The 138,477-nt window shown below is 40.3% G+C and overlaps 13 protein-coding genes and 1 pseudogene across 21 annotated transcripts; 9 read left to right on the forward strand and 5 right to left on the reverse strand.

Moving 5' to 3' along the window:
- The first annotated feature begins 2,140 nt into the window (after positions 1-2,140).
- LOC115686590 (protein MOR1) lies at positions 2,141-23,930 on the forward strand. Of its 2 annotated transcripts, XM_030611938.2 has the most exons (54): positions 2,141-2,336; positions 4,543-4,648; positions 4,745-4,868; positions 5,516-5,595; positions 5,683-5,860; positions 5,946-6,010; positions 6,480-6,562; positions 6,732-6,817; positions 6,942-7,055; positions 9,489-9,608; positions 9,761-9,863; positions 10,260-10,396; positions 10,733-10,798; positions 11,167-11,284; positions 11,368-11,408; positions 12,140-12,211; positions 12,294-12,398; positions 12,475-12,580; positions 13,690-13,802; positions 13,883-13,970; positions 14,046-14,146; positions 14,288-14,395; positions 14,506-14,611; positions 14,697-14,776; positions 14,861-15,010; positions 15,136-15,211; positions 15,354-15,478; positions 15,570-15,680; positions 15,827-15,976; positions 16,070-16,144; positions 16,226-16,307; positions 16,404-16,519; positions 16,684-16,785; positions 16,905-16,979; positions 17,069-17,164; positions 17,252-17,353; positions 17,451-17,552; positions 17,661-17,843; positions 17,909-18,020; positions 18,214-18,290; positions 18,368-18,447; positions 19,920-19,982; positions 20,083-20,197; positions 20,447-20,569; positions 20,794-20,871; positions 21,011-21,169; positions 21,253-21,411; positions 21,854-21,951; positions 22,081-22,237; positions 22,317-22,433; positions 22,592-22,687; positions 22,796-22,867; positions 22,942-23,227; positions 23,321-23,930. In XM_030611938.2, the coding sequence occupies exons 1-54, from the start codon at positions 2,177-2,179 to the stop codon at positions 23,581-23,583; spliced, it is 6,060 nt and encodes a 2,019-aa protein (XP_030467798.2). In that variant the 5' UTR covers positions 2,141-2,176; the 3' UTR covers positions 23,584-23,930. The 2 variants fall into 2 exon arrangements, with proteins under 2 accessions (XP_030467798.2, XP_056175547.1); XM_056319572.1 differs by lacking the exons at positions 2,141-2,336; positions 4,543-4,648; positions 4,745-4,868; ... (4 more) ...; positions 6,732-6,817; positions 6,942-7,055 and having other exon boundaries at positions 9,761-9,867.
- Positions 23,931-25,154: 1,224 nt separating this feature from the next.
- Positions 25,155-26,750, forward strand: LOC115686612 (protein MOR1-like; annotated as a pseudogene).
- A 1,804-nt stretch (positions 26,751-28,554) lies between these two features.
- LOC115686625 (uncharacterized) lies at positions 28,555-32,588 on the forward strand. Its single transcript, XM_030611979.2, has 4 exons — positions 28,555-28,718; positions 30,967-31,166; positions 31,352-31,616; positions 32,297-32,588. The coding sequence occupies exons 1-3, from the start codon at positions 28,629-28,631 to the stop codon at positions 31,605-31,607; spliced, it is 546 nt and encodes a 181-aa protein (XP_030467839.2). The 5' UTR covers positions 28,555-28,628; the 3' UTR covers positions 31,608-31,616; positions 32,297-32,588.
- Positions 32,589-33,757: 1,169 nt separating this feature from the next.
- LOC115686624 (dof zinc finger protein DOF3.6-like) lies at positions 33,758-35,407 on the reverse strand. The gene has a single exon (XM_030611977.2). It carries the CDS (start codon positions 35,211-35,213, stop codon positions 34,290-34,292), a length of 924 nt encoding a protein of 307 aa, XP_030467837.1. The 5' UTR covers positions 35,214-35,407; the 3' UTR covers positions 33,758-34,289.
- Positions 35,408-46,294: 10,887 nt separating this feature from the next.
- Positions 46,295-54,674, reverse strand: LOC115686632 (uncharacterized). Its single transcript, XM_030611990.2, has 18 exons — positions 54,369-54,674; positions 52,790-52,909; positions 52,578-52,703; positions 52,415-52,477; positions 51,602-51,709; positions 50,987-51,064; positions 49,858-49,950; positions 49,642-49,728; positions 49,067-49,168; positions 48,845-48,964; positions 48,691-48,753; positions 48,386-48,522; positions 48,148-48,229; positions 47,992-48,050; positions 47,861-47,909; positions 47,612-47,703; positions 47,468-47,537; positions 46,295-46,673 (listed from the first exon to the last, which is right to left on the reverse strand). The coding sequence occupies exons 1-18, from the start codon at positions 54,600-54,602 to the stop codon at positions 46,602-46,604; spliced, it is 1,755 nt and encodes a 584-aa protein (XP_030467850.1). The 5' UTR covers positions 54,603-54,674; the 3' UTR covers positions 46,295-46,601.
- Positions 54,675-59,234: 4,560 nt separating this feature from the next.
- LOC115686592 (probable polyol transporter 4) lies at positions 59,235-62,173 on the forward strand. Its single transcript, XM_030611943.2, has 2 exons — positions 59,235-59,592; positions 60,246-62,173. The coding sequence occupies exons 1-2, from the start codon at positions 59,370-59,372 to the stop codon at positions 61,607-61,609; spliced, it is 1,587 nt and encodes a 528-aa protein (XP_030467803.1). The 5' UTR covers positions 59,235-59,369; the 3' UTR covers positions 61,610-62,173.
- Positions 62,174-65,031: 2,858 nt separating this feature from the next.
- LOC115686595 (uncharacterized) lies at positions 65,032-69,622 on the forward strand. The gene is made up of 5 exons (XM_030611947.2): positions 65,032-65,174; positions 65,474-65,688; positions 65,983-66,153; positions 66,254-66,489; positions 67,297-69,622. The coding sequence occupies exons 1-5, from the start codon at positions 65,105-65,107 to the stop codon at positions 67,541-67,543; spliced, it is 939 nt and encodes a 312-aa protein (XP_030467807.2). The 5' UTR covers positions 65,032-65,104; the 3' UTR covers positions 67,544-69,622.
- A 1,502-nt stretch (positions 69,623-71,124) lies between these two features.
- LOC115686596 (uncharacterized) lies at positions 71,125-74,650 on the forward strand. 4 transcript variants are annotated; one of them, XM_056319733.1, is made up of 7 exons: positions 71,128-71,286; positions 71,420-71,485; positions 71,595-71,809; positions 72,535-72,705; positions 72,780-73,015; positions 73,589-73,793; positions 74,323-74,650. In XM_056319733.1, the coding sequence occupies exons 1-7, from the start codon at positions 71,217-71,219 to the stop codon at positions 74,335-74,337; spliced, it is 978 nt and encodes a 325-aa protein (XP_056175708.1). In that variant the 5' UTR covers positions 71,128-71,216; the 3' UTR covers positions 74,338-74,650. The 4 variants fall into 4 exon arrangements, with proteins under 4 accessions (XP_030467808.2, XP_056175708.1, XP_056175707.1 ...); XM_056319732.1 differs by lacking the exon at positions 74,323-74,650 and having other exon boundaries at positions 71,131-71,286; positions 73,589-73,977; XM_030611948.2 differs by lacking the exons at positions 71,420-71,485; positions 74,323-74,650 and having other exon boundaries at positions 71,125-71,286; positions 73,589-73,977.
- Positions 74,651-76,133: 1,483 nt separating this feature from the next.
- On the forward strand, positions 76,134-79,084 carry LOC115686594 (uncharacterized). Its single transcript, XM_030611946.2, has 5 exons — positions 76,134-76,297; positions 76,624-76,838; positions 77,608-77,778; positions 77,875-78,110; positions 78,688-79,084. Exons 1-5 carry the CDS (start codon positions 76,228-76,230, stop codon positions 78,932-78,934), a joined length of 939 nt encoding a protein of 312 aa, XP_030467806.2. The 5' UTR covers positions 76,134-76,227; the 3' UTR covers positions 78,935-79,084.
- Positions 79,085-80,433: 1,349 nt separating this feature from the next.
- On the reverse strand, positions 80,434-87,152 carry LOC115686593 (cold-responsive protein kinase 1-like). Of its 2 annotated transcripts, none has more exons than XM_030611945.2 (8): positions 86,963-87,152; positions 86,393-86,483; positions 86,099-86,278; positions 83,709-83,821; positions 82,810-83,020; positions 82,487-82,730; positions 81,524-81,674; positions 80,434-81,066 (listed from the first exon to the last, which is right to left on the reverse strand). In XM_030611945.2, the coding sequence occupies exons 3-8, from the start codon at positions 86,172-86,174 to the stop codon at positions 80,740-80,742; spliced, it is 1,122 nt and encodes a 373-aa protein (XP_030467805.2). In that variant the 5' UTR covers positions 86,175-86,278; positions 86,393-86,483; positions 86,963-87,152; the 3' UTR covers positions 80,434-80,739. The 2 variants fall into 2 exon arrangements, with proteins under 2 accessions (XP_030467805.2, XP_056175675.1); XM_056319700.1 differs by lacking the exon at positions 86,963-87,152 and adding an exon at positions 86,766-86,948.
- Positions 87,153-102,400: 15,248 nt separating this feature from the next.
- LOC115686591 (mediator of RNA polymerase II transcription subunit 16) lies at positions 102,401-114,960 on the forward strand. 2 transcript variants are annotated; one of them, XM_030611940.2, is made up of 15 exons: positions 102,401-102,775; positions 104,675-104,743; positions 105,228-105,316; positions 105,861-105,973; positions 106,133-106,234; positions 106,805-106,895; positions 107,568-108,164; positions 108,297-108,915; positions 109,050-109,129; positions 110,039-110,121; positions 110,910-111,146; positions 111,688-111,859; positions 112,787-113,295; positions 113,538-113,714; positions 114,052-114,960. In XM_030611940.2, the coding sequence occupies exons 1-15, from the start codon at positions 102,453-102,455 to the stop codon at positions 114,568-114,570; spliced, it is 3,780 nt and encodes a 1,259-aa protein (XP_030467800.2). In that variant the 5' UTR covers positions 102,401-102,452; the 3' UTR covers positions 114,571-114,960. The 2 variants fall into 2 exon arrangements, with proteins under 2 accessions (XP_030467800.2, XP_030467802.1); XM_030611942.2 differs by lacking the exons at positions 102,401-102,775; positions 104,675-104,743; positions 105,228-105,316 and having other exon boundaries at positions 105,856-105,973; positions 106,810-106,895.
- A 2,410-nt stretch (positions 114,961-117,370) lies between these two features.
- LOC115686630 (uncharacterized) lies at positions 117,371-125,032 on the forward strand. Of its 2 annotated transcripts, XM_030611987.2 has the most exons (12): positions 117,374-117,840; positions 118,013-118,097; positions 118,305-118,435; positions 118,545-118,647; positions 118,833-118,847; positions 119,721-119,866; positions 119,963-120,158; positions 120,762-120,836; positions 121,085-121,201; positions 121,778-121,822; positions 122,839-122,937; positions 124,527-125,032. In XM_030611987.2, exons 1-12 carry the CDS (start codon positions 117,560-117,562, stop codon positions 124,545-124,547), a joined length of 1,314 nt encoding a protein of 437 aa, XP_030467847.2. In that variant the 5' UTR covers positions 117,374-117,559; the 3' UTR covers positions 124,548-125,032. The 2 variants fall into 2 exon arrangements, with proteins under 2 accessions (XP_056175633.1, XP_030467847.2); XM_056319658.1 differs by lacking the exon at positions 118,833-118,847 and having other exon boundaries at positions 117,371-117,840.
- A 566-nt stretch (positions 125,033-125,598) lies between these two features.
- LOC115686631 (stem-specific protein TSJT1-like) lies at positions 125,599-136,090 on the reverse strand. Of its 2 annotated transcripts, XM_056319485.1 has the most exons (5): positions 136,035-136,090; positions 127,078-127,372; positions 126,399-126,639; positions 126,167-126,287; positions 125,599-126,028 (listed from the first exon to the last, which is right to left on the reverse strand). In XM_056319485.1, exons 2-5 carry the CDS (start codon positions 127,299-127,301, stop codon positions 125,835-125,837), a joined length of 780 nt encoding a protein of 259 aa, XP_056175460.1. In that variant the 5' UTR covers positions 127,302-127,372; positions 136,035-136,090; the 3' UTR covers positions 125,599-125,834. The 2 variants fall into 2 exon arrangements, with proteins under 2 accessions (XP_056175460.1, XP_056175459.1); XM_056319484.1 differs by lacking the exon at positions 136,035-136,090 and having other exon boundaries at positions 127,078-127,450.
- On the reverse strand, positions 134,481-136,028 carry LOC115669593 (stem-specific protein TSJT1-like). The gene is made up of 4 exons (XM_056319483.1): positions 135,757-136,028; positions 135,077-135,317; positions 134,845-134,965; positions 134,481-134,705 (listed from the first exon to the last, which is right to left on the reverse strand). Exons 1-4 carry the CDS (start codon positions 135,981-135,983, stop codon positions 134,512-134,514), a joined length of 783 nt encoding a protein of 260 aa, XP_056175458.1. The 5' UTR covers positions 135,984-136,028; the 3' UTR covers positions 134,481-134,511.
- Positions 136,091-138,477: the final 2,387 nt, after the last annotated feature.

A 138,477-nucleotide genomic window follows, 5' to 3' on the forward strand; every position in this document is an offset into this window, starting at 1 on the left:
CCTAAGTGTCGATTCGAACCTCTTGTACCAAGTTTGTAGCTTCAAAACGAGAAGCGTGCGCAGCTCTTTTTTGCTTTTTTTTTTTTGTGGGTAATTGACCTACCTTTTGATGGTGAGAGGCCATCTAGAATAGATGCTCTATGTGCTTTGAGCAGCTTTGTTTTAGTGAAAGAGGTAGGGATGCTGTCCTTAGTCTTTATAGTGTCTACTGTTGTTTGGTGATTGATGTAACTGGAGACAAGTTGTGGGATTTGTCATGTCGTTTGGATCTAATTGAAGATTCTATCTAGAGCTCGCATTGAATTGTGGTAATAGGCTGTTGGAGTTTAGAAAATGAAATGCATTGGTGAATTTCATAGGGATTCAATATATATTTGGTTCATTAATGTTGAGGTAACTACTTTTGCTTTTAAAAAGGTCCTAGATGCTTCAATAGTGTTGGGGTGATTTCATAGGAGTTAGAGAAAGGGGAAGCTATATTGATTGATTGATTGATTTTGAGAACAAAATGGAGTGCATTGGTCGTTTTTTTATTTTAAGGATAATTGCATTGGAAGTCTTACAACTTATCACGGAAGTGCAATTGAGTCTTAAAACTCTAGAAAAGTGTAATCATATTCTAAAACTTGTCGAGGAAATGCAATTTAGTCCTAAAATTTCGAAAAGATGCAATCAAATCTTAAAACTTGTCACAGAAGTACAATCGAGTCCTAAAATATTTAAAAAGTGCGATCAACAGAAAGACTAGATTGGACCAATTTAGCAAGTTTTAAGATTTGATTGCATTGTTTGAAAGTTTTAGGACTCGATTGTACTTTTGTGACAAGTTTTTAGACTTAATTGCACTTCTGTGATAAGTTTTAAAACTAAATTGTACTTTCGCGACAAGTTTTATGACTCTTAACGCGTTTATCCCCTTATTGTAATTTAAGTTCCCAGATGAAAGGAAAAGTTTATTTAAAAACAATTTATATGCTTAATTGAACTTTTATCGTATTAATCGATGGGAAACATGAACACAAGCATGTGGCACAGTCGTACAACCAAATTTCCGAGTGCACTGAAAGTCCTCAAACTATGTGTAAAGAATGTAATCAAGTATTAAACCTTTAAATTGGTTTAATCAAGTCGTAAACTTTTTCAAAAAATTGCAATCAATCCTTTTTAAATTTGTCCATGTAGCATTCAGAAGTCGCCTACATGACATCCATAAATTTCCCCCTTTTCATTAGAAGTTAGCATTTAATTGCATTTTTTTTTTCTAGTAAAAGGTTTATGCCTTAATTGAACCAATTATAAGGTTCATGACTCGATTTTTTTTTTCAGTCAAAAGATTTAGAATGTAATCGAACCAACCGAAAGGTTTATGATCCGATAGTGTTTCGTTCATAAGGTGTAGGAGTTGCGACGCAATATCTCTTCAAAAGTAAACACGAACATGTTACACGGCAACCAAAGCCGCTTCATGTCACGTAACATAGTAAAATACCCAATTGAAGTACCAAAAGTTACCTCCACGAAACGTTATTCACGGTCCCGACTCCGCTCTTCTTTTGAGCCGGCAACTTTACAACCGAGCTTCCGATAATAGAGCGGGCCTCGCATCGACACTTTCCGATCCGTCGCGAGCAATCAAAGGTCCGGTCTCATCGACCTGGTTAGCATAAAAGCGGTCTCGCCAGTTCAATACTTTCAATTCAATGCGCTGCTCCGAACGAGGAAAGACGAACACGCTTGGGAATACGAGGACCTCAATGTGGTCTTTTCCCCCCCCCCCACCACTAGTTGGCGAGTGCGCAACCCTCGCCCCCCAGCAGCGCGTGGGAACGAGAGCACGTAAAATGCTGAAACCAAGCGGTACTCGATGGGAAGATTGAAAACGTACGACTCAAAAAAACATACAACCTCTCCCCCTCCCTTCCCCTCCCTCCCCCATTTTTTGAAAGATAAACCATCGCTTTGTCATTTCTCTCTCTTCCTTCTCTCTCTCTCTTCGCCGGCTCTCCGCCGTGAACCGCCACCGGGAAAATCGCTGGGAGAGCCCCCTCCCCCTCTCTCTCTCTCTACGGATCGATCGATTCTTCGAGGTCCGGGGCGGCTGATCGGGCGGGGGGCGGGTCGGGCTAGGGCTGCGAATCGGGCGGCGTCGCCGGGGGGGGGGGGGCTTTGAGCCGCAATGTCGGAGGAGGAGAAGCTGTTGCGGGAGGCGAAGAAGCTGCCGTGGGAAGATCGGCTGCTCCACAAGAACTGGAAGGTGCGGAACGAGGCCAACCTCGATTTGGCCTCCCTCTGCGACTCCATCGCCGATCCCAAGGACCCCCGCCTCCGCGAATTCGGTGAGTTTCCCCCGGGGCTCTCGCTCCCTCCTCTCGCTTCCCCCGCGCCCGCGCGCGCGCGCGTCCGTTGTTGGGGTTGCCGTCGTGGGGGTCTTAGATCTGATCTCGCCGGCGGTGATCCGCGGTCGATTCGGTACCCTCCCCATCCCTCCGGGACTGTTTCCGGTTGGAGCGGCGGTGGGGCTTGTGCGGGTGGAAATGCGAAATGTTCGATTTTGTGGTTGGGTTTCGGTTTGAATTCGTGAATGGGGGCGTGGGATGCTCGTCGTTGGTTTGTTCGATGTCGGTTTCGAATGCATGTGGCTAATGATTGGCAATGCTGCTCTCACCTTGAGGGAATTACTTGAGGCCTTCTCTTCTTATGGCATAATTAATTGGATTTGTGGAAGTTTGAATACTTACTATCCGCCAATATTTAGAGAGCCTCTTTGTTTAAGTGATGCTTCCGTAAATTTTACCTGCCTGGTGGTGTATCTGACCGTTTGAAATTCGGTGATGGTATTGCCCATGCCAACTAACATTTGTTGCCTACCGATTCCAAAACTAGTAGTAAAGTCGAGTATTTAAAGTGGAAGTGGAAGTGTTCTGTTGGTGAACACAATACAGACGTTGAAGCATCTGTGTTCCAGCAGAGTCATTTCTTCATTTGAGAATCTATGACATTTTCTGTGGCGTCGATGCTCTATGGAAATTTCTTATGTTTTAGAAGATTATGATTTAATCAACTTTCTTTTGCTTTTCGTAATTCCATCGCATCGTAATGTAAGTTTTGCAGTAGGGCTAACTTTAGCTTACCAATTAAATTCAATATTTTTTGGTGATGCTATGATGGAGGTGAGCTTCCAATGAATCGTGATGTGTCGTTGTGCTTTTAACTTGTATTTGCAGTTTCTCTACCTTGTATTTCAAAGTAGAATGGGATTGAAGTCGAACTAAATACTTCCTTATCAGCAACATGGGTAGGAGTGTAGTATATGGTGGCACTGGCAAGCAAATTTTATTGGACTAGGGCGGGGTTAATTCTTGTGTTTGCTAAGATTCTATCCATAAAATAACGATTGAGGTGTTGAAACGCTAAGATGAATATGGAGAAGGCTAATTTATGTGATGGATAACAGAGCATAGTTAGTCAACCGCTTGAGCTAAACATTACTTGATTCAATAACTTGATGGTGAAGCTCAACTTGAGCTCAGTAGAGTTGCATTTCTTGAACTCTTAAAAGATGGTTCAATTGTCTCAAGTTCAAATGTCTAAGGCAGTTAAATTGACATCAGTTTGTAAACAAAATAAGTCCTTGAGCCAAATCCCATTTCTCCGAAATACTTGGGAAAACTGTCTATGACCAATAACAATGAAGATGTTTTATACCTAAAGGGTGTTGGGTGCTCAAGGCTTCCCACACTGCGGGGGTCTAGAGAGGGGTTATGTAGCATTAATTTTCAGAGAGGCTGTCCAAAGAAAAGAAAATTATACCTATACAGAAACATGAACATGCATATGAAAGCCCAATCCAATTGATTTCGACCCATAGGGCAAAAATCACAACTTATAACTATAAGACTATTAAATGGGAGCATTTTGGTATTTTTCTATGCAATATAGAGGCCTTAATGTTAAGAGAACCAAAAATTGCATGGAAGCACCAACACCTCTAATCTGTGATATCAAATCTGAGCAATGAGTACTGTGGTCAACTAATCAGTTACGAACATGACTGTATTGTTATCAAGTATAAAAATTATGAATTTAAAACTCATGAATTGATGCAAGAAAATTAGGGTCTTCTACTATTTGGTCGACATGATACCCTCAAACCATATTAAAGAGTTATATGTACATTGGGCCGTTGTGCTTGAGTTTGACAGGATATACATTGGCTAGAGAAAAAAGTTCCTGTAAATTAATGTTTGCTGAGTGTGGGAAAGTTGAAGGAATTCATTGGATTGCGTGTTTGTGTGTGTGTATTTACACAGCTCGCTAGCTCTTATATTAGTTTTGTAGCTTATTGCCTTAAAGCCTACTTAGCATGAATGTATCTGGTAGTGTCCTTGTAAGGCATTACAAACAACTGCCAAGTACATAGATGAGAAAACAGACGCCAAGAGCTTAATAAGAGGAAATGTAATAGAATAATATATCTAAAGCTGGTTTGTATAGAATTTGGGGTATGCAAATGTTTACTCTTTATCTTTTCTTTTGTTTTAGGCCCACTTTTCAAGAAGACTGTTGCAGATTCTAATGCACCTGTCCAAGAGAAAGCGCTAGATGCTTTAATTGCATTTTTAAGAGCTGCAGATGCTGATGCTGGAAGGTATGCCATTGTGCAACTTTCAGGTTTAACTTAATTGTATGGATTTGTTATTTTTCTCTTGTTTGTTGATTTTGATTATTTGACCCATGCCTTTAGGTATGCGAGGGAAGTATGTGATGCAATTGTTGCGAAATGCTTGACTGGAAGGCCGAAGACAGTGGAAAAGGCTCAGGCGGCATTTATGCTATGGGTGGAATTGGAGGCAGTTGAAGTTTTTCTGGTACTGTCTACTTGGCATATATACGCATGTGGCACATCCTTTAATAGGTTTTTATTCTCTTTAATGACTGTGGTTCCACTAAGTATTGTATGAGAATAATCAGTGTGCTAATGGCAGCAGTCACTTCGATGATTTGAAGGTTAAGAGGGCCGTATGACCCTTTCTACTATTTTTTAGCTGATTGTGCGAAGGGAATGAGCCATTTCCCTTCCTTTTTTTTATTACAAGCATGTGAGTTAAGTACATGGTGATTATGTCTCCTTGAAGGTTATTTTGAAATTCTGTTTGATTCTAGCTGATACCAAGTTTCTTGCTGTAAAATGTCATTGTTAGTATGATCCAAGGGCGAAGTTATATTCTTGGGATGGTTTAAGCTAGGTTCAATTCTATACTGGCTGTTCCCCATTAGACCTTGGGTTGTCTGGTTAAAATGAGAGCTTGTGTTGGTAGTTACATTTAAATCTTTAAATCTTCTCTCTTTGGTCCCTTATATTTTTTTTAGTATAGGTTGTCAGTGTTTATTGTCTTATTAGTACACTATTTATGGCTGTCACTGCTTTATTTGTTTGGTGCTCCTAGATGAGATCATCATCCCATTGCCTTTTTAGCCAGTCCTCAGACATTTGCAAGTTCTTGTCTAATGACAGGACGCTATGGAGAAAGCAATCAAGAACAAAGTTGCCAAGGCTGTTGTCCCTGCAATTGATGTTATGTTTCAGGCATTAAGGTATAGTGATGAATTACTTTGGTGAAGGCTTTTATGTGATTTTCCTTTGCTCTTTTTTCCCTTACCAGACCTGATATTTTTTATCAGTGAATTTGGGGCAAAAATTGTACCTCCAAAAAGGATTTTAAAGATGCTTCCTGAACTCTTTGACCACCAAGATCAAAATGTTCGGGCATCATCCAAAGGATTGACCCTTGAGCTTTGTCGGTGGATTGGGAAAGACCCTGTTAAATCCATATTGTTTGAGAAAATGCGAGATACAATGGTAAAATAGCTCTATGTTACACCTTTTGTCAAATTTATTTTTCATTCTTGCAAACAAGGTTAACTTTTTCTCTTATTAACTATAGAAAAAAGAATTGGAGGCTGAGCTGGTAAATGTCACAGGGACAGCAAAACCGTCACGCAAAATAAGGTAAATCATGTTTACTCAACATTTTTTTTTATTTCAAGTTGTGTATTTATGAATATCTGCTCTGCACGATTTTTTCTTGATAACTGTGTCTCAATATAATCAACACAGTTGATGTATGGTTTACCCTATAAAAAAAACAACTGATAAAATGATGACTGTAAGCTTTTGATGGATGTGTATCTGGGGATAATGAGGTACATGTAGGTTCTTTCTGTACGAATGTTACATAAATTAAGTTAGAGCCGACAATGTTTATCCTGATTAAGAGAGAGCAGACTAACTGTTGTTTTTTGTTTCTGTTGATTGACAATGCGACACAGTAAGGTATTTTGCCTTGTTTTTGCTTGAATTGCTTTCTGGCATCTAAGATCTGATGCCTGTCTCTGCTAGGGTAGCTAAATCTCCTCACTTAAATGTAGTGTAGCTAGAGCGACAATAAAAACTTTCGGCCTTTGCCTTGCCTTGTCAGATCTGAACAAGACAAAGAGCCAGAACAGGAAACTGCATCGGATGTTGTGGGTCCTGGTCCTTCTGAAGAAGCTGTGGCTGATGGTATGTGTCTTGCCATTTCATGATTGAATTTTTTGGTGATTAGGGTGTTTTTTTTTTTGAGTCATTTTCTTATTTTTCTTGTATGAAAGAATTGCTTAAGTTGCAGTGAGATGACCTGTTGATGCTATGAATTTCTACTTACTACTTTCTTCTGGTATTGTTGGATCAGCCCCTCAGGAAATAGATGAATACGAGCTTGTTGATCCGGTTGACATTCTGACTCCTTTGGAGAAGTCAGGTTTCTGGGAGGGAGTGGTTAGTAGTCCTCTAGAATGCATTTTTCAGGGAAATGGCTTAGCTTTCTTTGTCATCATGTGTATGCTCGCTTCATAATGTCAGATATTTGTTTGTTACATAAGTTTTTCTATTGACACCTCAGAAAGCTACCAAATGGTCAGAGAGGAAAGAGGCGGTTGCAGAGCTAACCAAGCTGGCCTCAACCAAAAAAATTGCTCCTGGTGACTTCACAGAGATAAGCCGTACACTGAAGAAGGTATCTGATTGTTTTTTGCTTCAGTGCAATTATCTGACATTGAATTTGCAAGGAGTCAATTGAAACTTTATCAATCACAAGTTGGATATCTGATTTTGGGACATATGCAGTGCTCGATTAGAAAAGCTGTAACATTTTGCTTCTTTTGCAAGAAATATTCTTGTGAATTGAGCTTTGTTAAATGGGCAATTTACTTTGTACCCTTGGATCTGCTGAAATGTTTCAGCCTGTTGAATATCCTATTCAATTATTAGCATAAGAGTTTATTTGGAATTTTGCAACTCTTATCCTGAAAAGATCTGGTACTAGTGTTCCCATCGACAGAGTTTGATGACACTTCTCTTCCTATCATTGGGTGTCAATATGCCATTCTAGTTGCACTTCATTTGTTTACTGGAATGGATACTCTGTTCCCAGTTTATGCTCGTTTGGTTCAGAATAGTTATCTATTCCCAGTCTATTCTTGATAGAACAACTATTCCACTATCTGGTTCCTGTGCCCCCACCAGTTTCATGGGACTAGGAATAACTTCAGTTTCTCTAATGAACCAAATAAGCGATTTTCCCCGAATAGCTATTTCATCTTGTGAACCAAACCATGGAATATCTACTTTGTTACAATTTTCGCTTTATTCTACACCCATTGAATAGCTCTTCTATATCTGCTTTAGGCTAATCTGCGAGCCAAACACTGTGTCAGAATTCTGTAAGTTGATGCAGGCCTTGTCGCATAACCTTTGTGAATGAAAAAATCTGAGAAGGATTTATCATTTTTTTGTACTTGTTCGTATAAATAGCGGTACAGCCATGCTCCGCCTTGCATTTTTTATGTATGTAATAATGAGAATAAGCCCCAAATTCTTTTATCATTGGGAATTGTTCCAAATGATGGGAGTCCTTTCCTTGAACAACCTACACAGACCACAGTTATCTTCTTTTCTTCTTTGCTCTTACAACTCATGTCAACTCTTTTAGCATAATAAGAAAAGAAAACCCTTTTAACACTTCAAAGCCCTGACATGTCATTTAGGAGTTTTATTTAGAAATTATGGATAAGCGCAATCAATTTTGATGGTTACAAGAGCTCTGATATTCGGGATTTAGAGAGAGACTGAAACTAGCTAACAAAGCTGTGAACGCAAATGTCCTTTTAATGAAAATTGTGCTTAACCATTTGACTTGTCATTTAACAGATAGCAGGCCTTATTCCACGGCCGAAAAGGTTGGACGCACAGCTTTTTGCATGAATGGATGGGAATACTTTCTGTTTTAAGCAGTCCTCCTTTCTCTCTTATTAATCTACTGCAAATCTTCTGTATCCTGAGTCAATAATAATAATGATAGATCAGTATTCCTCATGATTTGAGCTTGGCAAATGATAGGACCTGCTACGATGCAGAATTTGGTTTGGCTTTGTAGAAGATTTAGCACTTCTCAGTGATATGTTTTTGGTTAGCAAGAAGTGATATGGTCATGCCTTGGAGAAAAGTAATCAACGACACGATTAAGGATTTGAAATCAAGATTCTAAGACATTGATTCCACAAGCTTCTTTGCTATTGAAGGCTCCAGGCATCTGGTCCTTCTAATAAAGTCTCAATGAACTGTTACTCTCTTTGGAATTCTAGGTCTTATAGCAACTTTCATTTGCAAAGAGTAAACACATAATTTAGCAGTCAATCATCCCAATCGTTTGATCTTTCATGTGCTGGTGAGCAAGGGAAAAGAATGAGTTCAACGTGTCTTCAGTTTCTTCACTTCTGGCTTCACGATCTCAGATAAAAACACGCCATGAAGGAAAGTCATTGACTTCATCATATTAGGTCAATTGGATCAATGGTTGTATTAAGCTGGATGCAGATTTGGAAGAAGCGGAGCAAAAAGGCAAAGCTGTTTCGCCACCAAAAAGAATGTGCACCCAGCCTTTTAGAGCGTGGCAAAGTTTTTAACCATACCGGATGTTCCACCATGGAATTTGAGGACGTACAGATTCACCGAGAAGAATGGTCTAATCAATCGTAGATTATAAAATTCGCTTATGCTTATTGAGCGGTTAAAAAGCTATATTGAACAGTGAATAATGCAAACTGCATCCTCTATTAGGCAAAAGCAATAAATTCTAAGTCAGTAGAATGGGTGAGTGGTGGTATCAAGTCGATAGATTTAATAGTGAATCGATCGATTGACTTGTGATATGTATTCGCGGGCTCCTCTAGCGCATAATTTATTATGGATCAATTCCATAGCTGAGAAATGGAACATAGCATACCCTGCCTGAATCAGCATATTCATATTGTTTGGTCCTGGAATTATATTGCATTGTAAGATCAAAATCCGGATGTGATTGACTCAATATCTATACTCATTGTGCCTGATCTTCATATTTTCTTTAGTTGTGTGAAATTGTTAAACTCTTGCTATTTCTAATTTTCAGCTTATTACGGATGTGAACATGGCTGTTGCAGTGGAAGCCATCCAAGCTATAGGAAACTTGGCAAGGGGACTGAGATCCCATTTTTCAGGAAGTTCCCGCTCCTTACTTCCGGTGTTACTGGTAACAACGACAGCCTTTGTTAAGGGAATTTTTTTTATATAAGAACAAGAAAAGTTTCTAGGTTTTATCTTTATCTATCAAAAAAGTTTCTGGGTTTGATTCTTTGTTCTGTAACATGCTTATTGCTTGGTACCAATTTGCTTGTTGAACAGGAAAAACTCAAGGAGAAAAAACCTACCATGACTGAGGCACTTACTCAAACTCTTCAGGCAATGCATAAGGCTGGGTGCTTAAATCTAGTGGATGTTGTTGAAGGCAGGTTCAACTTTGATTATTTATCTTCAATCCCAGATAATTGAGGACAACTGAGTGCTGGATTGTGTTCTCCCCTTCCGTTTAATGCAATCAGCATAATAGTTTGCTCACATCAGTCATTTTTTTTTGTACTTGATCATCTGTGGCAGACAAATAAGCATATATTGTATTTTACCCCTGGTCTATGAGGGGTGTTGCCCTTTACGTCCTACATAAGCACCATTTATGTCCGTTAGCGAAAGTTGGGATATCAAGGTTTTATGTCGGGTTTAAAGTGCAATAACCTCCTTAGTGTAAATAAAATGTAATATTCTTGATTTCTTTCTTTTGGGTAATGCTCTTAAGATGTGGCGTTCTTGGTAGCTGCTGGGTTTATAACATATTGTTCCATTGCAGATGTTAAAGCCGCGGTAAAAAATAAAGTTCCTCTTGTGCGATCATTAACTTTGAGCTGGGTGACATGTTGTATCGAAACAAGTAGCAAGGCAGTTGTTCTCAAGTTGCACAAGGATTATGTGCCGATTTGTATGGAGGTCAGTGAATTTGAGTTGGAAGCATGGTTTGTTAGCTCAAGACATTCAAATATTGGAGTACCACAACCTTAAAATACTTTTTAAAATTTTCTCCAGTCCTTCAAGGAGCTGTTGTTTCACTCATTTACTACTCATGCTCTGTTTATCTCATGAGAAGATTAGAAAAGTCTTCAGACAATGTTCTTTTCTTAGAAAATGTTATCGTTGTCTAATCCAGTTAAGAATTAGTTCACTACTTTTGAACATCATGGTTATGGCTGCCTTTCTGAACTTTTTGCTCTCTGGATTCCTTGGCATGCAATTGTTCGAAATTTAAAATTACTTGTTATCTTTTAGTGCCTCAATGATGGGACGCCAGAAGTCAGAGATGCCTCCTTTTCAGCTTTGGCAGCCATAGCTAAGGTAATCTATATTGTCCAAGTAGTCTTAAATCCAGCATTCATTGTGGCTTCTGGATGTTCTTTTGGTTTCAAAATGTTTGTGACTAGTAAATATGACTAGTTTGAATTATTATCTGAGGCTTTTAAATGATCTTGCTGTAGCAAATTGTTTGAAACATGTAATTCGGTGGTGAAACTTTCTTCTTCACAGTTTGTACATATCTGATTATGTGAAGTAGGATTAGGTCTATATGGTGCTCTTGTGTTATAGAATACCAAACTATCCATAGATTTAAATACTCTGATTAAGCCAAGTAAGTAATTAATAAAAGGGGCTCTAAACTTTTGATTGTTCACATCTGGGGGTGATGCATATCATTTCCTTTCCAGTCAGTTGGCATGAGGCCTTTGGAGAGGTCGCTGGAAAAACTTGATGATGTCAGAAAAAAGAAACTCTCTGAAATGATTGGGAGTTCTGGAGGTGCTGTTCCAACTGGCACTGGTGCAGGTATGCGAAATATTCTCTGTTCTGCAGATTATTAAAAATAAATCTTTCGAGTGAGTATATTCTAAAGTTTAATTATGTCTCAGCTACTGTCCAAGCTTCTAGTGGGACCTCTTCCTCAGTGGAGGTTAGCTCAGTTCCTGCCATTGTTATTCAGAAGTTCATTTGAAATTTAGATATGCTTGTATTTTCAATTTTGGACCTCCTTGGTGCCATTTGTCTGCCACTGGATATGCAGTTGGTATACCAGAGCTTTGGCTCTCAGCAAGATTGTCAACAAAGGGACCGGTAGATTTGAACAGCAGCCATAGCTATACTTTTTTTACCAACTCCTAAGGCTTTTGACCTTGCCTGTGGTGTGGCCTTGACACCTGTTAGTACTCTATTTTTGGTCTCGAGGGGCTCCACAGGGAAACGGAAAAGAGAGGGGGGGGGGGGGGGGGGTTGTGGCTAGTTCAAAGCAAAAGTAACTCAAGTTAGCGTAGCCGTAATGTCCTCTTTTATGGTTTTTTGTTGACCTACACTTTCGTAGTTCAAACCTGACCAGACCATGAACTACTTCCCTATTAATCTCTGAAAAGGTAAGCTGGATGCTTTCAATTGGTAATAGACAGCAGGTGGTGCATTTTCGGTGCCATCTATTAAATTGTTTTCAATTGGTGGGAGTGATTATGGTATACTTGGTGAAGTGGTAATGAATGCTCCATTGTGAAACTTGTTATGTTCTCTTTACTATTTCAGTCATGCTCGTCTTGTTTCATTCTATGTGATTTGGGAGTTATTTAACTTTTTGGGTCCTGTAAAACGGGTTTATTCGTTTTGTTTTCCTTATGCCGGGATTAATAATTCTCTACACAGGTTGCAGACAGTTCATTTGTTAGAAGGTCAGCTGCTAGCATGCTTAGTGGAAAGAGGCCGCTTCCTGCTGCGGTTAGCATGACTATTTGGTTTATTAAATTTGGCTGCTTTGCTACTCGTATATTTTATTTAAATGATATTCTGGTTTTGTCAGAATCCTGGCAAAAAGGGAGGCACTGTCAAATCTGGTGGCAGCAAGAAGGGAGAGGGAACTGCACAGGCTAAACCTTCGAAAACTGTTGAACCTGAAGATGTGGAGGTGATAAGATTCTCCTTTGAAAATGAATTGCTTCTTTGTCTAGAAATTATTGAACAAAGATGTGTTATATCAACAGCCTGCGGAGATGAGTCTTGAAGAGATTGAAAGCCGAATAGGATCTGTTATACAGGCAGATACTATTTCCCAATTGAAGAGTGCTGTGTGGAAGGAACGCCTTGAAGGTTTGGAATCTATTTTCCCTTAGACAATTTGTCAAATGAGCAATAGGTCAACCAAGCTTTCACTGAGCTCTTTCCTGTCATTGGTATTTGTGTCACGTTATCGTTTAAAATTTTTTGTCTATTGGAACCATATTTTATAAACAGTAACTTTCTGTGTTTTGCTTAGGGTCCATTTGGTTTGTGAAAACGTTTTTATTTCTAATTAAAATGAAATTTTTTTCCTGTATTCAGTATTCTGTTTTCCTGAAATTGTGTTTGGTTCATGAAAATAAAATTTTCAATGTGAACAAAAGTTTTTTAACATAATTAATGCTGAGAAGTGTGTTTTCATTTTATAGGGAAACTGCTTTCTCCTTTATGATGAAAAATTTGAAAACTACTCTTTTTTTATGTTTTCGGTTTGTAATTAAAAAGTGAAAACAGTTGTCCTTATTTCATTCAGAAACCGTTTTTAGTCGATGAACAAACGTGTTTTTAGTACTAGTTTTATTTTGAGACAATTGAAAACGGAGAACTGGACCAGTTTTCTCATACCATAGAGGCCCAAACTTTGTCTTTTTTTCTTTCTTTACCAAGCAGTAGTTAGTGTAACCAGTAAAAACTTTGTATGTCTTAATCTGTTGAAAGACACAGATCCAGAAGCAGTCAGTCTTCCTTTGTTTGATTTTGAAATGTCTTAGATATGCTGAGGTTTATAAGACTCTGGTCAGATATTTTAGTTGAAGTCAACATCGTGTGATGCATCTATAGCTGGTAAATGGGATGTTGTAGTGGGTCTGATTTTTTATGTCTCCTTTCGGTTTATGATTCCTTAGTGAATGCCTGTTTTGGTGGAAGAATTAGACTGCGCATCTTCACAGTGGATGATAGTTCAAATGTTCATTCCATTCTACTTTGAAAGCATAGTACTTCATATTTTTGCATTAATGTTGCGTATTGGTTAAACATGTACGTGTATTATTTCATATAGTCTGAAACTGTTTCTTTGGGAGGTAGAAAAATGGCAGATCACATTGTTAAAATAGAATCAACTCATGACGTGCGGCTTTTAATTCTTTTTCTAAAAAATGCTGCCCTTGTTTAATGTTTAGCTTCGCATGTCCTTGCAGCAATTGGCTTATTGAAACAACAGGTGGAACAACTACAGGACTTGAACCAGTCAGTAGAAATTTTGGTTCGATTGCTCTGTGCTGTGCCTGGATGGAATGAGAAAAATGTTCAGGTTTTGGAAGTTCTCTTCTACTTGTTTACTTGTCAGATTTGATTGACTTGGTTAATAAGGGTTTGATTGGGGTATTGCAGGTACAACAACAGGTTCTCGATGTCCTTACATATATTGCTTCCACTTCTACTAAATTTCCAAAAAAATGTGTTGTCCTTTGCCTCCTTGGTGAGTATCCAATTTGGAGATGCTTTCTTTTATTCCCCTGATATGTCGACTTATTTTAACTTCATTAAATATCAGGTACTAGTGAACGTGTAGCAGATATTAAAACCCGTGCTCATGCCATGAAGTGCCTAACTACTTTTTCTGAAGCTGTTGGTCCTGGATTTGTTTTTGAAAGAGTGAGTTCTTTCTTTTAAGAGGAATATTTGGGATAACTCGTGTTATTGAGAATTACCTAAAAAGACATAACGATGTATGTGTTTTTTCCCAAACGATTACGTGTCTTGTGTTGACTGAAGATATGTACTTTGTTCTTGTAGTTGTACAAAATTATGAAAGAGCACAAAAATCCTAAGGTCCTCAGTGAAGGAATTTCATGGATGTTCAGTGCGGTTGATGACTTTGGCGTGTCACATTTGAAACTGAAGGTTATTTCAAACTGTTCTTTAAGATATGTTTTGCTGTTATTTCTTTTTTTTGTATTATCTTTGTTGTTATAATGCAAGTCGTGACATCTGGGAAATATCAACCGATACAGGATTTGATTGACTTCTGTAAAGATACCGGGCTGCAATCTAGTGCTGCAGCAACTAGAAATTCTACTATTAAGCTTATAGGCGCTTTACATAGATTTGTTGGTCCAGGTAATTTCTCAGAAGACTATTGTCGTAAATTTTTGGATAGCCCCACTTTGTGAATTACATGGATGTAGTCTTGATTACTCTCTAGATATTAAAGCCTTTGTTGCGGATGTTAAGCCGGCCCTGCTCAGTGCACTTGATGCAGAGTTTGAGAAGAATCCATTTGAGGTATTATCATATTGATGTCTATACTTTATTTTATAGTGCTTTCTGAGTGCTTGCTGGAAGTATCTACTTGTGAAAATCCTGCAGGGTAGTGCCGCTGTTACAAGAAAAACTGTTAAGGCCTCTGAATCCATGTCGGCTGTGTCTATGGGTGGGATAGATGGCCTGCCACGTGAAGATATAAGTGGGAAGATCACCCCTTCCTTGCTGAAGAATTTGGAAAGTTCAGATTGGAAGGTCTGGCATCCGAGTGATGAAGCTGTTCATCCTATCTCTAATATCTGGTTTTTTCATACCCTTCATGATAATCAGTGATAAGCAAAATAATGATCATATCAATGCATACAACTTTTGATGTTCAGGTTCGTCTTGAATCCATTGAAGCTGTCAACAAAATGTTGGAGGAGGCTAACAAGCGCATTCAACCAAATGGAACTGGTATGTGTTGGTTGTGTTTTAGTTGGTTGATTCTAAATACACTGATTCCAACTCTTGTTTTGACAAGTTTGATAAAAGTTGATTTTCTTATTTTTTGCATATCAAGATGATCTCATTCGTTCACAATTGCTTTGACATGCAGTTGAATTGCTTGGTGCCCTCAAAGGACGCCTGTATGACAGCAATAAGAATTTAGTCATGGCAACTTTGACAACCATCGGTGGTGTTGCGTCTGCAATGGGTCCAGCTGTTGAGAAGTCAAGCAAGGTTCTTATCTTCCTGTTGGCATTATCTACTTTTTCTCTATGTGCTGTTAAAAGCTGATTATACTCAGAAGTGTTCTTTTCTCTATTTGCAGGGTATTCTTTCTGATATTTTGAAATGCCTGGGTGACAATAAAAAGCATATGAGAGAATGTACTTTGGCTGCGATGGATTCATGGCTTGCCGCTGTTAATCTTGATAAGATGGTCTCTCTCTCTCTCTCTCTCTCTCTCTGAGTTGCGCTCAGGAATGCATGCACCTGTGCTTGTGTTCATGCTTCTGTGTGGGTCTGTAGGATATGGTTATGCTTTGTTTATGGCTCCACTGAACCATGATGAGGCCTCTGCTACAGGTTCCGTACATTGCAGCTGCTCTAATTGATCCTAAGCTTGGGGCTGAAGGGCGCAAGGATCTTTTTGATTGGTTGGGAAAGCAACTTTCTCGCTTGAGTGATTTCCCTGATGGCGTGCATCTACTGAAACCAGCTGCTACTGCTATGGCTGTAATGTCAAAATGACCTGCTTTGATAATATCTCTTCTTTTGGACACAAACTTTTTCTTCAGATTGATAGAGAGTGCTGCTGTAACTTTTCAGGATAAGTCGGCGGATGTTCGTAAAGCTGCAGAGGGCTGCTTTGGTGAAATTTTGAGAGTCAGTGGACATGAATTGGTATGTATACGTGCAAGAAGTTGCAAAGGTAATTCTCTGGCTTCTTTGGTATGTGGTGATCACGACGACTGCTGTGTTCAGGTTATGAAACACTTGAAAGATATTCAAGGCCCAGCTTTGGCTATTGCTCTTGAACGATTGAAGCCTCATGGAACATTCCAAGGTGCTCTCTCTCTCACTCACTCACTCTCTCTCTCTCTCTCTCTCTCTCTCTCTCTCTCTCATATATTCTGTTTTGAACCTGAAATATTGCTGGCAGAATCTTTTGAATCGACCAAAGCCATACCTGTGGGTTTACCTTCCAAAAGCAGCTCTAAAGTTGGAAGAGCAGCTTCTCATGGTGCATCAAAGCCTGGAAGTCGGACTGTATCTTCGGTATGTTAAGCTCTCATTAATGACTTAAGAATAATGTTAGGGATGGGGTGAGAACCTTTTGTTTAGTACACCACGGTTGTGTTGGATCTTTTTAATTTACATGGATTGATGGATTTATATGTGGAATGATGGGGATTTTGATTGTTATTTTACCATTTGCAAAGAGGGTTGCTATATCAAAGGGCTCAAGAGGAGACTCGATGATTTCTGTGCAAGACATTGCTATACAGTCACAGGCTTTGATAAATGTCAAGGACTCAATTAAGGTATGAACTAATGCTTCTAAAATAGGTTATATGAAAAAGACAAAACTTTAGCTGGGCCACTACTATCTGCATTTCAAATACTGACTACTATCTGCATTTCAAAACTGACTTTCCTATAGGAGGACCGAGAGAGAATGGTTGTTCGTAGGTTCAAGTTTGAAGAGCTGCGGATAGAGCAGATTCAAGATCTTGAGGTAACTGTTGTTGGGTGTTGGCTGGACAGTTGGAGACACCATCGTTCTCTTTGTAATTCGTTTTTTTTGGTTCTACACCTTTGTTGCAGAATGATATGATGAAATATTTTAGAGAGGATTTGCACCGGCGACTTTTAAGCTCTGATTTCAGAAAGCAAGTGGATGGGCTTGAGATGCTGCAGAAGGTATTTAAATGGATATTTTTAACTTGTTGTAATAAGTGTGAGCGTCTTGACTTCGCATTATGATAATGTTTACTACTTTCCCTTCAGGCTCTCCCATCTGTTATAAAGGAAATAATCGAAGTTTTAGATATACTGCTGAAGTGGTCAGTGCTACGGTTCTGCGAGTCAAATACAACATGCTTGTTGAAGGTGACTTTCTTGGTGAAATGGACTTACGTAGTTTGTTTTTAGCATTGGTGATTTTGCAGCATCGCTCTATCTCAAAACATTGTAACATGATGAGTAGGTGCTGGAATTTCTCCCTGAGCTTTTCAACAGATTAAGGGATCAAGATTACTTGTTGACTGAATCAGAAGCAGCAATTTTTCTTCCATGCTTGATAGAGAAGGTGTTTAAAACAAGCTGTGGCATTTTCAATTTTGGATGCAAATGCAACTTCATTTAAGAATGTGAAACCGTTGTAAGACTTATAATCTATGCTGTTTTCTTGCTGCAGTCTGGGCATAATATTGCGCAAGTGCGAGAAAAAATGCGGGAACTGACAAAACAAATTGTTCATATATACTCTGCAACAAAATCGTTTCCTTATATTCTGGAGGGGTTACGGTCAAAAAACAATCGAACTCGGATAGAATGTGCCGACCTTGTGGGATTTTTGATCGATCATCATGCAGCTGAGGTATGTTCTTGTTTTTCATTATCCTTCTTTTATAACAATGTTAATTAACATTTTGTTTTCAACAGATTACTGGACAGCTAAAGTCCCTGCAAATTGTTGCAAGCTTAACAGCAGAACGTGACGGTGAAACTAGGAAAGCTGCTCTGAATACTCTTGCTACGGGTTATAAGATTCTCGGTATGCAATGACATAGCTGTAGCTACATGTGACCGACATTTATGCTCTCTGTCTCTGTTTGGGTCTCTTTCTCTCTGTGTCTGTCTCTGTCTGTCTCTTTCTCTGTCTCGGTCTCTCTCGCACTTTAACTGGCTGAACTTGATGGTTGATTGTTTATATATGGAGCTGTAATCTTATTCATGCGCTTTTTCAGGTGAGGACATTTGGAGATTTGTTGGGAAGCTAACTGACGCCCAGAAAAGCATGTTAGATGACAGATTTAAGTGGAAGGTCATCTCTATTTCACACATTTAATTGTACCTTCTTTAGTTTACATTTGATAAACTGATAGTAGTTCAAAATACTAGGCCCGAGAAATGGCCCAAAGGAAGGAGGGTAGGCCTGGTGAAGCAAGAGCAGCTTCTAGGCGATCAGTCAGGGAAAATGGGTGTGTTTCTGATGTCCTTGCTCTTTATGGCATTATAGCATTTGCCTTGTTTTGCTGCTTGAAATCTTTGCTCTATCGAAGATTCATCTTCTGTCAGCTTATCATCAGTCTCTTCTTGCTGAACTTTTCTTTTTGTGATTAGTCTGGTTATGTTGGCTAATAAGTTCTTACATTGGTATGCATCATATTAAAGGAAGAAAATTGGCTCTGCATCATGCATCCTCCGAAAAGCACATGCTAGTGTACACCCATATTACATATTTCCATACACATACAAATTATGGAACTGGATGCTTATGCACGAATTAAAGAGAAAGATCTCATGGTTTTATCTGTTTTCTGCACAAGTATATCCTGTCAGTTCATTATGGTTGAAAATAGTAAATGTCAATGCATAATTGTTTCTACTTCAGTTTTAACTGTTGATAGCTGATGGATCATGATATTCACTATTGTGGTTTTATGTGCTCAAGAAGAAGCGAGCACAACAAAAAATACTGGAGAATTCTTACTCGCGAATTGAATAGAATGGAAGCAACAACAGATATTCGAATTTTAGGTTGTTCTAGGCATATCATAAGTGAAATCAAATTGTTACAGGCCATGTGGAAATCAAGCAGCATCACAATGATAAAGCACTTCAGGAACAGTACTGAAGAAAGTAAAAAAGTAACTATGCCATAATACACTATTTCTCAAGCAATAATTTGGAACACTCTTGCAATTTTATGGTACCTTAACAAATTAAAACTTTAAATCAGTGTTCTCAGTGTTTCGCACAGTGAGTAATAATTTTACTTTCACTCAACTTAGGAACATATAAAAAATGCTGGTTCTTCCAGGCATAGGCTTTAGAATAAACCTTCTAAATTTTATGTGATGTTGTCTTTTGATAATGCATAAACCATAATAGTGCAAGTTCTAAGTACAATCAAATGATTATGTCTCATCTCAACTGTATTATCTAATGAAGCCTACCTATTCCATGCCACAATTTGGACAACCCCCCAATTCTCAGTTTTGATCCCTGTACTGAAGCTATTTATGCTCTATGTAAGCTGTCTATTCTGCACTAATGAAATTCTTTATGTTTTCTAATCATCTAAGGAAACCTATCCCTATCATTCTACAATGTAGACATGGGTTATAGGCGTTTCTGATTTCGTTCCCCGTACCTTAGCTTTTCATGCTCTAGAAAACCTTTCTGTTTCGAATTTCTAAATTTCTTTTTTTTTTTTTGTATTTGATTTTTAATTATGTTCATTTAAAGAAAAGTTGAAGTATCTATACTTCAACTTTTCGGAAAGATAAGAAGAATGAGGGTAGGTTTGATGGTTTAGCGAGTGTTTTAACCTTTAGATGCAGTGTCAAAACAAAACAGTTGATGTCATTGAAACTATCTTCAGCTCTAAAGTATGAGGTCCTGCTTCTACCAATTGAATCAGCAGCCCTCAGTAATCTCTTAATTTCAGGTCTGACGTGGCAGAGCAAAGTGGAGAAGTGACACGTTCTATTTCTGGTCCTATATTTGCAAGGTATCGTTGCTTTCCTTCAATTTTATTCACGTGTTGACTTTGATCTGTAATTTTCTTTTTCGCCCTCCATCATCGCTATTCTGGGTCCATTTTATTTCAGGGAGAATTATGGTCATGTGGAGGTTAATATGGATAGACACTTGATGCCACATGCTAGTAGCTCCACAGACTGGAACGAAGCACTAAATATAATTTCATTTGGTTCTCCTGAACAGGTTATGTTCGTCATTTTATTGCTATGTATTGGATTATCTTCATAAACAAGAGCGAGTTCTTTCCATTTTTTAAAGTTCTTGCTCACCCTTGTGCATAGCAATCCATATTTAAGTTGTGCAATCACAAGTTTAAATTGTGTCCATATCCAACCTTTACTATCTTGTACCTGCTCAATTTTGTATTGCTTTGGGAGCACATTCCGTTTACTGAAATAGAGTTTTCTTTTTGTGCTTTAATCTATTTAACAGTCTATTGAGGGGATGAAAGTTGTGTGCCACAAACTGGAGCAAGCCACTAATGATCCAGAAGGCAGTGGTATGGAGGATCTTGTGAAGGTCGCGGACAGACTTGTTTTATCCTTGGCAGATAAGGTGATTACATCAGTGAATTAAGGAGCTTAATACCCCACCCTTCTTCCATCTCCATCCTTGTCTGTGTCAATTTGTGGGTGTGCACTGTGCTCGTCTTTATTTTGTTTTTATTAGGGTCTTTGCTTGTTCTTCTGTTCCTAGCTGTAGTTGTTACTGGAACTTGCTTGACATTTTTTTGTCTTTTTGGGCTCAAAACGTTTCTTGATTTCTTCGCTTGTTATTAGGTTGCCAAGACATTTGACTTTAGCTCAACGGGAGTTTCGTCAAGGTCATGCAAGTATGTTTTGAACACCCTTATGCAGGTGAGTTAACTTTTAGCAGCTTCAATGTCATTTAGCTTAAAGAAGAACCTTCTTCCTTCTACATAGTCATTTACAACTTACCTGGGCTGTATGTAAAAGAGCCTATTGTAGAATTGTCTGACAAAATTCATTGCTGCAGACATTTCAAAATAAACAACTTGCACATGCTGTCAAGGAGGGCACTCTTGACCGCCTTATTACGGAGCTTCTACTTAGACTTTTGGATGAAAGAGTTCCACGTATGGATGATGGAAGCCAACTTTTGAAAGCTCTGAATGTCTTGATGCTTAAAATTCTGGTATTTTTTTTTATGAAATTCAAATTCATAATATACTTGGTGGTTTTTTGTTCAGTGGTTTTGACTTGTCATTGCATATCCAGGATAATGCAGATCGAACTTCGTCGTTTGTTGTCCTTATTAACCTTTTACGTCCATTGGATCCTTCAAGATGGCCTTCACCAGCTGTTAACGAGACAGTTGCCACTAGGAACCAGAAATTCTCCGAATTGGTTGTCAAATGCTTAATTAAACTTACGAAGGTGATCTTTAGTATCCCTCAAAAGTTAATTCTGTCTATCTATGAAATTTGTTGCACCTAAATATGTTAACTGTTGCATTATTTTGTCCTTTCAATCTTTAAAGGTGGAAGTAGGGTATTTTGTGGGATCAATGCCAACTGTTCTAAAAGTTTAAGCTATTAGATTAAGGCGTGGTTTGACATTTAAATACTTTAACACTCCCCCTCACACGTAGGTTTGATTTTGGCTTAAACTAAGGCGTGGATATTTATAATATGGGAGATAAATAGGGGCCTAGAAATTCGGGATCTCCTGCTCCGATACTATTTGAAATTTTGTGGGATCCAAATGTTTTAAAAACTCGAATTGATAGATGAATGTGTGGTTTAATTTTTGAATACTTTAGCAATCGACTTGGCTACTGAGTGCTTGAAATCTCAAGGGCACTTTTTCGCTTTCACAGGTCCTTCAGAGTACTATATATGATGTTGATCTTGACCGCATCCTTCAGAGTATCCATGTCTATTTACAAGAGCTGGGAATGGAAGAAATCAGGCGAAGGTTTTTACCAACTTTATTTGGACATTCATGTGATTATTTTTGGATGAATTACTAATATATAGGTACCTTCAGTCTTCATGAACTGACATTTTCTCCCCTTCACTTGCTAATGTGATTTACTCGGGGAAGAGCTGGGGCCGATGATAAACCTTTGCGTATGGTTAAAACTGTCCTACATGAACTTGTAAAGCTTCGTGGTACTGCAATTAAGGGTCACCTTTCCATGGTTCCTATAGATATGGAGCCCCAGCCAATTATTCTTGCCTATATTGATCTTAATCTTCAGGTATTTCTGAACGAATCAAGTGCACATTTTGGTCAAGTTGAAACGGCTTTATCTAATAATTCTGGTTCGTGTGAAACAGACTTTGGCTGCTGCTAGAATGCTAACCCCATCTGGCCCTGTGGGCCAAACACATTGGGGTGATTCTACTGCCAACAATCCAACTACCACTACGCATTCTGCAGATGCCCAATTGAAGGTTAGTCTGCAGATGGGTTTGTTTGTTGTCAAATTTTGTAGTTTGTTCTCACTGATGCCACAGCATGTTTTTTCTTAATTTTGTCTGGGTTTTTCTCCTAGAGTCTCTTCCTTATTTTGCAACTTCTCCTTAATTCCGATAATTTGGTGCATTTGCAGCAAGAACTTGCTGCTATATTTAAGAAAATTGGTGATAAACAAACGTGCACCATTGGCTTGTACGAATTATATCGCATCACTCAACTTTATCCTCAGGTAAATGAGTGACCTTATTGGCCTTTCTCATGAAACTTTTCATACACTAGGTTGGTTCGTTTTCAGTTCATTTCACTCTTCTGATAGTGGTACTCTTATATAATCCAGGTTGATATATTCGCTCAGCTTCAAAATGCTAGTGAAGCCTTTCGAACTTATATTCGAGATGGTTTAGCCCAGGTCCGTGGTTCTTTTAGCCATACTTCCTGGATAATTTTTTTGTATTTGCCTTGACATTGCTTCCTGTTGTTCAGATGGAGAAGAGTGCTGCCGCTGGAAGGACTCCTTCGAGTTTGCTAATGTCTACCCCACCCCCAGCTGTCCTAAACCTTTCTTCCCCCAAATTCGCACCATTGTCTCCGGTTCATACAAATTCCACAGCTGACGTAAAATCTATTAATGTGAAACCTGAACCCACAAGTTTTAGTTTACCGTCATCGTATGGCGAGGATGACAGGGCTGTCACTGCCATGAGTTCGAGAGGCCCTCATTCCGATGCCCCATTGGCAGAACATAGAAACGAAAGATTGCTCACTGGAGGTAAATTGTGCTAGTTAGTGTCTTCTCTTCTTCCCGTTCACTTATTTTGTCTATTAACACTTTTACTGCTGTGTGCCGAACTGTTAAGTACAGTGAGCAGTGGTACATTGGACGCAATTAGAGAGAGAATGAGGAGCATCCAATTAGCAGCAGCTTCTGGTAACCTCGATTCTGGAAATAAGCCAACGTTCTACACGAACGGCAATGTGCCATACGGACATACCCTGAACACAACAGAAAACTCGAGCATGGATGATTCTGGACAGGCTGGAGTTCGTCCGATGGACGAGAAGGCCCTGTCCGGTCTTCAAGCCCGAATGGAAAGACTCAAGAGTGGGACTCTCGAGCCGCTGTAGGGGAGCGGTAGTCGCGAGCTGTAAATCGATTTATCCACCTTGTTGGGCGAGATTGCAGATGTTTGCAATACCGTCACAAGGCCTGCAATTTGTTCCAATTGAACTGCCTATCGAGATACGGCAGAATCGAGTTTGTCCAGTGAATTCGGCTCGGAGCCTACTTTAGGCGTTTTGTGCTCCCCATTTACGCCGAAATTTTGCAATAGCACTTAGAGCATGCTTGCTGTGTTCCGCTGTCCGACAGGTTCTTTGTATATGCTTAGTAATTTTTCCGACACCGCTGTACCTTTGTCTTTCCCTAATTTAATCCATGTATATACTGAGAGGTTTCATGGTTGCACCCTGTATTTCTTTCTGTTAAAACACAATGGGGAAATATATGCTTAGAAACAGAGTTTGCTTCAGATGAATTTACGAGGATCGCTGCACCACCCTAGAGTCGATTGTCTGCTTGACATGTTTACACGAAAGAATGAACCATCCTGGCCGGAATCGAGAATACTCAGACCTCAGGGGACGGTCGAGCCATCTGTTCCGGTACTGCCAAAGGATCAACAGGTGAATTGTTGATGGTAACTTCCCATCGAACTGTAGCTCGGACCTGCTCTCTCACTTTCTTCGCCTCTTCCTCATCCTTTCTGAGTAGTCTCGTCGCATGGATTTGTATTTTTGATCTCATTCCTCTTCACTTCGTATATGTGTGTGTCGTGTTGATGGGGATTAAATTCCGGATCTGGTACTTACCGGCCCCACTCCCCTAATCTCTTTACCTCAGTAGGGCCGTATGTTAGTTGGCCTCGTCGCAAGGATTCACTAGTAGTTTCTCGTACGGAACAGCATTGTCGACGAAGTACTCGACCAGTTCAAGATCTACGAGCTCCGCCATACTAACCATGAACTTCAAGTCTTCAACCTCCTTTATACGTGAGTGGGGGGGGGTCTAACTATTCTTTCCGACTCTCTCTCCTCAACCGGAACTTCTCCTAGAGCTTATTTCTGAACAAATTCAGAGCCTCTCTTTTAATTATACAAGACGGAATTATAAGGTTCAGGACACAGACGGTCGTTTTACTATAAGAGAATCTTAAGATGATATTATCATGATTTTACATATATTGTATCATAATAGAGGAATCGCTTACATATTGTTTTAATAAGAACAAATAATATCTAATGACCAAATGTTTGTCACTAATTCGAGCTATCTTATGAGAAAAATTACAAAAATATTACATATGTTTTTATGAATATTAATAGAACTGTCATGTTTTGGATGTATAAATAATTCTTGGAACGTTACATCGCTATTTGGCTAAAGAAAAAGACATAAATTAAGGGCCCGATTATTTCATGAAAAACGAATAATTTGAAAAATATTCTTTTAAAAACGATCGCTTGTATCGTTTGAAATAACTAATGTATGAAAAATGCTTTCGTTACCGGTCCAAACATTTTTCGTGAACAATGAGAATTATTTATCATTCATTAAGTTTTATAAGTGAAACAAAAATCGGGATAAGATTTGTAATTAACTTGAGATTCATGTGATCAAACGGTTTAGATTCGGGTATCTGAGGGGTCGATTCTCAATGCCAGAAGTCATTGCCCCTGGATTGAAGTGGAGCTTGGTTATTCTCGTGGCGTTTTCATCACGAGCTTGTTCCCTCTGTGAAGGCTTTGATAAGCAGGGGTGCATCTGAATTGTGTTTTGTGAGGACCGTGCGGATGGGGTTGATGATTGATTTGAATGATGCGCAAGCATCAGAGGTTAAACTTTGATGTAGATCAATTTCTTGCTTTTGCGAGTCGAGGGGCATGATCATCTGTGCTTTTCGACAGCCTGCGAAACTCGGGAACGGGGTGTTGGAGCATGCCATGCGTGACCCGGAAGGCAAACGTGACGAACGATGTTGCCAAGGTTGCAGATGGGCTTGTTATGTCTTTAGCAGATCAGGTGATGATGCAAAAGACTGTTCCTTTTTCTGTTCCATTTCGATTTTCCACTTGAGGTGTTACTGCTATTCTTCATTGTTATTGGCATTATATCCATCCGATCTCTAGCAGATTTCCAAGACGACATTCTGTCTTAGCTCAACGGCAGCTTTAGAAGCATCGCACAAGCATGTCGAGAACGCCCTCCTGCAGGTCGGTTAAACATCAATTGGAGTTTCAAGCACATGCTTTCATTGCTACCTCTGTCTCGTCAATTATTCGTGTTTTATTCGGAACCTCAAACGGCTTTCGCTTGCTGTCAAGGAAGCCACTTTCGTGCTTCTCGTTACCAAGCTTCTTCTCGAGTTTTTGGACGAAAGGCTCACGTGCACATGGAGCGGGATGCAGCCTCGGGGATCTCTGAACATCTTGCTGCTTAAGATTCTGGTAATTCGGCGGAAAATTTCGAGAAGCTGTGTTAACTTTTCGAGTGTCTTGTTCCAGTGGTTTTGACTCGTGGTCACATATGTATAGATCTAACTTATCCTTAAAAAGTTTCTTATGTACTCATTTTAGTTTTTTTCACGACAATTTGACGAATAATTCGTTGCGAGCATCTGTATCTCAAAAGAATAAAGTCCAACATTCCTCGACCACGCAGGTTATGAAGAGTACTATACACTTTGTTGATCTCGGACAGCTTCCTTCACAATGTCCACAAGTATCTACAAGAACTGGGAATGCACAAAATTAGGCTAAGGTTTTCTCTAACAATTCAAGACTCGTGCTTTAGATTATTTACCTTCATCTGGTGTACACATGAACTGATGTCTTTTGTCTGGTGATGCAATTCTACTCTGGAAAGAGCTTCCATTGGTGATAGGCCGTTGCAAATGGCCCTCCCCTTTCTCCGCGAACTCGTCGAGTTCCGGGTATGGTGATCAAGGGTCACATCTCGAGGATCCCCAGGGGCACGGAGCCTCGGCCTATTATTCTTGTCTACATCAATCATTATCTTCAGGTAATTTACCAATACATTCTTGTTTGGTATAATCTCGATCTCGAAATGGAACTTCACAGTTTCTTGTAATGAAGTAAGACTTCGGCTGCTTTGAGAAGGCCACTCGGATCGCCTCCTGTTGAGTACGGGAAGTGGAGGTGATTCAGCTGGCTGCAGTTCAACACTCACGCCACACGTTCTGCAGATTCCTAGGGAGTTGCGACAGTGAGTACGTGCTGATCACGGGTGTAAAAAAAAAACGCTATACCCGAACCGAAATACGAACCGACCCGAAATTTTAGGATATTTTCGGTTCGGGTCTTACTATGTTCGGGTATACAATTATAAAATGGGTATCGTGACTTGTTTCGGTTCGGTTCGGGTCATAACACGAACCGAACCCGAAACACGTTACTTTACCAAAACTGAGTTAAAACCCAAAGTATTAACTCGCGATACACTCTCTCTCACGGAACGATTCGTCTCCTTCCACATGCCCTGTAAATTAGGCTTGTCATTTTCTTTATTAACTAGTAGACTCTGGGGTTTCTCCGAATATTTTTTGCTGCAACATTTTGATTGATAAAGCCCTGTAAATTAGGATTGAAAAGAGAGGCTTCTCAAATTCTCGGTGAAATGAAGAGGAATGGTCTAGCTCCTGATGCGGTTACATGGAGGACTCTTGACAAATTACATAGCAGTGTGAAATTGCAATCTTACTCCGAGGATTCAACGTCACAATCCGAAGAGTGTCTGCCTGTGTCGATGAGGGAAGATAGGTTTAAATACTCATGATGTCATCAAGAAGCATTAAAAAAGGTTTGCTGGTTTGGCAAACCCGCGGGAAAAAAATAGCTGGAAACCCGAAAAACCGACCCAACTCGAACCGACCCAACCCGGATTTTCAGTACGGGTCCTATGCAATACGGGTCGGGTTTGGGCCAGAGAGAGCTTGAAAACGTATGATTCGGGTCCGGTCGGACACTAGTAGAACCCGACCCGACCCGACCCATTGACACCCCTCTACAGTACGGATGGAGGTGCCAATTTCGAGGCCAAGAACAATGTAGTTTGCTTTTTTATTTTGCGCGCTTAAGTCTCGTTCAAATTAAAGTTGAAGCTTTCGTCTTAAATTAAGGGGAACCGTTTTGGATTTTTAAAACATTTTCTAAAAATGGATCTACTCATCCTCCACAGCTAAGTGCAATCCACGTGGCAAACTCCACGCCAAATATTGACGTTCGACTCGGATGACATAATGTGCGAAAAAGAAAATGTATTTTCTCAATCAGATGCCCTAATCCTTGACATGGTTGGTTTAGATTATCACGCTAACCTTGTATTAATTTTAATTTTATAATTTTTGAATTATATTACATGCTCCCTCTCTCTTTCTGTGGGCGAACGGTGCAATCAACAAGTGCTCCACTTTATCTTAGTTTTTTTATTTGGGGACAAACTCCACTTGATCTTAATTAAATATAGGAAAAAAGTTGCAAAAAATCACAAGCTATACCTACTGTGACATATTTATCTCGAATTTTATTTTTATACCATCAAAAACTCAAAATTATGCCCACTATGATACATTTACTAGAGCTTTTTCTTATGCCAGAGAAAACCCAACATTTATACCTAAGTGACACATTTACCGTTTGTCAATATTTCGTAGATAATTTTTCAATAAAAACGTTGTTTTTGTGAATACGTGGGCATCCATATAAGGAGATTTTTAACGGTTTTCATTGAAAGAACTTTGACGGAGTGTCGTACTGGTATAAGTTTGGAAATTTTGGTGTCACGAGAAAAGATTTAGAATAAATGTGTCGCGGTAGACATAACATATTATTTTTTTGGTGGATTCTGCCCTTAAATATAAGTATCTTGATATTTTCTATTATTTGAAAATAGTGTTTTTTGCGGCTCACCAAATGCTCAACATAATCACACATAATTAATTAAGATAAGACCGTTCTTTTTCAAGTTCTTTTTTTTTGGTCGAAAATCTTTTTCAAGTTGTCACGCAAGCTTTATCGTCTCTCTGTTTCTCACTCGCTTAAAGTACACACTTTTTGCTGTTGCTTTCCCCTCAGAGAGAGAGAGAGAGAGAGAGATGGCTTCGACGCTGGTTCTGGTGGTGGTGTTCGTGTTCGACTTGGTGGCCTTCGCGCTCGCCGTCGCGGCGGAGCAGCGGCGGAACACCGTGAGTTGGTCGCTGTCCATGTTGCTCAGCTAGAGAATTATGGTTTTCTTTTTAGCTGTTTCTGTGCATCTCTCTGGCTTTTCTCTGCTTTCCCTTTTGTGGGGTGCTCGTTCGTGTCCTGCTGGAACTTTTTGAGCTTCTGGGTCTGAGGCTCCGGTGATAGCCTGGATGGTTCCCGTGGGAATCTTCCGTGAGTTGTGTAGCTAGCTCGAGTTGGTGACTGTGAATTTGTTGGATATGTGTCGTTCTGTGAAAGGTTGATGCCGTGCGAGTGCTTTCACTCGGTTTAGAACTCGCCCTTCTGCTGAAACCTTCGAGTGTCCTGTGTCCGAGACGGGCTCGGGATGTTTCAGGAGAAATTGCCGGCGGTTTCGAGCTGGAACACTTGCTTAATTGTTTGAGAATTATGTCGATAGAGTGTAGTTTTGCTCTTTTTGGAGTTGGTTGAGCTTTATCTCCTTGCTGAGAGTTTATACTGGTGTGATATGTCCACAGTAGCTTTTATGTTCATCCATGAGCTAGAGTATTGGGTGTGTATTTCATGTTGTTTTGGATACAAATCTAGTTTTGACTTTTGTTTCCATTTACCATCTATTCTCTTCTGGATCTGGCGTGAACTTTTTGGAAGTATCACTGAATTTTATTCTTTAATGCATGAACTTGAAGCCTTAGATCGTGTTTTAGTGCTCTCATTGAATTTTGTGGAAGTATCGCTGAACCTAGCTCTTTAACAAATGAACTTGAAGCCTTATCTCTTGTTGTAGTGAGCTTATTGGAGGACATGATCCAGTTCATAGTGTGTGGGGCTTTCCCTTTTATTTCGAAACAAAAATTATCAGCTTCTCTTGCTCTTTTTTATATTAGTATACATGCCCTGTACTTTGTTTTGTTTGTATATTGTCAGTGAGGGTGCAGGTAGTTCCCAGATCCACTCTCTGATGTTCTTGTGCTTATATTTGATTGCCATAGAGCAAGGACGGATTTGTAGGATTCACTTGGGAAAGTAGTAGCTTTAGAGGAATGGCTTCGCGAGCTGAATTTTTAAGTTCCAAATCATAATTCTATCGGCTAGAAAAATAATTTTCTTGGATCATGTGTTGGCAGCTCAAAAATGACTGACTGTATGCATAACTACTTAAGTGGCCTTACTAACTGCCCTTTCTGCATTTCCTCCTCTCTGTTCTTCTTACTGGGCAGCTTTAGTTGTGTGGTTTTCGTGTAGTGGATGTGAGTGTATTGGCATTAGCTTGTTTGGCTTGTATTGAGGCTAGTCATCCCGAAGTTCTTGATAAAATGAAGCTTAACTTACCCACCAGGGAGACAAGGCGCTCTGGTGAGTATGCACTAACAGGGTCTTCGATAATTATACAAATGATTGCAAGTCCCATGACCTGATTATGAAGGCTTGAAAGAAACAGTGAAGTGCTTTCCTTTTCCTTTCGTTTTTCCTTCTTTGGAGAGGATAGGCAATTTTGGGATTGGCACTGTTGTTGGAGTCTCAATATGTATGTCAATGTACGACGATTCTGTAATATCCTGTAATTCCTATTCTTTCGTACTCGAACATAGTATAAATACATGTGTGCGGTCTCAACGACACACACGGTTGTTCTGCCCAATCCTTTCTCTTATTATAACAATATATGTAGTTAAGATGGCTCTATGATTCTTCCCACCTGACACTTTTTGCACCTTTAAGTGTCTTAAATTGAGTATTTGCCTCTACCTTCTTGAGGCACCACCCTGCCTAGATCATAGGTCCGTAAAGAGTTTGAACCTGTACAGGGTTTGTGGATCCTTAGAGTCATCATCTTATGCTGCATAGGATCTCTTCTGTTCATGTGATGCCTGTTGTTTTCTCATTCTCTTATCCTGTTTATTACGAATTAGTGACATTCAGCCATACCTAGGATCACAAGTTTAGGGAAAAATGCAATTCGCCAATTTTATTAAGTGTCTTTCGTCACTGGCTTCCAGCTTTTGATGGTTCTGTCGTTGCTTTGTGCAATATGAACATTCAGCTGGAGTCAGTACCTAGTCAAGCTAAGACTCTGGAACATGTCCACCAGGATTTTAACAGTTGTCGCAGACCAGTCCGACAGTACTCATGAAGTTATTCTTGGGCTTATAATTCATATCAAGATGTGCAGTATAAGACATACATAATGTGTGTAACTAGTCATGACAAATATAAGTAGCGTGGATTGCATACTCTGGTCGATCTCATCTGGAAATGTCATTTCTGCAGGCCAAGATTGGGGAAGATGCTGGAAAAAACTATTGTCGTTATGATTCGGACATTGCAACCGGGTTAGGCATTGGATCCCTATTGTTCCTTTTGGCTAGTCAGCTTCTGATAGTGGCGGTGAGCAGATGCTTATGTTGCGGTAAGGCTCTGAGGCCAAGTGGTGCTAGGACTTGGGCTATAGTACTCTTCATTACTGGCTGGTACGTGCTCTTCCAGAACTCCACATTCCCCTATCTTGAGATGTGACGTGGGTTTATTGCTAAAGCATTGATTCACTATGCTATGATGCTTATCTCCACAATTTTGTAGTTCTGGTCATATTTGTCAACCCCTTGAGACCTTCGGCAGTGACCCCAAGATTATTTTCTCGGCTTTTATCTTGTAGGGTATTCTTTATTATTGCTGAGGCTTGCTTGCTGGCTGGTTCTGTGAGAAATGCTTACCACACCAAATACACTACACAAATTCTCAGTAACCCCCCATCATGTGAGACCTTGCGGAAAGGAGTCTTTGGGGCTGGGGCTGCATTTATCATCTTCACGGGCATCGTTTCTGAGCTTTATTATGTTAGCTATTCCAGAGCGAATGAAGCTGTCGCACCTTATGCCAGAGATACCGGCGTGAGGATGGGGAATCTGTAGCCGATTTTGGTAAGTGGAAGGAAATGTCTTGGTGTAGTTTTTGAACTCTTGCATCAAACATGGCTGGGAATTGTTATTGATAGCTGTATGCATGATAGGAAGTTCCAATTAAATGTTGGTTTCATGTTGGTCGTTGTCTTGATTGCATACATTTGTGGGGTTACTGGTAGATGTTTGCCCATTCGGGATTGTTCAATTCCGCTCCTGAAGTAAAAGTAGCTTTTCTAACCTTTAATTTTACAGTTCATGTAGTAATATTTTTCTTTTTGGATCAAAAATGGTTTTCGATTGCTTGCTTTTGACTAGGTTAACATTATTGCAGAGTTTTACAAATGACCCTTTTGGTGCACTCCACCTAATGGTTGCCCTTTTAAATGAGGGCATTTTACTGGTCTATCATGTATTGAAATGAGCTGTATCATCTATAAAAGGAAATTGTGCAAGTGACAGGTCCACACAATGGATTACCAGAAGGCAGTTGGCTAGCTTTAGGATCATTATGTGTCAATTCAAAGTTCATTTGCAATGAATTTTTCTGGTTCAGTGCAATTTTTCTTAGATCAATGTGGTGCCCAGAATGTAAACTCCTGCACTTAATACAGATCCAACCGGCGAGGTTCACACGTACAATACACAAAAACCATGCATATTCACAATAGGTATATCCATGTGTTGGTATGTGTTTGCAGGATGTTGGAGGTGGTACTATCCACAGCTTGGAAATCCTCAATCGGTCGATATCGGGATCAGATTCCTTCTATTTCTCTAGTTGAACATTTCAATCACAAGTCACCCCATAATGAGAGCTTTGTGCTTTGCATCCAAGTTATGTACATAGCCTATGTAGAAATGTGGATTAGATGATCTCTTGATAGTTGAGCGTGTTTGAGTCTCGACGAGTGATTCATGCATGTATGCAAGCACCTATGTCGTCGACTCCTGTTGGTATATATAAACTCGACATCATAGTGTTGTTAGTAAGGTGATTGTGATTTTCTATTTCAATAAGCGTAAGGTCTCGAATTTGATTCTTTCTCTATCCGATCTCTGCGGTCAGTTCAAAGGGAGTAATTTCTTACGTATCTTCTATCGCTTCGATCTTAGTCATGTACGTATGAAATTAGCCTAGTACCATCATTTGATCACAGCTTCACAGCACTACGCAAACAAAAAGGAAAGAACTTGATGGTTGTATCTAAATATCGGTCTTGTTGCCAAGCCTCAAATTTGTGACCCGCCATTTATATGCAAGAGTAATTTTAGGGACTAATTTGTAAAACAATTCATAATCCCAAGTATCAAATTCTAAATGAGTATTTAAAATGGGGACATCTTAAAGTACTTAACAAGAATTTATCACATCACTAGGTAGATTATTTTTCGTACTCATAACACGATAGTTGCAACAAGTGTTGCTGCTTTGAGATGGCAACACTGTGATTTGAACACTCGATACGTAGCATTCAAATTAAATGCTTAATCACTCGGTTAATCCTGTTGATAGGACGACTCTAATTGTTCTTATTTTGATCGTATATCCACAAAAGCACTCCTCATTCTTCATAGATTAAGTTATACCCAAGGTCCATATGCTAGAAATTGTTATACCTCACAATTTGCTAAAGAGCCGGCAATAATACCACATGCATCATGCAATCCCAACACAAAATAGACGCATTCTTCTGAAACAAATTCAGTTATAAGCAGGCTTAACTATAGTTATGTCAAATGTTTAAAGTTTACAAGAGTTGATATAATACAATCACAAATGTAATTACAAAAACAAATTGCTAGTAGTACATTTAGATTGAGAAGAGCCATGCACATCTTTAACGTCTCTTCTGCCATGGAAATTAGACGAACGACAAGAAATGAGATGAAGACAAGAATGACATGAGATATCAATTGAGTTTCGAACGATTTCCTGACAAAAATTATACGATAACTTTAACATATCAAACTCAGATTCGAAATCGAGAATAGACCGACTGAGTGGACATATTTGGGTTCTTATATCTTTGCAGCACAACAAGAACAAGGTAACTATATATTTGCAGTTGCTAACTACTTTACAACCAGCTAGAGAGCTGTCTGGACAGGAGCAGAAAGAATTATTCTCTCTTCAAGTGGCTAAGTAGATTATGAGAAAATAAACAAAACCCTTCTCGCAAGATTCAATTATTCAAGACAAAATATATACTTGGAATACACATATCCATAAAGAATCTTCCTATCTCATTTTGTCAGTCCACTCCAGCTGGAGGAAGACCCTACTCATCTAAATCACCATCCTATCACCATCCACAATATCACAGACATTCCCCAGGAAAGAAAAATCATCTGAAAAACCAAACCCCATCTCAACTCAAATTATACATTATTAATTCTTGCGTTGCACATGCATGCACTCACGTGCATACACAGCTTTGCTTACATGAATGGAGAGAGAGAGAGAGAGAGAGAGAGAGAGAGAGAGACCTGGAGATGCAGGCACTAAAATAGACGGCTTCAAACAGTCTAGTCTATCTCTCTGCCTAAATTTGTTACAAGTTATAAGAATTAAGTCACAGACAGACAGTTTAATTCTAGAGATTCAAAAACATCAATCATACCATTGATATATCCCAAAAGAAACAAGAAAAGAAAAACCAAGGTTATGTATAGTGAAAAACTAAGCTGCCCTCACAGTGGTTTGTTCTCAACATCATCCCAATTCGGAAAACTCAGATTGGTAGAGACCAACTTATCCATCTCATCCCAAACCCAGTTATGACTGGTGTTGTTGATCACCTCCATGCCAATATTGCCGAAATTCCATGGCTGAGTACATGTTGAGGTGGGCAGGACACTGGTGGTGTTGATTGTTGAGCAATCCTCAAGAACTGGCTTGTATTCTCTTGTTTGAGCATCCGCAGTCGATGAGAAGCCGAAGGACGAGATCGGTGTCAAAGAGCAATTGTCTCTCACCAAAGGGCTTGAGCTTTGAAGCAAAGGGAAGTGAAGATTCGCACTTGCACTTTCAGGTGCAGAGAGTGATGAGCCCAAAAAGACGTTACTGTTGCCGCATAAGTTATCGAGTGGAGGTGGTTGAAAAATCAATGCCTGATAGATCATTTCATTCAAGTTTTTCTGATCACAAACTTCACTTTGAAGATCTTGAAATTTTTGCTTTTCACGAGCTTGAACGGGGGCATCAGAGGTGGCGGCGGCGGCGGCGTTGGCGGTCAAGGTGCTGCGTGAGGTGGCAGAACTGGAATTCGCCACTGCGGAGGAGGGTTGAGAGGGTTTCGGACGCTTATTCTTTCGACCGCCACCCACTGGGACGTTGCGGAGGGTGCCGCCTTTCGTCCAGTGCCTCTTGCAGGTCTTGCAAAAGTGTCTGGGCTGTGACTTGTTGTAGTTGTTGAAGTAACAGAACTTGGTGTTTGTGGAGTCACACCTGGGACACTTCAATGGCTCTGATGGCTGATGAAGCTGGTTCTGGTGTTGCAGAGGCCTCTTCATTGGAAGAGATTTGGGAATCTCTAGGGTTTGGTGGTGATCCTGCAATAAAGACTGGTTCCAATCAAACCCATCGTTTGAAACTTGCTTTGTACTCAAACCCATCTTTAGTTCTCTCTATCAAATCCACCCTCCAAAGCTAGCTGGGCTTCAAAACTAGCAGTTTGATCTAATACCAAACACCTAAAGGAGAAAGGGAAAGCGAGGAAAAGGAGTCAACGAAATCTGTTTCGAGCTAGCCTTTGGATCTTAGTGCAAGGAGAGAAATCAATCTGAGGAAGGTGATGAAGATCAGACTGTATTTTATGAGCCAAAGGGTGCTCTGTGCAGAAGAATCAATGGATGACGATGGCGACGGTGACGATGGATTTGGCGTGTGAGATGCTGCCAAAGAAATGCCCAGGAAGGTGGTGAGAAGTTCGCATATCTTGAACTGTCTCTCTCTCTCTCTCTCTCTCTCTCTCTCTCTCTATGTACCTGTGTATGAATGAATCTATCTGTAAAAGGAACATGAGAAAGAAGATGGAGGGGGCTTGTCGTATGGTCCAAGAGAGCTTTGGTTGATATGTGTGTGGGGCTTGTGGGTTTAGAGCACTATATAAAACTATACTCCAAAGAAAATTTTCTGCATTATCATTGTCACTTCCCTCTCCACACATTATAAATTTATAGAGAAAGGGAGAGAGATTTTACTTAACCACGAAGGTCAAGGTGGGTTCCCGACACGTGGACGTGTGGCAGCCGTTGATAGTGCTTTTCCTCCTCATGGATTTTTGCGGAAAGAGAATATAATTCCCCTCCATGCCACAATGCCAATTGCCATTGCACGTGTATTTATTTATTTTTTCTTTATAGTAAACATTAAGCTTTGAGTGGAAGTTGCACAAACCATGCATTTCCTGGATCATTCCATGTTGTCTTTCCCTTGTGGCCAAAGCAATCCAAATTTACTCAGAAGAATAAACATCCGATATATGCTAGTGAGAATAGAGGACTTGATAAGAGAGTCATATGTTGTGTATACTACATGTTGGTGTTCAAATAAGGAGAAATGCTCAATATGGTCATAAATGAACTTCACTAAACCGCATGTCTCGAGCGATGTGTATACTTTTACTAGTGAGTCGAGTGAAGCAAATGACATTAGCCTCGTCTGGGACCTCAGGAAATTCATAGTAAAATGTCGGGAGATCCAACGATATTCTTAAGTAATTGCGTCATATTCAAAAAGTCAATGTGAATGCGACAAATCCCCTTGATGTTCCGGGCATTATTCGCAGTCGTTTTGCCCTTTTTTTCGAGCAAGAATTCACGATATTTCTCTCACTCCTCAGAGTCATGCATGAATGTTCCTTTGGCTATTTTGATGGGGTTTTATAATAACACTTGTCATACATTAACATGGTGAGAGACAAGATCTAAACTTAAGTTAATAAGGCGGCTAAGATTCTTTACACCTTATAACATGAGATCCAACATGCAATTTCCAACATGAATCAATCTTATCCGCGTCAGATCTGTGAAAGAGACAAATCATGAGTTCCTTAGTCATGGCATGAATAACTTGCTTTCTTGTCTTTAAAAAGTGATTGGTGTTATGTGAAAAAATTACCCAGTTAGTCCGAAATTTACTTTACGAATATCAATTTAGTCTTAAATTTTTACGCATAACTCCGATGTACTCCTGATCAATTTTCGTCGAAATAACTATATTGGAATTTTGCGCAAGCGTTTAGGACTAAATTAGCAAAATTAAAAAGTTTAAGACTGAATTGGCATCAGTACAATAAGTTTATGACCGATTGAACAATTTCCTCATATTCATTAGCATGAATTATGTAATCGCATTTCCTTCATTGTGTCTTTATAATTAATCATCAAAAGGAAAACTTTATCAACTTGAGATGGTGCATTTGGCTCATCAAATCACACATTAAGCCCTCATGCGTAATTTATTTACGGGATTTACATGCTAAAATATTTTGAATTGGATTTTCTAACATAACATCGTAATCAAGTTCTATACCATGTCACTAATTCACAAAGATTTATATACTCAATATATACACAGATTTTCGTTCTCTCCCCCATCCCATTATCACAATCTCTACATAGCCTAGAGACCTAGAAATAGAGAATTCGATGGATACGCGAGATCTTTAGAAAATAATTCTATGGGCCTATGTGCATGTGATTCCACGTTGCCAAGTTGAAGTACATGTTTCATCATCTCATGCACGTGTAGGGCGGTCGCTTGTTTCCTTATATTATTGGCCGATCGATTTATAATTTTTCCAATTCTTTTCTGTATATTTCATAAGAGAAAGGGACAACCTCTGACCCAAAAAAAAACAGAAGAAGAGAAAAGGACAATCATGTACTGTCTAGGGTTAGCTGAAGAGCTAGGGATCGCAGCAGAGAATGTGGTAATTTCAAGTACACATATTATTACGAGCTTGGAAGACAACTTGTGTTGGTTATACCGAATCTTGGGTCTTGTCAAATTGGCTGTCACCGGCCACACAAATATATAATGTATAATATATAGATATATAAAGAAATTATATCAATCTACAAATTAAAATGACGCATGCAGGCATGCCATGCACGCGAAGATGCTGTTTATCTCAAGTGAAAGGTGACAACATCTGGTGCTATATGGTTTGTTTTTATCCCCATTCTTCCTTCCGGTTCTTTTCTTGTGTTGAGTTTGGAATAAAAAGAATGACCGGGTTTTCTTATTTTCAAAAAAACAACATACTAAAAGCTCTTTTCATATGAAAATAAGATATTTTATTTCCACATTTTATGGCTGATAAATGAAAATTTTTAAAGAAAAAATTGCTTCCATTTCATTTAAAAAGGAATTAGTCCACTATTAATTGAAAATCACACGTCTTAACTTTCAAAACATTGTAACCAAATAAGTTTTCGAAATTGTTATCCATACTGAAATTTCCCAAATTTCCTTTTTGTTGACAATTTTTATCTTTACTCACTAAACCCAAGTCAAGAAAACAAAAAATTGAGAAGAAAAGGACATTTTCATTTTCATGGAAAATAAAAAATACTTAAGTATTTGGTGATTACATTAAGTTTAGCACATTGAGAATTGATTAGAAAATATTTTTAATTAATAAAAAAGGGCTAACGCTGCCAGAAGAATAATCGACATGTATTCCCTATAATTAATTATTCCCAGCTTAAGATACACTCTCTGTAAATTCCTGCTTTGTCTCATAATGAAACAAGAGAGAGCTCTGACGGGGGTTTACAGGAAAATCATTAATTCAATATCATCCAAATAATCAGAATAAATCAAATCAATATATCCTCGCAATTAATAATTTTATTCCTCGCTTTAGATTTCCTAATCAATCAAGGGTTCCCCTTCCCTTTAAATATATAAATAAATAAGATTCCTTCATCATTGTCAGTCTCAATAGTCAAAATATAGTTGTTGTGTGGACTATTAAAATATATGTGCTAGTAATTTTTCATCTAAAATACGACTTAGCTAATCCATGCGACTTTTATGATACAAGGTTATAGTGTGCTAGGGTTTCTTGGGATCAAGCTTATATCGGATACAGGTCACTCCAATTTGGGGGGTTCTCGGTGAAATTGTACTTGATTTCGTTTCGGGGCTTCGATCGGTTTCGATTTGTGCTACCGAAACGCGAGCTTTTCCGGGTGCAAATTGTCTCGGATCGAGTCGAGTCGGGTCCGAGCAGTTCGATATCTTTCCCAGAGAAATAGCAATCGGCCTTTGTCCGTATGGATCGGTTTTTGAGTAGGTTCGTCGATTCGGGTACCCGAAATTGTCATCTCCAAAAAAAAAATTATGAATCGGTTGTACAATCAGGACCATGAAGACCCACGTGGGAGTAATTAATCGAGGCATACAATGGCCAGAGAGAATATTGTGATTATAATTATTCAATTGTAGCTTATTCTAATAAAGATATTATTCTCAGACAATGCGAACACAAAATCAAACATGGTCGGTCAGTTTAGGTAAAAGATTTGAGGTTTGTGGTGGCGTTTTCCACATTCTCAGAGAGAGAAAAACGTAGCAATCAAAGAGAATGTTTGTCGGACGAATTTGAAAACGACCCGGAAATTTTTAAATTAATTCCCACGAGAAATTCGTACTTAGATTCCGATTTTGATTAAGGGGGGGTCTAATTATTCGACTGGGGAGCTAAGACCATCATTCCCTCCTTCGTACTTTTGATTAGTATCTTATTGTGTTGGAATTATTTTAAAATTTCAACTGTGGAACCAAGGTTTTGATTATTCATAATTGACTATGACCAAGCCAGCAGGTACCGCGCATGACGAATTAAGTATAGTTTTTTTTTTCAGGTGATGAGCGATGACCTAAAGTGAGATGGTTGCACGTGTTGGCAATTGAGGAGTCCAGGTTGGAGGGTAGATCTAATGGTGGGATTAGTGGAATTGATTAGTTTGATCTGTTAAATCAACTCAATTCGGCAAAGAAAAACGAAGTTACAGTTGTCCAATCGGAAAGCTTGAGTCAGTAGGTGGAGGAATGTGAATGAAGAGCATGTAAAACCATAGACAATAGGGATGAGCAATAGGAATTGTCCGGACTAGATCGAATCGGCTGGTTCTGGGCGATTCCTAGGGGCGCCGGTCAATTCCCGGTTCTATAAAATTGGGACCGGTGATTTTCGTTCCAATTCCCGATTGCAGGGTGGAATTGCCTACCCAGACCAATTATTTTTTTATTTCTTAAAAATCTTTAAAGAAACCCTAATCACATATTTACAATCACACTCACTCTTTCCCTCTCAAGCCTCTCATGCTTGCTTTTTCCTTCTCGGCTCTCATGCCTCTTTCGCAATCACAAACCCTAATCGCTCTTTCCCTCTCATGCATCTCTCACTCAACTCTCAAATGGTGCCACCCCCTCTCGCCTAAGTAACGTCCCTCTCGCTCAACTCTCAAACGGTGCCATCCTCTCTCGTCTAAGTCGCGTCCCTCTCGCTCAAGCTAGCCGCCTCCCTCTCGCAGTCTCATCTCGAGTCTCGACTCTCATCTCCCTCTCTTGCTCTGTTTTTGTGCATCTCTTCAAGGTAATATCCAATACTCTGTTTTTTGTCATTTTCATATAAAATACAAATTATAGGCTAATAGGAATGTGAGGCTGTGTGATTTTGCAATTTAGGATTTTGCTTATAGGGATGGAAGTGTTCATAGTTTTCAGAACTTGTGAGGCTACGTGATTCCATTGGACCAACCGGGAATCCCATTCCCGGTTCCAGAAACTTAGAATCGGTCCCCTTGATCCGGTTCCCGGATCCTAGGTGGAAATCGGACCGCTCGAGAACCGATAGCCCCTAGTAGACAAGCGGCGCATGAATAGTGAAATTTAACGAACATAGGTCCGCACTCACGAAATATACTAAGGCAGAACTTGGCAGGAAGACTGCACGTATATAAAAAGCGTACGAACTCCGTCTATAAGCGATGCGGAGTATCTTTTAAAGATTAATTTACATGCGAGATAACTAATTGTGGCGGTGGTTCATATCTCCACCTCTATTCAAATGATTTTCCCATCATCATTCCGAAAAATGAACTGAATCGATTAGTTGTCGCCAATGCAGTGAATTGCATCTCCATATATGATGGATTCTTGTCAAGATTGACTGGAAATTTCATAATTGCAATTGATAGATAGACAAGGTGGGACAACTAGGGATTACCATGGCCATCATCATGGCAAGCAAAGAAAATAATGCATGGTCCAATGGGACTGAGGCATCACTTCTGAAAGGGAAGTGGATGCTGCTTTTGTTCCCCGCCTTTAACTTTTTTTCGGGACACCAGACTCGAGATCGTGTTATAGTCTGATTTTTTTTTTGACGTTAGTGTAGCATACGTGCTGAACTGAATATGGAAATCGCGTGTCGTCGAAGGTGGCCGGTCCTACGTGGGTCCCACCCATTCTGGACTGAACCGATTCGGCTTAGTACTTGGACTATGTTCATCTAACATCTCTAAGCTTCAAGGGCAATAATGACATCACGAGATAAATTGTATCGAACGATCACCTAATACTCTCTTTAGAAACTTAAGAAGTGTCTGTCAAGTGCATATGATTTCGAGACCCGTAAGTCGTGAGCATAAAATTGGTGCATTTTTTATAATTGAGGTACCAAGGTAATAATCGTGGTCGTATTCACCATTCCGTAGCGACATGTGATTAATTGTAGGTAGTTATAGAAGGTTAGATGCGTCGAGAGCGGCTCTAATTTTCTAACAAAACCCTAGACTGAGTTACGATTCTCATAGGTGGGCCAAGAAGGTTTTTTCGGAATAGCATGCCTAACGTCTTTTTAATCTAAAACAATGAACAAGAAAAAAGAAAGAAAATTCAACTTAATGTCAATTTGAGTTGTTTTAATTAAGGAAAACTGGTCAACATTTGCGCATGCACAACGTACAGATTAACCAGTAAGCCAGTGTCGTCGATGGTGCAGTCAAAGCACATATATGATCGATATGACTCTTGTTGGGGAGGTTGGAGAATAATCAATGATTCAGTGCTAGTGCCAAAATTGGCAGTACTACACATGAATTCTTTGTCACTAATCCATCTGGTTGTGATTCTAAATTTGGTAAAATGTACAACAAATGTTGCCAGCTAAGCGCGGTCGGCTGTATGAATCCTGTTACGCTATTTTGCTCGATTCTTTATCAAATCCTCCATAATCTCTAAATACCACTATTCTCGATCAAAGTAACACTCGTTTCTCGGACAGATTAATTTCTAATCACGTCTTTTCTCATGTGCTCGCGAGCCTAGCGAAACATTCTCGTACCGCCTCCGCTCATTTTGCGCACATGTTAATGTTTAACCCGTAGCCTATAGAATTTGCCTTCATTCGCAGAGCATCATCTTGAACATGTCATCAAGTCCATTATTAATATAGATGAGGACTTAGAAGAACCTTGGATTAACCCTATGGTTATGAGCAAGTCTTTTTGTGGGGAAAATTGTCTAAAAAGTTCTAAACCTATAATACAGAGGCCAATTCAATACTAAACTTTTCAAGTTGGCCATTTTAGTCTAGAACTTTTTGACAAATTTGCCAATTTTATTTTTTTTGGCCAATTTTGGCCAGAAATCAATGACATGGACGCCATTACTAACGTGGATAATTTTTGCAATTTTTTTCAAAACTTTTAAATTTGTTATGAATATTTTAATTCTTTTCTTTTCTTTTCATTTTATTGTCCTTCTTCCCCAAAGGGCCGGCAGGGGTTGCCAGCCATAGGCAAAGGCCGCGACGCCCTTGCCGGGCACAAATTTGGCAAGACGGCCCTCACCTCACACAGATCTGGCTAGGCGAGGGCTGCCCTCGCCAAGGCCTCGGTAACCCCTGCCGGCCCTTGAGAAGAACAGTAAAAAAGAATGGAAAAGAAAATAAATTAATAAAGAAATTCACAAATTTTTCGACAATCCTCCCGTTTCCTCTCTACCTGCTCAAGGTGAAGTGACCACCCGATAATACATATTCTTTTGTCGTAGGCTTGTAGGCAACACATGGCCCCTTCCTTTTGAGAACCCTCCAAAGAGTTTCTCCTTATACTCGACCCATAAATTTTCTCCAAGCATAAGAAGTGCCTATTCAATTTCTTTGTAGGTCCAACGATACATGACAAAGAAAGATCAAAGTCTACAAAAACGTGGGCCACGAAAGGCATCATAAAATCCTATTTGAAAAAAACGTCAAAAGGGTCCATCCGGGACAACTTCTTTTGATTTCTATCTCTCACTTGTTACTTCTAAATCTCAAACTAAAACATGCTCCAACTTTTTGAAAAATTCCAAATGAAAAATTATATGTTATATACGTGCTTCCAGCATGCCGATATCTATGTATCCTGAACGATTTTCAAACAGTTTGCATCAAGCAGAACTCGAATTACGAGACGCACGAACTCGACGAATCGAAAGCTACGATGTGACGTCAATCAACCTAACTCTTAACGATTAGTCATGCGAGGTGGGTCCATAAGAAAAAAGCATGGTAATACATGTCTGCGCCGTAACGGAGAAGTAAAGAATGTGGCTAAAAGCAGTGATGTTCATGCGCCTTAGCGTGCATGCACGTCTTGGCCCTCGTCCCAATCTTTATTCCTTGCTTGCTTTCCAGGATAAGAGACCCCCATTGTTGAAGCCTCTTTCATTGAATATACTAATTCCACGAGCTGTCGCATTAGGGTTTTCTGCCAACGAAGAGGGTTTCGCTCGGACGTGTCGTGTTTGGATTCGTCCCGTCTTCCTTAGTCAACTTCATTTCTTTTCTTAATCTCAAAGGTCAATGTTGTCGCACGGAATAGGATGCAGCGGAGGGGGGGACAAAGGGACAAAAATCTCACGAAAGATCCCAAAATTTTCTCCTCAGATACCAATATCTCGAATTGTTTTCCGCCTAACCAATACCCTCACGACGCAAAAGCACCTTTAGCGGTGGTTCCGTCCGTTAATGGCCATTAAAGATCCGATGCAAAAGCACGCGTGGACAGCACCACATCAGATTTTTAACAGCTGTTTTGGCTAGAAGTCTAACGGAAGGTACTTTCGGGTTATTGGAACAAGGTTTGGAACTTGGCGAGACGAGAAAAGTTTCAAGTATTGATCGATATCACATGGAAAAGTTTTGGAATTATCCAAGAAAAAACTTATAAGGGGGAAAAGGGAATTTAGATAAAAATTCCGATACTATCATTAAAACTGGAATATTGAAAACATATTCCAAAGTATATCCTAACTCTATTTTCGTTATATGATATTGCTCTTTAAGGTGTAAACAAATTAATAAAAATGCGATATAATATATATATATATATATATATATATATATATATAATATTTGCGAGAATGAGCTAAATAATATGTTCGCGCTGGATTTTGACGATGGTGATGGTTTAGTTCGGTCATACACAGTTTCCAGTCAAACCATGAGTAATAGCAGTAGTGTATCTAAAAGGAACATCGTGCACTTGTTGCATGATATAATAATAAATAGTATAAAAAAAAAAAAAGGTGGTGTCCAACTTTTGTTGACGTTGATTTAACCAAAAAAAAAAAAAAAACTTTTGTTGACGTTGCTTAATTGCGAAGAAGCCGCCAGGAGATGACGCAGATATCAATTGGAATGCACATCGTTCGTGACACGACGACGATGTTGACTGAGTCGTCAAACGTGCGATAGTGTACTAGAATGATTGTAGGATTTTCGCTCTATGATAATTTCACCTCACTTTACCTCGTCATGTAGCGACGCTTCGAGACCAATCTAGGGAACTCTTTCCTCGGCACAATGGAAATTCATAATTTAAAGGAAGAATTACCACTGGCGAGGCTCGCCTTGGCCAGTGGCCGGCCCTTGCCTCTAGCTGGTCGTTAGGCCGGCGATTGGCTAGAGATTGAACATGACGGGAGGAAAAAAAAAAGGGAAAGAAAAGAATAAAAAAGGGAAAAATAAAATAAAAATTCGAAAAATTATTAAAAATTGTCTACGTCAGCGCTAGTTGTGCCACGTAGAACGGCTGGCGTCTATAACGACGTTACCCAGCCAAAATTGGCAAGATGAACTGAATTAGCATAAATGCAAAATGTTTAAATTTAATTGGCCCGTTTTGATAATTTTTCCTAATTTAAACTCGAAAGAACAATTCTCATGCCACAACTCTTTTTAACTCTTTAGTCGTTATTAGCTTAAAGGGCCGTGCTAGGCTCGGGCACCATCTTTACCGTTTTATAATTTGTCAAAATTATGATAGAAATAGTATGCTAATTTATAAAATGCAATAAAAAAAACTAACATGGTGGATATTTTAAATGATTTTTCCAATAGAATAATAGTTTTTCCAGCATTTGAAATTTCCAAAGTGGTGATTACTTTAATTGAATTGCTTGGTGATTTGTACCCATTGCCGGTACGAACCAAAATATACAATTTCATAGCTATATCACAACAAACGTGGACTCGAATTCAACGTCAACTCGAAGAAATTTCTACCGAGAAATTTCGCGAATCATGTGTCGTAACTTTATGTGACGTAAGAGTCAATGTTAGGAGTGCTTTCACAGTAATCTTGTTCTCGAATGATTAATTCTTGGAAACGGAAATAAAATTCCGGGAGATGGATCACGTTTTGTCTGATTTTTATCTTTCCTTTTAAAGAGTCAAGCTTGGGTTGATAAGACTTACAATTTTCGAATTTAATCACCAAAAACCCAAAATTATATCCGTTATAACACATTTACCATAACCCTTATTTTTCTCTTACACTAAAAATCTTAAACTTGCACATGTGTAATACATTTATCCTCCGTTAAAATTTTGTCGATCAACACCGTTAAAAAACCATCTATACGGACGTTGGAAAGCAAATGGTATCAACATGGCGTTCATTTAGCTTAAGTAAAATAAAAATGATGTTTTGATCGAGAAATCACCTGATAGAACATTGACGGGGGTAAATGTTTTGCATAGGTACAAATTTGGACTATTTTATGTTACAGAAAAATTTTAGGTTGAATGTGAAATTTTTGTTGGCTTTTTCCTTTAGAAAAAAATCCTTTTCGAGAGAGAGAGAGAGAGAGAGAGAGAGAGGGAGGGAGGAGGGGTGAAGATGCCTGTTGGTTAGTTGGACATAAATGGGCCCCCACCTGTCACGAGTAGCAGCAAAGCGAGTGGCGAAATTACGCTTACCGACTCCCGGAAAAGACAGGTAATATGACACCCTCCATGTCTGGTCCGACAACCACATCTTTCTCGTTAGGAGTTGTTCAAGAGACGCACAAAAGATGAAGAGGCTTCCACAGCACGTTTCATGGCAATGGACAAATCGAGGAGATTGTGGCAACACGGAGAACACAAACACTTGATCTTTAGCTTTAACAATGTAACTCTACGGTCTGCCAAGTACCAGCAACACCCGTTGATCTCTTTCCCAAACTGCAAATTTCCACCGAAACAACATTTCCGACTTAATCCGATGGACAAAACACATTCTGACAAAACACAAAGCCGCACGGAAGCACATCAAATATGCCACATGCAACGGGAGCCCATCCATTACGGGAACGAAACCGGTAACATTGCATAAGCCTATCCACAAACGAAGAGGACAAACACTGAGAAAGGTTTGTAGCATATACATTAGCGCACAAATGAGGTACCATGTTTTCTCGAGTATAAGCTCAGACAAGGGGCGACTAAAGTAGGTAAAATTGTTAATTCAGGCATTTGGACATCGTTCAACAGATTCCCCGCAGCTAGCGGGCTAAGCCAACTGCATTTAGTTATTATGCATGGTCGGATCCTGTGCTACAAAAAATTACTCGGAGATGTACTAAACCCGTCGAACCCGTTGATTGACGAGAAGGCCTTCCAAAGCTCCAGACATAAAATGCTTCTAGGGACAGGATCGAGACGAAAGAACCTAAAACTTGAAATCCTTCTTCTTCGACTTCCCTTCTTTTTCCTGCACCTTCCGTTTCCTCTTTTTCTCGTTCTGCGTCAATCCATCACATCGTTAGATCCTTGACAAAACTCAAAAATGCAAAGAGGGAATGATTGCCGAACAGAAACGATGGACATGAGATAACAGGGAACTTGGTCAACAAGATCAGGCAAACAATAGGTAGGAATGATACAATTGGCACGCGAGAAAAATACGGTAAAAGAGGACATTTGTTCTGAACTCTCAATACATCTACATCAACACACTAATCAAGGCCAGCTCAGGGATGGAGTCTGTTCTACTGTCAAATAGAAAACGACTGGATAATCAGCGATTGGCCCAAAAGTAGAGAAGCACTCTGATGATTTCCCACTCGACCACTTTATCCATAAGCAAGCAAAACGATAATAGGAACAAAAGTGGAATTAATAAATACCAATGTGTATAGAGATTTCAACTACTTGAATAAAACTAAAGGCACCGTATTGGCTATCAGAAGAGAAACCCTGTAAAAAAAATCATCTAACTTGACTTCATATAAGCAAAAAGATCAACATAGCCTGAGAAAACGTAATGATAGAAAATGATAATCATGAAGGCTCTATAGTAGTCAGACTGTTTTTGCAAGTCTGTCTAAGACCGTCCTAGAGGAGACAGGAGTCGAATCTCAGCTCAAATAATCTGGAGCATATTGCCACTAGAACTAAGAGTAGGATGGACTTCAACTTTCCTAATCACGGGCCAAAGACTTGATAGCATGAGGAACGTAATTCACAGCCAAAGAACATTGGTTCAAGACACTCAGCCATGCAGAACAAGCTCAAAAAGCTGGAAGCAAAACTAACCTCTGCAACCATGTCGCTGAAATCCTCCCGCTGGCTCCGCAGCTTCTCCTCCTCCCTTGCCTCTTCGTACCTGATGAACGAACTTGGTTAAAACCCTCTTACAAAGAACTTCTAAGTTGTCCCACTTGAAAGTATTATACTTACTTTGCAGCCAAAACATTATCCATAGCTTCCAATTCTTCTGGCTGAAGGGTGACGTCAACTTTATCTGTTTTTTGTCCTCTGAGTAAATCAACCTGTCAAAAGATCGACATTTTGAAACTCAGATTGCAGAGACAACAATTAGGGCAAAGGACAAAAGGAACATTATAAAGCAGGCATCACTCTGAACAAACATAATCATGTGTACATAGTAAATTGAGCAAGAATGTTGATGCAAAGGTGTTGCCTTACCCTTTTAGCTCCTGCCTTGTCCTGGGTGCCACCTGTGTTCACCACATAACTGCATGCAGAAAGCAGGAATTACCACAATAATCACTATCATAGGATAATATAACAGACGAGCACATCTGAGAAATGCATACGTGTGCGATGTTCCAAGCAAAGTCCCTGGAGCTATCTTCTCTTCCTTCTCCTCAAGTACCTGCAGCCAAAGAACATGGATGAGGACAAATAGCATGTGTGTGCACTACTTGAATTTTTGCTGCAAGAAAGTGATAAAACGCAAAATAAGAACTCACAGTGTAAAGAGGCCTATCAGCCTCCTTCCTCTGCTGCTTGCGAAGGTCGATGACATCAGGTGTCTCCACACCAGTTGGAGTGCTGATGAACAATCATATTAATCATGAGAATAATAAAAAACTTGAACCTAAGTAATAGCAACATGTTTTTGACCGTCCACTTGGAATATCCAGATGTAAAGAGTCCTTAGTTCTGCACAACTGCCCACGTGTAAAGAACAGATGAATGACATGGTACCTTGAAAGACTATCTACAGATTCAATGCCTGCTTCCAACTCCTCTTCCTCAATCTCCTCTTCCACTTCCTCCTCCTCTTCCTCTTCCTCCTCTTCCTCCAAATCACCCCAATGCTTGGTCTTATCGAGGGGTTCTTCCTACAGTAATTAAGCATCCCACGAAACGGTTAAAAAATTCTAGTTACATAATGCATCATAAAATAAGTGAACACAAACTTTTGAAACCAAATGGTAGGGAGGATGAACACAAATTCCATCAATTCAATCACCAGCTTCAGATAGGTGAAATAAGTTCAAGGGACATACCTCATAATTAGGTTGCTCTTGCTGTTGAACACCAAAGACATCACCATACAGAGGCCGCCCAAACTGAGTTAAAAAATAATAGTGTCAGAGACTAGTGACATGCGTTCAGGCATGCAATTTATACTAGATCACTCAAAGAAAGTAGGAGGTTTACTTCATCAACAGGGGGCTTGCCCCAGCCACCAGGGTGATAACCAAAGCTAGCTCCAGGTGGAATGGGAGCATTGAGTCCAGGAATTTTCAGTTGTGGATATGAAGGTGGAGGGCCATATCTCTGAAGGAAAAGGAGTCAGTTTGATAGGGGAAAGACTAACAGATACGAAAAACAAAATAGAGATTTAACACTACTAATCAAGAAACTTATCCGTCACCCAACCTGCATATTAATAAGCCAAGGAGGAGGAGCACCCTCAGGCATGCCAAGGGCCTCTTTCAACTCATGGGATAACATCCCAGGTTTCATTTCCCTCAGTTTCACCTGTCCAAAAATTAATAGGAAAAATCTTCAGTTCAGGAACATTGCCGAGTGATCCTACTTATCAGGAATCAATGAGGATCCTATATGATAACTACAAGAAGTCCAACAGCAGTACTGATCAAACACTGAGAAAATATCCAATTCCAGTAACATAGGTATGTCCTTTTAAAAAACCAATTATGGATGTAAAGGAGTATGCTGCACAGACACTTCCAAGAAAGACACCGGCATAAAGAAGCACAACCAAAGGCAATCTACACTTGGAAATCCGAACTCATATCTCTCTAAAAGGATAAGTTGCTCCCAACCCCATCCACCCAAAAAAAAAAAAAAAAGGACTTCAGCACTGGTTAGTGCATTAGCTTATCACTCATGTTTCTCCATCCAAAGCTAGTTCTACAAATTTTACTTTGACTTGCCACGTGACAAGACAACTAGTAAACAAAGGAGACATTTTAGATGGCACATCGCACCTCAAATTCTTTCCCTTCGAAATATAGGTCACCATGGGTGGTTAGCTTTGGCTTTGTCTGGTACTTGAAGAATGCATCATGCAGAACCTACATAAGAGGAAAATCAGTTTCACAACAAAAGCCAAATTCACATACCAGCCATAAAACTCAGGCTGCTAAGCAACATAATTAGGGATATGAGACAAAAAAACAAAAAGTTATATAAAAGTGGCAAACCTGATAGTCAATATCCATTTTCCCCATCTTCGGCTGCATGCGCTCACGCTGCTTTTGCTTCAATTTCTTACTATCTTCTTTCTCAATGTAAGCCTGCATTGCAGCCACAACACAAGAATTAGGGACTGCAAATATAATCCATAAGTAGTGTATGCTGCGGTGCACCCACAATGGGTGAGCATGTGTACGAGAGAGAGAGAGAGAGAGAGAGAGAGAGAGAGAGAGAGAGAGACAGACAGACAGACAGAAACAGAGAGAGATAGAGAGCTCAGTCATCAAACAAAGGCTTGTCCGAAACCAAATGCCGCTTCAGAGAAAATATGTCAAGTAAACTACATAAATGAAACAAGACTTAACATCTCTATCTCGTGGTCATCAGAAGATTAGAAAGAAACAGAGTCAAGCTAGAAAATAATCAGACAGTCAAATAAAAGCTTTAAACACAAAACCCTAAGTATAACATCATTTCGTGATTTCATTGTACTTATAATACTCAAGTTGAAGCTTAAATCGAGCTTAGGATATTTCTTAGTTTATAATGGAGTTGAGTCAAATCAAGCTCAAGCTTGTGAAGCACTTTACCAAGTTGAGACCAAGATTTTTGAGTATCTAACATCCCATATTTGAGTATAATAGACTTGAGTGATAAATAGTGCTGAATACATCCTAGGACCAAAGGGTACTGGCAAAAAAATTAAAAATTATGACGGAATACAGCAAAATAGAGATTAGAGAAAAGAAAACCCAAATAATTTCCTCGCTTGTTATATGTGAAATGACCCATCTTAAATAGACTCTGTCATATATCCTCAAAACATCCATGTACGATATAAGAAAATTGCAAATGGTGTAACATAATTACATTCAAATCAGTTACAATATGCTAAAATATGCCAAGCTCAATGCTCAAACAAGTTTGGAGTCAAACAAGGTAATTGACTCGGTATAACATATGAAAAAAAAAAAAACAGTACAAAGAGGTCACAATTACCAATTGTCAGTATACAAACAGGGAAATTATATCTCTCTTCAATTATACCATCCACCAGCTACTAAATAGATACAAAACTTCCCTTAAAGTCAGAATGTCATGGCCACACTAAAAATTGGGAAAATTAACAAAGAATACCTGTCTTATTTTTTCAATTCCAGTTGCAGCAATAAAATCTGGAAGCTGAAAAGGCTGCTTCTCGATACCGCGCTTTCCCTGTAAATTGAACATTTGATTGATGAGATACAATGATAATGATTTGTATAAAAATTCGTCTTTTATGCTCACTTGTGAACATATAAATAAAAGAATCTCAACTCGAGCTTAAACCACAATGTGAAGGCATCTGAAATTCAAATTGAAAAATGAATTAGCAATTTGATGAACAACCCCGTCATGTCCAGTAAGCAAAAGGTTATTGTCTCCTCCACTTTAGTCAATGCCACACAACTACCTAAAATTACATACCACACAACTGCCTAAAAGGCTACAACTACATACCACACCACAGTTGTCTACATCCCCACTCAGACTAGCAGAAATATTCAAACAGAAACCAAATCTAAGGCCCCTTGGCCACTACCTACCAGTTCAGGCTTCATGATGATCACAGCCAGTCCCCTGCAAGAACCAGATGTATACACATAAGAAGGACCTTGTCGACTATATCTTCCCTCACCCTCTACCCTTCACCCCTCATCACATGTACACTAAGCATGCATTCACGTTTGTGAAGTTTCCAAAAGAACTAACCTGCAGAAATTTTCTTTTCTGACACCAATGACGAGGCACAGGAACAGTATTACGGTATGATTTTAGAAAAACCAGCAACTTTGGATCTGCTGCCGTAGCATCCCATATCTGAGTGTGCAAATAAGGATTTAGCAAGATAATAGTTAAGCTGCTGATTAATTACAACCACCATAAGGAGGCAAATAGTGACACACTGTATGAACCCATGGAAATTGTAACACGTAATGAGAGAACGCAATTTGTTAGAAATAGCCAGAAGTATCAGCAATAACTACTACAAGATCGGATGCCATACAGATTTCAAATAATCAAAGCTTACCATTAACAGATGAATGCGAGAGGTGGGCAAAACTCAGGTAAAACTTTGATTTTTTAGAAGATTTTATGCTCAAAATAAGAACTACTAGATGGGGGAAAAAAGTAATTGTTTGGTACTTTGGTAGGAACATCGAGATATGATGATGTAAACTTTAATCCATCCCCGGCATATCCCTACGTATAAACTAGCATATAGCATGCAAAGATGTCCCCAAGTTCCAAGATTCTATAATGCAAACCCCATATTTTAGAAGATTTCATGTTCTAATAGAAGGCTACGAGATAGTGCAAAAAAGCAGTGTTCTGTACTTTGGCAAGAAACATTTAAGAAGAACACAACAAAAAGTTTGATCTATAGACTGCATATCTCTACACATGGATTGGCATTTAGTATGCAAAATTGTCCTCGAGTTCAAAAATTAGCATTTAACAACTAATCAAAACACCGGAGATTCCTTCAAAAGTAGTCTAGACACGGAGATTATCAATTCTTACCTCAACGACATCAGGTCTTGAGCATATCTGTTTCAGTTCAGCAATTTTCATTCGCCTTTGAAGCTGGAAAATGGCATCAATACATTTGTGAACAAATGAAATCATAAAAGCCATGATATCTAGGTTAAAGATCATGTCACGGTGGCAATACACTGAGATATACCTTTTTCTTCTTATTGGAAACGCCTTTCTCCTTCTGCTGGTTATCTTGCTCTTCCTCTTCAGAGTCTGAATCATCCTTCTTTTTTAAAGTCGCATTTTGAGCATCCTCATCCTTGGTACCGTCGTCCTAGATTACAAACCAAATTACCAAGCCAGTTAATGACGAAGACAAACACAAAACGTATCCAGTCAACCAACAAATTGAGCATTTACCTCAGATCCAACAGCTTCATGGAAACTAAATTTCTCAAAGACCTTTCTGAACTCATCATCCAACCCATCATCTAACTCTGCCTTCTCAGGAACATACTCCACCTCAACTTTCTCTACAATCTATATTATAAAAAGAAGAAATATCAACAAAAAGGAAAAAAACTTAAAGCATCTACTTAAGCTAAATTTCCTCCCAAGCAACAGTTATAGCACGCCCTCTATGCAATCAGCCATAAAATTTTCCTTTAAGCACACAGTCGGAATAGACTTATCCACCACCATCATGAACTCTGACCGTTGTTGCCATCCCATGTCGTAATAAAATAAACATGAAGAATTACCATGAACCAATAGGATGTAGTAGTAATAAATTATACTAGATGAAAACTTATTTCCTCTTCTTCAAGTGTAAGAGCATAAAGCAGATTCAAATTAAAAAAACAAGAAACTCAAACTCAACCAGAAACCTGTTTGTCCTGTTAAACATAGGGGTGTACAACGGGAACCACCCGGACCGGACCGGCCAGTTTTGGGCAGTTCCAAGGGCCACCGGTCTGGTTCCTAGTTCCACAAAATTACAACCGGTGATTTTCGGTCCGGTTCCCTGTTCCAGGGTGTGAACTGGACCGGACCAGACCGATTATATATATTTTTTTCCCTTAAAGAATAGCCAAAAGTTTAGGCAAACCCTTTACATTTTTCTCTATTCTGGAGTGTGGAAACTTTCAGGATGGCGGAAAACCTACTTTCTTAAGAAAAATGAGAACATTGACCACCAAGAAGGTTAACTTTGCTGCTTTGCAAAGTCCTGCAGCCGCCGACTCATGAACCATCGACATTATTAAGTGCAAAACTCGATTAAGGAACCCCATTTACATGTACTTCAAACTGTCAAATATGATTAAATATCACGCACCAACACAAATCAGCAAGTACTACCGCAACTAAACTCAAAAACATTAATCCATAGCTCTGCACACAACTAAACTCAGAATTTGTAGTTTTTCTAGCTTCAAAAAGGTATGAGGGCTAATTGTGGTGGAATTTAATGTGTTTAACACATTTGAAGAACAAAAAAAATTGTGAAATCACCAGTTCCACCGGACCGGACCGGCCGGTCCCCGATTCCAGAAACTGGGAAGCGGTTCTCCTGGTCTGGTTCCTGGTTGAGACTGGACCGGAACGGGAACCGATTCACCCCTATGTAAAACTAACCTGAACGAATCGCAATAAACCATTGCAGCACTGTCCTTCCTTAATAAGCTAGAGGACCTTATTCAAACAGTTCAACCACAAGGCAAGAGCACTATTCACTTCTTATTTTTCGTTCGGAAGTTTCCAACGTGTAGCCACCCTAACCACCACTGCCAACGACCGGAAAGCAAAGCACTCCTTCTGCACCTTCACAAACGTAAGCCACCCTATATTTGCGAAAATCATTACAGGCAGCCAACCTAAAACCGATTCCCCAAAATTGAACAAAAAACCACAGCTCCTGCAACCTAAAAGCATACGACGATACTAGCAATTGACGATCCAAAACCCTAGGAGCCGAAACGAGAGCGGAAAACCGGGTAACCTGCTGAGGATCGGCGTTCTCCTTCCCGCCCTCGTCCCCCGCGCCGTCGCTCTCCCCACCGGTGTCGGCGGAGGCATCGGCCCCGCGAGCGGCCCTGTTGCTCTTCTTCTGCTTCCGCCTCCGGCGGCGCCGCTCGCTCTCGCGGGACTTCCTCGCCGCCGCGGCGCCGGCGCGGCCGCCCAGATCTCCGTTGGCGGCGAGGCCGTTCTGGTACGGAGCCGTCTCGACGGCCATCGGCGGTGGACGGAGGCGTGTGATCTCTCTCGAGCTCTCTGCGAACGAAATGGGGGGAGGGAGAGAACAGGAGAGGTGAGAGAGAGAGAGAGAGAGAGAGCTGAGTGTTTTTTTGAAGAAGCACAAATGGGCCGAGGGAAGAAGAAGAAGGCCCAAATAGGGCTTGCTCAAGGAAGAAGAAGAAGAGGAAGAAGGACCTTTTGCCTCATTAAAGCTCCTCTAGTTTCATAGATTTTCTAATCAAATCCCTCCGACACCGGATCCCGGCCGAACCTAGTTGGTGTAGCCGACGCCGGAGCGTGATGTGGATAAATTGTCCTCCTGATGTGGACGTCCCGCCCGGGTGCCTATATTGGCTGAATTCTGTCGGCCTCCTGCTCCGGCGTCGCTCGACGGTCATGTCGACTGAATGTGGATCAGAATCGGTATTAATTATTCTTAGAAATTATGCTTCAAAACTATACTGGAGATCAAATATGATTCGTGTTCGGTACTCGATTGAAACGACGATGAAAGTCGGTTGAACCCAGCTAAAAATGGGTCAGGAGAAAAACATATCGGTATTTACTTTGACTACCTTATCATGTAAAATTTCGTTCAGATGAATCAATGGAGGGGGAGAAAATCGCAACTATCATTTATGGTGCATTTATTTCATTGAAATCGTTTCCCCGATGTGGACGTCCACGCAAGTTTCTATATTGGATGAGTTTCGTTCGCATCATGCTCCGGCGTTGCTCGACGATCATGTCGGTTGAACATGGGTCGGAATTGGTACTAGACGGATTTGATTAGAAAATTTGTGGAAGTAGAAACGATCTGATTAGATAAATAGGAAAATGTATCGACTTGATTAGAAAAGGCATGAAAGTATGTGGACGAACAGTATAATTATTTTGAGAAATTACGCTTCAAAACTATACTAGAGACCGGCCAAAAATGGGTCAAGGGAAAAAAACTATTATGGAATCCATATTGGTATTTACTTCTTCTTTTTTTGTGTCTATCCTGAAAATGTGGAAAATTGAACTTCTCACCTCCCCTTCCCGAGTAGGAAGGGTGGCCACTGAAGTAAACCACAATGGCTTAATGGTATTTACTTTGACTATCTTATATGAGATGGATATGTAAAATTTCGTTTAGATGAATCGATAGAGGGGTAGAAAATTGCAACTATCATTTATGGTGCATTTATTTCATTGAAATCGTTTCCGATGTGGACGTCCACACAGGTGCCTATTTGGATGAATTTCGTTCGCATCATGCTCCGGCGTTGCTCGACATCATGTCGGTTGAACATGGGTCGGAATTGGTATTGGACGGATTTCATTAGAAAATTTGTGGAAGTAGAAACGATCTGATTAGATAAATAGGAAAATGTATCGACTTGATTAGAAAAGGCATGAAAGTATGTGGATGAACGGTATAATTATTTTGAGAAATTACGCTTCAAAACTGTACTAGAGACCGGCCAAAAATGGGTCAAGGGAAAAAAACTGTTATGGAATCCATATTGGTATTTACTTCTTCTTTTTTTGTGTCTATCCAGAAAAGGTGGGGAATCGAACTCCCCACCTCCCCTTCCCGAGTAGGAAAGGTAGCCACTGGAGTAAACCACAATGACTTAATGGTATTTACTTTGACTATCTTATATGAGATGGACATGTAAAAAATTTCGTTTAGATGAATCAATAGAGGGGGGAGAAAATCGCAACTATTATTTATGGTGCATTTATTTCATTGAAATCTTCATAGTAAAGGAAAATGTTTCCCATACAAGAAGAGAGAGTGAACGAGATCTTCCTCCTTTTTTGGGTCTTTTCTTCACCAAGTATGGCCGCCATCACTCTCCCCTTACGCCCCTCCATCGACTCCTTCTCCAACAGTGCCGCTGCCTCCGCCGGGGACTCGGCCTTGGCCTGGTCTTTAGCCCCCACCCTTGGCGGTGAATTCATCATTTCACGCTACTTGTCGCCTCCCCGAATTTCACTTTTACACAGTTTCGAACTCGCTTCCAGTTCCGAACTCTACGTCGACTACGGGTGGACGACTCGAATTCGGACCCGATTAGTGTCGTTTCTCAATAGTACCCACGCGAGCCTCACCTTTCTGTCGCATTTTGGGAGCCATGGCTAGGGGCTCACGACAATCGAGAGAGGCTGGTTAAGGCGACGTCGAGGAGGTAGCAGCTCGCGAGTGGCCGTCCCGGCCGTGAGTGGACCCGGAGCGGCATCGCCAGGGCGGTCATGCCCTCACTCGCTCGCTCCACCGGCATCGACATGATCCTGCAGGCCGCCGATGAGATTCAGGGCGAGGGCCCTAATGTTGCCCGGATTCGCAAGGCCTCTTACCTCTTCGCTGACTGTAATTTTTAAGATAAAAATCTAAACCATAGCCGTAGAGATAAGATGGGCTCATATGCTCCAAGAGTATGCAAGAATTTATGTGAAAAGCATACGGGGTAAAATGTGATATGGTTTTCTTTACTTTGGAAAGCTCCTAGTGAAGTATGGGGTGACATAGTGGAGGGTACGAGATGGGTAGTGGTTAACGGGAGGGCAGTTAAATCCTGGACTGAAATTGGGTTGATGGAATAGGTCCCCTTACGCATTGGATTTTGCCATATGCATCTGTTCAGAATCTTCACTGTGTTGTGCGTGATTTACTATGTCATAATCAATGGAATCTCACTTGTCTAGTGGGTATCCTCCCTCAGTCAATTTTGTTGAGTCTTCGGTCTATGCTTCCACCAACAAACTGTGATCATAATGTTTTGTTACTTTGGAATAGCAGTAACAGTGAGAATTTCTTTGTTAAGGAAGCTTATGAATTAATCTCACCAGAACAGTATTTGCCTATGAATAAACTCTGGAGCTTAGTATGGAAATGGGTTGGACCTCGGCTGGTTTCGCAATAGCGTCTATTTACTAATCACAAAAGATTTCATCGTAAAATCACAGTGGATTCCTACTATGCTTCTTGTCTACAACCCTCTTAGACGGTTACAACGTGCTCTAGGATTGTAAGTTTGCAAAGGCTATTTGGCAAAAGATTTTGCCTACGAGTTTAAGGGATCATTTCTTTATTCTTCATTTGCATAATTAAGTGGTTGTTTGCAAACTTGTTTGCTGCAACAATCGCAGGAAAAGAATATGACTCGCCATTGGTATTTGGTGTAACTTGTTGGCATTTGTGGAATTGGAGGAATCAAAGATTATTCCAGGCAGACTTTTCCTTTCTAGTTACTCCTATAAATATGATCTTAGGATATGCTAATGATATTATATCCGCTCGATTAGTATAATATAGTTTGGGAGAAAAGAGATAAGTTTGTGCGTTGGACCCCCTTCTTTTGGTTGGGTCAAACTCAATTCCGACAGGGCCTCTAAAGGCAGCCCAGGTCTAGCTTCAGAAGGTGGATTATTTGTGATAACTCAGGCAATTGGGATTGGCTATGGATTTGCGGAGATAGTGGGACTGTGCTTTTCACTCAGAGCAAGCATTTTCTTGGGCCTCAAATTGGCAATTTATATTGGCATTACCAAACTTAACGTGGAGGCGGACTCACAAGCGGCCATTTCTCTGCTTCAGAAATCAACTTCATTGCTATAAAAGTTCTGCAGAAATTAGGTCATCCTTTTTTTTTAAAAAAGAGAGAGATTTACGCAAGATTATTAAGCCGCGTCAAATTCATATCAGAAAAATTCATCACCGGAACAGATGAATAGTGGCACTTTCTAAAAAGCACATGTACCATTTAAAACAAAAAATACATAATTAGAGGGACGGTTTTGAATTTCGAGTGAAAATTGAGGGATTATTAATATCATTTCACCTATTTATTTCTTTCCATGAAAGGAGATTACTTTTGATTAGAAAAAGGAAAATCAAATCTTCACTAAGCAAGGTCATTATGATCCGTCGTCGTTGTGATTTTATCATGCTTAAAAATGTTTATCGTAATTTTCACATAGTGTTACACCACATAAAACAAAATAGTAATTAATTAAAAAAAATTTAAATGTAGCGCAATAAAATTCTTTGTAGGATTAATACCACAAAAAATCCAAACCGGTATACCTGTGACAAATTTACCCAAAACTATTTTTGACCACCAAAAACCGCAAATCGGTACACCTTTAATAAATTTACCAAAACTAATTTTTTGAATACCAAAAATCCAAAACTAGTACACTTATGACAAATTTACCCTACGTTAGCTTCCGTTAAACAGAATTAATACTACGAAATACCACAAATCGGTACACCTACGACAAACGGAGGATAAAACCCGTCAACTGCCACGTATTGTCCAATTCATCAATTTGATGGTAAATTTAACGAAAATTAATGGAGGATAAATTTATCATAAATATATGAGTTTGAGGTGGCTCGGTATAGGATTTTTTTTTATGGTATTAATCCTTATTTGTACGAAATATAAAATTGGATATGACGCGGAATAAATTAACGGCCGTGGTCAAACTCTTAGGGAATTTCCTTTATTTATAATGACTTTTTTTCTGTACGAAATATAGAATTGAAACAAACGTTTCCACGAGACAAAAATTCATGTTGATAGCTGTCCTGTCTGAATCTGAACTTTCGTGCCAAATCTGTGTCTCTGTCTCTGTCTCTCTCTGTCTCTCCCACGCTTCCGAAGAAAGTGGAGGAGAGAGAAACACGACCAAGAAGGACAAAATCAGACGAGGAATGATCAACGTTTGAAGGAGACGGAGAGAGAGAGAGAGCGAGAGAGAGAGAGAGATGGGAGTCGGGGCTGGTGAGGAAGACGGGGGTCTCGATATGGCGGAGGAGAAGGGGAACAGATACAGAAGAATGGACTCCGATCTCGCGGAGGAAGACGACGGCGCCGGCGCCGGCGCCGAGTCCCGTCGTCAACGAGAGATCAAGAATTCCAACACCACCCAGAAATATGTCGTCGCCTGCGCGCTCTTTGCCTCCCTCAATTCTGTGCTTCTGGGTTATGGTGCGTGGCGTTGTTAATTCTATGCCCCTCTCTCTCTCTCTCTCTCTCTCTCTCTCTCTCTCTCTCTCTCTCTCTCTCTGTGGTTATTTGTTTGCATATAATATATGAACGTGATTGGATAATGTATGATTCTTTTTTGTCCTTTCGTGTAGTTTTATAAGTGGGTTCTTCTTGGTTTCTCTCTGTTTGGTAGGCTTCTTCTGCATGAATGGCCTTATTGGTTTTCAATATAGCGAAGCAGGACAGTTTGAATTCAAGATTAGCAAAGTTCAGAAATCTCTGTTCTTTTGGCATTCTGGGCAAAAATTATGTCTTGGTGGTTGATTGGCAAAGTCAAGGCAATGAACTGTTTAAGATGGGTTCTGACTATTTTAACAAGTTAGGAGACAGTCAGAGAGATAGAAGGGCTTTTGCTCCAATGCGTGTTTTCTTGTTTTAATCGATTTTGGGCTTAATGACTGGGTGTTTTTTAGTCTGTGGGTTCCTCGTCGGTTGAAAATGACTGCTTTCTTGCTTCTTCTTTTTTATTTGGTTTAACTTGATTCTAGTTGAGGAAAAGTTGATTTATTGTTTGTTATCTCGGGATACATTGTTTTCGTTTCATTAGGTAGTTTGAAATTCCTGGTTTTATGTTGTTCACTCATCATCTGCAGATGTGGGTGTGATGAGTGGAGCAATTCTATTCATGAAGGAAGATCTGAATCTAACAGAAGTGCAACAAGAAGTCCTTGTCGGGATTCTAAGCATCATTTCTCTCCTGGGTAGTTTAGCTGGTGGGAAAACATCGGATGCCATCGGCAGAAAATGGACCATTGCCTTAGCCGCAGTCGTCTTCCAATCGGGCGCCGCGATAATGTCGCTCGCTCCCTCTTTCACTGTTTTAATGATAGGAAGACTGTTGGCAGGAATTGGGATCGGTTTCGGGGTCATGATTGCTCCTGTTTATATCGCTGAGATATCGCCCACCATTGCCAGGGGACGCTTGACCTCTTTCCCCGAGATCTGCGTTAATCTCGGGATTCTTCTTGGTTACATTTCGAACTATGCCTTTTCAGGGTTGCCCGCGCATATAAGCTGGAGGGTCATGCTTGGAGTTGGAATCCTTCCCTCAGTATTCATTGGGTTTGCCCTTTTTGTGATCCCTGAGTCTCCAAGGTGGTTGGTGATGCGGAACAGGATTGATGAAGCGAGGCTAGTGCTAGCTAAAACAAATGAGAGCGAAAGGGAAGTGGAAATGAGGCTGTCAGAAATCCAACAAGCTGCCAGGTTTGTTAATGCTGATAAGTATGATTCCAAAGCCATTTGGCACGAATTGTTAAACCCTACACCGGGCGTTCGACGGATGCTCATCACTGGTTGTGGGATACAATGCTTCCAACAGATCACGGGAATTGATGCGACTGTCTATTACAGCCCCACGATATTTAAAGAAGCCGGGATAAAGGACAACACTCAGCTTTTGGCTGCAACTGTTGCTGTAGGGTTCACGAAAACAATGTTAATCTTGATAGCTATAGTCCTTATTGATAAAGTGGGTAGGAAGCCTTTGCTATATGTGAGCACGATCGGAATGACCATGTGCCTGCTTGGATTGAGCCTCACTCTAGCCTTCATGGGGAATGGAAAACTTGGAATTCTGTTAGCAATCTTATGGGTTTGTGGCAACGTGGCTTTCTTTTCAGTTGGAATTGGACCTGTTTGTTGGGTTGTGTCCTCTGAAATTTTCCCTTTAAGACTTCGAGCACAAGCATCGGCTCTTGGAGCAGTGGGAAGTAGGGTCAGTAGTGGGGCTGTTACTATGTCTTTCCTCTCGGTTTCGCGGTTGATTACAGTTGGAGGTACGTTTTTTGTCTTTGCGGTTATTTCTGCGCTGTCCGTCATTTTTGTGCATAAATGTGTCCCAGAAACGAAAGGAAAATCTTTGGAGCAAATTGAGATGCTCTTTCAGGATGAAAAGAAATGGCAAGGAGGAGAGGTGGAACTAGGAGATGCCGAGCGTTTGGTTCCGAAAGAATGATTTGGTTGTACAGTCGATGGGTTTTCTAATAATATACATATGTCAAGGCAAAAAGGCAATGTGCATATTAGCTTGACCAGGACTTCAGAAATTTTTCAGAGATCATTTCTGCCACCGACCTGCCCTCAAATTGTAGCCTATTCTCTGAAGAATGCCTTTACATCGAGGAGAAAAATATTCTGAAACGAGAGAACGGGACAAGAAGTTTCGTTATTACGGTTCTTGACATTGGCGGGTCATAGCTTAGTTTGTACACTGTCTTATTCTCGTGCATCATCGAGATATTTGAAGATATAGTTCATTCATGAGGACCAATTTCCAAAGAACATCTTATAGGTAATTTTTTCCCCTTCTGATCCATCTCTATGTTTACGTGCCAAGAGATTATCAGCAGCGTGGTGATATCTCGGGCTCCATCCCGCGAGGGACTTGGAAGCTAGGAGTAGACGTGTTCTCTGAGGTTCACCCATCACAAGGTCGAGTGTTTCTGTACTGCTCAAATTACCAGACGATAACCTGATATGATGTTGTGTATCGAAATGATAATTGTTTTAGATTTTGGTAGTGATTGATTGATCGTGGCCTGTCAATTATTCATCTTAATTGAGTTTATGTACTCTCTAATCCGGCATTACACGAGTTCGTCTTAGGTTGTCGGAGCATCCCATTGTTTTGATTTCTTGTCTGGCAAGCACCCTTCTCACAAGAAATTGTCTAATGTCTATCGTACTGTCACTCTCTACCGGAAAAAAACAAGATATAACTGGCGAAACGGAGCTATCTTTTATGTAAAGCAAGGTCATATAAGGTGGAATAGTATATCCTCTGGAAAACGGTTGCACTTTCGCATTCAAATGATGGTTAAACTCTACTTTCCATTGAATTTTTCCGGTCCACTTGAGCTGTGAAGATAGCTCATCGATCCTGCACTGAAGAAACACGCCTCTTGCTTGCTTCGTGTTGCATGCTTATGGCGCATTTGCGATGATTGAGAAGGGATGGTCATCGCATTGGTCACACAACATATGCACGAACTGCATAATCAGCGGTACTCAAAATGCTGAAAAGTGAAAACTAGTGAAGATGGTGGTGGACTGCCACCAGAATTCATCTGCAAGAAAAAAGATTAGATAAGCCTTTTGCTGTCATCGGAAGATTAGTTCTCTCTTGGTGTGGTTGATGAATCTGAGGATCTGTCAAAAAATTAGTCAAGCCTTACTAGTTCATCAACAAGTTTTGACAAGTACCAACATTCATTTATACTTGGAAAAGCTACCAACTGTTTAATGATCTACCAACTTTTGTTTTTATGACTTACCAACAATTTATTCTTGTCTTTTACCAAATGCATCCGAAGGAAATTACCACCCTTAATTACTGAAGTACCAGCAGTCGTTGAGATGGTACGGGTTGTCCGATCCGCCGCTTGAACCCGAAATCACCAGTTACTTTAATAATTTACCAACATATATATTTTGGATTGCCAACATATATGAAAGTACCGATTTTTACTAAAAATTGCCAACCTTGTTTTGATTGAATACAATCATCATTTCTCACTCTAAGATACCAAAAGAGGGTCCAAAGTGGACCTTACTTCTCAAATGAGGGTCCGAACTTGCAGACCGTGGCCGGCATGTCAAGTCATTGTTTTGCATCCCTAAACGCTCCCGGACTCGAGACCTGAAACTCACACCAACAAACTCGAAGGCGTTACCGACACAATTAGAGAAGACGATGGACCGGAGAGGAAGGCCTAGAGGGAAGCCTTTGGTCACCGCCAGCCTCCTTGCTATAGATTTTTAGTCATTTACCAAATTTTTATCTTTCTAAATGCCAACATTCCTTTATATTTATCGAATATTACCGCAAACTATAAATAATCTTTCGACATTTATTTTTTGCGGCTTACTAATGCCTTGAAAGTTACTAACTTCTAAGGAATTATCAACCTTAATTTGGCCGGTGTACCAACAATCGTCACATTAAGATACCGGTCATTTACCAGCATTTTATCTTGTTTCGATTTGAAAAGTCCCGACATTTCTTTATACTTCAAAGTTTGCGAATTACTATTATAATCTACCAACATTTTATTTTCGTAGCTACCAACGCCTTTTGAAGTTACTTGTATTCAAAATTACTAATTTTAATTTAATTCATGTTGGTCCTAGGAACCAGTGCATTGCTCCAACAATTCAAAATCGCTTTATGTACATGATTTTCAATCAACCTTCTATTTCCCGTGCATTCTGTTAATTAATGGAGAAACAATTGTTCTATGAAGTAAAATGGTTTATACGCATATAAGATATAGTGCGAATTGTTAAACACTCCGTTTGTATTCAAGAGTATTTTCCTTCCAATTTCCTTAAATTTGTAGTAATGATTGAGAGCGACAGAGCGAGATTGTGAGGGAGCGGAGAGGGTAATGAAAAAAAATGGAGTATCATTATCATCAATAAAGATAAGATAAGATAAGATAAATTCGAAACCTTGATATAGTCAAAACTATATAGAACAGTTATGATTCAAAGTCAGAAACTTTGTGTGAAAATGAAATCAAGTTAGAAATTGACGGTTTAGTTTTTACTGGCCTGTGTAACTGTCATGGGCGGCGACATGAGGTGGACAACATTATTCAAACCTTTCCTTTCTTTCCTTCCGGATCAAGTTTATCATACTGTTCATCATATGCAGTTATCGAATGGACGTGGAGTTGCTGGATGCAAAAGGAGGACAAAGGGTCAAACGAGACTTCCGGTTGGCATTTTAGGGTCCGTTTGATAACCATTCTATTCTCGAAAATAATTTTTGTTCAGAAATGATTTTTTTTTATTTTATTCCCGGAAACAATTTCTAAGCATTTGAATGAGTTTAGTAACGATCCAAAATTTTTATTCCTGGAATGAAAAAAGAGCAGAAATGCGTTTGGTAACCGCACAAAATTTCTTTTTATTAATAATATTTTTTAATTTTTTAATATTTCTTTTTTTTTCTTTTCTTTTTTTCTTCCTTTCCTTCTTGGCCGTCGCTGGGTCGCCGGCCATGGCCTGTTGGCTGGCGATTGGCCACAGGCCAGGGCCGACGAGGGCATCGGGGCCCTCGCCCTCGCCCTCACTGCCCCTGGCTTATGGCCGGTCGCCGGTCAGGAAAGAAGAAGAACCGGCCACAGACAGGAAGGAAAGAAGAAAAAAAAAATTCTCTTCTATTTCTAATTCTTGTTCCTAGAATCAAGAAGTAACTTTGTTCTGCTTCTTGATTCTGTTCCAAAACTAATTTTGAAAATAAATTTGTGTCGGGAACAAAAAATTTATCAAATAAATTTCTGTTTTTTTTTATTTTTGGGAACAAAAGAATAAAAGCAGTATTATCAAATGGAAGAACCCAAAAACAGCAGCTTGGACTGTACTTCTCCTCTGCCTGAAGCCGAAACTGTAAAACTCCAACTCTCTCTCTCTCTCTCTCTCTCTGCCCAAAAAATCGAAATTTCAAATGGATCAAATTCAACACAAATTCATTGATGTCCAAGGCCTCAAGCTCCACGTTGCCGATATCGGCTCTGGTAAGTTCACTCTGCTCAAACTTCTAAGGTCTCGCCCATATACGACCCACCTGTTAAAAGCCTCTTTTTTCAAGCATAATCAAGCTACCCTTTTGGTCTGGGCACTTTCAGGCTATCAACCACACATGCTGGAGAGATTTGTAACGTTTTAATGTATCAAAAACCAAGACATCCTGTGTTAATCTTGGCCACTCTTCTGTGGGTTGAACATGAATTTTAGTTGTTCCAACTACAGTGCTTGATTACTGGATTTATGAGTGAGCTCTTTGGCTTCGGCCCTTTGGGAATTGCGTTTTCAGGTCCCAATGCAGTCGTGTTCTTGCACGGGTTTCCGGAGATATGGTACTCATGGCGGCACCAGATGGTGGCTGTGGCGGAAGCTGGGTTTCGCGCGCTAGCGCCTGATTTCAGAGGCTACGGGTTGTCCGATCCGCCGCTTGAACCCGAAAAGGCCTCCTTTGCTGACCTTCTTAAGGATCTTGGTGCATTGCTTGATGCCCTAGGCATTGATAAGGTAATGATTCTATGATTTTCCCGATTTTCTTTGCTCTGCGTAGTTGCTGAGAAAATGGTTGCTGAGAAAAATGGAGATGAATCAGAAGGGATAGAGAGAACTGATCGCAGTTCATAGGTGGAAAATTCTTGTTCTCTTTTTGTTTGATGATGCTGACGAGGTAGACAGAACAACACGTGGGATATTAATCACATTAAGTCTTGCTGCTATATTGTATCTGTGGACAAGTAGTTCTGTGCTTTTGTATTAAGAGTGAAGCCTTCTTTTAACAAGGTTTGAGCATTGTCAATGCAGGTGTTTCTTGTAGGTAAAGACTTCGGAGCTGTCCCCGCTTACTTGTTTTCCCTCCTCCACCAAGAGAGGGTCCGAGGAGTCGTGAGCCTAGGAATTCCGCACCGCTCTCCCAGTTATCCCCTTACATATCATGAGCATCTCCCTGAAGGCTTTTATGTTTCGAGATGGCAGGTACGCCGCCTCTGTAACTGTAACTCAAGACCGTTAATGGGAAAGCAACAATCATTTGCTTTTGATTTGATGTCTGATGTCTTTGAACTTTCTATTTTAGGTACCTGGACGTGCAGAAGCTGATTTTGGGCGCCTAGATGTTAAAACAGTTGTGCGTAATATATACATACTCTTTTCGAGAAGTGAAATACCAATAGCCGCAGAGAACCAGGAGATTATGGATATAGTCAATCCATCTACCCCTCTTCCCCCTTGGTTTACTGAAGGAGATCTCGAAGAGTACGGTTCTCTGTACCGGAAATCAGGGTTTCACACTGCATTGAAAGTTCCGTATAGGTAATGGTCTCATGCTCTATGCTTGGTATTGTAGACTGCCTGCCGATGAATCCCATATTACTACACTTACCGGATTACAGCTCTATTGTTGTCGTGATCCCTTTGATCCCTAGAAACTTATCCTAATAAAGCAACTGATCTCAGATAGGCTCATCGGAGTTATTTCACAAAGACTTGCCATGGTAAGACCTAGGATAATAAGCTCATGAGCTTGAACGAAGAAAGGCACGAGAGAAAAGCATATTGACTAGTGATTGGGAGGCCCCAATTCTTGACTGGTGGGGACACCAAAGGCCTCTGCCCTTCAATCCCTCTGTTAGATGTGTTCCAAGAATGTTTGCGATCGAGTAAATAGCTCTACGAGCTTATGACGTTTGATCTGAGATGCGATTTGCAAGTACTGCCCATGGCTCACACGATAAGTTCAGGCCCACTTGTTTATGGTTCAGTGATTGTTTATATTACCAATTAAATGTAAAAGTTGAACCTTTTGACAGTTTTTTGTGCTGTGTTCTTACCTCGGAGCTTTGGTCCTTTGTTATGGCCTCTGCAAAAGATGAAAAGCAGACTATTGTGATAGGATACGAGTAAGTGTCTGATGTTAACATACTGAGACTCTCCGGCTTTTCACATTGAGTTGAATTCGGGTCTCTGTTCATCGCTCTTTTAGAATAAAGGAGGCAACTGTAATTGATCTCTGGACGGAGATTGCCTGGGTGAATAAGCTATCGTTGCTGTTTATATGGACTTCAGATAGCCCTGCATTTTACAAGTAAATCATGTTTAACAATCTGGCTGATATTGCAGGTCGTTTAAGGAGGACCATGGAATAACGGATTATATCATTAAAGTCCCAGCACTCTTGGTCATGGGAGAGAAGGATTATGTGTTCAAATTTGCAGGCATGGAAGAGTACATCAGGAGCGGAAAGCTCAAAGAATTTGTTCCCCAGCTAGAGGTTGTATTCTCTCCAGAGGGAACACATTTTATCCGGGAGCAATCGCCAGACGAGGTGAATCAGCTAATTCTTGATTTCCTTAAGAGGCATATTTGATAAACACTAACGGAAGGCTATAGATTGTCAAAATTCGCCGTTAAAAAGAGATGTTCATGAATCAAATTCTCTGCATATTGCATATTTCTGCTCAAGAGGTCTTTTTGTAAGCACGAAATACTTCTCAATAATCATGGACCCGATCACTATTTGCTTTTTTGCGTCATTCAAGTGAATTATTTGCCACTACGAAGAATCTGCATGCGTCGAAGTGAAGAAAACTCTGGGAAAACAGATCTGCAGGATGTGTTTGGGACATAGAGGGGTAGCATGAGTGCCTGTGCGAACAAAAATCTCACTGACAGAGATTTTCTTCTTGAGATGGCAAGTGACAAAGATGAATTTGAGGCAATAGCAATCTTATGAATCACTAGAATAGTTTCCGCAACCACTTTTTCCGTCCGCCAAAGAAGAAAAGAACCATCCACGGAGTAGAATGCTTCACTTTTTGGGGGCTTTGAGATTCACTATTGCATTCTGCATCTTCACTTTTTCAGTTGTTAACATACTGAACAAGTTACTAAGGGGACTGGACACTCTTGGACTCAACCTGCATCAACAATCTTGCCAGCAAAATACGTCATTTCTAACCTTCGATCCTTTCTGCAGCGACTCAGATGTAAAAGGACTCCTGAGACGTGGGCAAGTATAAGAGTGAATTAAAATCATCCCAAAACAAGTATTTCCAGAACAATTCCTAGAAAAATCTGCGAGAGCTGATGCTGTATTAAACCACTGCAATCAATATCTTCTATGTGTATAAACATCTCAACCTCTGCTTCATCGAAACATTTGCCTATTTGCTCAGATATACAAAACCAATGCCTCTACCTAATAATATGACACTGGCCACAGAAGGAGGCAGGAGAGAAGGGTGGGGAGAGAGACCGGAGAGACCCACGAAGGAAATTGACATGATTCAAAAGTTCCTTCGAAATGAATGATCATCTCATCCACCATCCTTGGAGACCAATAGGGAAAAGATTATACTCTTCATCTAGGGGTCACGGAAGTGATCTTGACAGGAACTCAACTCATTTTTTAGGGTCACAAGGCAAACAGATCTCAGTACATCAGGGGTCGCATAAAATATGAGGAGGATTAGACAGCCAATTACACGGAATAACTTCAATTCGATGGGCTTTAACGATCCAATCTACTACTTGGTTGGCCTCTCTCAGACAATGGACTACTTGAATATCTTGATATTGGCCCGACAGAGCTTCGCATTCAGCCATGAGAGGATGCACATCCCACAGTGGTTCATCACGATTTGTGAGACATCTTATCAAAGACAAGCTATCAAATTCCAAAGTTTAAGCTTAGTTCAGTTTGTGCACGAAAGTAGTTCAGAGCTTCCTCAGCATCCTCGGGGTTCCACCTGCAAAATCGAGGTAGCTCTTACCGATTTCGCAAACCCATCTACGATCTTCCCGGCATCCTAGGCCCGGTAGCTGAAGGCATCCCACTTAACCCTCCTGAATTTTGGTAGAAACCAGGTGCTGTCATATGCTTCTCGTTTAACCGTATGTTTTTTTCCAGGAAATATTTCAAAAGGCCCCATGGACTGGCCGTTCTTTGAAAAGAGTCTCTAAAGTGGTATTTATTTCAAATAAGCTATGAAGTGAGCGACTTAGTCTCAGTTCACCCCTAGCTCACCGGCGGCTCATATCTTCACCGGCTTGCAAGCATGTGTTTTAGGAGTCACTTTTCTCCCCCAATGCCAAGGGCATGTTCGTCCTAAATTTTCTGAGCAAAAACCAAATTTCCCAATTTGGTTCTGAAATCTCTCAAATTCTAGTAATTAAAACCCTAATTCCAAATCCTCAAATTTCCCAATTAAGAGTCCAGTTGATCCTTCCTTCGTCTAGAGGTAAGGTGAGTGTTGCTTGTTAAAGCAACATGGTGACAAGGAGTGGACAACGTCGAATATCATACCGATGGCAATGATTCTTTTTTAGGGTTGCGCTTTAGCTTGTTTAGTGGGTTTTATTTTGTATGCTGTCCCCTTTTGTGTGAATTGACACACATGAGTTGTATTTTCTAATTGCAAGTGGTATTCATGACTGCATTTTCTAATTGAATTTGCTGCCATTGTGGTTCCTTGGTGTTGATCATAGTCCCACTTTTGCAATTTGTTTTACTGTTTTGGTTTTGTTTTTTCTAGTGCATATTTTGTCGTGTATTGCATAGAAATATATTGACGCTATTTTTGCTTCCATTTTGCACCAAATGAGGGACGTGAAGAAGCAAAGTATTCCATGTCTAATAATAGGGATGCTTAGAAGAATATTGGTTTGCCACTATCGATCTACAGAAGAAATGTCAGAAATGAAGGTATCGATGATGATGGTTTGATGGAGAGAGATATGAAGGTCGAAAATAGCAGCAAGTACGTAGATATCTTATCTGACAATGCAGATTTCCTGAATATTAGAAGGCAAAATGAGTATACACATCCCGAATTCTATGCTGAAGTTGTTAAGGAAAATCTCGTCTTCAAATTGGGGATGTGCTTTAGTAATGTTAAGGAGTTTGGAGAGGCCGTGGGGAACTCTGCCATAAAGTATGAGGACATGTGAGGTTCATTAAGAATGGAACCAAATAAATTGAGGGCAATATATTCTAACAACCGTGATTAACTCATTTATGCTTCGAAAGTACAAAGGGAACATACTTTACGAGTTAAAACCTTTAATCCTGTACATACATGTAATAGAGCTCCTTATGTATGTTCATCAAGTAAACATTAAATGGCTAGCAAGCAAATATTATGATAGGTTGAGAAATAATCCTATACGGCCAAATGCTTCAATGAAGAAAATATTGGAGTTTGAGAATGTTTTGAAACTGTCTAGGACAATGGTCTACAGGGTTAGGGCTAAAGCAATGAGTATAATCACATGGGAGGAGGAGCAACTTTAGATGCTTAGGAATTCTTGCCAACTATGTCCATAATATACCAGCACAGAACTCGAAAGTTGCATTTTAGACACTTCACGCAATGCTGGCGATATACAAATTGAAGCGTCTAAAATGCAACTTCAAGCAAGAATTCTTGCCCCTGGACAATATGTTAAGGAATCAGTGCATTGCCCCAACCATTCAAAGTTGATGGATTTACATGATTTCTAATCAATCTTTCGCATACATTTTGTTAATCTATAGAGAAACAATAGGTCTTTGAAGTATACGGTTTACACGCATACAAAGTTACAGTGCCAATGGTTAAACACTCAGTTTGTATTCAGTGTTGTAGTATTTTCATTGCAATTTTCATATAATTCTCATAATGATTGAGAGAGGCCGCGAGATTGTAAGGGAGCGAAAAAAGTGACTCAAAGACTCGTTAACATAATCACGTTTTTTAATTTTTGATAAGCAATAAATAAATGGAATCTCGTCTGTAAAGATAAGATAAAATAAATTTGATACCCACATATAGTCAAAATAGAACAATACAATTTGACAAAAAAGTATATATTAATATGTGTAAGTACTAAAGTCCAGATATATGTTAATATGTATAACTACTCAAGTCCAAATTTAGCATCAAATTTTTCTGACTTTCTCACATAGAAGAACTAAAACAGCATCTTCGACTGAACACCTTCGCTTAAAGCTGAAACTGCAAAACACTCGCTCTCACTCTCTCTCTCTCTCTCTCTCTGAAATGGATCAAATTCAACACAAATTCATTGAAGTCCAAGACCTCAAGCTCCACGTTGCCGAGATCGGCTCTGGTAAGTTCACTCTGCTCAAACTTCTATCGTCTCATTCATACATGACACACCTGTTAAAGCCTCTCTTTTTTAAGCGTAATCAAGCTACCTTCTTTATCTGGGCACTTTGAGTTATTGGGTTTTTTGCTCCAAGGCCATCAGCCATACATGTTGGAGAGTTCTGAAGTGTTTAAAAGTATCAAACACATGCCATCCTATGGTAATCTTGACAATGCTATGGGTTGACCATAAATTTCAGTAGTTCCAACTACAGGGACTGATTACTGGATTAATGAGCGAGTTGTAGGCTTTGTGAATTGTGTTTTTAGGTCCCAATGTAGTCGTGTTCTTGCACGGATTTCCGGAGATATGGTACTCATGGCGGCACCAGATGGTGGCCGTGACAGAAGCTGGGTTTCGCGCGCTGGCGCCTGATTTCAGAGGCTACGGGTTGTCTGATCCACCGCTTGAACCCGAAAAGGCGTCGTTTGGTGACCTTATTAAGGATCTTCGTGCATTGCTTGATGCCCTAGGCATTGATAAGGTGATGATTCTATGATTTTCCGGATTTTCTTTGCTATGCGTGGTTGCTGAGAAAATGGGCATGATTTAGAAGGGATAGAGGGAACCGATCCCAGTTCATAACTAGAAATTGCTTGTGCTCTTTTTGTTTGATAATGCTAACGCGGTAGACAGAATAACACGCAAATTTTGAAATAGATTGGGCTAATTCTTGTGGCTCTTCGTGTAAGTCTCACCTGATCTCTTGGAGGTTAGTTGGTACCTCATGGATCTATGGTTTACCCACCTAAGGTGGGTCTTGTTCTCAAAAAAGGGAAAGAAGAATCTATTCGAGTGTTAGTTGCTTTCAATACTTATTCACCTCGCGTATTCCTTCAAGATAAGTTTTAGTGACCAAAGCCTTTGTAGAGACTGCCTATCAAATGCAGTAATAAGTTCTATGGCGGGGGTTCACTGGGAACTCACACAGAGTCTGCCGTTGTTTTGGTTACGAAAAGAGAAAACCTCTAATAGTTCATTGAGCACAGATATAATATGGAACACATTTGAAGCCTCATCTACTTTGCACATATATGCATAATTTGACCTTCAGAGTAATCTGATGAAGTTGCTCCTTCTAGTTTAATCAGTCCTGACAATTACTATAGAAGTTTTGCTGCTGTTATTGCATCTGTGCACAAGTGGTTATGTGGTTATGTACTAAGAGTGAAGCCTTCTTTTAACAAGGTTTGGGCATTGTCAATGCAGGTGTTTCTTGTAGCTAAAGACTTCGGAGTTTTTCCTGCTTGTATGTTTTCCCTCCTCCACCAAGAGAGAGTCCAAGGAGTCGTGACCCTAGGATTTCCACACCGCCCTCCCAGTCATCCCACCAATTATCATGAGCATCTCCCTGGAGGCTTTTACATTTCAAGAATGCAGGCATGCCGCCTCTGTAACTCTCGTTCTCAAGACCATTACATTTCAATTTGATATCTTTGAACTTTCTATCTTAGGAACGTGGACGGGCAGAAGCTGATTTTGGGCGCCTCGATGCCAAAACAGTTGTGCGCAATATTTACATACTCTTTTCAAGAAGTGAATTACCAATAGCAGCAGCAAACCAGGAGATTATGGATATAGTCGATCCATCTACCCCTCTTCCCTCTTGGTTTACAGAAGGAGATCTTGAAGAATACGGTTCTCTGTACCGGAAATCAGGGTTTCGCACTGCATTGCAAGTTCCGTACAGGTAACGGTCTCACACTCTATGCTTGGTATTGTAGACTGCCTGCTGATGAATCCCGTACTGCTTCACTAACAAGTTTATAGCTCTATTGGTGATCATGATCCCTAGAAACTAAGCTTATGACAATTGATCTGAGATGGAATAAGCAAGTACTGCCTATGGCTCTAGGGCATCATATTACGTCTGTCACATGATTAAGTTCAGCCCCACATGGTTATGCACTGTAATTGTTTATGTTTACTCAGTAAATGGAAAAGGTGAACCTTTTGATAGTTTTTGTGCTGTGTACTCACCTCGGAGCTTTAGTCCTTTGTCATCGCCTTTGCAAAAGATGAAAGTAGACTATTGTGATATGATACTAGTCAGTGTCCGATGTTAACATACCAAGACTCTCCACCTCTTCATATTGAGTGTGGGATTTCTATTCATCGCTCTTGTAGGATAAGGAGGCAAAACTAGTTGATCTCCCGATGGAGATTGCAGGGGTGAATAAGCTATGGTTGCTATTTATATGGACTTCAGATAGTCCCGCATTCTGCAAGTAAATAATGTTTAATAATTTGGCTGATAATGCAGGTCGTCTAAGGAGGGTCTGGGTATAACTGATTTTATCATTAAAGTTCCAGCACTGCTGGTCATGGGAGGAAAGGATTATGCGCTCAAATTTCCAGGCATCGAAGAGTACATCAGGAGCGGAAAGGTCAAAGAATTTGTTCCCCAGCTAGAGATTGTATTTTCGCCAGAGGGAACACATTTTATCCAGGAGCAATCCCCCGACGAGGTGAATCAGCTAATTCTCGATTTTCTTAAGAAGCACATTTGATGAACACTAGGGAAGGCTAGCCGTGGTCAACATTCGCCAGTAAAAAAGAGATGTTTAAGAATCAAATTATGTGTATTTACCTCACGAGGTCCTTTGTAAGAACAAAATACTTCTCAATAATCACAGAACACATTTCTATTCGCTTCTTGGTGTCATCCAAGTGAATCATTTGCTACTGTGAAGAAGCTGCATGTGTCGAAGTGAAGAAAACTCTGGGAAACAGATCTGCAGGATGTGTGTTTGGGACATAGAGGGATAGCATGAGTGCCTGCGCGAACAAAAATCTCACTGACAGAGATTTTGTTCTTAAGATGGCAAGTGACAAAGGTGGATTTGAGGCCATAACAATCCTATGAATCGCTAGAATAGTTTCCGCAACCACTTTTTCCGTCCGCCAACGAAGAGAAAAACTATCCACTGAGTAGAATGCTTCACTTTTGGAGGGCTTTGAGATTCACCGTTGCAGTCTGCATCTTCAATTTTGCAGTTGTTGACATACTGAACAAGTTACTAAGGTGACTGGATACTCTTGGACTCAACCTGCATCAACAATCTTGCCAGCAAAATACGTCATTTTTCACCTTCGATCCTTTCTGCAGCAACTCAGATGTAGAAGGACTTCCGAGACGAGGCGAGTCGAAGAGGGAAACAATAGCATCCCAAAACAAGGATATCCTAAATAAATTCCTTAAAAATATGCGAGAACTGATGTTGTATTGAATCACTGCTATCAATATCTTCTATGTATATAAACATGTCATCCTCTGCTTCATCGGAACATCGCGATTTGCTCGGATATACAAAACAAATGTCTATCTCATATCATACTCCTCTTCATCTAGGGATTCCGTAAGTGATGGGACAAGAAACATACAAAGACATGACACCGGCTTATTAGGTATGTTTGCAGAAGATCTGGGATCACAAATCCTGAAAATTGTAAGTAGTGAACTTTCTTGTTGGACAAGCAGAGGCAGTTGGTGCAAACACTAGCAAATCTGATGCTTGAAGCAGAACGTAAATTTGCTTGAGGTATTTTTATGAAAACTTTCAGGATGCATAAAAAGTACTAGAACTTAAAAAGTTGGTTTAAAAGGCTGCATGGCAACTAGAATATGCAATTTTGAGTTGGTGACGGAAGAGCCGAAGGCGATTGATAAGAAAGCTTATTAGTTGTTCCAAAGGCCTCAAGGGCAATGGAGCAAGTCTCACTTCATGTGACATTTCCTTGAACATTGGGTGTGAAAGCTTCAACAAAAGCATCGTTGATGCTCAATACAGGGGCAGTCGTCACAATGCTTCAAGCTATACTAGTACAGCTCATGGGAGATTATGTAAGCAAATCGATTTGATGGCTAACTACACTGTTGTAACCTGTCCTAGAACCCAGGAAATCTTGGAGCTTCAGGAAAAGAAAATTCAGCATCGTTGATTCCTAGTGAGAATGAGTGGGCAAGTTTGTAATCACTTTCTTCTTACTAGCCGCATTTGACAGTTATCGACTCTGTAAATAATCTACCAGCACAGAATTCTGTTTTGTAGCGCTGGCAATATGCAAACTGAAGTGTCTGAAATGCAACTTCAAGCAAGATTTCTTGCCCCTGAACAACATGTTAGTCCAAGAAATCATTGCGTTGCTCCAACAATTGAAAATTGCTGGGATTTAACATGATTTTCGTTCAATCTTTCTGTCTTCCATACATTTTGTTATTCTACGGAGATATAATTCTTCTAAAGTAAAAGATTTATATACATACAAGATATTTAGTGAATTGTTGAACACTTGGTTTGTATTTAGCATTGCACTATTTTCATTACGATTTCCATATACATTATCCTATCACTTTTTAGAGTTCTTTATAAGTAAAAGAAAAAAAAAATTCATTTATTGAAACCCCCGTATAGTCAAAACTCCATGGAAGAATACAGGTGACCCAAAAACATATATATTAAAAAGACGTTTTATTTTTCTAGCCTTTCAAGATTGTCTCTACTCCTTTTGAGGCTCAGTATTCTCACGACGAAAGTGCGCGGACCTCTTCGATTGCATGCAATGAGCATTTCTCGTTGTCGATGGAAGTTGGTAGTCAAATAGTATTGCATTTGAAATGGTAAGGGAAAGATTACGAAGTTGTAAAGAATAATTTGTAAAATCCAATGATTGCGTGTAAGATTAAGAAAATATATGGTAATACGAAAAGCCAAAATATAAGTAAATAATTGTAAGTACCGAGGTCCAAATTGGCATCAAATTTTTCTGGCTTTCCAACATAGAAGAACCAAAACATCATCATCATCTTCGACCCTACTCCTCCACCTGCTCCTCCGCCTGAAGCCGAGACTCTGAAACTCTCTCTCTCTCTCTCTCTGCCCAAAAAAATCAAAACTTGAAATGGATCAAATTCAACACAAGTTCATTGAAATCCAAGGCCTCAAGCACCACGTTGCCGAAATTGGCTCTGGTAAGTTCACTCTGCTCAAACTTCTATCGTTTCACTCATACATATCACACCTGTTATAACCTTTTTTGTTTAAGCATATGATCAAGCTACCCTTTTTATCTGGGCACTTTGAGTTATTGGGTTTTTTTTTTTTGTGAAACTTCAAAGACTATCAACCATACATGTTGGAGAGTCTTGAAATGTCTTAATGTATCGAAAACCATGCTGCCCTGTGGTGATCTTGACAATTCTTTCATGGGTTGACCATAAATTTTGGTAGTTCCAACTACAGTGCCTGATTACTGGATTTGTGAGTGAGTTCTTGGCTTTGTGAATTGTGTTTTTAGGTCCCCATGTAGTCGTGTTCTTGCATGGATTTCCGGAGATATGGTACTCGTGGCGGTACCAGATGGTGGCTGTGGCGGAAGCTGGGTTTCGCGCGCTAGCGCCTGATTTCAGAGGCTATGGGTTGTCTGATCCGCCGCTTGAACCCGAAAAGGCCTCCTTCGGTGACCTTATTAAGGATCTTGCTGCCTTGCTTGATGCCCTAGGCATTGATAAGGTGATGATTCTACCATTTCCCGATTTCCTTTGCTATGTGTGGTATGTGTGGTTGCTGAGAGAATGGAGATGTTACTAAAGGGTTAGAGAGAATCGATCATAGTTCATAAGTGGAAAAGTCTTGTGCTCTTTTTGTTTGATAATGCTGACACGGTGGACAGAATAACGCGCAATACTTGAATAGCTTGGCTATTTGTTGTGGATCTTGGTGCAAGTCTCACCTGATCTCTCAGACATTAGCTGGTACTTCATAAATCTATGATTTACCCACCTAAGATGGGAAAGGTGGGTCTTGTTGTCATAAAAGGAAAAAGAATCTTTTTTAAGTGTTAGTTGCTTTCGATACTTTTCACCTCGCATATCCCTTCAAGATGAGAACTAGTGAACAAAGCCTTCATAGAGACGGTATATCACATGCAGTGGTAAGTTCTATAGCAGCGGTTTTAGCAACAAAAAAAAAGTTCTATAGCAGGGATTCACTGGGAACTCACAGAATCTGTGGTTGTCTTGGTTATGGAAAGAAAAACCTCTCATAGTTCCTCCAGCACAAATATAATGTGGGACACGTTTGAAGCCTTATCTACTTCACACATATATGCATAATTTTACCTTCCCAGTAATCTGATGGAGTTGCTCCTTCTAGTTTAATCAGTCCTGACATTCACTATAGAAGTTTTTGCTGCTATTATTGCATCTATGACAAGTAGTTCCGTGGTTACGTACTAAGAGTGAAGCCTTCTTTTAACAAGGTTTGGGCACTGTCAATGCAGGTGTTTCTTGTAGCTAAAGACTTCGGAGTTTTTCCCGCTTACTTGTTTACCCTCCTCCACCAAGAGAGGGTCCAAGGAATCGTGACCCTAGGAATTCCGTACCGCCCTCCCAGTCATCCTGTTAAATATCATGAGCATCTACCTGAGGGCTTTTACATTTCAAGATGGCAGGTATGCCACCTCTGTGACTCTCGTTCTCAAGACCATTACATGGTCAAGTGATAATCACCTTCTTTTGATTTGATATCTTTGAACTTTCTATTTTAGGAACCTGGACGGGCAGAAGCTGATTTTGGGCGCCTCGATGCCAAAACAGTTGTGCGCAATGTTTACATACTCTTTTCGAGAAGTGAAATACCAATAGCTGCAGAGAACCAGGAGATTATGGATATAGTTGATCCATCTACCCCTCTTCCCCCTTGGTTTACAGAAGGAGATCTTGAAGAATACGGTTCTCTGTACCGGAAATCAGGGTTTCGCACTGCATTGCAAGTTCCTTACAGGTAACGGTCTCACACTCTATGCTTGGTATTGTAGACTCCCTGCTGATGAATCCCATTCTGCTATACCAACAAGATTATAGCTCTATCGATGATCATGATCCCTAGAAACTCATCCTGATAAAGCATCTGAGATAGGCTTATGACAATTGATCTGAGATGCAATATGCAAGTAATGCCCATGTCTCTAGGGCATCACATTATATGTCACGTGATGAATTTCGGCCCACATGTTTTTTGTACTGTGATTGTTTTAGTAAATGGAGAAGGTGAACCTTCTGATATTTTTTGTGCTGTATACTCACCTCGGAGCTTCAGTCCTTTGTTCTCACCTTCGCAAAAGATGAAGGTAGACTATCGTGATATGATACGAGTCAGTGTCTGAGGTTAACATGCTGAGACTCTCCAACTATTTATGTTGCGTGGAATCATGGTCTCTGTTCATCGCTCTTTGAGAGCACTCGCTGATCTCCTGACGGAGTTGGCCTGGGTGAATAAGCTATCGTTGCTGTTTATACGGACTTCAGATAGCCTGCATTCTGCAGATAGATTATGTTTAACAATCTGGCTGATATTGCAGGTCGTTTAAGGAGGACCTGGGAATAACAGATGTTATTGTTAAAGTTCCAGCACTGTTGGTCATGGGAGAGAAGGATTATGTGCTCAAATTTCCGGGCATCGAAGAGTACATCAGGAGCGGAAAGGTCAAAGAATTTGTTCCCCAGCTAGAGATTGTATTTTCGCCAGAGGGAACGCATTTTATCCAGGAGCAATCGCCTGACGAGGTGAATCAGCTAATTCTCGATTTCCTTAAGAAGCATATTTGATGAACACAAACGGGAGGCTAGCAGTTGTCAAAATTTTCCGTTTAAAAGAGATGTTTAAAGTCAAGTTCTCTGTATATTGTGTGTTCCCCTTAAGAGGTCCTTTGTATGAACAATATACTGATCAATAATCATGGACAACATTACTACTTACTCCTTTGTGTCATTCAAGTGAATCATTTGCCACTAAGAAGGAGCTGCATGTGTCGAAGTGAAGAAAACTCTGGGAAAATAGATCTGCAGGATGTGTATATGGGACGTAGAGGGATAGCACAACTGCCTGCGCAAACTAAAATCTCACTGACCGAGATTTTCTTCTTAAGATGGCCAGTGACAAAGATGGATGTGAGGCAACAACAATTTGATGGATCACTAGAATAGTTTCCGCAACTACTTTTCCGTTAGACAACGAAGAGAAAAACTTTCCATGGTGTAGAATGCTGCACTTTTTGGGGGGTTCGACATTCACTGTTGCTGACTCCATCTTCAAATTTGCGGTTGGTAACTTACTGATCAAATGACTAAGGTGACTGGATATTCTTTGGACTTAACCTGCATCAACAGTTTAATTAAACCTATCATTCCTCCTCCTTTCGGTTTCTTGGAAATCCCGCTATTCCTTTATTGATTTGACGAGCAGGCCGGGAGGGAAAAGAAAAGGAAAGATAATGATCACGCGCGACGGAACTGTGGTTCCGCCAGAGGTGGTATGCATCTTCGCTTGGTGCATCCTGCTAGCCTATACAGAGACATGTATCGAGGGCGTCTTTGGTGGACAAGAAGATGGGGTTAAGAATGAACTCTGCAATTCTGGGTCCCACTTTTTTACACCCTCCGGTCGGAAGCTTGGTTTTCCTAGTGCAGACTGGGGGATGGGAATGCTTCGTTTCCTTCTCAACACGACACGACAGAACATATGACACAAGGAAAATGTATTTAAATGTTCAATAGAGAATGACGTCTGTTCAAGAAAATGCGTTTGTAATACTTTAAAAGTAGTTTTTTCGAACGAAAACAAAAAAAAAAACCGTTTTAATAATTACAGGGAAAGGTGAAATTACTTATTGGTTTTTTTGTACAAATAAAAAACGATGGAGTAGAATAGAAGAAAAGGCCTCTTTTTACAATCTTGTTGAGATATAAACAGACTATAGTTTATTCCACACGAGAATTTTCAGTCACATACCAAGCATGTTAAAAATATATTCTCATTCCCTTCAATTAATATTTCGATCTTTCTCTTCCTCCATTCCATTTGTCATTCCTTCATACCAAATATTTTAACAAGATACCATCCAACCCCAGAAGGCCTCACCAATTCCAGGATGGTAAATGAATTTAGTCCAGGAATGTGTGACTTTCCAAATTGACAAGACACTGGTTTGCCAGCAAAATACTGTCATTTTTCACCTTCCATCCTTTCTGCAGCGACTCAGATGTAAAAGGACTTCCGAGACGAGGGCGAGTTGAAGAGTGAAACAAAATCATCCCAAAACAGGATCTACAAAACAAATCCCAGAAAACTCTCTGAGAACTGATGTATTGAATCACTGCAACCAATATCTTCTATGTATGTAAACATCCCAGCCTCTGCTTCAGCAGAACATCGCGATTCGCTCAAATATACAAAATTAATGCCTCTACCTAAGAGTATAAGCACTGGCCACAGAAGGAGGCAGGAGAGAACGGGGGAGAGAGAGCCAATGAAACCCACGAAGGAAATTGACAAAATTCAAAAGTTCCTTCAAATTGAACGATTCTCACACACCATCCTTGAAGACCAATGAGTAAAAAAATGATAATCCTCTTCATCTAGGGGTCACGTGAGTGATTGTGACAGGAACTGAACTCATCTGATAGCTCGAGTCTGTGGATGACTTTTTAGTGGATGAAGGCATCCCACTTGAGCCTCCTGAATCTTGGTAGAAACCGGGCGCTGTTAGTTCCTTCTCATTTATCCGTATGTTTTTTGACAGCATGTTGACCACCTGACTCATTAACGGACGTCGACTTGCCGCTGCTTGGGTGCAGAAAAAGGCTACTTTTATGTACCTGATGACTTCATCTTCAGGGAACTCTTCCAAATCTGGGTCCACCAGTTCCAAGAGTGCTCCCTTTTCGTAGAGTTCCCATGCCTATGAAGCAAAATTTTCCATTCAGAATTAGACGGATCAATACTCCACAAGTTTGTTTACTAGGAAACTAGACCAGTGGGTTCAGAACAATTTTCCCAGCTTTCAAATTCAGTGGAATTTTTCCTAAACAGTATGTTCTCCAGCTAACACCCTGCTGGAAATATTTTTGGTATGATTTTTTGGAACAGTACTTTGAGTTGTTAGAAAAACTGAAAAAACAAGGGCATTTAACGCATTTTCTAATTGGTTCTCTGTTTCTACCAAAAACCGAACGCCCTGCTGGTTTCTCTTGCTTCAGCTTTTGCAGGTACATTAGCTTCCAGGCTACCCAAGAGGTAGAAAAGCACAACATGATGAAGAAGGGAAAAGCAAAAGCGGGACCTACTAATCCATTGTTCCAATGTAGAAAATATGTTAAATCTAGCAAAGCTTTACCGAAAAAGGACCACTGGCGCACCTGTTCCAGGAGGAACTTCTCTGAGCCTCTCCAATCTGCCTTCGCACTGTTTCTACCACTTATTATTTCTAGAACAACGATCCCAAAACTATATACATCAGCTTTCGGAGTCAGCTGGCCACCAAATGCATATTCTGGAGCTAAGTAACCACTGCATGGAGCAGAGGCAACAAATCATTAGTATAATTACCTACAAATAGGGCACACATTATACTTTACCCTATAATTTTAATTTGCATGTTATTATAAAAAAATAATCCCAAAAAAAAAAGTTCAATAAAAAAAAAGGAAAGGAAAAAAAGGAAGAAAGAACTTCTAAGCTCATTTCCACACGACCAATTGAGGAAATGCCTAAACTTTAAAAAGATCCAATGAAAGTCTCCACCACGGATAATAAGCTTGTCATAACAAAAATCCTGTAAACCGTGTCACCGAAACATCACTTTTATTGACAATTTATGGGAAAATAACTGTTGGAAGTGATCTCTTTCGGCAAGGAAGTAATTCTCCAGTGTCTAAAAGACCCTCCACTGGCATGTGAAATTCCTTGACTATCACAAGAGACAGTTGTCTCCTCAAAAACGCTTGTTTGTCCTGACTGTCTATTTCAGAAATGATGAGGTGTCTGACTGCACTTAGAATAATACTGACTGCTTCACAAAATATTTTTTCAAGTAGCTCCGCAGATACTTGACACATTCAGAATAGAAAATGCTTCTTTTCCATTGCTTTTAGGTTTCCTCAAGTAGTCCAAAAACGTACTTGCTCTGAAATTCCTGCTTAATTAACCTAGAGCGGAAGCAATTAGTCAAACTGTGATTTGCAGAGGAAATAGTATGTCCATTCAGACCAATCAGATTTGTAATTGGTTTCAGAGGTATGAGGGTGATCAAGTTTCGGAAAGATGTGAGAACAAGAGTATTCCTAAAGTGGAATCGAAGATGAGAAGACAAACGAACTCACGTAGTTCCTGCTATTCTTGTGCTGATGTGAGTGATGTCGTCTGGGAAAAGTTTGGCCAACCCAAAGTCTCCAATTTTTGGGTTATAATCCTTATCAAGAAGTATATTACTAGCTTTAATGTCCCTATGAACAATATGCTGCACGGATTCTTCATGCAGAAAAGCTAGACCCCTTGCAGTACCCAGGCAAATAGCAGATCTTTTCTGCCAATCAAGTTTTATTTTTGCATCTTTTGTGCCGGAGCCTGACAAAGAAGGAAAAGTTAGAATATGTTGCACGTGATAACAGTTTCTCAGCCAAACTTCTCGCTTTCTTTGAAATACCTAATAATGCACGATCCAGGCTGCTGTTTTCTAAATATTCGTAGACCAAAATCCTGTCTGTGCCTTCAACACAGAAACCAATTAATTGAACAAGGTTCTGATGTCTGACAGTTGCTATAGTATTGATCTCAGCTACAAATTCACCAAGTCCCTGCTTTGAGGTTGCAGAAAGTTTCTTTACAGCCACTTGCACTCCATTTCTTAGGGTTCCCTATCAACCACAACATAGTTACTAAAAGACAGTGCAATTGAATAATCCAATTATAGTAATTACACATGGAGAATCACCCGTGCACTTAACCAAAATGACTTCTTAAGTGTGCACTAGTTACTTATCAAGGAAAGCACTCTTCTTTACATTTATTGCTCCCCAGTACAAAATAGTGTAATTCATCTCTTGGCTGAAACCAACACAATTCAAGTGACATTCTAAGATTGCTAAACAAAACAACAGTGACTTGTTGTATTAACTTATGCTCTAGAATGTAAGTCAGTACATAAATGCTATAACAATACCAGATTGCATACATTACATTAATTGAATCACATTTGAGTGCCAACTAAGTACGAGGTCAGAAAACAAATGAAGAGACCTTAATGAATCAAATCATGAGGATATACTTAGCTGAAGAATAATCTGGACATTTTGCCAGAATATAGATGTAGTTCCGGATGAGAACACGTAATTTTTCTTATTTTCTCTTGAAACACTCAGGACTTTTAGCAGAATATCATCCAACTTGACATATGAAGACAAAATCAAAGTACATGCATATCCACAGAAGCAATTATGAAGAAATTGAGCTCATTAGCAGTTTCATTACGAATAAGAATATTCGTATTGAACTTTTAAAGTCCTATTAAGCACCATAATAAGAGTAGATACAGAACCTGATTACCTTATAAACTATTCCAAAACCTCCTCTTCCTATCTTATTGCTTGAATCGAAATTAGCTGTAGCTGATCTCAACTCATTATATGTGAAATGAGTAATATTTCTGAGCAAGTTACCTAAGGAAAAGAGAAAAGAGAATCAAAACTCGAAACTTTTCGAGATATAAGAAGTGCAAATAGACATAAAATACAGAAACATTAGACACGATATTTCTATCATTTCTGAAACTAAATCAGAACAAACTACACCAAGAAAGTTGACAGCAAGATTTTGACTCCACTCAAGATATCCCAGCCACTTCAAATTAACAATGGCACTTCTGCACTCCGCACACTGAACTTCGTCATGTGTATCCTGAACTAGATGCTTTAAAAAGCATGAGCTGTAGGGCTGGTGAAATTAGGGTGAGTGATTTGATACCAGCATGAGGCAGACAGAAAAATGCAACTAATTGATGATTGGATGGGATAAATCCCGTCTTTAATAGTTTCCTCTGATACTGGAGTTTACCATTATTTACCTAGGTACAAGTGAAAATGCCAGTCATGTATACTGAACTCGCTTCGTTCTTTGTGATATGGGTTGAAAATAAACAAGAAAAGCAAAGTGGAAGACAAAGGTCATATGCTTTTGCTACTATTATGGTTTGGTCTTAGGAACGGTTCTAATGCTTCATCACCTGTGCATAGAGAACTTTTTTTTGCTCCAAATATTTTAAATGCTTCCGAAATTTCATTAAGAACTTGCAATTAGATATCCAATATATCTCTAGCTTGAAAAATTTGACGTGGTCAATGTTAAATTCTTCTAATAAATCACCCCAAAAGCTCATAGTTACCACAGCTACAATGACCGAAGCCCTATATCTATATGGTCAGTTTGATCAACAAGCACACTTTTTGGTGTTTGGAGAAAGGTTGAAAGTTTTGTTAGAATATCCATAGAGAGAGAATAATAGCATGGCAATAATCCTAGATGGATAAGGAGATAACATATAATATGGGAGTTGGATATAAAAGAAATGATTCGGATAGGTCATGTCATTGCTGTTCAAGTTGCAATCCTTCACTAACCTAGCTAATACCAATCTGATAGAATCCTCATTTGTTGCAACAGAGGGCTTGAATGTTTATCTATCGCTCCATCCAGGGGTGATTAAGAAGACCAAAAATGGAAGATCAGAACTGAACCAAACTGAAATTTTCGATTTATTAGTTCTTGAATATGGTTCAATTCTAGAGAAAAGGTGATTTCAATGGTTTTGGTTGGGTATTTGTTTAAAGTTTTCCCTAACCAAACCATAATAAACTAAAACAGTTTTTCTGAAACTTATACCTACACATATATTACAGATAAATGACAACATCACTTGCAGCCAAAAACATTGCTTTCAGTGTGAAGACAAATATTCTCTTACTTTGGTTAATTCTCACCTTCAAGGGGTCAAGCACTGATAAACTGTTGTAGTTTTTAAAATACCAGTATGGCTCATGAGCAATGCAGCTATAAATCAACCCCGTAGTCAAAATGTAAAGCATATATAACCGCAAAAAAACCAATCCAAATGGGATATAGGTCTGATCCTCTACTCCTTCGCAAATTCCATACTATGTGAATATCTTGATGTTCTCGCAAACTTGCAATTATCTTAAGCACAATCTGACATACTAATTCTCGAGATAAATGCTCTGCCTGATTACCCAGAAAACCTATCTTCATATCTAATGAAAGAAGGAAGAAAAGAACACTGTTATGATTTTTTCAACTCGTCACTCTATAGACTAATTGAGCTCATACAGATAAAACAACTGGTTCCACCAAATTTTAATTCCAAGGAAAAGCAAAGAAAAAGCTAAAATCGAACAATGAAGCATTAAGAGACTTACGATACACGATGGGAAGCAACTAGGAAAGCTAATATGAATTGTAGTGGTGGTTCGGTAAAAGGGAGCAGTAAGCATGAGTTTACATATATCAGGAATTGCTGGTCTTTTAAGGTGCATCATTTACTGTCCTAGCCTTCAGAAAGTGGCAATACCCAACTACGAAAGCTTTTGGTCAAGGGTGAGATAAGCTTTGATCTGTGTAATGCTTCTCCGATGATGGAACTTGTTTATATCTCTTTATCACTTAATGTAATTAAAGATGTAAAAGACATAATATCGGGCACAAAAGGGGAATCTCTTGAATATCAGCCAATAAAAATCGAAGTGAGGTTCCCCTTTTGAAAGCTTCAAGGCAACACGTATTATATAACTTTCACTATACAGAGGGTGGGGACAAAACATAACTACATTTCGAATATAACATAAAAAAGATGTGAAAGAGTTAAAATTTGCAAACAGAAGTAACTAGCTCCTGTAAATTATGACAGTTATTAATCAACAGCTCACCTTCAATGCCTTGTATGGACGAAGAAGAAGCAGGAGTTTTATTCTTTGAACTAAAGCCAAAGCAATTACAACTCATTTCTTAACTTGGACCAAAAGGTGCTATAATCCAGACTCGATGATTGCACCTTCAGAAACTAGGTTCTGTAACACTTCCTCAACAGTGGTCCCCACCGGATATACCTGGAAAAAAAAGAGGAGCAAAACAATGGAACAAACAAGAATTCAACATCTTTTCTTCATGAATCTTGAAGGCTTGAACAGTATATGATGTTTGAAATTCAAATATTGCATTACCTATGGCTTTAGAATCTCATTCACGGCAAGCGACTTCGCATAGGACTGCAAAGCAACAAACTGCCGCTGCCACTTGTACCCGCTTCCGTCCCTAGCATCAAAGTTAAACTTGTAAGGATACTACAAGTGCATTGCACAACATCGAAAACTACAATCTCCTTACACGGATCCTCCCATAAAACTCTGCTCAACATTTCTTCAATCTATAAATACAATCTGAGCACAGCCCCATTAACCAAATCATCTCTATGACATAGTTTATATTTTCTTTCCGGCCCAATTTGAACAATGATGTCAACCAAAAGTCAATGCAATTAAAAAAGAACACGAATTACTTTGGCACAAACCAAAACAAAAACCAAAAAGGAATTACCTTGACAGTTTTGACCGATTCGAAGCAAAAACCCACCAAAACCCACATCACTAAACCCATCCGCCGCTCAAATTTTCACGAAACACAGGCAGCAATCGCACAGTACAAGCTAACGACACTCAGCACATCAATGAACTGCGACAAACTCAGCGCATCAGCTGCAATTCCGACAGCTCCGGACGTAAAAGAATATTCACCTCGCCAGCCGCCGCAGCCGACCCTCCGACGAAGCAGTTCCGGGAACAACGGGCCCCCCACGAACCCGACCCAGTTGAACAAATCGCCTTCCCGACGAGCCGGCGTCTCTCTCTGCCTTTTACGGTTGCTGGGTCCTTCGTTTCTGGTAAGGTAGGTAGGTGGGGGGGGAGGGGGTTGATCTGGGGGGATCAAGATGGGAAACGCCGAGCCAAAAACACAAGCATAAAAAATGAAAACACCTTTCGTGAATTTTCGCAGGAAACGGTCGCGGGTCGTCATAGGAAACCAGCTCACGTTTTTCCGTTGTCCTCGCGTCCCTGTTTCCACATTCCCACCGAGCCTGAAAACGACGCTTCGCGTGACAGGGAAACGGGGGAGAAAACTCGGCCGCCACTCCGAGTTGACTCGGCCGAGTCTCCCACCGCCCCCGCCACCACCGCCGAACTCATCATATTCGATTCGCATTTTCTCCTCGGATCGATTTCGAAGGGGAAAATTACCGACTCGGTCAGTCGGTCCTGAACCTGCTGCGCGGATGTCGAGCCGGTCCTGGACTTTCCGGTCTCGACGGATGTTATCCTTAAAAAGGCTTTGCGCGAAATTCCAGAGCTGTCATTTCTGCCGGTTCCGCTGAGAACCGCCGACGAGCACGGCGGTCCATATTGGACCTCATTACCCACGTCGGCATGCCGCGTCAAGCGGCTGGTGATGAAAACAAAGGGTCATCTTAATGTTTACGAGGGAAAATGACACGAATTGTCCGTAAATTTTGGCTCAATGTGAAATGTGGTCCTTAAACTTTTAATTTGTCCAATATGATCCATAAACGGTAACCCAGTGTGCAATTGAGTCCCTGGATTTTTGGAACATATTCGGTTTAGTCTCTGAACTAGATGTGACAACATCGATCTTTTTCATCCAGTTCAGAAACCAAGTTGAACATCTATCAAATGCCCAAAAATCACATTGAACAAATTAAAAAATCATGGATTACATCGAACAAATTAAAAATTCGGGAATAACGTAAGCTCGGGAACTATTTGTGCCATTATCCCTTTTCATGAATACGAGACACCCATCGAGCTCATAGATCTCAGCCCATGCGATGCTCCGTCAGCGTCATCAGCGAGCCGGAACGGAAAAACCCTGAACAGATGGGTCATAAAAAAGATTGTATTAAGGAAGAGCATCGGTCAATCATCGAGCTTTAATTTAACTAAGTCGAGATTTGTTGAACAAGTAGAATAACATTGACTTTGATTGCTCGTGGTGTGGTGACTAAAACTTTGGTAAAATGGGGTCGCCTTAGCATCTACGTGGGCAGATGAAATCAACACGCCGCGGTGTTCAAACTTGAGCCCGACCACCTCGTCCACATCTTCCCCTTGGTCCACCACGTCTGAATCCCCCCTGTCTTTTCCAATTCTTTTGCCGACTTTATTCCCTTTTGCCACGAATTATTGATTCCGCAAACGTATAGCCACAGTCAAAATTGGCAAATTCCCGTTTTTTGGTGCTCTAGAGATATCTTGTCGAACCCCCGGATACCGTAAATTACAAGTTTTACGCGTGGCGATGCGCGACATGCCCGACACGGTCACGAGTAGAGACGGGACACGAAGAGAGCGAGCGGGAGGGAATCGAGATGTTGACGTTGATGAATGGAGACTGAGGCTTCGTTTGTTTAGCTGAAATTGAACGATTTAAAAAATATATATATTTTCTCAAAAATAATCGCCTATAATGCTTATAGAAATGACATAATGATAAATATTTCTATCGTTTACGAAAATACTTAAACATAAATTATTGTCCTGACGAAAATATTTTTCGTTGGCTAATTATTTTAAGCGATTATTTTTTTGAAAAATACATATTTTTCAAACCATTCACTTCTTGCAAAGTAATCGAAGACTAATTCAATTGGACGGATATAGAATTGGCGACTGAAGAGGATGGTGATTGGCATGGCATGGCATTGCCTTGTGTTTTGTTGACCGTCTCGTTCGACCTCGGTCAATATTCTCGGTTTTTGGCGTCCATGCTTCTTTGCGGACGAGTCTCTCTCCATCCCATCCATCTGTGGGAATTGGACGTGTTTTTTCCGAGAATGTGGCATGGAAAATTAGACGGTTCGACCCGCAATCGCGACGACCCGATTGCAGTAGCGGAGCTCTATTGACCGAGCTACATCCCCCGAGCCAAGTGGAGCGTGCATGAAGGAGTTGGGCGCTTCTTCTATTTTTTTTTTCTTTCGTTTAGCACAACGGAGCCCACATACGTCTAGTGTTGGATTCAGCCGATGCGATGACCTGATGCTATTGTAATTATGAGTTTAATGGATCAATGTATGCGAGCAAAACGAGACATGCCTTTAGTTCACTTGTCTCTTCAGTTCGTATATCCATTAAGTTCATGAATCTTTTCAGTTCATATGTTTGTTAAGTTGATGAATCTCTTCATTTCATGAAAATCTTCAATTCATGTATGTCTTGTGTGACATCCGAAATTTTTCACATTTTGTAATAATATTTAAAATGATTTTCCGTGATCGTTATCACCCAGAGTTCGATGTGATAGGAGGTTGACACGTATGTTGATGGTGTAGTGTGATGGTAATTAATTAATTGCCGCCATATTAGTGGAAGAAATGATTTATAAGCTCGGAGTTTCATATTGGATGATTTTCAAACATTAAAAATTTTATTGAGCTAAGGTGTCACTTTTATTCTATAATTTCATTAATGATTTTAGCGGTTTCAAAATAATTTTCTGATTTACAGATATTTCAAACGAATACCGATTTCTTCGTTTATTTACCGCAATGTATAGTATATAACCAAAATAACCTAATATCTCTCTCTTTTCAATTAAAGGGATAAGTGCACTACAAGTCCTAAAACTTGTCACAAAAAAGTTTTTCAATTAAACTATTTCATTTGTCACTATATTATCATGGACAAAAGTCTTAATTCTCACCCTATTTTTGCCACATGCTTAATTGAAATGCTTTGACCCTAAGTCTATGACATCATGCATGACATATTGCACTTTTAACTCTAGTAAGTTATTATCTAAATGTAACTATAGTTATTTGTTTTTTTTTTATTATTGTTTTTAACCCAAGCCATTTAATGTGGCCCCAAAATACTCTTCATTGTAGCTATATACCCAAAATAACCTAATATCTCCCTCTTTTCAATTAAACTATTTCATTTGTCACTATATTATCATGGACAAAAGTCTTAATTCTCACCCTATTTTTGCCACATGCTTAATTGAAATGCTTTGACCCTAAGTCTATGACATCATGCATGACATATTGCATTTTTAACTCTAGTAAGTTATTATCTAAATGTAACTATAGTTATTTGTTATTATTGTTTTTAACCCAAGCCATTTAATGTGGCCCCAAAATACTCTTCATTGTAGCAAAATTTTGTAAGACGAGACTAGAACGCGTCTCTTATTCTTCTTCTTCTTCTTCTTGGCATGGACATCACTCTCTTCTTCTTCTTCTAGTTGCAAATCTTTCTATTTTCCACTCTCTTTCAACAAAAAAAAAAATCAAAGTTCAAGCCCACTTTCAATCTAGTTTTTTGACAAGGTATATTGTTAGACTTCCCTTTCCTTGTTCTTTATCAAATAAGCTTTGTTGTTTTTTAAAGAATAAGACTTGTTAATTTATTTTAGTATCCATTTTGATTTCAAGGTGGTTAGAGGCTTGCTTTGTTGAAGATTTCACTTTGGGTAAGTGAAAACTCTAAGGACTAAACTAGAATGATTTATTTAGTACTATTAAGCTTGGTTGATTGATTATTTGTTTATTTAGTTTGGATCTTTTTCTACGTATGAGCAAGTTTCAATAATTGTATGTTAAGCTATGGTGATTGTTGAGCTTGAAGTAAAAAGCTTTTCACATGTTTATGTGGCTCTTGACTAAAACCTTTTATTGTATTTTGAGTAGGAAAAGTATGAAAATGGTAAAACTAGGCATAAAAGGGTATTTTGGTAACTTTCTTGTCAAGGTAAGGGAGAATTTCGATTTACAGAAATGAAGAGGGGCTGTGAACAGTGTTATTTTATGATTTTTAGTGTTAATTAGTGGGTTATTAAGTCATATTAATTAAAGGAAATCAAACCGGTTAAAAAAAAGAGTTTATAAGCTTTAGGGGCAAATTTATAATTTCACCAAGTTGAGGATCGAATATGTAAATACTGAAAGTTCTGGGGACTATTCACAGTGGAGGAACTTTATTATGATACTTGGTTAAGTTATTTTTAGAGTTAATTGCTTAATCTCGACAAAGTATCTAACTATGCAAAATTGAACCTAATTGTGTAATTAATTTGGAAGTGGGCTGTTTTGGCAATTTTATAAAATATGTGTCATTCCCATAGTGTAAATAAAATACTCATATGTTTTAGATGAAAAATAAATGGCTTTTGGTGTTTAATTTAATTAATATGGCTTGATTAACTGAAAGTGTGAAAATGGCGAAACTAGATTTGATAATAATATTTTTGTAATTCGACTAAATGTTGTCAATTAATCATGTGGCCGATTCTTTGAGTAATTGATGTTCATACTGTTGATTCTTTGAGTTGTTGATGTTCACATGGTCGATCATTTGCGTTGTCGATGTCCACGTTGTCAATGATTTGAGTTGTTTGTGTTCACGTGGTCAATTTATGAGCATCAGTTCCTAAGTTACCGAATTACCTATTTATGATTTCCAATTAAATAATGATGGCTTAGCATGGAAAGAATGATTATATATTTGTTGTTTTTTTTTTGTCGGTCCTACTCTATCTCTCTCACTCACGATACACACCCTCGCACTTGCGCCTCCCCCCCCCCCCCCGGGCCCGCCCCCGGCCCCCCCACAAGTTGAAGTGCACGTAATTAATTATCTATCATTAATTGCGTGAAAAATGGCAATCATTATGTTGTTACGAAATGTATGTAAATAATGCCACGTGATTAAGACCTTTACCGTGGCCTATTCGCCACAGAGCGAATTCCCTTGCATGAGCATGTGAATGCGACTCTAGAGTTAGCTAGATGTTTTACCGTATGAGACGGTTCTCTGCAAAGTTGAGATGATATGAAATCCTATGATGACATGACTCGTGTAGTCATGGTATAACATGGTTATTGTAGTCATGGTATGACATGGCTTTGCCATAATATGATGTTAAGAAATGAACATAATCACGTGAATGTATAGTTGTGTATTTATCCTCACTAATAAAGATGACACCCGTGATGAATGGGCTGAAGCGTGGCAAAGGGTATGAATGATTCCGTCCCCCGTGAGTTGGTGGTGACGATGTCTCGTGAGTCGAGATGCCTCGTGAATCGAGATGGTCCTGGCCAGCGATGAATATGAACTCATCATATATGTAAATCGATGAGATGTAATGTGATATTTGTGAGATATAATATACTATCCGATTGCACATGAGTGATTTAATTTATGTAATATTATTGTTGTTTCAATGACACGTCATGATTGGAAGGATAGTACCTTTATTCGTGTTTTATGTATTGCCTTGAACTCATACCAGGTTGAGTGATGAGTAAATCTTTTACCTTAGACCTAGAGATTTCATTTATTGAGCTTAGGCTCACCCCAATATGTTTTTCGGATTTGTCAGGTTAGGTACTCAAGAGAATTAGACAAATGCTTCCGAAGATCACTAGTAAATATCGGATTAGAGTGCGCAACGAAAGTGAAGATGGGTTTCTGTACATGAAGTTTTAATGTATATTTTCTAAGGTTAAATTATTTGTACAATTGGGAATAAGTTAGGTATTTATCGAAGAATCGAAGTAGAGTTAGCTATTTTATCGGATGATTGAATTGAAGTTAAATTATTCTAGCATTCGAGGTTCAAATTTTATAGAAATTCAGGTCGTTACATCTTGAGTTCATGAATCTCTTCAATATATGTATACGTTAAGTTCATGTATCATTTCAGTTCATGTGTCTGTTCAATTTATATCCATTTAAACTCTATAAATGGAGTCGAACTATTCTTTATTCCAAAGAAGAAAGAGTACATGGGGTATAGAGAGTATAGAGAATAGAGTAACAGTTCTCTTCAATATTTCCTCTAAATGTGCCAGTTTCAATAGGTGTTCGACAACAGTTGTCTTCAATATTTCCTCTAAATGTGCCAGTTTCAATAGGTGTTCGACAGGATGTTATCTGCATAGTTCTAATACAAACGGGTTCGAAATGTTGTATCTTGAGAGGTATAGTTCGTGAAAATGTTTAGCACCGTCGGCAGGAACTAATCGCCTAAGGGAGATTCGATTAGCCATATTTCGCCTCTTGTATAATTTTGTTATAATTTTATAGCAATTTTGCTAGTATATATTTGGTTTTGTATTGGTGCACTAATCACTTATTGAGAAGACTCGTTCAATATATTTACTCATTTACTTGGTTATCGTTAATCTGTTATCGATTCGTCGGAGTTATTGTCTCCGTTTAATTTTTCCAATCACTCTCACAACGGACGGCATCATGTCGCGAATATTTTTCCAATAGACGCCACTCTCACCTTCCTCCGACTTGTCATCGGGCATCAGCAGACAATACAATTAGGGATTCATTGAAATTTCCAATGCGTCGAGGCGTGGCAAGTGACCGGACATCTACCGGTAAAAAGACCATTTCAGTGCAGCCTGCTCAGGGAAACTTGACGTTACTGAATAGCAGAATCTATGCAATCGCCTTCGTTTGCATCCAACTATCACTTTTTATTTGGTGATAACGGAGGTCGCTTTAGCAAATCAACGAAACTTGGTCACGCAGGCCATCATTCCACAGCATAAATCTAAAAATAGCGATGCATATGGATTGACGGGAGACTGCTTGCATTGACCGTGTCCAGATTCTCTGTTGCGAGTCAATCAAGATGCCGGCCATTCTCTTGACCAAGTTGATGGTAATAATGATAATAAACTAATTGTTTACGAACAAAAATGACCAGCTTTTGACTTTTGATAACCGACAAACTTAGTCGATGGGAGCAGGGTTTGGTCGATTATGGACAGAACTATCGACGAGAGGAAAATGCAGATCGATTTCGATATCGATGACCGAGTGTTGCTACCGATATGCGGTGGTGATTGGTTGACGATTGACCCTGATGTTGGTGGGACGCGGATGACCAAGTGTCATTATGCGGAGCCGATTGGTTAAGGGTTATATGATAATCGTAAATAACAGTGACTAAACATTGCTATCGATATGCGATAGCGACTGGTCGATAACGGTTTAACCACTTTATTAATATTCAAGATAAGTATCGAAGACAGTTGAAATTGTTTCGGATAAGGACAACATGGAGTTATGAAGTCCGACTTTTGTGGCAAGGAAGTCACGCTAAAAGATTCAAGTTACACATAAGCCTAAGATCGTGACTAGGAAGTATAACCGCTCATAAATGGTTATCGATTATGTTAGGCTATAAATACCCAAAGTGTATTCATGTAAAAGGGCTGTCCAATCAATCAAAGAACTCGACGTTTTAGCAAATTTATCTTTATCCTTACTTTTTCACTATATATATTCCCCGCAATTTAAATATCTTTCAATTCTCGTACTTTAGTCGTAGTTTCATATATATCATTGTTGTCGATTAAATTTCGGTGTTATATCTCTCTATCATCACATTTTGTCGTTGATTATATTATTCCAAAGTGTTTTGTACTTCTTTGTTGATTAAACTCCTACGAAGCATATTTATTCATTGTGATTTATTGAGACTCCTATTTGGAATCGCCACAGAGCCCATCTCCTCTTATTAAAAATCAAAACAACGTTCGGTGAAAGGTATTTCGTCGAGAATCCAGATTCGGCTAAACATTTCTATATTTGGTTTATCATGAACTAGAATATCTTCCAAAATACTGAATTGGATAATAAGCGCAGAAGAAGTTTATTTTGTATATGTACTTGTAAATCTCCGAGAAGTCTTGCAAGATTTTATGAGAGGAGAATCTTGGTAGAATAAGGGCGCGCATGGAATCCATTCTGGAGTAGAAATTCTGCTCCAGAATGCATTCCGGAACAGAAATGCGTTTGTTAAAAAAATTCCGGAATGCATTCTGGAGCAATTTTTGCATTCTGGAATAAAAATGTGTTTGTTAAAAATTGATTCCAGAATGCATTCTTGATTCCAGAATGCATTTTTTATTCCAGAAAGAGTTTTGGGCAAGAAAAAGAGAAGCTACTTTTTGTAGCTTCTCTCTTCCAGAATGCATTCTCCCTATTTTCTCTCTTTTTCTCACTAATTTTTTTTTTCAGAAAATGCATAAAAATTGAAAAATTCCAGAAAAAATCATAAAAATTTCCAGAAAATAAAAAAAAAGTCAGATTTCGGGAAAATAGGAAATTTAGTGAATTTTTTTCAAAAAATATAAAATAATCAAAAATTTCAAAACTTCACAGAATGGCTTAGAATACCTTTGGGCACTCACTTTGAGTGAAATTTAATTTTTTTGAGGTGCCCATAAAAATCAAAAAATCAAAAATTTTAAAACTTCACAAAATGGCTTAGAATACCTTTGGGCACCCACTTTGAGTGAAATTTATTTTTTTTGAGGTGCCCCAAAAAATAAAAATAATAAAAATAGATTTCTGTTCCAGAAATCAATTTCTAGAGCAAAATTAGTCATGTTTTATCAAACAGATTTCTCCTCCAAAAATCAATTTCTGGCAAGAATTTCGGAAATCAATTTCTGACAAGAATTTGATTTTTGGAGTAGAATGGTTACCATTCGCGCCCTAAGAAGGCGAGACTTTTCAAAAGCTCTCCTTTGCTATTAGGATTCAGTTCAATCGATTTCTTCGATTATTCACAACATTGCTAACTAATTTCATGATGTGTTTTATTCTTCCAAAAAGGTTACGCTCAAATGTGGCTCGAAGTTCGATCGGTATTCGTTTGGATTCGACTCGAGATCGAAATACAAGTCATCCGGAGCAAGCGAAAGGGTTTGGAGTTGCGCGCCAGCGCGAGCTGGGCATCCTAACCGAGGTTCGGACACTCATAAAGTTGTGCAAAGGATGGTGTAGCTACTGTAAGTCGGAAATACGAGTTGTGGACACACGTGGAGCTAAACTCGAACATCTAACCATTACCGGTCCGACCGGCACACGAAGAAGATCAGATGCCCGGCCATGTCTTGGTTGGATTGCCTAACTTGGGCAAAGGCCAAGCTCGGAGAAATCCCTGATGCCCTGATGCACGCGGTAATGTACTTTGAAAATGTTGGAGTTGGCAATACTGGGACCCTTGTTTCTCACACCCGTACTACGTGAGCTAGGGAACCGAGTGTTGTCCACGACATGTGACCCATGCGTGCGGAATGCGGGGTTCGGGGGCGCCCGACACGGTAGGCCTGGCCGCCTTGGCCGGCCGGGCGGGGTTCGGGCGTTGCCCCCGACGGGGTTCCGCCAGCCCTAGCAGGGCACTGCCGTCTCCCGCCTGGCCAAGTGAGCGGGCGGGGCTCGGGCGCTACCGAAACCTCAATGTGCAGTTTGGGCTGGCCCAGATAGTGCGAGATTAAGAGATTTCATATAGGTTTAGGTTTTGGGCCCGTTTGGGGCATATATATATTTTGCTCGCTTTTTCCGATCATTGTAACGAGTTGAGTGGCTACGTAAACCAAAAAAAAAAAAAAAAAAAAACATAGTGAAATCTCTTGCGGTGACGTAATCCCGGATGCCCGGATGCACGCGGTAATGTACTTTGAAAACGGACTCAATAGAGAAGTCGAGAGTCGTTAAGGAGCGCGAGTGTGCAAGGTAAACACTCTCTTATCTCTTTTATTTGAGTTCGCGAGACTTCTCAAGCGTAATTAAGGTCTACGACACGCCGTAATTTCTGAGCAATTTGCGGTGATTCTTTTCTAGGGAAAAGGTTCTGATACCGTGATTAAAGGTGGCTCTAGAGTCTTTAACCTTCGAGGAAAGGGAGAAGCTTAGAGACACGAAGTACACCATCCTTCGTCTTCAAAGTCCTTTCAAATGGATGAGATTTGGACCTTTGATGCCTGATTATCCGATGATCTTCTTCTTCTTCTTCTTCACCTTGAGTTAGATTTGGGCGCTTTTGCATTCGCCGTGCCGTGTACCGGATTTCACGTCAGGAGGAACCTCCGATACTTAAGTCAAAAGGCTGAAAAACGTAACGAACGCGGTGAGAATAAGAGGAGAGCTGAAAGAGATAGGAATCCCCCTTACCCGACTTTATCTTGTCCCTTTCTATTTAGCGACAACCTCGCAAAAATCGCAACTTTTTCCTCGTGAACACTAACAATCTAAGCTTTTTTTCCATTTTGTTAATACCCTCAAACTTGTACCGACAACCCAAAAGTACCTTCCGTCCAAATGATCGTAAGAAATCCGACTCGACAGTACATGTGCCCGTTAGAAACCGGACGTGCCTACACTCTAGGTCGACGTCCAGCGTGCGTCCATTGCCATGTCAGATCCGTTTGCTTAGCGTTATTCACGAATTTTGCCACGTCGGATTTTTCACGGCCATTATGCACGGAAGTCTAACGAAATGTAATCTCAAGTCACCGGTACACCTTTCAAGGGATTGGCGAGACAATAAAAAGATTTGACGTATTCGTGTCGTGTCGTGTCTCGTGGGGAAAATTCTAGGATGTCGAGTTTGATTTTTCCTTCTATCAATACATTGCCCAAGAGCGCGTGACTTTGTCGTGTCTCCTTAATGGGCCCTACTTGGGAATTGAATCTGTTCATACGTTAAATCTCAATGGGAAATGGGCTTTGGGCCAACCCAGATTCGGTTGCTCATGGGCCTCCGGCCCAGCAACTTGGCTCTGCGGCCCACTAGCCCAAGTTCCTCTTCTTGGAATTTAGACGATAGAGAGTCCAAGAGGAACTGCTAAACATTCCCCAATCTTAATTTCCTAAGTCAAGCTTGCCTCTAGAGTAGGTGATTTGAGCATTGTTTATCGTTTTAGACGGCACTAAAGTAAAGTGACGTGGTTCAATTGATAAGGTTATGCACGCTCGTCTTCCTCGCGCGAGTGCCGCTTCGAATCGTTATATACTTGGGGCATCATCTTGGAGTCATGCTCCGGGATTACGTACCCATGTATTATGGTAATTGTAAATTGGGTGTGAGGCATGAGACATGACGACTATAACGGGAAAATTGTCCAAAAGATCTGAAGGTATTATACGGCGGCCAATTCAGTCACACACCTTTCAACTGTGCTAATTTAGTCTTAAACCTTGCAACGAATTATCAATTTAGTCATTTTCGATTAAGTTTGATAAGAAATCGCTAACGTGGATGCCTACCGTTTGACGTGATATGGCCGGCACTGATATGGATTATTTTTACAATTTCGTCGGACCAGAGTTGGAAAAAAGAAAAAGAAAAGAATAATAAAAAAATTTAAAAAATTTATAAAAATTGTCCACGTCAATGCCCACGTAGGATGGCTGACGCTAACTAGACCGCAAGTTAGTGATTTCTGGTCAAAATTGGCCAAAAGGAAGACATTGGCAAATCGTCAAATGGTTTAAGACTAAATTGACAAATTATCACAATGTTTAGGACTAAATTGGTATAACAAAAAAGTTTATGACTAAATTGACAAATTATCAAAAGGTTTAGGATTAAGTTGGCACAATTGAAAGGTTTAAGACTGAATTGATTGCCGTACAATATGTTTATGACTTGTCGGACAATTATCCCCGACTATAACACTATTAAAATTAGTTTGATAATTAAATGCATTGCGTTAAAAAGGGCAAGTATGGTTTTCCTTAAAACTACAAAAGGGGGGTCAGTCACGACATGAGATGACAAGAGATGACAAAGACGTTCTTTTTTATTAGGATGATGATACAACCAAGAGCCGAAATACCATTCGTGGTTAAAGTTCGAGGTTTTAGTTTCGATTCTACAAGATCTTATTGGAGACAGATAGTGAGAAATCAAGTTGAAGTGTATATCCCCGATCATAGGCGACATGGCATTAAATGGATCTTAGACGGGAGGTAGACTTATTATTTTATCGGTATCTGACGTTGAGGTATTACCTTATGTTCTCTAAATTAGCAACGCAAGTGTACGTATCGAACAAGTAATAAAGTGATGAATTAAAGTATCGTTCCCACAGAGATTGTAGACAAATCAATCAAATTACTTACTAAAGGTGAACAATTCTCGACTTTATCTAACCAATTAAAGATTTAATAAAACAATCGAAATTCTAAGGAAAACTAAATTAACCTATTACGATTGAAATTTCCGAAAGCTAAATTAACCAAGGCAGCAAACCAAAATCGAAAATAGAAATTCACAAACTAAACCTAGAAATTTCGAACATAAAGAAGCAAGAAGCAAAAGACTTTGATCAAGAATTAAAAACGTTAGAGCATCCGATTTCACTTTACCAATCAAGATTAATGAACCAAGCTCGTCATGTAATCAAATTAAAATCATAGTGTGATGGTAGAACTTCCTAATTTAAATTACTATCCTTGGTCCGGTATAGCAACCCTACTTAGATTTAGCAACCCACACTTGGTCCATGTGAATTTAAGTAAACCTAAGTGCATTAAAATCTATGAATGTTCCCGGATTCAATAAACCACCCTCGATTTACTTACTACCGAAACCACACAAACAACCTAGTATATCTCTATCTAAGTTAAATCCATGGCTATATATCATAAAGCACTCGCATAGAATCTCTTTTCGGTTTCATCATGCAATAAAAATCATTCAAGTGGTGATCAAGCACTTCAAAGTATTAAGAACATGATATATAACTCACACATACGAGATCTAGAATTGCATCAACAAGTCTTGAAAATTAATCAATCATAGTTAAGCTACAGCGTAGCTCTAACAACAAGTAGTCTAGAACATAATGAACAATAAACTAAAAACAATAACTAAATTAAACATGATGAAAAACTAGAACAGATTCACCAAGAATAATCAAGGTTCGATTTTTAAGCCGCCTCCTCCTCCTTCTTCTTCTTCTTTTTTTTTTCTCCCTTCTGAAATCACGTTTTTATACCTCCTCTTGTTTTCCAAGAAACCTTAATCACAATAGGATTGCAATTGAATGTTCTTCCAAATTAGGACTCCTCTCAATAATAAAACTCCTTTTTTAGCTTGGACTTTGATTTTCTTCCCAAAATAGGCTTGATTCTTCTTGATTTCAGATTTGCATAGCTTTGATCTCCAATTTGGGAAGCTTCTACACGATTTAGGAACAATTGGATTGTTATGGATATTTTCACGCAGCTTAGGAGGACAAAACGCGTGGAAAGCCGGCAAATTACAAAATTAGTCCCTGAGCTTCCTTTAACTTCAATTACCTACAAAAATTAATTAAAATAAATAAAGTAGGCATCAAATTCAATTAAAACTAAGCAAATATTAAGTTAAAACAATAAATAAACTCTATATAAAATAGAATTATCACCTTACTAGAGTGACCAATACATTATCAACATAGAAAGAGATTGTCCAGGATGTCTTCGTGCATTCAATTTGAAGAACATTTGGGATGTACAAAGGAGAAAACAGTAAATAATGACTTGTAGTTCTTAAAGTACTCGAGTAGCACCTGGTTTTCATCGGAGCTCGAATTAGATTTCGAAACGAATCAAATCATGCCTCGTCTCGCAAGGAAATCGGGTCCCTCGCAAGTCTAGTCAAGTATGTTTCTTCCAGGGCCAAGATTAGCTACTCCTGGTTGGTGGGTGATCTCGAAAAAAGTCACGCGCAAGTAACTCTTACTTCGATCCGTGTGGCTGCGCCGTCTCCATCCCGTGTGGCTTGGATTTCGCTTCCCTTTCTTACAAGTTACTTCTGACGAAGTCCGAGACTCGATGTTCTGATGCTTTCGCCGCCAAATCCGACGTTCTGATGAAGTAAGTCTCCGAGGAAGTGACCAAGACTTGTTCAGGGCGGAGCAGTTCTTGAACGATGACGATGAACGCTTGGGGGGCGGAGGAGCACGCATTGGGCTTGCCCGTGCCTTGAGCGGCTCTTGGTGTGGTGGTTGGAAAACGGAGAAGTTTTAGCTTCTTGGAGGGAGACATGACCTGTGAAACTTGTTTCAGCTTTTGCTCCGTTTGAGGTCGAGAGAGAGAGAGCGAGAGCAAAGCGAGCGCGACGATGGGATGGAATGTCACGAGATGTGGTGGGAGGTCAATCAGCTGTTCGGCCGGATTAATTGGTTCAATCGGGTACCGACCTTGTCTCCGATCCGATTTATGCTATCGCACCTCCAGTGGTCCAAACCGGACGAACCGGTTATTCCATTTCCGTTTAGACAGAGCTCTTCCGACCAATTATGCACATTGTTAGAAATTGGGAGTTGTGAGGTAAAATTATCCAAAAACACCTGGAACCCATCGCAGAAGCGGCTGATTCAATCATGAACCTTTCAATCGTGCCAATTCAGTCTTAAACTTTTCGATAATTTGCCAATTCAGTCACGATCAGCCTCGTTTGCACCCTCATTTCATGTGGGTCCTCGATAAGCACAAAAGCTTATGTCCGGTATGGTCAAGCCTCGACGAGCTTCCACGCGGTGTCGAGTCGACGAATCGAATCAAGCCGAGCGAAACGGGCCGAGGACATAGAGAGAGAGAGAGAGAGGAGGGCACCTGAGTCCGAGGACGAAGAACCCACGTGAGCAGCACCAGGGAGAGGCGCCGCCCTTCCCGCCCTGCTGTCCGCAGATCGGGCAAAAGCTGATGAATCTCTCTCTCTCTCCTCCTCCTGCTGACGACGACGACCTCCTTTCCTTCTTCCCTGTTCTTGTCCCCCCCCTCTCTCTCCTCTCTCTCTCTTCAAAGATTCAAAGCAAAAAAAAGGCTTCCTTCCTCCCAAGCAAAGCAAAGCGAAAAGAAGCCAATCCCACCCATCTCTCTCTCTGTCTGGCTTTCGCTTTCGCTTTCTAGCGCACTTCAGACGCAGTCTTTGACAAAATCTCCGCCCACCCCTCCCTCCCTTCCTCCCTCACCTCCAAATTCAGCACAAATTCCCCCCCACCAAATTCACCACCACCCACAAAGCCCCAAAAAACCCTAAATAAAGAATTTGCGCCCCCCCCCCCCCCTCCCCCCAAGAAGAACCCAATCACATACACCCACAGCACAACACAGCACACAACACACTAGCTAACCCCACTCATCTCTCTCCCCCCCCACCCCAAGAAGAACCCAATCACATACACCCACAGCACAACACAGCACACAACACACTAGCTAACCCCACTCATCTCTCTCTCTCTCTCCTTCCCTTTCACAGTGTCTCTCGCCTGTCGCCTTCAATCGCGACTTTCCCACCACTCACGACCCACCTTTTCTTCCCCCCGCCCTCCCCTCCCCTCCCCTTTCCCTCCTGCTTTGCCCTTGCCATTATAAAGCCTCGGTCTTGCGGGTCTCCTTCGAGATGAGTCAAGCCTCCGACGAAGAGCCCGCCCCTCCCGTGCCTCTCCCGCTCGAGGTCCCGAAATCGCCGCCGACCCCGACCCCGACCCCGCCGCCGCCCGAGAAAGCCGAGGCCTTGGCGGCAGTTTCGGCCGCCGCCGCCGCGGGGGGTGGTGCCGAGGAAGAGTGCGCGAGCGCGAGCGCGGAGGGTTGCGGGGCGGAGGAGGAGGAGCCGATGGAGGAGGACCCGGCGAGCCCCGCCACCGTGTTCTCGATCCGGCTGAAGCAGCCCCGGTCCAATCTGATGCACAAGATGAGCGTCCCCGAGCTGTGCCGGAATTTCAGGTGACTTTGGGGGGTTCGGGGGTTGGGAGGGGAGGTTGTCTGCTTGGTTTTTTTGTGGCGGTTTTTGGTCGAGTTAGGTTTTGTTGCCGGCGGATTCGTGTTTCTTGTGTATTTTAAGGATTTGAGTTTGTGCTGAATTTTGGGATGAGTTCCTCGAATTGACCCGGGCATCGGTTGATGTAATTCGAGTTCGAATCCTGTAACTGTGGTTTTGCGGCCCAAGAGTGGAGGGGTAGTGTCTTTTGTTGCTTTGAAGGCAGAAGTGCCGGTAATCCCATCAAATAATGAAACTATGACAACCAGGATCATGTTGTTGACGTTGCATATCTGTGTTTCCGAGTATTGACAAGGATTCCGATGTTCTCATGGTACGAATTGATTTGCATAGCACTTTTGCGGTTGTCGGATCGCTTTGCCTTGGCATTTCTCCTTTTATCTACTAACGTATGCATTTGTGATTGAATCTGGCACTCACATGAAGACTCTTCTTACAGACCATGCAATATTGGAAGCGGTTTTCTTTTGGTGTTATTTCTCCACACGATAGAAAACTATTTTTTCTGGGAGGCAACGAGGAATCGACTGTCTCCTCCAAAAATAAGCGAAACCTTGCTGTCGGCGTATCTCGATTGCGTTCTAGTTGAGCGCATTCTAGTCAAGCTGATCATAAGGACAACCACAGTAGTTTGTCAAGTGAGTTAATAGTAAGTGAGACCAAAACCCCCAAGAACGGCATATTGAGTATTATAAAGGCCAAGCGAAGACACAACATTCCATAGGAATTCAATTGCAATCTGTATAAATGTGTATTTGAATTTTAGTATTGCTATTAATATGGCCCACCCATTTCCCAGACTGTATATATTTGGAGTAAATTGCGGTCTTCTGTCATCTTCCGCCTGAATTTGTCGATTCACCTGTTGGACTTCGATTCTCAGCGAGGCTCCTTGTATCATGTTGGGAGATTTCAGTTTGAAATTAACACGACACTCGGCTGAGGTGAAAATATTGAAAAGCTTATATGGGTAGACCAGTCATTCAGTTTGATGGACGTTATCGTAATGGAAACATAGTCACTTTATGAATCTTCCTTAGACATTGAAATCAACCTCTTGGGGGATTGCTATGGCTATAACAAATCATGGACTTTTACCCCCTAGACGATTGAAGAGAACTTGCCCCCGTACAAGTGTTATAGAAACACCAATACATGCGGTGGATATGAATACTAATTGCTTAAAAGCAGAATCGTGATATTTTCCATTATATGGGTTTCTTAGAAGAATGTGGATCTCCTGGTGACGCTAAACATTGTGTGTTTTTGGTTTGTTGATGTGCGTTTGGTGCTCGGTTAGAGCATTGTCTACATCTAGTGTTTCAAATGCATGTTGTGAGCTTCTCCTGTCCGAACTTTGGTTCTGTTCTTGGCTGTAAGTTGTAAGTCCCGAATTTGATGTCTGTGAGGAAAGACTGAAAAGCTCACAGTTAGTCTTGAATTTATATCCGCCATTTTTTTCCCGGTGAAGCAAAAACTAGGGATATGCATTCGTTGGAGAATTAGCTGTTCATCTCATTGGTATACCTGATGCTACCTTATGCAGCTGTTGCCTCTGTCATTGACTTAATAAGTATTTGCTGGAGAGAGTTGGATTCTAAGAGGGATATAGAAATTTTGCATGGTAGGGTAGAGCACATTTTAAGCTATTCCGGTTGACTTCTTTTGGTACAGTTTAATTATGTGGGTGCAAAATGTGAGTCAAAATGGATTGTGTTTTACGAATTGTGCAGTGATTGCATATAAGACATTAGAGTTTGCTAGTGCATGTGCGCTTCTGTGATGATTGATCTGCAGTTATCTTCTTATTTCTTCTACTAACTTCTTCTCTTTTTCTTGTTCAGTGCTGTTGCTTGGTGTGGGAAGCTGAATGCGATAGCTTGTGCATCTGAAACTTGCGCGAGAATTCCTAGGTTGGTAGTTTCTTTGTGGTTCTCACTACCATAGACCCCAGGACATTGGGGTGGATCTGCCGATTCTGCTATCTAAATGAAAATGCTTTGCACAAATTGCTTTTGAATTTGTTTTATAGTGCATTTGGAGGAGCTTATCTAGGGTAGTTGGTCGCTTTACCTCCAAAATTTTGCTTTCCTGGCAAAATGATAACTCTTGGAATTATAATAATAATGAAAAACTATAAATGACTCTTAAGGGTTGATATATGTATATCTCTAAAGTTTTGAAGTGTTCACTATGAGATAGAAGTGAAAATTGAAAGGACATGAAAAGGCATAAGCCAAAAGCGAAAAGGCAAAAGCCACCTTAAACACACACTTGGTATTGTGATCTGCATGCTTGATAGTTTTGAATGAATTGGGCAAGATCATTTACTCTGTTTTTTCTTCGGCAGTGGAGGTGTCGTTTTACTTAGTAATTTCTTTTTTGAACTATCTCCAGTTCGACTGCTAATCCGCCATTCTGGATTCCTATCCATATTGTTATCCCCGAGCGTCCAACCGAGTGTGCTGTTTTTAATGTCAGAGCAGGTACTTTGATTGATCTTTTTGCTTATATGTTTTATCATCTTCCATGATCTTTAAGCATCATCAGTTTAAAAGGATTAATTCCTTGTAGATAATATATCGAAGGATCGTAGTGCGAGGATTATTTGCTATGTGAGTTCTTTGGGCTGCACACTTTCATGAGAACAAGTGAACTATTTTCCTAGTCAATGATCGTGTTTCCATTGTTGTTTACTGAAAGGATCATATATTCTGCATTGAAAAGTTTGTGTACTTAAGTTTGAGGATAAACTGGGCCTTGCTACCCGGATGGCTTGATTAGTTTGTCCCCGGTTAGGATGATACAGAGCTCTCTCTCATTTTCTCTTTTGAACAGACTGACCATAAATGTCTATCCTTACCCCAGAGCACTGGGGTGAGTAGTACTCTTTTCGTCCTTTATTTCCATTCGACTTTATCTTTGTAGTCATAGTCTGTTATTTCGTAGATAGGTGATATATCTTCCCCTTTATAAAGGATGTGCCCGAACAATGTGAATTACAACTACTTGCTTTGAACTTTTCTGCAGATTCTCCAAGAGATTCTGTTCAATTTATTGAATGGTCACCTAGCTCATGCCCTCGAGCACTACTAATAGCTAATTTTCATGGGAGTGTCACTATCTGGACTCAACCATTTCAAGTAAGCAAACCAACTGGGTTGTTTTCTTCAAACACTCAAGGCCTTTTTCCACAAGATCTTGCCAATAAACTTATTTCTCCGTCTTACTAGATGGGGTACATCATCAAATTTTTTCGTTATGTTTGAGTACACTAATTACAGTGTATTTCTTTCTTTCAGGGGCCAGCTAATCTGGTAAAGGATGCTAGCTGCTGGCAATGTGAGCATCAATGGCGGCAGGATATTGCTGTTGTTACAAAGTGGTTATCGGGGGTGTCTCCGGTATGTTATTTTGGTGCTTCTGCTTTAATTTTTTGTTTAGAATTTGATTATATAATTCTCAAGTGATGATTGATTGATCTAGTTTATTAAAAAATTGAATGGAGGAATCTGTATTACTATGTGCTATGAGCAAAGATATATGTTTGACACCTTGTCTCTCTCTTTTATAAACTTGCGAATAGCCTTCTTATCTATGATTCCTCTGTACTTGATTATGCGTAAAATTCTTATATTGTCATAAAAGTCTGGAATCATGTAGCTTCATGCCCTCGCATATATTCTAATATGGGATGCTTTTCGAAGAATGAAGGCATTAGGATGTATTGCTGGTCCAGTAAACCATTTCCTGATGAAAAATGAACTGAAAGTGATGCCTGTTCCCTCCTCCAGTTTTTTCATTGCTTTTTAAAGTGATCTAGTTCTTGTTTTTTTTTTTTTTTTGTGTCTACCATGATTCAGTGTCACCCTCTTGCATGTTACTATGTTGGTTTTACCATCAGCTATGGTTAGGTTGGTTTGTATTATTGGTCTTCTGAACACTATTTGTTGCTTCGTTTGTTTTAAAATCAGTATAGGTGGCTTTCCTCTAAATCTAGTACCCTTGCAAATTCGAAGTCAACTCTCGAGGAAAAATTTCTTTCTCAGCAGTCGCAAACATCAGGTATGTGATTGCCATGGTGAGCTTATTTATGGCATCAGCCCCTTTCTTGCTTCTGGCAAGCATTTTTCTCTTAGACCTACAAAAGTTTGAGAAGGATGAAGTAATAATATCACATGGATTACCAGTTATTCAAAAAGAAGAACCATTTTTACTGAGATTCAGCTCTGATTGACTTTTGGACGAGAGTAAACCTAGGAAGCCCCCTGATTGGATAACTTTTGAGGTAGAAATTTGGCATTTAACTTTCTTTTCATCTTTATTGTCTTTGCATTTTGATCCAATTCATGCTCTTGATCAATAAATTCATTATGTTGTCAAACGCAATTAGGTATAGGTATGTGTGCTGGCTGTGTAATCAAAAATGGTATTTTGCAGAAGAGTGAATAATTGATAATGGAGTGTAATTTTGTACATTAAGGATTGAGAGAGATGATAGTATGAATATAATCTGTATTGAAAGCTCTTTGATTTATGCCTCCTAATAACTTCATTGGGTGTTATGTAAATTTGATTATTAAAGATATAGAGGGTCCATAGTGAACCATGTAGGAAGCATGGGAATGACCTACACTTTTGAATATAGATTTATGACATTGTGAAAACGATGACCTGTAAGTTTCTTCTCTCTCTGAATTTGAGTTTTTGATATGTGATACATGAAACTTGTTGCAGCTAGATGGCCCAATTTTCTCTGCGTATGTTCCGTTTTTTCATCTGGATCTGTTCAGTTAAACTGGTCCCAGTGGCCTCCAAGTCAGAGTGGTGTTGCACCAAAGTGGTTTCACACAAGTAAAGGACTCTTGGGTGCTGGTCCCAGTGGGATCATGGCTGCTGATGCAATCGTAACAGATAGTGGTGCGATGCATGTTGCAGGAGTTCCAATTGTAAACCCTTCAACTGTTGTTGTGTGGGAGGTCACTCCTGGTCCTGGAAATGGATTTCAAGCAACTCCAAAGGCTAGTGCAACTCCCGGGGTCCCGCCTTCGGTCAATCCACCCAATTGGGCTGGCTTTGCTCCTTTGGCTGCATATTTGTTCAGTTGGCAAGAGTACTTATTGTCTGAGGCGAAGCAAGGCAAAAGGCAGACAGATCAAGATCTAAATGATGCAGTATCTCTGCATTGTTCACCTGTTTCAAACTTTTCGGCTTATGTGAGTCCTGAAGCTGCAGCACAATCAGCAGCAACCACAACATGGGGTTCGGGTGTTACAGCTGTTGCCTTTGATCCTACATGTGGCGGCTCTGTTATAGCTATTGTGATAGTCGAGGGTAACTTTTTGTACTCTCTTTCATGCGGCTATTGTTATATTTTGTAATTTTGTTTTCTTGCTGGTTAGGATGAATTATTTCCCAGTGGGCCCTGAGTAGGAATTTACCAACCACTGATACTTCATTTTGCAGGGCAGTACATGTCCCCTTATGATCCGGATGAGGGTCCTTCAATTACAGGATGGAGAGTACAACGCTGGGAATCATCTCTTAAGCCTGTTGTTATTCATCAAATATTTGGTAACCCTAGTTCTAGTTTTGGTGGGCAGGCACCCATGCAAACAGTTTGGCAATCAAAAGTCGACACAAGCATACCACCAACAAATGATTTTATATCCCATCAATCACTTGCCACAGGACCTACATCTGATGGTGTGAAGACAATTGTCTCTGGTGTTGAGAAGGCAAAAAGGGTCTCTTTTGATCCCTTTGACTTGCCAAGTGATGTCAGAACACTTGCTCGAATCGTCTATTCTGCACATGGTGGAGAGATCGCTATTGCTTTTCTACGAGGTGGGATCCACATTTTTTCAGGGCCAAACTTTGCAGCTGTTGATAATTACCAGATTAATGTTGGCTCTGCAATTGCTGCTCCTGCCTTCTCTTCCACAAGCTGCTGTTCAGCTTCTGTTTGGCATGACAGCAAGAAGGACCAAACCATACTGAAGATTATCCGTGTCCTTCCTCCTGCTCTTCCTAGTAGTCAAGTAAAGGCTAACTCATCCACCTGGGAACGTGCGATTGCTGAGAGGTTGGTCTAGTATCTCTCAGTAATAGTTTCCAGTGTTCAACTGTGCTTATTGCTTGATCCTTTAAGGAGCTCGATATGGATTTTGGGGGCATGACAATGTTTAGCATGATGGAATCTGTTGTATGTCCCTGCAGGTTTTGGTGGAGTCTTATGGTTGGTGTTGATTGGTGGGATGCTGTTGGCTGCACGCAGAGTGCTGCCGAGTGTGGCATTGGTAAGCATTGAAACTACTATGAAAATCTTATTGGCCAGTTTGATGATATTACAGCAACCAAATCTTATCTCTCTAAGTAGGGTCGTTTATTTGATAAAAACCTGCTAATTACGATGAAATGTCTAACTCGAGAAAAAGTCTCGGTACTTGATAGCTTCTTGATGAAGATTTCTTGGCTAGATATTTTCGAGATATCACTATTGCTACCTTTTGCCGTCTTTTCTATTACAGGGGAGCAAGCATGTGTATTAGTTGGGATACACTATATGCTTTACCCTATATTGGTAGAGCCAAAGCAATTCGATCCCAAAATAATGATGGTTGCAATTAACCAACCTTGGTAATTTAGATCTTTGGATTGTCATTTGCCGGTAACTTCTAGTTGCTGCCAGTGACCTCCTTTAGGAGTTAATTTGGATTTGAGTCTTCTGAACTACAAAAGTTGTGGTGATGTGAACCCTAGATCTCTGACTATTTTACCTATGCAGTCTTAATCACTCTTAGGCATTACCGAGGTATTATCCAACATGAAAATGTAATTTTTAGTCAACTATTTTGAAGAAAAACAATCCTTTCCATTTTGCCCCCCTTTAACTGTAGGATCCTGATTGGTGGAGTTGACTCTTTTATTTAAACGGGGAATCTGCCCCAAACAGTCAACCAATCCAATCCAACCATAACACGACAAATTAACTCAAGGAGGCTTTGTTTCCTATCAAACTGATTTGTATCATCTTGATTTTACTGGAAAGAATATGAAATGACATGGTGATGATACGTTAACAGTATATAGCATGAATACCAACCTTATAGGTTCATTCTTTATTTTATATTCTTTCCAAAATATGTGTGCACTAGTATGGTTCCTTGCTCGTTAATAAATCGCTCTCTTCCTTTCTAATTTCTCAGTTTCCCTCAATAGTGTCATTGCGGTCTTGGATGCTGATTTCCATTCTCTTGCTTCGACTCAGCACAGGCAACAGTATGGACCTGTAAGTTGGAATAATTTGCATACCGATGTTGCAGTCTTTAAAATCGATTTATTTTGGCTTCATGTGACATGGACTAGGGTGCATAAGTTTCTAGTATTACTAAACTATTTTGTCTCCTGCTTTCCCATAACATAGTCTGGTTTGAAGACAAAATTGTAAACCGTCAAAGCGTGTTTTTCTTGTTCCGAGTAAATGCCGTTATACTGCTCAACTATGGGTCATGATGACATGAAGTTACAAGGTTTAGCTTTTGATATAGATGCAAATCTTACTTGCTAAGCATTAAAATTGCTTGGTTGTATGCGCGGAAATAGTACTGGAGTTTGCACAAACGAAATATGGGGAGATTTATCTGGGGTAATTTTAGAGTTCCAAGTGACAATGCTGGTTTTCACTTTCCTCATCTGTTGTTAATAGTTTAGACTTTCCCAATTTGGAGTATACTTGTAAGAGGTGTGGTACTATTCTGAATAGTGGTTCTGTTAACTGTTACTGATGATTATAACAAGCTTGTACGATTTTGTTGTAGGAAATGACGGTGATAGTAGATGTTCCCATTAAAAATGCTAGCACAAATCGAGAAAGGGAAACAAATTCCTCGTACTTTGAGCTGTTTGCAAAGTATTATGCTTCTTTTTGGATATATTTGGCTCTTATGTTTCTCATATTCGTGAGAGGGGGGCATTGTTAAGCTGACATTGCCATTTGCTTTGTATCATCTATGTGTGATGAGTTGCCGAAAGATTGTCATCCCCTCCTGGTTAACAGAACTTGTTCTTCACATGCAGAGTCTTGACCGTATAAAATGCCGGCTTTTGGAAGGTACAAATGCTCAAGAGGTCAGGGCAATGGTACTAGACATGCAAGCTAGGTTGTTGCTAGATATGCTGGGGAAGGGTATTGAGTCTGCTTTGGTGAATCCTTCAGCATTAGTAGCTGAGCCATGGCAGGCATCTAGTGAAACGTTTTCTGGAATTGATCCTGAAGCTCTGGCTGTTGAACCGGCCCTTGTCCCAAGTATACAGGTCCTTTCACCTTCATTTTGATTTTTAATATTAGATCTCCTATTTGTCATGTGGAAGTTTGAAATGCAGATCTTCTGGCTGTGTTTTGCCATGGCTTGAGGCCTTTATTTTGATGACCATCTTCATGTCTTGCTTTTAAACTGAAATTCCTTTATAACACTGTGATGGTGAAATTTAGTTGCAAAAGATCTAGGACAAATAAGCTTTTTTGTAAAGAACGGTAGCTTTTGCTGAAAAAATGGTTGCCCAGATATCTTTTGGCTTTCAAATGATGCTATGTATGAAATATGTCAAGTTTGTCATTCGATGTGTGAATTAAATGGCTATGACATACTCTTGCATATAGTTCCCTTAGGTAGCATGCACTTTCAAATGCCATCTAATACAATCTCCTTTTAATTAATGCATTTGTCATGTACCCTCCCGCTGTCTCCTCCCCATCTTGTTGACCTTTTCTTCTATCTAGTCTACGGCAATTGAGTTCAGTGAAAACAAAGATATGATAGCGTATATGTTTCTGACTGTCAAAGGTGTCTCGCAGGCTTATGTTGATGCCGTTCTTGATCTGGCTTCACATTTTATCACAAGGTTACGGCGCTATGCTAGTTTTTGTCGCACATTGGCTAGCCATGCTGTCAATGCAGGACCTGGCAGTAATCGGAACATGGTGACTAGTCCAAACCATACATCTGCATCCCCCACGACTAGTCAAGGTACATGCACTCCACTTTCTAACGAATTTGCTGCTTTTCAAGAGTTAACTATGGTAAAATTGGGGATTTTCTATATGAGCTTTCTGTTCTTTGAGACCCCAAGTTTGATGGATTGATGAAATACAGAACTTTGACAGTCATTCATATCACCATGGTTGTTAAAATATTGAATCTAAGCGTAAGTGCCTGGTTCGATTACAAATTCTGGAATTGCTTAGAAAGGTTGGATAGACCACCTAAGCTAGGTATTAATGTTGAAATTTGAAATAATGATGTTCATATTGCCCTTTAATTAAGATTTCACCTTCAAACTTTATTCTACCTTAGTTGGAAAATGTAAATTCTCAGGATGTGATTCTTCCATGTCGTGCAAGTTTTCTCTGTCTCTGTTTATTTGTGTTGAAGTAGTAATTCTATCACACGTCTCTCTTGATAGACAAGGTAATGATTTTAATGATGTTATGAGAATTTTGACTTAAATCTCACCAGACATTATCCGAAAAGTTCTCAAATCAGAAGTGCCCTCTGTAATCTTATAAATTGCACACTAATAAAGGGAAGAAGAACAATGGCTCCATCTCTCTACGAAAGTTGATTAAGTTGTAGTAGACTAGTCTGGCCTGTATGAGTTTATTTAGCCTCAAACAAGTTTTTTAGTGCCTTAATTATTGACTGATATAGGTTAATACCAGTCAGATCGTCTTAAGTCATTAATTGATTGATCCGAAGAATAAAAGTTGGGTTATAAATCATATATGAAACATCTTTGGTAAGTTGTTAAATTCACAGCCTGAGTAGTGTTTTTTATACGGCTAGAATTGCGAAACATGCAAATATCATACTGCTCAAGTGGTAAGCTTCTGTAAATTTTGATGGTTTTTTCTTAACCAGCCTCTCTTATTTTCTAGTGTTCCTTTTCCTTTTCAGCAGGTCAAAGTGGCACCGCAAGCTCTTCTGGCAGCACCCAGATAAATGCCTGGGTGCAAGGAGCTATTGCCAAGATTAGTAACACAAATGAAGGAGCCTCTGGTGCAGCTCCCCCCATAAGTGGTCCATCATCCTTCATGCCAATCAGTATCAACACGGGAACGTTTCCTGGAACACCAGCTGTTAGACTGATTGGCGACTGCCATTTCCTCCACAGATTGTGCCAACTTCTTCTCTTTTGCTATTTCTTCCGGCGAAGCCGCTTTGCGGGTACTGCTCAGAGAATTAGCGACTCGAACGTGCAAAAACCACAGCCTGGTGGCCCTGGCAAGGTTGAAGAAATAAATTCTATTTCCACAAAGCCGGCATCATCTATAACCAGGTCAGATGAAGGTCAGGGAGCTCGAGCTGGTCAGATGACGACTGGATCAAAGGCAGCAGAAGAAGGTCCTGCTGGAAGGTCAAGATTGGGGTCGGGTAATGCTGGCCAAGGATACACATTCGAAGAGGTAGACATAAGGCTTAGTTTTTTTGGTCTTAACTTCCAATAATTTCTGGCTTTGAGCTTTTGACTTCTGTTTTTAAGTGGAAATCATCTTTGGCAGCTCTCAGTTTTGTTGTTCCGTCTTTCATTGATGAATTAGTAAGAATAGCCAAGATTTTGCCTATATATTTTCGATGCAATGTTTTTTCTGTACCCCAGCAATAGGAAGGATATTGTGTAGAAGACTCAGACATTTTTGTCTTGTAGGTGAAGGTCCTTTTTCTCATCCTTCGAGATCTGTGTCTCCGAACGGCTCCTCTGTCACATCCTTTACCAGTTTCTCAGGTTGGGAGCCCCCACATTCAGGTTCGATTGCATTACATAGATGGGAATTATACTGTATTGCCTGAAGTTGTGGAAGCATCCCTGGGTCCATATATGCAGGTAATACTGGATTTACTTGATACTGTATTATCTTTATACTATGTATTTTTCTCGCATCTTCATGTAAATTGTTGTAGTATCCAGTTAGCATGTTGGCAAATTGCCGGTAGTTATTTGTTTGTTGTATGGGCAAAGATGCAGGTGCTTACATGCTCGAACTGATTATGTGATTTGGATTTTGGTTCTACTTAATCTATGGACCACTAGACCAGGTTGAAAAGGATGAGACTTAGGATTGTATTCTATGTGACACATTCTTGTTTTAAGTTGTGAAGTTCCGATTTTAGTGTATAAACTCATGTATGTTGTACCTTTTTCTATCTGGTGGGCTATCTAGAGTATGCCCCGGCCTAGAGGTGCAGATGCAGCTGGTTTGTTGCTTCGCGAATTGGAACTTCATCCGCCTGCTGAAGAGTGGCACAGGCGCAATATGTACGGTGGTCCTTGGTCTGATCCAGATGATGCAGGTCCAGTTGAGGATAACCCGAAATCGAGCAACGGTAGTTTGGATTCAAACTCTTTGGAAGCTTTTGATGCTTATCCTGGGGTCCTCAATTTATGGCCAAGGAAGCGTAGGATGTCAGAGAGAGATGCGGCTTTTGGATTGAATACCTCGGTCGGCTTGGGCGCATATCTTGGTATAATGGGATCTCGAAGGGACGTCATCACAGCTGTGTGGAAAACTGGTCTGGAGGGAATGTGGTATAAATGCATGAGATGCTTGAGGCAGACTTCTGCTTTTGCTTCGCCAGGCTCCGCTAGTCCACCTAATCAAAATGAGCGGGAGACTTATTGGATCAGCCGGTGGGTTCACGGATGTCCCATCTGTGGTGGAGCTTGGGTCCGAGTTGTGTAACTGGCCCTTGTTCCCTATCCCTTTTCCTCTGGTGTATAAATGAACGTTTCTCCTATCTACTCATTTTTTGATCCGTCCGCATGGCTTCTGGTGTTAACGAAAGAAAGTCGAGATGCGCCAGCTGACTCGGGAAGGCCTAATGACAAGACATCTTTGTACATTTTGTAATAGTTCAGCTGAACAACTCGCTTCAGCAAAGATTCTTAACCTCGACAGCGAAAATGGTGCTGCTTTGAAGGCGGTGATCTGTTTGGTTCCTTCGATCTATTTCTACTCGCATGTCAGTGTTTCCTTGTAATTATCATAGTCCCGCTAGCGCGGCAAGTACTAGTTGAAAAACTGCTGTAAAGGAATTTAGTTGTCTATTCATGCAGCTGAGATGGTTATATCTTTGTTCTACATGTGCATTTTCCTTTCTGGCCCAAGTATATCGTAATTTGTCATGCTACGATGTAGAAACATCACAGGGCAATTCCCTTCACTTTCTCTGAACTCGAGGCTAAACTTCGAGGTCTCTCCTTGTGTTTATGTTTTTGTGATTCTTGGTCTGTCGAGAAGTGGTTCATTCTGCTTGTTGGATTCGTCAGGGAAAAATCAATGCTGAAAAGAGACGGTAAATAACGCCGTGCGTCGACCCGTGAAATCACAGTGATTGGTGTCGGCCGATGTAATCACGGTTGTAATTCGTGCTAACTGTAATCACGGCCGATGTTTATGTAATCAGAGTGATTAGTCTGTGCTAACTGTAAAACATAGGGCTAGGCAACCGGACCAGCTCTTCCCGAGACCCAGATTGGATTGCCCTGAAAACCGGTCTAGTTCCCGTTAGAACCGGTCCCGTTCCCTGTTCCGAGTTCTTTTTGATCTCACTCAGACACTCATGACTCTTTCTCTCTCTCGCTTGCGACTCACCCTCCTTGATTGCTTGCGGTTCACCATTGCTCGTTCGAGCCTAACAACCCTCATTTGTTCCCGGCTCGCCCTCACAACTTTTGCTCGTTACCGACTCTCCCTCACTCGTTCAATCCTCGTACCTCACTCGCTCAAACAACAAACGACAATCATCAAGAAGGAATAGCTGAAGAATTTAATTTGTTGGCCGAATCAGTCAGTTTTCACACGGAAATCCCCATCCTTCCTCGCTCGCATGCCTGAACAGAGAGCATCTAAAGACACCACACCTAGGAGGAAAGATAGGCTTTCAGGAACTGGAAGGGACAGTCTCCTTCCGAAAGATTTACGTGTTTGTCCACACAAGGAATTCCCGTCTTCGTTTGTCTATACGTAACTACGTGTTCATCTTTTAGATTAATGCTTTTAGTGAATAAGGATTTTTGTTGTTAATCTTTTGCTTTAAACAGTCTTGTTGCTTATATTATTTTGCTGTAAAAAATGAAATAGAAAAAGAAACAAAAGACAAACAAGTTGTCGGGTAGACCCTGAAACCGTATCGAAAAAACAAGATAGGTTTCAAGGTCGGTTTCAGGGCAAATAAAGTAAGTTCCAAGTTCCAAAATCTGAAAACCGACTCTAACATGACATGTTTCAAGTTTCAAATCTATAACTTATCCACCTTTAAATCGATCACTCCTCTAAAACATCATACTTACCGTATCGTTCTTGTCCTCAGTAACATATAAGTTAAGGCTAAAGAATCATATCACATTTCTATTTTCCCTTTAAATTCATCGAGGCAAGGTTATTTGCTTCGATGTCTACGCGGCCAGCAATTCGTATTCACGCCTTGTAATCTGATTTTGTAGCCATGTCAAGGTCGGTCCAATTAAAAAACACTTTTTGTTAATTGTGCTATAAAGTTCGAGCATGTAAAATTCAGGTCACTTTCTAATTTGCTATATAATCGTATGGAAACATGTTAATCCTTGGAGGGATGATTTTCTAGTCGTAGCATGCCGTGCCCACTTAACAAACATAGAGATAATTACACAAATGGTACCTGAATTTTGATTCAAAGCGTAACGTCGTCCGTGAACTTTTAATTTGTTCAATGCAATCCCTGAATTTTAGCCCAATGTGAAATATCGTCTCTTTTTTAATTTGTTCAATGTGATTCTCAAACTTTTAGTTAATGTTCAATCTAATATCTAGGTTATATGAATATGTACAGAGTTGTACCCAAACCTAAATTAATGAAAGGGTTAATACCATGAAAAACCTCAATCTGATACACATGTGACAAATTTACTCCAAACTCATTTTTTGACCATAAAAAACCCAAAACTGGTATATCTGTGACAAATTTACCTTATGTTAGTTTTAATTAAATTTTATCGTCAAATTTTTTAGTTGGATGACACATGTACCAGTTCACTAGCGTACCAGTTTATGATTTTTTGTGGTATTAATCCAATTTGATACAAGATAAATTTGTCACAAATGTATCGGTTTTAGGTTTTTGGTGGTCAAAAAATTAGTTTGGAGTAAATTTATCACAACGATACAAGTTTTGGGTTTTTGGTGGTCAAAAAATTAGTTTAGGGTAAATTTATCACAAGTGTACCAGTCTGGGGTTTTTTGTGATATTAACCCTTAATGAAATCACGATATTGAATATTTTTATGTAGTCAAATCACCGAATTGAATATCTACCAAAAGTATATAGATCATATTGAATAAATTAAAAATTCGAGAGCGACGTTATACATTGAGTTAAAGTTTATGAATCACGTCGAATAAACTCAAAATTTATAAACCACGTTGCACGTCCAAGGACCGCATTGATCGGGACGACATTCCACGTTATGCTAAGAATGAGAGAACATTTGCGTAATTTTCTCACAAACATGCGATGGAATGAAGCGAGTACGACGACGATGATGCGTTGCGATCGGAGGCCGTCGTCGAGCGTCTGAAGAACTTCAAAACCAACTGAATCTCAGAACGTCGCGCAGAGAGAGAGAGAGAGAGAGAGAGAGAGAGACAGCTTGCTTGCCGATCGGAAGCGGCGGCGATCTGCGGCGGAGCAACGATGAGCTCGACGACGCAGGGGCCCCACTCGCTGGCCTTCCGGGTGATGCGGCTGTGCCGCCCCTCCCTCCTCGTCGACCCTCCCCTCCTCGCCCACCCCTCCGACCTCCTCGCCGGCGAGGACATCCTCGACGACCCCCTCGCCGCCGCCCGCCTCCCCGCCCTCGTCGCCGCCCACCTCGCCGCCGCCCCCGACCCCACCTACCGCTCCCGCTTCCTCCTCCGCGACCCCGCCGACGCCATGGGCCTCTCCGGCCTCCTCCTCCTCCCCCAGGCCTTCGGGTTCGTGAATTCTCTTCGCGATTCGGGAGGATGCGAGGGCGATGCGATGCGCGCGTGTATCGATCGGAGTCGATCTTGCGTTCTTAGCGTTTTGGATTGGAAGTTCTCTCGAGAGGAATTTCATGATGTTGGTTCGGTTGGCGCGCTGATTTGAGTCGTTCGTGTTTTGCAGGGCGATTTATCTAGGAGAGACGTTTTGCAGCTACATTAGTATCAACAACAGTTCGAGTTTCGAAGTCAGGGACGTCACGATTAAGGTCGGTGCGTTCACTTCTTAGATGCAGATTTCAAAGCTGAGAGTAGTTCAGTGGTCGAGCTTTATTGTCTTTGGTTGGTGTAAATTTTGCTTGCCTACGTATGGCATTGTCGATGATGCGAAGCGAAGACGGCGTGGATATGTTTAGACTCATGGGTGTACTGTGGTTGTTGTGATTAGTGTGTCTATCTGAAAGATTAGTTTACAGGCGGAAATTCAAACTGAGAAGCAGCGGATTTTGCTTTTGGATACTTCCAAGGCTCCGGTGGAAACGATACGTGCAGGAGGGCGTTATGATTTTATTGTGGAACACGATGTGAAGGAACTTGGAGCTCACACGTGAGTTTCGCTATACTTTGTTTTGATGACATACTTTCAATTAGGTGTGCAAAGGTGTCTGTGATTCGAACTTGCGCATCTTATCTTTTTTGCTGATCTTCTTCTTCAGCCTGGTTTGCACGGCATTGTATTCTGACGGTGATGGAGAAAGAAAATATCTTCCTCAGTTTTTCAAATTCGTTGTTGCGAATCCGCTTTCCGTGAGGACAAAGGTATCATCTTAGTGTTCATTTGGCTGCAAGATGGTATTTCTTTTTAGTACTTGAAATTTGAATGATATGTATGCGTAGACAACATTGCTTCTATTGTGCTGTGGTGGCAATGGCGGAATTTCTTGGTTGTTTAAACATGATATTGTGTCTGACGTCGATTTTAATGTTCTTTTTTGCCTTTGCAGGTCCGTGTGATCAAGGTATGTTGAGATTGGCTAATTTAGTTAATGTAAGTTACAGTTTTTATCTCGATGTTTATAGTACATTTACAGGAACTACGCGCTAGATCCTATCGTTAGCTCTTTGCAGAAGTTTATAGTGGCAATTAATTTTGTCATCAGATTAGATAGCTTAATGAAAAGATCGAATTAGCTAATTGGTTAATGGTTTTGGTTCTCAAAATGATTTGTTCTGTTATCATTCACCTCATCTCTCTCTCTCTCTCTCTCTCTCCTGAAAATCATTAGCATTTCAGAGTTTGCATGGGTCTCTTTGTTTTACAATATTGGGACTCCTGTGTGCTCCACCGTCTCCTTTTCTCATTAGAGGTGGGGGTGAAGTTGGATCACGCTGGCCTTTGTGTTTGCCTTGTGGTTGGATGAGGAGACTCCTCTCTTATCTCTATTCAGGTGCATTCCTCTCTATAGGAGATGATTGTCTTAATAATACTTGTCGAACAATAGCAATGTCCAGAAGTCTGTTGAAAGGAAACTTGTTTCTGTGTTATGACGTGCTAGAAGTTGTGTATCTGTAGTACATTGGATGTTGCTTTAATCCTTTTAGGCATAAGCTTGATCACCATAACTGGCAAACTACTATGCCTTTCTCTCACAGAGCTTATTTGAAGCTGTCCAACCTAGTAAGATTTTGTCCCAAAAGCCTTGCTAAGACAGTTCCACAAATGCTGATAATCAAGCTCATTGCTTTTTCTACATTTATGAGCTTCAACTTTTAACTGTTTTGGTTGACATTTTTTTCATACCATGGAACAAATGCCCTATATGCTGAGGACAAAACATCTCAGTATGTTGCTCCTCCATATTAGGATGTGACAACTTGAAAACATATACCAGGAAACTACATTTCTGGAAGCGTGTATTGAAAATCACACCAAATCGAACTTGTATATGGACCAAGTTGAGTTTGAGCCAGCACAATACTGGGGTGCAACAATGTTAAAAGCTGATGAGCACCAGTCCGAGATAGATTCTCCAGCTAAGTATGTAAAGGATCTCTTAGTAAAATCCACATATTATATGCCGTTCTATTCATAAAAATGTGAATGCCAAGAGGCAATGATTTTTTTGACTTACAGAGAGGTATTTAAATCACCGATCCTGATCAGATCAGGTGGAGGAATTCAGAACTATCTTTATCAGTTGAAATCGTCCTCGCAGAGTAATGGACAGATGAAAGTTGAGGGAAATAATATTCTTGGTAAGTTTCAGATCACATGGCGCACAAATCTGGGTGAACCTGGTCGTTTACAGACACAGCAGATTCTTGGGACTGTAAGTGTCCTCCTTCGAGCTTGTGGATAGGAAATTCTAGTTCATCTGACTTCCATTTTATAAGAATAAGTATTTGTATTTTCTCATTATGCAGTGGTTTGCAGTTGCTGTGTTTCCTTCATTACGTTAGATTCTCTTTTAAGTTACTTAGTTGTACTTAGAAGTTTCTTTTTGTGGTGTTTGTTATATTTTGGGGTCAATGATGAACTTAGGTTTTAGCTGGGTGGGATATGCTTTTTCTTGTGGAGTGTCTGTTTCTGGTGATGTTTTGGTATACTGCAATGAGGAGACATATAATGGTTGATCTGGCATACCACTTACGCTATTGCTTGGAAAATGCCGCGGTAGTGGTAGACAAGCAAATTTAACAAGCATACTAACCATAGGGTATTTTAGCTGATAATCTGCTTGTGCTTTTATGAGAGGACATGATGTATTTTGAGGGCTAAACTGTTAGGGCATGGCTATGCATTATGTAAACTTAAAATATTTGAATTTGAAAAACTGCAATCTGAGCCCTTTCCAAACGTCTTTCCATTATATCTTTGACCTCTATCTGATACTGAAGAGTATATCCGTTTCTTGAACTGTCTTCTTTCGCAGGCCATCACCCGCAAGGATATGGACTTGCGTATTGTAGAGACTCCAGACAATATTAACTTGGGAAGATCCTTCTCGGTTAGTTCCATCATTACTGTGCCATATGATTTGTGTCTATAAATAGAAAGTTTCACATACCATTCTGATTTATTAATTTGAGGCGGCTGATCAGGACTTTATGATGCTTCTCTCAGCGACTATTGGAGTCATCCTTTCAATTAATGAACCTTATTAGTCTCACTTGCCTAAATGTTATGTTCTCCCAGAAAAATGCTTATTTCTTCATCCATTGATTGGGAACTCGCAATTACTAATGCATGCTACAGGTACGCTTCAATCTCATGAACTTGATGGACCGAGAATTGGGCCCCTTTGAAGTTTGGTTATCGCAGAATGATTCACCTGAGGACAGGGCTGTTATGGTTAATGGTCTTCAAAAGATGGTAATCAGATGATCTAGCTTTTAAAAGCTTCCTTTGCATGAAATTTGTCGCGCTTTCAGTGTGTTGACGGATACTTAAAGTTGATAATGTCCGGTGTTGACCTCAACATGCTTTGTGGATTAAAAATTTAATGTTTTCTTATGCTGCAAATACATGTTATACTGATGAAAGGGAATTCTGTCAGACAAGCGGAATCAGAAAATGTGTGCTTCATCCAGGCCTTCCTCTTTAGCTGTAGCTCCTTTCTCTTCCTCTTAGAGAGAGAGAGAGAGAGAGAGAGAGAGAAGGGGGGGAGGGAGGGGCAGGGGGAAGGGGAGGGGGAGCGGGAGCGGGAGCGGGAGGAAGGGAGGGAGTGAGAGAGAGAGAGAGAGAGAGAGAGAGAGAGAGAGAGAGAGAGAGAGAGAGTACTCTCAGGAGTAACATGCCTTTCTATTGTGTTTAAGCTTGTGTCATTGTCTGATAGCATGCAGTAGGTGGACCTAATGGAAAATTGGTGTAACTTGGAAACGTGTGCCTTTTACGTCGGTGAGGATTTTGATTACTTATTTTATTGAAATGTTCATTTGAACCTCGTAGGCATTACCAAAGGTGGAGGCATTTGGTTCATCAGATTTCGCACTGGTATGGATAATGTTCTTCAAGCTTTTTACCTGGATTTCTTCACTATACCTTTGTGTAGCTTCTGTGATGTGTTATCTACTATATTGCAATTATGCTCTAAGTAATTGAGCTTCCTACATTAGTTTATCTGCTTGGTTTGGAACTTGTTATCTAAATTTGCGACTCACACATCATGGTAGATTTTCTCTGATGATGCTCACTGCATTGTGCCCCTGCCCAGTATTGAAGTGTTTGGATGATGCAAGATTGTGGAAGAAATTATTTTTAGTACCATTTGCATCTTCAGGCAGTAGGTGATCCGCAATTAAAATTAGGGGAAAAAATTGCCGGGGGCATTGTGCATAACAAAAGAACAGGGTGAGTGAAAACGTTTTTCCAATCCATTAATCATGTGGCAAACCGGCCTGAGTCTCTGATGAGTTCTTCTTCTCAATTCTCAAATTTAATCTATCGGTTGCCTCAGTAATGCTATACATTCATAAATTGAAGTAGGTCTAGCAAAATTTAATCTATCGGTTGCCTTTCGGACTTGCTATTAGCTGAATAGACAAAAGGAGAATGTAGGAAATGATGTACCTGACCTTTGAAGTGGCCCACCAATTGCCCCTTCTTAATAAATGTGGAGAGAGAGAGAGAGAGAGAGAGAGAGAGAGTCCTTTGTCATTGCGTTCAACATTTCATGTCACCTTTGCTCTCTTTATTTCTGCAAGAACTGTACTATTTGCAAACTGCATGCACTTCTGCATTCTGATGCTGCGAGAGCCACTTATTTTCTCGTCTTAAATTGTTCCAGTTCTGGATGATTTAATTGTGTGGATGAATACTAAGGTGCCTTATGAATCTCTCATTAATCATGAGCACTTGACTATGTCATCAATTTTTATGCTACATATCTGTCGCATATACCTTTTTGATTTCATTTGGCTAATTCCTTAAATCTGGCTTGTACCTTTCTTATTGCATCTACTTGTTTCTCTTCCAAAAAGAATTTCTCCAGTCACCTTACTTTTGTGCAGAATTTGATTGCTACTAAACTTGGAGTTCAGAGAATTACAGGCATTACTGTGTTTGACATAACAGAGGCCAAAAGTTATGATCTGTTGCCAGATTGGGAGGTATGTCCTTTTGATCAGTTCTCTGTTTGCAATGGCTATGCAGCAGTGCGCATATCATACGACTTGGTTCCCTGATATTTTTTGGGCTTTGTCTCGTGCTTTAAATGGACTATCTAATGGCTGAATCCATTATTAGCTTTACAAAATTGGCATATCTTCGGTTTGAAGACGCAAATCTGAGTACATTAAACTTGGTTGGTTGACCCAAGTGTTGACCTCATAATAGGAGAGTAGCCATGTGAGAGTTGGTGAATTTGTGTTCCATAGTGAACTAGTTAGCTCTTTTCTCTCTGTTTCTGTTTATACTTTTTCATTTTTCAAACAAAATAACACTATTGTTTTAAAGTAATGTTTTCCTTCAATATTCAAGCCAAATATCAATACCGATATCATTATTACCTTTTTTGGCCAATGTTATTAACTGGAACTTCTTCTTTAATTTTATGTTTGACAACCTTATATTCCATAAGATTAAGGATTTTCATGTATAATATATAAAGCTTCATTTGTGACGCTTTAGTGATTTTCTAGATATTATTTCATAATCAAGATAAAGTTTGATCCATTAGCATATATTAGCCCGACTATCAGAAAATAAAAATCAACATTTGCCTTAAAATCATGGAGAAGTTTACATAATAGGTGAACAACATCAAGTTACGGTTTACTGTTAAATTTTCTCATTAATATTGGAGATTGTACTACTGACTATTTTATACATTGTACGTCGAGTAAATAAATCACTAAAGCTTCATTTGTGACACTTTAGTGACTTTATAGATATTATTTCATAAACAAGATAAAGTTTGGATCCATTAGCATGTATTTGCCCGACTATCAGAAAATAAAAATCAACATTTGCCTTAAAATCATGGAGAAGTTTACATAATAGGTGAACAAAATCAAGTGACGGTTTACTATTAAAGTTTCTCATTAATATTGGAGATCGTACTACTGATTATTTTATACATTGTATGTCGAGTAAATAAACTGTGTTTGTAAAGGTTAAAACGTGGCACCGTGTTCGGTGAATAATAACCATGTTTTACTTTATTTTATTTTAAGCTTTTCATTACATAACTAATAATATAAGAACTATACAAATTCTCTTAATACATTAATACATTGGTATGTTGCTTTATATACATTTTGGTTGATGAAAATAGATCATATAAAGAATATTGCCTTGTGTATGGCACGGGCAATCTTCTGGTATTGCTAAAAGCAGAGAGTTCTCTACATGTCATGAATATATTCCATGATAAAACTCTTGGTGCCTATTGCAAGCATATGTTCTTTAAGCTAGAAAATAAGAAGGTTTCCTGTGAAATCGTTTCTCCTCCAGACACTTAAAATTGCATTAAGCCATACAGGTTGTCTGCAAGATGGTTTTGCTCCGCCCTTGAGCTGCCATGTTCAACAAACCATGCTCAATATGAATTTCTAGTGTTAACTTGGAATTGTCAACAAAGTTAACATCGTTTCTACATAGCGTTTGTGAATCACGTAATCTAATTTTTTTGGTAATTGATGGGTCACGTGATATGCTGTTGATTTGTTTTTTTTTAATTTCTTCTGGATACTTGCAGATTTTCGTGGATGTCAAGTGATCTATCTTCCCATCTGACCTGTTCCGCCATTGGAAGATAACTTAACTCTTGCGAGAAAAGTTTCTTTTTGATCTTCGTAGACAAGCCAATGCTTGGTCATTGTACATATCCACCTCAAGTTAGTGCAGATTTCTGCTTTTCTGAATGGGCACACGGAATATTTGGTGCATCAGTTAGTTTCCAACTCCAATTTCTGTCTGAAAGCTCAAATGGGTCATATCTGCCAATTGTCTCTTCCTTCCCTAAAATAGGAGACTGATTTATCTTCCCCTAGAGATAGTGTACTTGTAGGGAGATGACTGATTTACATTTTATTGACTGGATTGTTTGTAAGGTTGTTGCTAGTGATGAACTAGTTATATCCATTTGCATCACCTTCGCAATTGAAAAAAAGCAGATTTCATTCTAAACGCTGCTCGTGTAAGCTACCGAACAGTCGAAATTCCATTCGACGAGCTGTTTCAGAATGGCTGGTTGGTTATTCATGCTTCTCTCTGTTATATTTTGGCTCTCTACTTTGTCTATTGTAATATCTCTGTGTGCACCGAGTCAAAATGTGGCACAAAACCCTTCCCAATTGTTTATTCATGTTCACTATTGTAAGAATATTCTTGCTCTCAGAATGATTTGTTCATTTTTCTCACTGTTATCTATTTGATGTATAGTTAACGTGTAGAATGCAAGAAATTAAAATGTAATCAGCAAAGCTGAGTAGACCAAGTCAAAAACGATGCCCATCTTCAGTCTCATATCACAATCCACAGTGATCTTTAGAGAGAATGAGTCAACAAGAATAGGGTCGATTGCCACATGCAAGTTGAGTCAAATTACTCACTAAACCAAAAGCTGTTCATCATCAAGAATCGAGAAGTATGTACTCCTAATGGACAATTCGAAGTGGCGAGATACGCCTCTAACAAATCGAACTCGACGAATATATGCAAGACGAAAACCAGTGTATCCCAATTATACCTTCCAATGAAGATGATATATATGAAAACCAAAACTTTATATAGAAACAAATCCCTTTGGAATGTAAATCTGCGTCAGCTCTCAAATCACATCCTTTTTATTGATGTTCTAAAGCGTTAAACATGTACAGAAAGCAAAGAAAAATCAGGGGCATGGTGCAATTTTCCCCAATGGAAACCCCACCAAAGTCAGCTCGAAAGAGGAAAAAACAGAAAACGACGACGAAAAATTCAAGCAGGAAATTGAAAAAATTACAAAAGAAGAATCCAACTGTCCGATTGTCATTGCTTAATGGTGGTTCCTTAGGGATCACCATCATGCATTTTGACCCCAAATTGCCCAATTGGCTTCGCTCCCGACACGTGGCATGACGTGAACCTTGGACTGGACATCAACCTTGAAATTGGCCCCGCACATGATCCCCTCGCTGTCGATCCTCGGCATTGCCTTCACTTTGCTCGTCGGATGTTCAAAGCTCATTAATCCATGCTCGCTATGAAACATACATCCTGCCCAAAACAAACAAGAAAAAAAAAAAAAACCCATTATCAGTAATTTAATTATTATGTACTCTCTTTTTGAGAACATTTCTGATCATTAATCTCAGGATTTACTTATTATTGAAAAAATATTTAGAGCAAACAGACCTGCTGGGAATGGAGCAAATGATTTGACACAGCTCCCTTTCACGACCTCCAAGTTGTCCGAGATCACCAAAGACCCATCTGCTGCAATCCCCCAGAACAGCCTCACCCCTTCTTCTGCTCCCTATATTCATCATCAAGAACGTAACATTTAGTTTGAATTTGTCGATGTTCTCCTAGTCGAAACATTTTTTTGTTTATAATGAACAAGATTGATGTTATCGAGAGAACTTACAGATGCGGCGAAAATGGTCCCGGCCTTGCCATCGTAGAGTACGAAGCCGTAGTCGCCGTCCAGATCCTTGAGGACCTGATCGGCCGGGTAGGGGCCCCGGTCGCGGAGGGTCCGGTAGGCCTCGATCACGAACATGGCCTCGTCCGTGCCCTTCGACAGGCCATATTGCTTGATGAGGCTGCACAGGTTGTTCAGGCTGCCCCGGAAAATGCAGTAGATGTTGTCCAAGCCACAGAACAATCTGCCCGGAAAAGGGAAACAAAAACGCATTTAGCATAATTCAGAACTCTCCCATTTACAAACACAAGTCTTGATTCACTGATTTTCTGTCAAGAAAAATGCAGATTACATGGATATGTTGTCCGAACCATCAAACAATTTAGGGAAAGGCAATTTAAAATTCGCGAAATTCCCACATTGCAAATGTGCTCGAAGCTGAACTCTTTGAAAAGTAACTTTGATACAGAAGACTCGTTTATATTGCCAAGACAGCAGACTTCCGATGAGCACGACATAAACCGCAATGCCAACTATACTTGAACTCATCTGCAAGTCTAGCTTTGCTTGATATCAATCTCGAGGGAGATTGCCATCGGCTATAATGCCGCGAACTAGGCAGTTGATCACATCATAAAGGCATCACATTTTTCAGCTTTGCTGCCCAATACATCATCATTACCTTTGATGGACTGAGTAGGACTTCTGAGGGCGAGCATAAGCGAGCAAAGCACCGTCTTCAAAGCTAACCGAGAAGGCATTGCTGCTGCTGGACTGATGGGTAGCCAAGAAATCCTCCAAGATCTCCCTCGGAAACTTGGGCTCCCTCGTGGCGATCTTCGACGGGTGAGGGCTGTTGAGCTCCTGCGGCGGGTGAGCCAGACCCTTCTTGAATATACCCAACATTTTCCTTCCCCTCTTGCAATATCACAATCAAACACAAAACCCAGAAGAGAGAGAGAACGAAAAAACGCAAGCTTGAACAGCTTTCGAACGACGCTAAGAAACCGATGAAACGGTGATTGAAGAAACTTGATGCAAGTGATGGGGGGAGATCCGTCTGTTCTTGGTGCCTATATATACTGAGAAAGCCAACGTGGAAACATTATCCAGAATGGTGGGCCCAACGACAACAGCCCACGTGTAATTTTGTTCAAATTTGGTACAGGAGATTAGATCTGTTTCTGGGTCTTATTCATTCTTTTTTCTTGTCTTTAAATAGATAAAGATGAAGCCTTTTTACCTGGGGTTGAGGAAGTGAGAACTCTTTTAGGAGTTTTATTTGTCCTCTAAGCAACCAGACATTAGTTTGCTTTCGCGTAATCCAATCGATTAATACCGTATGAACTACTCGAATGAATATAGCATCGAAATAAGTTGCTTATAAAAAAACGTTCCAAGATCTTCGACGAATACATTTAACGGCATACGTTAAGTCCACATCTCTGGTCCGATGAATTGATCGTGGAGATTGCGCGAGCATCGAGACATTAGATCGAGTGAAAAATGAATCCCGCGCACTTAAATTCTTTGATGGTTAAAAGATGTTTACCCACTAATACTAATCGGCGCATCTCTTGAAGCCCTTAAACGAATAATTCGTCTAGGTCCAACTGCTTTCAAAGAATAGGAACCGGAACGACACCTCCCGAAACTACCTAGAACTGGCTGGTCCGGTCCGATCAGGTCCGGTCCGAGCGGTTTTCAATTCGGTTGGTCCATCTTGCACACCCCCTACAAATTATTTCCAATATTGATATGGAAAAATAAATGTTATTTTTAAAAAAGCAATAGTAAATTTTTATTATAATAATAATTGAATTTAGAAGTACGAGGAACTGTTCAAAGAAGTGGCCTTTATCCGCAAAGCGATGGGACGCTTGACGCCGATCCGAGTCAGCCACTCGGATTCCTGTCGGCTATCTCGTGGATCACACTCATCTCCACGTCTTCCATCATCTACCATTTTTGTTCATTTTAATATTAGATTTTTTTAATCCCTTTTTCGGAATTAAAAATTCGAAAATAATAATAATAGAATAGAAAAGAAAGAAAGTGCACTACCCCAGTCCCACACAGAGAATCTGGCGAACATGTCGTTGACCACTCCATTTTGACTGTCCACTGGGCCTGACTGTTGTGGCCCAAATCCAGGCCCAAGAGAGAAAAGAGAAATTTGGGGCCACTCTCGAAATCTTCTGAACCATGAACCAAAGGTGGACTTTCAAGAGTCGTTCGGATTTCGGCTCATTTTTGGATGAACGTGGACTTAAAGTTAGAGATCACAACTGATTTCGAATGTCCCTTTTGGTGGCGAATGACCGGATCGGGCCGGATTCTGACTGTGGCGTTCCGAAGACTCTGGCTCTGATCGTTTTGGGGGCCGAACCATCTCGGTTTCGGATTGCTCGGACCCGAGTCGATTTCGATCTGAATCGGGCTCGGTTATGAGCCATGATAAGGAGCGGGTGGATTCTCCGTTCGTTTCCACTTCCGCACGGATGGACCGTTGAGGCAAAGGGTCTGGTGGCGGCAAGGGACGAAATTGATTAAGATGTTTGGGAGCAAAGCGTACGTTTTAGAAGTGAGCAATTGAGCCGGTTCAACCCACAAAACGACCTAAACTTGCCTTATTTCATATGTTTCGGACCAGTCTGGTTCTTGATTCCAAAGATTAGGGATCGAACCCGTTTGAATCGTTCACCTCTAATCTGACCACCTCTCTCTCTCTTTCTCTCTCTCAAGCTACTTCACTTGCACTCTCTCTTCGCCGGCGATTTTACAACTCAATGACTGAGTATTGATGGTGTAATTTGGTAAAAGAGATCTTCTTTATTATTGAGATAAACCAAGTATATATAGGCTTAGGGTTAAGCCTTGATACAAAGACCTAAATACCTTTTCCTAAAATAAACCCAACTTGCTAATTATCTAATAATAAAACTAACACTCCCCCTCAAGTTGGGGCATACATATCAAAAAGACCTAACTTGTTGCAAATATATGAAACTCGTCCACGCCGTAGAGGTTTCGTGAAAATGTCTCGCTAATTGCTCCTCGGACCGTGTATGTACCAATTTGTATATCACCACAATTCACCTTTTCCCGAACAAAGTGACAATCAATCTCTATATGCTTAGTTCGCTCATGAAACACTTGGATTACTAGCAATATGAATGGCGATTGATTGTCACAATGGAGAAGTAGACGATCCCGCCATATGTAATCCAATCTCGATCCAACAACATACGAATCCACCGAAGCTCACTTGTAACGTTAGCCATAGCACGATATTCTCGCTTCGCACTAGATCGAGAAACAACCGATTGTTTCTTACTCTTCCACGACACAAGATTACCTCCAAGGAATACACAAGTACCCGATATAGACCGGCGATCTACGGGACAACCAGCCCAATCGCATCGAGTATCCCGTCACCTCCAAAGAGTCTGGCTCAGAATAACCAGCTACATTAAGATGACCCCGATTATGGAATACAAGCCCTTGACCTGGGGCTCCCTTCAAATATCGTATAATATGTAAGACAGCTTGCCAGTGAGTAGTACGAGGAGAGCTCATGAACTGACTCACCACACTAACAGCAAATGAGATATCTGGACGAGTAATGGTAAGATAATTCAACTTGCCTACCAACCGACGATATTTTTCTGGATCATGAAGAAGCTCCCCGTGTTCGTTATCAAGCTTCACCCCAGGGTCCATAGGTGTATCACCAGGCTTAGCATCGTGCAAGCCCACCTCCTTAAGAATATCAATGGCGTACTTTCTCTGAGAAAGAGCAATACTATCACCAGTATATGCAACTTCGATACCGAGAAAATATCGAAGTAGACCTAAGTCTTTAGTATTAAACTCCTTTTGTAGAAACTGCTTGAGTCGTTTTATGCCTTCAACATCACTCCCAGTAACAATGATATCATCAACATAAACAACCAGAATAACATACCCCTTCAAAGATGACATACTAAATACGGAATGATCCACATTGCATCGATGCATACCAAAACCGTAATGACATCACTAAAACGACCGAACCAAGCACGGGAGACTGCTTTAGTCCATATAGAGCTTTACGCAATCGGCATACCTTCTCCCCCTGAGCAACAAACCCGGGTGGTTGCTCCATATAGACCTCTTCTTCTACTCCTTCCACTTCAGTCACCTTAGCAGATGGTTCAAAATCTCAAGTAGCTGGTACAGGTTGTGTGTCATTGAATTCCTCCATATCTTTGCCTTTTGTTTACCATATTCCTCGATTCCCTTATAGTTTGTTATCTGTCAGTTCCATTACTCGTGATCTTGATTGCAATATCACCTTTTCTCCATCTTCATGTGTCCTCCAGGATCGGAAGACTGGACGCCGGATAGGTGGTGGGCGTGAGGCTGGTGGATTGTATCTTCTAGACCCCGTGATTGTTGCTGCTACTGCTACTATTCAGAAGAAGGCTGTGGATGACTCTTATCGGTAAGAAGACGCGAATCACCAGTCATATGATGAGTGGCACCTGAATCAATAATCCAAGGACTAAGTGTATCTGTAGTGGCTAAGAGACAAGTACCATCATTATGTTGTGCCAAAGTAGCAACAGGAGCTGAAGAACCACCAAGGTTGTCGCGCTCTAATCAGCTCATCATATTCTGCACGAGTCAACTGCACAATACTTTGTTCGGAAGCTGATCCAGATGAAGAAGACCGAGGCTCAATATCAATGGAAGCCTGTAAACCCCGCAACTCAGGATGGAGATCATAACAATAGTTAATAGTGTGTCCAGCCAACTGACAATGAGTACAAAAACGACCTCCACGACCTCCTCTAGCACTAGCAGTACTACCACCTCGAGGAACACCTCGACCCGGAATAGTGCGGCCACGACCATGATTAAAGTTACTTGTACTCCAATTGCCACGACCACGAACTCCTTGATTACCACGAGCCACCATAGCACTATTATCGACATAGTTGAAGCTTTCGAATCGGGAGTGTACCGAGCGGCTCGAGAATATACTTCCTCTATGGAAGGAAGGGTGCCCGGAGAAGTAATCTATTTGTCTTAGGGCACGTGATCTGGACCAAGACCTCGAAGAAAGAGGACCACCAGCATGTCTCGCTTCTCTCTGTGCATCCGAGTAAGCTGTTGTGGCTGGTGGAAGATGAGACCGAGTCGCCGAGACAAAGAAGTAAAACGAGCATAGTATTCTCGCCAATCCGGAAGGACCAATTTTAGCCTCAAATAATGCCTCCCACATATCACATACTCGACTCATATTATTCTGTCCGAATAAAGTAAAGTGCATTTGGACCACACCTCACGAAATGTCATACAATCCATAAAAAGAGGACGAATAGAATCAGTCATACTTCCTCAGCAGAAGTACGCAACGCAGCGTCGGTGACCCTCCATTCTTCTAAATTATGAATCCTCGGTGGTGGTTCATGGAGCCACCTAGATTGGCGATTAGCATAAATAAAAGTAGAAAGGGCCATTGACCAACTCGGGTAATTCGTGCCATCCAACTTTACTAATGTGGTGTGTAAACCACTCATACCAAAGGAACCAAGAGCAATAGTCGGGGTAGTCACCCCTGAACGAACATCCGGGTTACCGAATCGGTAGACATATCCACCAATTAAAAGAGAACACTGTAATCTATCGATTGTCACCAAATCCACTAAAAAAAAATGTGAACACCACCAACAAGCAACTATCAATCACACTACAAGTCACCACACCAACTTCCACTACCACATCAACCGAGATCCGCTCACCACATCAACCACCACTACACTTTAATTAAAAACAATGTCTTCACATCGACAGGTGCAAGACAGCAGAGAAACACGAGCAAAAAAATCCCATGACCAAGACAGATCGGTAGAGAAGCAACAGGAACATGACCAAAAATTTCTTCACATCTCGTTGCCTCTCTCTCGCGAATCACATCACTGGAAGAGGCGCTGAGTCACGCTCTGGAGGCGCGCTGGAGGCGCGCTGAGTCGCGCGCGGGGGGGGGCGCGAGGTCGCGCCGAGGAGCGCGCGAGGTCGCGCTGAGGCGCGCTAGCTAAGACGCGCGAGACGTGTGGGTTCTTCGCTGGCCGTGAACAGTAGGCTAGCGTTAGGGCTTAATTTAAGATTAGGATTAGGGTTTTACTATGGCTCTGATACCATGTAATTTGGTAAAAGAGATCTTCTTTATTATTGAGATAAACCAAGTATATATAGGCTTAGGGTTAAGCCTTGATACAAAGACCTAAATACCCTTTCCTAAAATAAACCCAACTTGCTAATTATCTAATAATAAAACTAACAGATGGGATAGAGTTCGAGCGATGAGAGGAATAGCATCCGCATCAGCATCTTCCTCCGGTCCCAACACCATATATCATTCTTCTCAAACCCCGCCTTCTTTTTTCTACAATTTTTTGTTCTCGATCTCTTCAATTCATTGCTTCTACTCTTTAATATTCTACCACAGTCATGTGAAATATGCGGTTTAACAATGCTGCTTCCGTATCTTTTTTTTTAGTTTATGTCGTTTTGACTTCATGGATAATTTTTGAATGAGCCGATCTATGTCTCTTTCTTTGCTAGTTGATGTGCATTTGGGGGATATGCTAGTTCCCTAATTGACCCTGGAATCGACCGGTTTGGTTCTAGGCCGAGTCCAAGGTCAACAGGATTGATTTTCGATTCTAAAAATTGGGAACCAACCCTAACATGATCTACCCACTTTAAAACCGATCACTCCTAATACATTTTTCTTCGTGTTGCATGCTCTATAGTTCGATAATTATTATTTCAACAAGCTTTTAATTGTAAAATATCTAATATACTTCGTAAAATACATTAAAGATGGGATAAAATTTCATATCGAAAAAACTTTAACTTACATTTTTATAGGATAAGTGCACTAGAAATCTTAAAACTTATTGCGAAAGTGCAATGAAATCCTAAAACTCTCATTCTGTTAACTCCACCCAATTTGGCTGACAGAAAATGCTAATGTGGCTTTCTTTTATTACATTCTCAAGACATACAGCGTTGATGAGACATTGACCAAGCGTCATATCAGAAAAAACATGAAATTTCTTTTAAAATAAATACATTGTAAAATTTTAAAAAAAAAAACAAAAGGAAAGAAGGAATGATATTGTAAGGAGAATGAAATTTGAAGATAAAAAAGGAAAGTTATTGGGTTGTTCAGTTTCGTGAAAATTTTAGAAATTCTGGTACACTTATCACACTTATCTCCATTTTCATAAGAAGAACATTTCAACTGACAATGATCGTACAAATCCATATCATAATGAAAATGGATCAATCACTAAATACATTTTTTTGCTCCAAGAATTTACATTATTCGAATGCTCGGTAGTCTACTTCGGGCCCGTTTGGTTCGGCTTTTCAAATGCTATTTGGGGAATGCAAATACTTTTAGGTGAAAGTCACTTGGGAAAATGCAAATAGTGTTTGGTAAAAAAAAAATTTTAAAGTTACTTTGTCCTAAGTAGTGTTTGGTAAATTTTTTTTTGCAAAGGGCTTTGACAACTTTTATTTTTAATATTCCGGTTTTGCCCCTATACTGTTCATCTTCTTCACCGGCAAGGGTGGCCGGCGAAGGGCCAACGAGGGTGGATCTGGCCGGCGAAGGGCCGGCGGCCGTCGCCTGAGGTCGCGCGGACCCAGGCGACGGCCGCCTGGGTCGCCCGACCTAAAGCGGCCGTCACGTGAGGTCGCGCGGACCCGAGCGGCGACGGCCGCTTGGGTCGCGCGACCTAAAGCGGCCGTCGTCTGAGGTCGCGCGACCTAGGCGACGGCGCCTGGGCGGTCACCCGACCCCAGGCGGCCGTCGCCTGGGTCGGGCGACCTCGCCGGCCCCTCGCCGGCCCTTCGCCGCCCAGATCCGCCCTCGCCGGCCACCCTAGCGGTGAGGAAGATGAACAGTAACATGGGCAAAACTGGAATATTAAAATTTGAGTGAGGACAATTTGGGAAGGGAAAAATAGGCTTCAGTATTCCAAAGCATTCCAAATGCTAGCTTTCGGCTTTTCGAATCCGAAAAGCCGAACCAAACGGGCCTTCGGGCCCCCAAGTCTCAGGCACTTTGACCCCAAATTGCCCAATTGGCTTCGCTCCCGACACGTGGCATGGCGTGGACCTTGGACTGGACATCAACCTTGAAATTGGCCCCGCACATGACACCCTCGCTGTCGATCCTCGGCATCGCCTTCACTTTGCTCCTCGGATGTTCAAAGCTCATCAATCCATGCTCGCTATGAAACATACATCCTGCCCCCCAAAAAGAAAATAACCCATTTTCAGTAATTCAATTGTTAAGCATATACTCTCCATTTTTATAACATTTTATATCATTAATATCACGAATTTTACTTATTATTGAAAAATATTTAGAGCACACAATACAAACCTGGTGGGAATGGAGCAAATGATTTGGCACAACTCCCTTTCACGACCTCCAAGTTGTCCGAAATCACCAGAGACCCATCTGCTGCAATCCCCCAGAACAGCCTCACCCCTTCTTCTGCTCCCTATATTCATCATCAAGAACGTAACATTTAATTTGGATTTGTCGATGTTCTCCTAGTCGAAACATTTTTTTGGTTATAATGAACAAGATTGATGCTATTGAGAGAACTTACAGATGCGGCGAAAATAGTCCCCGCCTTGCCATCGTAGAGCACGAAGCCGTAGTCGCCGTCCAGATCCTTGAGGACCTGGTCGGCCGGGTAAGGGCCATGGTCGCGGAGGGTCAGGTAGGCCTCGATCACGAACATGGCCTCGTCCGTGCCCTTCGACAGGCCGTATTGCTTGATGAGGCTGCTCAGGTTGTTCAGGCTGCCCCGGAAAATGCAGTAGATGTTGTCCAGGCCACAGAACAATCTGCCCCGAAGAGGGAAACAAAAACGCATTTAGCATAATTCAGAACTCTCCCATTTACAAACACAAGTCTTGATTCACTGATTTTCTGTCAAGAAAAATGCAGTGTACATAGATGTGTTGTCCAAACCATCAAACAATTTAGGGAAAGGCAATTCAAAATTCGCCAAATCCCCGCAATTTGAATGTGCTTGAAGCTGAACTCTTTGAAAAAAACACTTTGATTCAGAAGACTCGTATTTATTGACAAGACAGCAGACTTCCAATGAGCATGACATAGACCGCAATGCCGACTATACTTAAACTCATCTGCAAGTCTAGGTTGCTTGATAACAATCTCCGACGGGGATTGCCATCTGCTATAATGCCGCGAAGGGGGCAGTTGATCACATCATAAAGGCATCGCATTTTCAGTTTTGCCTGTCCAATGCATCGTCATTACCTTTGATGGACTGAGTAGGACTTTTGAGGGCGAGCATAAGCGAGCAGAGCACCGTCTTCAAAGCTAACCGAGAAGGCATTGCTGCTGCTGGACTGATGGGTAGCCGAGAAATCCTCCAAGATCTCCCTCGGGAACTTGGGCTCCCTCGTTGCAGCAGTCTTCAAAGGGTGCGGGCTGTTGAGCTCCTGCGGCGGGTGAGCCAGACCCTTCTTGAATATACCCAACATTTTCCTTCCCCTTTTGCAATATCACTATCAAACACAAAACCCAGAAGAGACCGATGAAAGCTTTCAAATCGACGCTAAGAAACCGATGAAACGGTGATTGGAGAGACGATGGAGGAAGTTCTGTTCGTTCTCTGCGCCTATATATACTGAGAAAACCAACGTGGAAACATTATCCAGAATGGTGGGCCCCAATCACAACAGCCCACGTGTGATTTTGTCGATGAGCAATTTGGTACAAGAGATGAGATCTGTTCTGGGTCGTCTCGTTCATTTTTTTCGTGTCTTCAAATAGATAAAGATGAAACCTTTTACCGGGGGTTTGCCTGGGGTTGAGGGAGTGAGAAGTGTCTCTCGGGTGGTTTTGTTCTCTAAGCATCGGACATTAGTTTGCTTTCTTGTAATCTAATCGATTGAAATCCGCGTGAATCACTCAGAATGAACATAGAATATTGAAATAAATTACTTATTGAAAACATTCAAAAAATCTTCGATAAATACATTTTATGGGATATGTTAAGTCCACATTTCCAATTCGATGAAATGATCGGGAAATTGCACGAGCATCGAGACATTAAATTAAGTGAAAAATGAATCTCACACACTTAAATTCTTCGATGATTAAATAAAATAAATCGAAAAAATTTGATCCCTTAAAGAAAAGAAAAGAAAAAATAAAATAAAATAAAATAAATCGAAAAAATAAAAAATAATATTAAAAAATTATGTATGGGTAAAATTATCGCAGGTATACCATTTTGAGGTTTTTTGTGGTCAAAAAAATAATTCGGGGTAAAATTATCACAGATGTACCAGTTTGAGATTTTTTGTAGTAAAAAAAATAATTTAGAGTAAATTTATCATAAGTGTATCAATTTAGGATTTTTCGTGATTTTAATCCCTTATTAAAAAGGAATTGGAAAATGAAGAGAGGTGGGCAGTATCTCCAATATTGATCTGGCCGAATAAATGTCATTTTTAAAAATGCAATAGCAAATTTTATTGTAATAATAATAAATTATTTTTAGAAGTACGAGGAATTGGTCAAAGTGGCCTTATCCACGAAATGATGTGACGCTTTGACGCCAATCCGAGTCAGCCGCTCGGTTCCTGTCGGCTATGTCGTGGATCACACTCATCTCCACGCCTTCCATCTACCATTTTGTTCATTTTAATATTGGATCGAAAAAATAGTACTAATAGAATAAAGGGAAAAAATCACCAAAAATCCCAAACTTTGCTCTCTATGACATATTTACCCCAAAATTTTTTTTGTGACACTAAAAATCCCAAACTTTGCTATTTGTGACACATTTACCCCAATATACTGTAGCCTAGGGTATTTTAGTCTTTTTCCCTTTTTCTATTTTTTTTTCTGTTTTTTTTTTCTTTTTTCCGGCAAGGGCGAGGGCTGCCCGCCGGCGTCGGGCGAGGGCTTCCCTCGCCCCTCCTAGGCGAGGCGACCCTCGCCGGATCCGGCGAGGGCGACCCTCGCTCGACGCGGCGCGAGGGTCGCCCTCGCTCGGGCGAGCGAGGCGGCCCTCGCCGACGCCCTCGCCCCTCGCCGCGTCGGCGAGGGCTACCCTCGCTCGCCCTGGGCGAGGGCGACCCTCGCGGCGTCGAGCGAGGGTCGCCCTCGCCGGATCGCGAGGGCCGCCTCGCCTTGGCGGGCGAGAAGCCTCGCCCGACGCCGCGCGGCACCTCGCCCGCCCGGGCGAGGGCGGCCTTAACCTCGCCCGGACGCCGGCGAGGCGAGGGCTGCCCTCGCCTAACGCCGGCGGCGGCCACTCGCCCGGGCGGGCGAGGGTCCTTGGCCCGGCGCCGGCGAGGCGCCCTCGCCCGGGCGGGCGAGGGTCCTTTGCCCGACGCCGGCGAGGCGAGGGCTGCCCTCGCCCAACGCCGGCGAGGGCAGCTCTCGCCTGGGCGCGGCGAGGGTCCCTCGCCCTCGCCGGAAAAAAGAAAAAAAAACAGAAAAAAATAGAAAAAGGGAAAATGACTAAAATACCATAGTCTACAGTATATTGGGGTAAATGTGTTACAAATAGCAAAGTTTGGGGTTTTTGGTGTGACAAAAAAAAGTTTGGGGTAAATGTGTCACAGAGGGCAAAGTTTGGGGTTTTTGGTGATTTTTTCCCTAGAATAAAAAAGAAGAAAGTGCACTACCCCAGTCCCACACAAAATCTGGCGAATAGACCTGATGGATGGGGTCGAGTTTGGATCATGTCGTAAACATTACGAATCCAATTCACCCATCAAATCATTTATGATCTATTTATTCATAATGTAAATTTCTTAACTCATACCTGATTCAATCCATATTGCTAAACTACTTTCATGTATTGCTAAATTTAAGAAACTCGTTGCATATGATTTCTTAAAAAAATTATATTGATAAATCACTTCCATGCAATACAAATTCAATAAATAAATTTAATTTTTTTTCTTTTCCGTTTTTTTCTTCTACGTCCGCCGTCGCCCGTATAGCATGACCCTCGCC

Source organism: Syzygium oleosum, unplaced genomic scaffold, assembly GCF_021117445.2.
Source record: "Syzygium oleosum isolate NSW1041296 unplaced genomic scaffold, Sole_v2.1 Sole_v2.18, whole genome shotgun sequence".
NCBI lineage: Eukaryota > Viridiplantae > Streptophyta > Magnoliopsida > Myrtales > Myrtaceae > Syzygium > Syzygium oleosum.

Coding starts and splice junctions, on each gene's coding strand:
- LOC115686632 (XM_030611990.2), bottom strand. CDS start 54,602: ATGGCCGTCGAGACGGCTCCGTACCAGAACGGCCTCGCCGCCAACGGA. Junction 49,951..50,986: donor GAATTGAAAAAATAAGACAG/GTATTCTTTGTT, acceptor GCTGCAATGCAG/GCTTACATTGAGAAAGAAGA. Junction 47,538..47,611: donor GATAATGTTTTGGCTGCAAA/GTAAGTATAATA, acceptor TTCGTTCATCAG/GTACGAAGAGGCAAGGGAGG.
- LOC115686593 (XM_030611945.2), bottom strand. CDS start 86,174: ATGAGTTGTAATTGCTTTGGCTTTAGTTCAAAGAATAAAACTCCTGCT. Junction 82,731..82,809: donor CCTGGATCGTGCATTATTAG/GTATTTCAAAGA, acceptor CTTCTTTGTCAG/GCTCCGGCACAAAAGATGCA. Junction 81,067..81,523: donor AGAAGTTCCTCCTGGAACAG/GTGCGCCAGTGG, acceptor TTTGCTTCATAG/GCATGGGAACTCTACGAAAA.
- LOC115669593 (XM_056319483.1), bottom strand. CDS start 135,983: ATGTTGGGTATATTCAAGAAGGGTCTGGCTCACCCGCCGCAGGAGCTC. Junction 135,318..135,756: donor TCCTACTCAGTCCATCAAAG/GTAATGACGATG, acceptor TCTTCGGGGCAG/ATTGTTCTGTGGCCTGGACA. Junction 134,966..135,076: donor GGACTATTTTCGCCGCATCT/GTAAGTTCTCTC, acceptor TGATGAATATAG/GGAGCAGAAGAAGGGGTGAG.
- LOC115686631 (XM_056319485.1), bottom strand. CDS start 127,301: ATGTTGGGTATATTCAAGAAGGGTCTGGCTCACCCGCCGCAGGAGCTC. Junction 126,288..126,398: donor GGACCATTTTCGCCGCATCT/GTAAGTTCTCTC, acceptor TGATGAATATAG/GGAGCAGAAGAAGGGGTGAG. Junction 126,029..126,166: donor ATTTGCTCCATTCCCAGCAG/GTCTGTTTGCTC, acceptor TGTTTTGGGCAG/GATGTATGTTTCATAGCGAG.
- LOC115686624 (XM_030611977.2), bottom strand. CDS start 35,213: ATGGGTTTGAGTACAAAGCAAGTTTCAAACGATGGGTTTGATTGGAAC.
- LOC115686590 (XM_030611938.2), top strand. CDS start 2,177: ATGTCGGAGGAGGAGAAGCTGTTGCGGGAGGCGAAGAAGCTGCCGTGG. Junction 15,681..15,826: donor CTGTTAATCTTGATAAGATG/GTCTCTCTCTCT, acceptor CCTCTGCTACAG/GTTCCGTACATTGCAGCTGC. Junction 18,021..18,213: donor TACGGGTTATAAGATTCTCG/GTATGCAATGAC, acceptor GCGCTTTTTCAG/GTGAGGACATTTGGAGATTT.
- LOC115686630 (XM_030611987.2), top strand. CDS start 117,560: ATGAGCTCGACGACGCAGGGGCCCCACTCGCTGGCCTTCCGGGTGATG. Junction 120,159..120,761: donor CACAGCAGATTCTTGGGACT/GTAAGTGTCCTC, acceptor CTTCTTTCGCAG/GCCATCACCCGCAAGGATAT. Junction 121,202..121,777: donor TTAATGGTCTTCAAAAGATG/GTAATCAGATGA, acceptor TGAACCTCGTAG/GCATTACCAAAGGTGGAGGC.
- LOC115686595 (XM_030611947.2), top strand. CDS start 65,105: ATGGATCAAATTCAACACAAATTCATTGATGTCCAAGGCCTCAAGCTC. Junction 66,154..66,253: donor TTTATGTTTCGAGATGGCAG/GTACGCCGCCTC, acceptor TTTCTATTTTAG/GTACCTGGACGTGCAGAAGC. Junction 66,490..67,296: donor GCATTGAAAGTTCCGTATAG/GTAATGGTCTCA, acceptor CTGATATTGCAG/GTCGTTTAAGGAGGACCATG.
- LOC115686591 (XM_030611940.2), top strand. CDS start 102,453: ATGAGTCAAGCCTCCGACGAAGAGCCCGCCCCTCCCGTGCCTCTCCCG. Junction 105,974..106,132: donor TCTGGACTCAACCATTTCAA/GTAAGCAAACCA, acceptor TCTTTCTTTCAG/GGGCCAGCTAATCTGGTAAA. Junction 108,165..108,296: donor AGCTATTGTGATAGTCGAGG/GTAACTTTTTGT, acceptor TTCATTTTGCAG/GGCAGTACATGTCCCCTTAT.
- LOC115686594 (XM_030611946.2), top strand. CDS start 76,228: ATGGATCAAATTCAACACAAGTTCATTGAAATCCAAGGCCTCAAGCAC. Junction 77,779..77,874: donor TTTACATTTCAAGATGGCAG/GTATGCCACCTC, acceptor TTTCTATTTTAG/GAACCTGGACGGGCAGAAGC. Junction 78,111..78,687: donor GCATTGCAAGTTCCTTACAG/GTAACGGTCTCA, acceptor CTGATATTGCAG/GTCGTTTAAGGAGGACCTGG.
- LOC115686596 (XM_056319732.1), top strand. CDS start 71,217: ATGGATCAAATTCAACACAAATTCATTGAAGTCCAAGACCTCAAGCTC. Junction 71,486..71,594: donor CAAACACATGCCATCCTATG/GTAATCTTGACA, acceptor TTGTGTTTTTAG/GTCCCAATGTAGTCGTGTTC. Junction 73,016..73,588: donor GCATTGCAAGTTCCGTACAG/GTAACGGTCTCA, acceptor CTGATAATGCAG/GTCGTCTAAGGAGGGTCTGG.
- LOC115686625 (XM_030611979.2), top strand. CDS start 28,629: ATGGCTTCGACGCTGGTTCTGGTGGTGGTGTTCGTGTTCGACTTGGTG. Junction 28,719..30,966: donor CGGAGCAGCGGCGGAACACC/GTGAGTTGGTCG, acceptor TCATTTCTGCAG/GCCAAGATTGGGGAAGATGC. Junction 31,167..31,351: donor GTACTCTTCATTACTGGCTG/GTACGTGCTCTT, acceptor TTTATCTTGTAG/GGTATTCTTTATTATTGCTG.
- LOC115686592 (XM_030611943.2), top strand. CDS start 59,370: ATGGGAGTCGGGGCTGGTGAGGAAGACGGGGGTCTCGATATGGCGGAG. Junction 59,593..60,245: donor TTCTGTGCTTCTGGGTTATG/GTGCGTGGCGTT, acceptor CATCATCTGCAG/ATGTGGGTGTGATGAGTGGA.